At 42.3% G+C, this 144,179-nt stretch overlaps 1 protein-coding gene across 1 annotated transcript; it reads right to left on the bottom strand.

The window, feature by feature from the left end:
* Positions 1 to 27,282: 27,282 nt before the first annotated feature.
* EPHA4 (EPH receptor A4) lies at positions 27,283 to 130,478 on the bottom strand. The gene is made up of 18 exons (XM_082056596.1): positions 130,358 to 130,478; positions 129,308 to 129,375; positions 124,881 to 125,544; positions 90,256 to 90,411; positions 75,436 to 75,774; positions 55,090 to 55,214; positions 53,729 to 53,888; positions 52,540 to 52,651; positions 47,338 to 47,396; positions 46,428 to 46,541; positions 46,063 to 46,248; positions 42,004 to 42,065; positions 41,264 to 41,473; positions 38,686 to 38,835; positions 36,098 to 36,291; positions 33,400 to 33,555; positions 32,241 to 33,112; positions 27,283 to 29,712 (listed from the first exon to the last, which is right to left on the bottom strand). The coding sequence occupies exons 1-17, from the start codon at positions 130,446 to 130,448 to the stop codon at positions 32,998 to 33,000; spliced, it is 2,961 nt and encodes a 986-aa protein (XP_081912722.1). The 5' UTR covers positions 130,449 to 130,478; the 3' UTR covers positions 27,283 to 29,712; positions 32,241 to 32,997.
* Between the last annotated feature and the right edge of the window lie 13,701 nt (positions 130,479 to 144,179).

The following is a 144,179-nucleotide window of genomic DNA, read 5'->3' as shown; positions in this document are numbered from 1 at the left end:
GCATCTGCTAACGCTATGTCACTTGGATCAAGAATTTTAGACTGTTTGCTCGATAAAAATTGATTCAAACACCCCTCCAAAGCCCCCAAAACCTTAAGAATCTTAAAAGGATTTTATTAACTTGGGGGACCAAAGGAGTAAAAGGTCATTTCCCATGCTTTTTAAATCTTTTTCTTTCAGTCTGCTGGAAAAGACAAGGGACTAAGGCAACCTGAGATTCTCAACTAGTTTGGTTTTGGGGTATTTTTCTAATTAGAAGAGGAAATTTCTTACTGTATTTAGGAATTTACATAACTATTTTTGGTGAGCACAAAATCATAACCTGAGCTGGACAGACCTGTAGGTAGAATCACCATTCAGCTCTCAGGTCCCTGGAAGAACCTGGCAAGAAAAAGGGGGAAAAGACCTATAAAAAACAGTGAAGGCAATGATGGAAGGAAATAAAAAGGAGAGGCAAGGAATTAAGTCTGGTAGCTTTACCTTTAAAGCTAAAATTACTTTGCACCGTACTCGAACCCTTTTTACCACACACACAATGATCACTTGGCTGCATTCTCTGGGCATTTCTATTCTGTTTCATACACATTTCCTGTAAATGGGGATTAGGCCATTTCAATCATGACCTGCTCACATAACAATCACTCAGGCAAAAGAGCTATTAAAATCAATGGGAGAGTTTGGCCCATTTAGAGAATGCAGAATAAAATCTATTACTGTTGGCATTTTCCTAGAACTGTGTTGTTATGGGTAGAGAGAAGAGTCTTTTACTGTGCAGGGTTTCACAGAGGATAATCTCATCTGTAAAACACTGCTATGCTGGGAACAGATCAAAATTATTCTGGCAAGAGCAATGCCTAGAGCTCTCGGGGTGAGAGTGTGGAGTTTGGTCTGGCTCCAGGCTTTGTGAGATATACCTGTGATGACACTAACCCCTCTATACCCAGACCCCCCACCTGCCTTATCCTGGGTTTGCTTACCAAGATTTGTACCGCTTCACAGAGGAAATAGTGTCTACACTGCAAACAGGTATGAGTTTGAAGCACGCATGGACATATCCAAGGTAGCACCTACAGGGAAAAAAGATCTAGTGGTAAAAAAAGCCATAATGAAAGGCCATAATGAAATGTAACAGATAGAAATTAGTAATTCAGTGAATTCACGCTAGAACGAAAATGCATATTTTTAAATAGAATAGCTAATTAAGTCATCAGAAGACATTACCAGAGGAATGGTGTCATTTCTCAGTCACTTAGGTCTTTGAACTCTTTACATTTGAATATGTTTCCAGTACATTTCCCTATGTACAAATCTTTTCAGATGCAGTGTCACTCAAATGGAAGTGGTGATCTTGATGCCAAAATTGCCAGTTTGAGTGCCCTGACCTACATCAGCACAGATCAGGTACACATTAAAGAGGGTCTCCTCTTACTTCAGAAGCTAGGAATTTCCTAATTAATTTACGAGTGAAATTCCAGAGACCAAGTAGGAAAATTTGCTATAAAAAAATTTTCGGTCAACTTTGTAGGTTGACAGTATCTCACAGTTTGTATCCAAATTCAGTGTGTTTATGCTGAACACCACCTTAGTAAATCCCCTCATCAGTTGCCTGCATCCGTACAAGGAAATATCTCATTTAACTTTGCAAATAGGTATATGCAAGACTGAAAAAAATCACATCAGAATTGATAGAAATGGGCCCAACTGAGAGAGAGAGAGACAATACGAGAATTGTCACTCATTTGAGATGGGGCAAAACCATCATCCTTTGCTATTACAAATACTGCCTGTGTCAAAGCAATGAAATTATATACCTTGAGCAGAAATGCGAGTTGTTATGGATCTGCCCCAGGCCAGTATGCCATGAACAGGACATTGTCAGTGCCATGAGTGTAGCAGGAGCCGGTAATCTTCAGAGATTACAGGTGAGGGGGCAGGCCTCCCATTTTAAACTAACAAAATGCATGTTGTCTTTAGCTTTCAATTCTTCACAAACAATATCCTACATTCATTTTCAAGCCATTGTAAATTGGACCCTCAAAATCAGGTTTTCTTTCAGGTCTAAAGTCTGAGTTATTGGCACTCCTTGGGGGAACAGGCTACTAAACTTTCGCAACAGAGTAAACTGGAGTGTTTTGCATGCTGTTTTCAGATCAGATAGTTTGTCTAATGAATGAGATGTGAACTGAGTTCCTAGGGCTCAGGAGAAAGCCAAAGGAGGATTTCTCAGTCTCCCTGAAGCTCATAGCATTAACCCTGCATTTGCTATTGCATGTCAGTGTGTAACAAACACCTAGACAAACCAATCCATCACCAAACCTTCTGCGAAGCATTAGCAGACAAAAGCAAGGGAAAGGGCAGGATGACTGTTTTTTGAATTCCAAGAATTTTTAAAGAAAATAAAGGTTGACACATGAAGCTTTTGCCAGCATAACACTATCTGCTGGGGTTCTAATTTTCTGTGCTGAGAAAAGCCCCATACATACACAATGTAAGACATTCTTAGGGCTATAAGTTGTTTCGGTCCTAGAAACATACACAACATAAACTGGCAAATGCACTTTTTTGCCGATATAAAATCCAGACTATGTCTGTTTGCCTGTGCAGGCATGTCAGTATTGCTAAAAAACCATCGAAGGTGCTTGAAATTATCTTCAAATACCACAGTCTGAACCTTTGCCACAGCTAGGTCATTGCAGGAACTGAATGAGGAGCCAGATTAAAGAAAAAAAATGTTTCTCAGTTGCAAACTGCAAATGCTCTGTCACTTATTTGCATGCATAAATGTAGACAGAGCATGTGGGTGCCACCCTAATATAAATGTTTCTTACAAGCTGTAATAACATCATGATTTCCATATATAATGTCCCATATATAAGCACTGAAAAGTTTTTCCACAGCTTCCCAGGCCTGCCCTTACCAGCCAAGCTGGGCTCTTTACTTCTCATGCAAATACTGTACAAAAAGGGTGTGAGCAGAGAAGGGAGCGTGGTGGAAAGATTCCCCAGGCCAAACTGGAACTTCACTAACATCTGTGACAAGCCCTGGCTTTATGCCTGTAAAGCCATCTTTGCTGATCAGCTGAGGATGCACACCGTGCAGGAGAACGCAGGACCTGCTGCTGGGTCTCTCTCCAGAGCTGATACAATTGACAAGGATGAAGAGTTCAGAGAATTCACAGACTAATGAGGGAAGTCATCAGATGTGGGAAAAGGCTTATTTTTCTAGTAGAATAGGAAGAAAGCAGGCTTGCAAAAATCAGAGTGGCAGAAGCTTTTGGAGAAAAAGGAGAGAGCTAAAGATGGGACTACTGCTGCCTCAGCTACTGTGCTTCTCTCTAATTACCAGAGAATTTATTATCATTAAATACCATCAATCTTATTTAAGCATTGCTATTTCTAGATGAGTGAGATATCCCCCTTTCCGGACACCATAAAAATCAGATTGTATCTTCACAATAACATAAATGTCTAAGAAGATGTTTCCCAAACAGCAGGTGGGTGATTAAAACCTAATAAAAATCATTTATTAAAACAAAGCTCCATCAAAAATGTGGCATCAAGAGACACCAGTGACACTTAAAAAAAAGCATAAACAACAATAACTGCAACTGCTCAGAAGGTTCCCAGTATCTCAGATTCACTCAAGGTTCATATTAGACATTGTCCTGTGTCTAACACAGTTTTAGGGTTTAAATAGGCTCCATTCTGAAATGGAGCTCTAGAAGAAACAAATCACATCACTTTGTGAGTAACTTTGAAAACAAATCCTTTGAGTGTTGCACGTTGTTTGAACTCTTTCACCACATAGTTCTTCAGCAAATAGCCTTTGTTACTAAAGTCACAGTTAAATAGTGTTCCTATTTGTCATTTACAGTTCATAGATATAAAGGAGTACAGATAAAAATTTGGGAGTACTGTATGGCACCCAACCGCCATTCACTGGCAGTAATTAAATCCTGCTGTAAAACTGCTACAAATATTTCTCAAAAGCAGGAACAGATTTTTTTTGCAATCAATGAATGACAAAAGTCTGACAAGTTCCGTAAAACAAAGACGTGGGCACGTCAGAGAAAACTTCCTCTAGGATTTTGCTACCATGCTGGCTCAATTTGCCAGCAATATTACAGAGATAAAACATGACCATTTTCTGCTATTATTATTCTTGTCTTTAGTAACACAATAAGTGTCAAGGGAACTGTGGAGTAAAAAAAAAAAAAATAAAAAAAAATCATAATCATAATGAGGCACAGGGCTTACAAATTTACATTTCTATTTCCAAACCATAATAAATTAGCACAATCACTCAGACTTAGTTACAATTCACAAATCATATCCTCTTGTAGCTTTTAGAAACTATGATTGTCTAATTAATATTGGTACTTATAAACATGTCCTGGTTATTCGGTACTACTATTTTTTTTATATGTATTGAAATTCAATTAGAGCACACAAGTTGTGCAAAGCAGTGCCCAAGCTGTGAGATTGTTAAATGTATTTTAGACGGAGGGGGGGGTACATTTTGCATTTTCCAGATTTAGGTCTGCTGCAAAGACAATCTTAGTCTTTCCTTCAAAATACGTCACTATCCACATTGAAGAATTACTTTACAGTAAAGCAAAACTCCCCTCCGGTTCCAGATTGTATATATTCACCACGGAGTTGTCATGATAGCTTGTCAGTAGGTCGAGATGAAGAGAGCTATTGGATCTGCAGGGATGTGAAATTGATAGCAGAGATACCATGTTCAATCAAGAGGCACACTAGCCACTGGAAAGCAAAGTTCTCAATTGAGCTGGCTTTAATCCAGTGAAATGCAGTTTAAACAAAGATGAAGAAGAAGGAGATGAGATTTCCAAGAATGCTCAACACCCCCAGCAGAGGTAATATTTTTAAAGAAATGGCTCAGATCTGAGATAGACACCTGTAAAAACAAAGGGTTCTTCTCGGTGTCAAGAATTTATGAAAACTGGGCCACTTGAACTAAATATCTTAACAGCAGCTGAGCTGCTTAGAAAATGTGACATATAAATTACCCAGAAAATATAGCGCCTGCATAGGTTTCTCACTGAAAAGCACGATGACACCAGCTACCACTTATTTAAACTAGTGCATTTCATTATGTCATGGCAATTGCTACCCTGGTGCATATCTTATTAGCGTTTATTTATTATCAGTGTTAAGCAGGTTAACTGCACTGTTATTTCCTCTGCTACTGGGCTTTATTGCATGTCTGAAGCAGAGTTCTGTCTAAGCCCAGGCAGCAAAGGAAATAACAGAGGCCATGGCTTAACAGTAAATATCTTCTAAAGGAATATAGCAATCAGGTAGGGAAAAACAAAGCAAATTTCTTCTGGTGAACATCAAGAGAGGAAATCTAGAGACCTAGATAAATAACTCACAAAGGTGATTTATCAGAGAAATTTAGTATTTTCTTTCTATTGCAAAATATCTGTGGAGAGTGTAATCTTCACTTGCTTGGTAAATTCCCAGAATTCTTTGATTTAATGTTATGGGTTGATTCCTCTCAGTTGCTATAGAAAGTAATTTCTCATTGTGCAAGTAACATTAATTAGTTATTGTCTGGTCAGGAAAGATACCTTGTACTACTGCTGATCTATCATTGCATGACCTCAAAAGCACTTCCACTACTGATACTCACAGTCAATTGGAGCATTCACATGTTTAAAAGCTTTCCCATCACACCTTCGAACACTTGCCAATGTGATTACAAGGGAAAATGATATCAATAGGAGTCCATCTCTAAGAAGAAAATTATGCAGAAAAAATAAAAAGTGCTGCATTAGTAGCAGCATTTTTGTATTATTCACCCACTTAACAGGATCTGGTACAAGAAAACAGTATAGCAATTAAGTTATCTGCACGCAAGATACCTTGAATAAAACATAAAAATTAAAAAAAAAAAAAAAAGGAAATAGCTACAATGTTAATCAGGGAGTAAACTAACAGCTGCAATTTTCTGTACATTTCCAAATAGTCACTGGCAAGTGCTACATTTTGAATCCCTTTACATATTGTTAAAATTAGATTAAATCACATGGATTTTTGCAAAAAAATACAGTCTTAAACAGTTAGCAAAACATGCCCTCATCATATCACAAAATTAACTTCTTGTTTATAGCACCAAATGATGCTTGCTGTCTCAAGTAATTGACATGAACAGGCTCCTCTGCACACACACACGAACAGCAACCTCTCCCCAGTCACTGGGATTCCTGCAATACACAAGTCAGGAGTTGGACCTGGTGTTTCTTAAGGGAGAGAAAAATCCCAGTTCTGAACAGGACAAAGATTCATTGCATGTTATGAGAGAGACATCTTGCAGCTTTTTGCATTAGCTGAGACAAGCAAACACACCATACACAGACAGGGAAGCAGTGCTGCTGCATGTACTTTCTGGCTAAACAGGCATTTTCCTTTACAATGATATGGGGAACACTAAAGCCCAAAGCACATATCAACCAGCAGTTGATACAATGACTACTTTAGCTGTTGATTTTTACCTAACATAACATTTGGGAATATATTTGTTGGATTTACTGTTATACACTCAGAGAACACCTTTCATCCTTATTCCTCTCAGCTTGACTCCCTCAAATACATGTGTACATATATCCATGGATATGTTTAGTATGCAAGTCTGTAAAATAGCTCTTCACTTTCAACACTGCCCTCATCAAATCCAAGGATGAATACAAACAGGAGTGAGTCCCCCCCAGCCTGAGGAGAGGCACCCACTGCTGGGACAGACTGGGATCCTGGCAGAGGCACCCACTCAGCAAAAACAGCTGAAATAGTGGAAGGAAAGCATCCCCTTTACCTTCAGTTAGTCCCCAAGTATTTTGCTGAAATCCATTTTTTGCCAAGCTCTGTGGTTTGTTTTGTTGTAGGGCTGCTAGGAGTTTTCCATGAGTTGGGTCAATTCTGTGGCATTAACACAACCTCCCAAACAGCCATTATTGTTTAAAAGAAAAAAAAAAAAAAAAAAATTAATCGGCTTGGGGAAAAAAGGCTGCTTTGTGCATATGAAAGCACCATTTACCTTTCCTTTGTGATTTGCACCGTCAGCATTGGGCACAGACCCTTCCAAAATGGCGGCAGGCATTGTTGAAGGGAAGCACCCTCCTGCCCCGCAACAGCTTTTTAACAAAAAGGATTCACTGTGCTTGTTAACCCCAAACCAAATAAATTCACCCACAGGCAGTTAAAATACAGTTCATAAAAGAGCATAACACCACAGAAGGGACTGGCTCCCCCAACCACCGGGCTGGCCACGGTGTGTGCTGCCCCTTGCGCATAGGTCAGCAGCCATAGCCAGCCTGGGCAGCCCTGCCCAGGGCACCCACCATCGTCTTTCTGACTGGAAACTTTCTACCTTAAGCTTTGTTTATTTGGAGTAGAAAAAAATTTCTCTCAGTTCCACTAAATTATTCTACTTTTTCCTGTCAAATCAGTCTTTCTGTCACCGCGGGCACAGCCCAGGCAGCGCTGCCCAGGAGGGTGAGGCTGCTGTGGAGCAGCTCGGGTGAGCACCCAGGGCTGTGGAGGGGCCCCCGGCTCACTCAGCTGCCACAACAGGACACCCCAGACAGCCCAACCCCACTGCCCCAGCCCTGTGGAAACTTTATAGGCAATGCATTCCCTGCAGGCGAGCTTGTCAGCACCAGCATGACTAAAACTAAAAAAAGGTCTCCTAAATCTGAGAGTTGGCTCAGCTCTAAGGGATGGGTTAAACCAGGGAGCAGGCAGGAGCAGCAGCCATGGGCTGTGTGAAGAGACAGGTTGGTTGCCGGGGCTCCATCCCTGCACCCACTCCCCAGCAGCTTCCAGACAGCACCAGTGGGGACAGCTATGAGTGCTCTCATTTTACTCCCAAGCAAGTTCCTGTCACTTTTCCTCTCATTGCTCCTTCCCTTATAAAAACCTCTGCTCCACTTTGCTCTCCCTTTCTTTGATGCACCCCTTAGAAGAGCACTACATTTATACCTTTTGCCCTTCTTCCCTCCAAATGCCTCTTTGCTTTGCCCCTTTCCATTTGGCATCTGCAGCACTGGCTGACTTGATGTTTCACCGACAGCCAGGTTACCACCTGCGCTGAAGACTTTGCTGCTGCATTTGCTCTTTCATCTGCATAAGCCAGAGGTGGTAGAAACCAAAAATATTGCATGGATCGTTGGGCAATCCCACCAGGACAGATAAGACTGCCGTCTATTGCAGGTTTATTGGTTCTTTAATTAATACCTGTAGGACCAATTTTCAAGAATCCTCCACAACCTCATTTGGGATGTTATTTGAAAGGCTAACAGCAGTCCAGAATATTTTCCCTAATATTCAAATCAGTTTTTCCTTTCTGTGTTCATTCTGTTGAACATCATAGCTTCTATGGTGTGACTGAATGCTTGGTTTTCTTCTATATACATCAATTACATTATTTTGCTCCTTAGCCGGTATCCTGCTAAGCATGTAATATTTACCAGAACACTTTATATTTACCTCTATACACTAGTGCTTCCAGTCCACTTTATTTGTGCGTTATCAGTATTTTTCAGGTCACTAATATCTTTACAAGATATCCCAAACACAAGTGTGTGAGGATGCATGTGGAGACACTAGGGCCCCACGGCACCACTGTGAAAGACTGAGGGCAGCTAATTTGGGGAAAAATAGATGGCATTAAAAACCCAAGGAGTTGAAGAAATACCAAATCTACGGTTTATTTGCTCCAGGACACCTTCCAATGAAGGCCACCCCAAACTGTGCCAGCCTTTCTTCCTGTTACATCACATTGCAGATCAAAGCCAATTTTATGAAAACAATCAATTGCAAGTCTTTTTACTACAGCATTTCTTGCTATATCTCTCCCAACTTAGAGCATGCTGTAGAGAGGTTTTTTTCCCTCATAAATATTAGTTTGCTTTTTTCCACAGTATATTTCATTTTATCTTCAGCTCAAGAGTCAAATCTACCCATGGAATCAATAATTTTCACTACATAAGTCAGATTTTGTCCATAGGCACAAGAGGAGTGCAGTGGATGATGTAAAAACACTCAAGGAATAAGGAAATCAAATAAGAATATTCATTCAAAATTAAACACAAAGCTACTCCAGTTATATTTTTGATTTCTACAAATACCACTGAAATTGAGTTTTATAAGATTTCCTCTAAATGCCTGGGAAAGCAAATCTTAACATTCTATACATAATCATTCCCAGAGGAATCTGATTAGGAGGGTTATGTTCATCTAGTTAAGAAATAAAAATAATACCATACACTTTGTGGCAATCTGTGCAGTAGACCCATGCAGAGCAGCATGGAATTCCCTTGACTGCAGAACTGAATACAAAGCGAACAAACAGCCAGATAGGGACTACTAGGTATGGAAATAGTTAACTGAAGTGCAAGCAAAATTCATAAAACATTTAATCAAATCATTTTAAAATATGAATGAGCTTTAAAAATAATCAGAGTCTGTATCCAAACACTGTGAAAAAGAAAATAAAAGACATGGGAAAGATACTGTTCCTGAAGATTAACATACTCTCTTCTGTGGGAGGTTAAGTTGGGCTGCACAGTGTTCGACAACAGTCAGGTGGAAAGACTTGTGAGGTACGAAAGGATAAGACTGGGGAATAATAATTTTACCTATTTGATTTGTATGAGAAGCATGAGGAGAAAAAGATAGGAGGAAAATCCTACTGGAATTTTGGACAAGCAGTCCCACAGAGAGCTTTCTAACCATAAGAAGTGACCTGCCAAGTACCATCAAGCCAAGTAACAGAGATGCTCAGAACTAGCTTGACCTCACTGACATTGCAGGGATCCTGCAACTCCCTCCCTTGGATGTTGCTTCTTCCCTGGGATTGAGGAGCAGGGGTGAACCTTGCTCTGAATACAGGCAGCTCATTTCTAGATTTCTGAATGCCTTCTCCTCAGGATGCCTTGTTCTGCTTACGACAAGCTGGTGGAGTTCATAGCTTGCTTGCTGTAGACAGCTGCTCTGCAGCAGTTGAAATCCTCTTTTAAGGCAACAGTTCTTTCTGGAATAATGCAATAGAAAAACAAATTTGGAAGCACATTGTTCTGTCAGATTCAAAGCTTTTCTTTCAAAGAAGCAGCCCATCTGTATCCCAAGTTCCAGCATATGGATAGTGCTATCATGTTCCCATTGTTCTTCTTCCCTGTTTAAATTGGACACTGGATACAGAGAATGTATCTCTCAAGCCATTGTGGATACTATGTGCTGTAACTGAATACTATCCCTGTAACATCTCAAAGGTGACATGAGATATCACTTTCCTGCCATTCTTAAATAATTTATAGGCAAATGGGTGGATTGCCGTATAAAGGAGAAATTTTTTTTTTTCTATGACTTCCAATGTTACCTCAGTGAGACACTCAAAGACCTTATTTATTTAGGTGCTTTTAGAAAGGGCCTGGCCCCCTGCCCCCCAGCTAAGAAAACAAAGAACCAGCCTTGTCTGGAAAAGAAGCTCCTGAGCTAAAGTAATATTGGCTTTAATGGAGCCGTGTCTACGTTCAAATGTGTCCTGCAATCTTTTGTCTTGCCAGTCTAGTGAGAGTGCTTTGCATTGCCATACAGGTGATTCCAGGTTTGATTTTCATTTATACTTCCCCATGTCAGATGAACGTGCCAAATCTCCTTGAAGATAGTAATCGAAACCACATTCTCACTCCCAAGCATATTCTCAGCTCATTCAGTCTCTAAAGCCCAGTGTACCCCAGTATGAGGTCAAGTTGGCAGTGGCGCTAGGAAAAGGTCTGGCAGAAACACCCTCCTCCTAACAATCCAGAATCTGCTAGTTACCGCAGCAAGAAAAAAAGCCCAGGAAAACTGAAGCCGCTCTCAACTGGTTTCAGGATTTGCCTTGCTCTGTGCAATAAGGAGCTGAGGAAATCCTTGCTTGGAAGCTCGGCTGATAGCACAGAGCTTAATCACATGGGTGTGCAAGAAAATAAGTATGTGCATAGATTCTTTAGCTATGCTATGTATTGCCCATTGCAGACTTCCTTCACTTTAATGCTGACAAGCTGTTGACTTTTTTATTTTTAATTATGAACTGAAATCCCTTTTGCTATCAGTTATAAACATAACAAACAGTCTTCTGTTTAACTTCAAATTCCATATCGCTCATGCAAGTTGTAAGTTTAGTCAGCTTAGTATCTCTCAAATAAAATATTTGCTGGCAGGAAAATGAAAGGTTATCTTGTATTAAATAAATACATAGTGATAGGACTTGCTAGAGAAAATTCCAGCTAGATGACTAGTGTTAAGCTCGTAATACCATTAAACAAATCCACATTCACAAAGGGTTTCTCAGCCCATTTGAAATACTAAAAATGCAGGAGGAAAGATGTTCTTGTGATTAAGAAACTGGTTTGTGAACCTGAAAATCTGACTTCTGTTCTTGGCTTTGTCATACTGTCTGGGTGACCTTTAACAAAATAACTACTCAAAGTGCCTCAATTCGTACTTTGTAAACCGGGGAAAATGAAACATTCCCCTTTTATAAACAAATGGAGTATCTTTAGTAGAGAAAACATAACTGACATGTTTAAATAACACAAGGGGAGACTCAAAGAAATACCAAGATCTTCTGACAGCTTAATAGAACTAACCTATGAAAGTAGTAAGAAAATTATCACTGTTTTCATCTGAAATGGAGGGGTTGCTAACTGTGGAAGGCAGTAAGCCCCTAAATGACTTTAAAAAAAAATTATGCATTCCCAAATATCAGTCTCTCAGGCAGACTGATCCACTCTGCTGCTGCAGTTTTCACTTCTGCCTTGCACTAAGAACCAGCCTCCCTCTTCCTACTCCTCTTCCCTCAGTTACTTTACCTAAATCTCCTTCGCTTTTCTTTCAAGACTGTCAAAGCTACAAGAAGCTCATGTTTGAGAACCTCTGATGCACTCAGAAGTCATAAAAAGAGGATGTCGGCCTTCTGCAGAAAAGCAGATCATATTTCATGTTTCTTAGGACAGCAGTTTTATAAGAACTTGCTTTAACACACCTTGACAGCTGCTGAGATCAACAAATCTGTGAGAGGGAAATGCTGTTACTAAAAATATCTTGGAAAACCTGACTGGTCTTTTTTTTTTTTTAATTTAAGGAGGAGGAACAGAAAACTTAGCCAAACCCTTTGCTTACTTGACAGACATGCTGTAGGAAAGAAAACTCTCCAAAAATGAAGCTCTGTTGAAAAGCAGCACAACACCCCACAACTACAGCAAGTGGCAATAGGCAGCATGTGGCAAAACAAGCTTGTCTTGAATTCCTGAATCGACGAAATGGTTTCTTATAATAATTATGAATCATCATAAACTTCAAACTTCTAACTCATTATATGTTATTAACTGCTAAATCAGCTCTTTTCTTTCTTGTCTTTTGTCTCTTGGGAGAAATTGGAAGGCATTTCAGAGCTTCCTTATGGTTGATCACTTCAGTGCTATCCCCAGGAGCGCCTAGTTACCATCTCAAACAGGGTTATTACTCTAATTTAGAATGGTATTAACAATTCTGTTAATCCATCTATGCTGAAAAAAAAAAAGTGTCCAGATAGTAACTGCACACACTGAGGAGGAAGTTTTTATAGCAGCACTATTCTTTCGTATCTATTATTCTATTCTGAGCTCTAAGGGTGGGGTACAACTGTGGCTTTGTTATAGTCTTGAAATAGGAAATAAAATGTTTACTAAGCGAAGGTAAGCCTTCCTAGGGATACATGTTGTTAACCATCTAACCTCAATCTTACTCCAGCAAATCAGTCGCAGAGTGATTGAATTTCTCAGTGAGACCAAGGCATTTTCAGGTCCACAAGGCCTCCTAATAACCTAGCAGTGTCTACAGTCTGTAGTATCATCTAAGTAAAATGTGTAAACAGAAGCTAATATTTTTACTACAGGAGAATATTTTTTCTTTAGAGAATAACTACTTATAAACTGAAGGTAGATTCAGTAATTTTTATATTTTAAATAAATTTCCGTAACAGACCATTTCCTACCAGTGAAGTCAAGGAAGTAAAAACTATTTTCCAGTAATTTCAGGGAAGGGGAAGCAACACCTAAGACCCAGATATCACATGAATTTAAGCATCTAACCCCCAAAAGTTTGAAATTCAAGTACAGCTCCAAAAAAACAGAGGCATCTAACCTGAAGTGTTCATGGATCTAAAAAGACGTGTTTCTGATGAGAGACACCATCTAAGTTCTTCCACTACCCATATTGCTTTGTAATGTTTTGACAGCGTTAGTTCTTGCTGCAGACCTGGCTGGAGAACCCTTGAAGGAGATGGAAAGAGCCTCGCAGACTTGATTTCTTTGGACCTTGAATAAAAGAATACAACTTTTGCAAACAGCCAATTTATAAAAAGTTATTAAACTTAATTACAAATGCTTATCCTGTCCTTTGAAAATGAACAGTGGCATACTCAATCCCACAACCAAAAAAACCAACCAAACAACAAAAAAACAACCAACCAAATAAACCCAACCACAAACCCGAAAGCAACCAAAAATCAAAAAACCCACAAAACCTTTTTAGCCCAAAGGCCGTTTTGCAAAGTAACACATGAAAATGCAAACAGCTACTTGGAATAGGGAATATAAGCTTTTAAATTACAACTAGGGCAACGTTGTTTGGGCCAATGGCACGAGCATGGCCATCTATCTACAGACAGAGGAATGGAAAGCTGGTTTACAGGCTACTGGACAAGTAATTTCTGTTACATCAAGATCAACCTTTATCTTCTGTATGGTATTAATGAGTTTGTCAGATATTCCATAATACAGCCCAAACAGCAAGAAGATTAGTTACAAGAAAGCATTGTTTAAAAGTGATAACACAATTAGTCAAACTTCCTAATTTCCAACCCTATCTGTATTTATCTGAATCTAAATATATCGCTAAGGTGAAGTAGCTCCAATTGTAAGCAATCAAATGCTGTGCTTCTATCAAAGCTAGGTGAAAACAGAGAGGAAATGAACCTAGTTTATCTCATTATCAGTGTGTGCTTCAACTGTATCAGGTCGCAGCCTTGCCCACCTGTACCAACATTTCTGTAATTGATTCCTACAAGTCCTCGTACACTGTGGCATCCAGTTCCATTTAAATGCAGATGTGCGCTAATGGAAAGGCTCCACATTTCTGAACAGAAACTTAGGGAACACATTACTTGCCAATTCAGTGATCTGAATGCTCTTATTCTTTTCCTTATCAGTCTTCATTTTGTTGTGTGTACTTTTTTTTTAATTTAAACAACACGGTGGGTTTTTTTTTCATGTTCTGTTAAAAGAGGAAGGGGGAAAAGAGCTAATTATATCTGAACTGAAGTGTAACCATGGCCTTATTAAATAGGTAGCAGTTATGGGCTATTGATCGCAGTTCACAGGAAAAGCTTGTCATGTAGTGTCAAGAGGTTAATGTAATTACAAGAGCGGGCAGCAGGATCAGCTGTGTCCTCGAACAGGCAAATAACTAAAAGCTGCTTTAGAGACACATAACGTTGTCAAAGCATAAATAATTCATCCCAGCATTCAAGAAGAAATTACTGCTCTGTTCCAGCATATTATTCAGCCATTAAAATCCTGCCCTTGTAAAGTCTTTAGATGTAGTTATATTTTCAGTTCCAAGAGCAGCTTTTGAGCACTCAGCTTTTATTAAGCCTTATATTGTGCAGTTTTCAAAGTATTAAAAAGGATATGAAATAGACTTACAATTTGTTTAATAACTGCATTGCGATTCAGATAAGAGGGAGAGAGCCGTGTGGATTTATGAAGTGCCTGTGCAGCGCGAAAAGGAAGCTGTGGCATGATGTGATGGAATTTTTAACTCCCCTAAGCTGGCCAAAATCAAATGGGCTTCAGCTATTTACTAGCATTGATATCTACAGCAGTTTTCACAGCATTTGGTGACCCATTTCTCAAAAGCCAGCTAAGGGACAGACATGAAAAGTATCAGTGTGCACAGCTATTCTCCTGTTACAGCCTCTGGACTCCAGCATTTTGCTTGTCCTTGTTAAAGTCTGTGGCAATTTGATATTGAATGGCTTCCACTCTTCACATTTGTAGCCTGAACCGTGTCTTGCTGTTGGTTGCGAAGCCTACAGTTGCTCACATTTACTGTCAGGGGTTATGGTGCTAATTTATGCTAAAGTACAAGAAAAAGACTATAACGAACTGCTTCTCTACCAGACTGCAGCTAGCCACATGCAGATGGGTAGCTTGGTAGAATGACAGAAAAGAGAGAGGAGGGACAAGGTATTACAAGGAACAGCTTTCTCCTTGACCCTCCTGTCCCCATACCAAGTTAGCCTGATCCTCAGACACTTCCGTTACACAGCCAAAGCTCCCAAAATGCATTTCACTAATAACTCCTAAATGAAATTCCCAGTTAAAATTTGCAAATAATAGGAAAAGAAAAAAAGTGAGCTTTGCAGTCTCACCCCGTGTAGCAAACTTGCTGTGATTTCAACCATGCATGTAAAGGAAAATAATGTGGAATCTGAATATCATTTTGATGTCTCTGATTATTTTTTATTTAAGTATTCAAACAGAAAAGCAATTGTCTTTTTGAAAGCAGACTAAGCGGTTAAGAGCTTTAAGGAGAAGGGATAGGGATGTGGCTTGACAAAGAAAGCAGACTTCTATTTCAAGATGACCAAAAGGAAAGTCACCCTCCACACACACCCCCTGCCAAGCTCTTCCCACCATAATTTTCCATCTTACTCCTCTGCTGGAGCCCAGTCCCAGCCCTTCCCCTGCCCACAAACATGGCTAGAGCTGGAAAGCTACAGCTGGAGACATGAGCTTTACCCTCCCCTCAGCACTTTTGCAAGAACATTGCCATAATTACAAAGCCTATAGCGAGATTTCAGGTAATGATGGCTGTGGAACACTGTTCGTTTTTTATTAACTAAAACAATAGCCTGTATTTGGTATATAATTGCAGAAAACAACCATAGAAGGAGATATTACAGCTCTCAGATCCTACAGTGACTGGCAGCAATCTGATGAAGAAAGGAATAAAAATTCAGTTATAAAGAAAATATAGCGAGAAGGAGATAAAAAGGAAAATAAAACAGAAGCTAAAGGTAAAGCTGAGAAGACCACAATTTCATGAAATAGAAGCTTAGAAACATTTTCAGAGGAAAGGTTCACCAGCAGAGGAAAAAAAAAAATACAGAGAAAACATGAAGAAAAAAACTCAAACCAAACATATTCTCCATTGTTTTTTGCAAGCCCATTGTCTTATGAAAGCCCTTAAAATACCACTAGTCTGGCATAGCAGTTACTCTTCTCACTTATTTTCAAGAAATAAAAACCAAGTGAAGACCTGCCAAAAACTACTCTTCTAATTCAGTCATTTCAACTTTTCAACGACAAAAAATAAATGGATTTTCAGGAAAAAAAAAAAATAAAAAATATGCAGAGCAAGCATGTTGGTCCTCGCCATGAATATCCTCATCTTTGAGCCATGAACGTACCGCTTGCCATGTGTGCTTCCCATGCACTGACACACGGATGTTTGCTGTGCTGTGAGGGGAGTTTGTCTTGGCTTTCTGTTTATCCGTATGGTGTTGACAGTGGGATTTTGATGGTGCTCGCACTATTTCAGTCAGAGCCTGAGGAACAGAGCCCAGTTTATTCCTAAGGGAAGTTTAATTTAGTTTAATTCTTAAATTCACCATACATGAGTAAGTTAATTAGGAATGTGTCGATATTTTGTATACACAGCTTACAACTCCACATAGATAAATAAAAGAGGAGGTGGTGTTTGAAACTGCAAAAACAAGCAACTTAAATGCAGAGGCCTGATGGTTCAAAAGTTGCAAAACATGGTTAAAAAAAAAATAGGAAATTTATGTTGTTTTCCTGTCCCTTAGGGTTGCTTGGCCTGTGGCAGCTCCGAAATCACATGAGTGCATAGGGACAGCTAAAGGTCAACCCTACACTGATTCCCTCAGGTGGAAATTCAGTCCAGATGAGGACTGTACTTCTTGTCATTCCTGTCATTAAATCTCATCACCCCCAGTCAGCTGGCCTGGTTCACACCTTACAGTAGTGGTTTCTGGTTTCTTCAACTTAGCTGTGACAGGCAAGGATCAACACTTGCTTCCTATGCATGCCACATAGTAAAAATGAGATCTATGCATGTGCTCCTGTGTTTGGTTAACAGTAGCTCAGTTGTCTCCCATGAAGACATGAAAACACATCATTCATTGCCACAGGTTGGACCTTAACCAAAATTTTTTGGGGGTGGAGGGAGGCGGTGAACAAACAAAAAACAACAACAACAACAAAAAAAAACCCAAACCACACACAACACCACAAACCCACATAAACTACTAAAATTAGACAAAGGCTTGTTCAGAAGAGTTTTGACCATTTTTACGGAAGGTTAGTTCCACATTTCTAGTCCATAAAGCAGTCTGAACCCCATCCCTCCTGCAGGGGAGGGCTGCCTCAGCCAAGTTCTTTTACTATTAAGAGATTCACTAGGTGATTGAAAAGAAATAACATACAGGTTAAAACCTTTCTCCTTTTGAAGACAATGATCAAAATCCCAGTGGGGCTGGGATTTAACTTGAGGATTACTGCTGCTGTGAATCAATCCTCTACCAAGTTTAGAGGAGTTAGGCCAATTAACACCACCCAGGGGCATATCCCTTCCATTCTGCCCAGAAAGCAATAATATCCATTATTGTTTTTCCCAGCCAGTGTTCTGCCATTCTTCTTCATCACAATTTCCCCCTCATCTCCCACCTTTTCTTGTTTCCCAGTTCTGACATTTGACTTGCAGAGCCCTCTGAACCCTTCAAAATATTTGTTCTCTAAAAAGTAATAGAAAGAAAAATGTTTGGATTTTTGCTTTGTCAGGAATCTGCTTTACTCATGTCCAGTTAAAACAAAGATAGAAAGTAATCTCCTCATCTTTAGCAAAGAAGGAGACGGGGCTTTTAAAATATACAAATCAAGTGAAACAATAGCACAGACTGCCAGCCCCAAATCAGATGTGCATGGAGGGACACATGCAACACATTACACACATCCGCCCCGCATCTCAGGCCAGGACGCCTCAGTCCGTTGGCCATGTTCTGAACTCCTTAACACACAACAGATTTTGTGTTCTTAGATTATCTGTTGTTTTGATAATTCATAAATACTGTTATGCATTTTTAATTCATCAGAACAGAGTGAACGCTGTTAATTTGTGCCTTCCACTTCATTACGACAACTCTAAAAATGAGCAAGTTCTCCTCTCCGAAAAACTATGCAACATGCTCTTACAATGATAACATTTCTGTGTTATAATTTGTCCCTCTGCTCCTCCTGCATTTTCTTGGCTTCCCTGTTGTTTCTCAGTCTGGCCGCAGCTCTGCCCCCACCAGCTCCTTCTACTTTCAGACAAACTTCACAGGCTGGAGCTCAGACGAAGCAAAGACAACCTCCTAAGTCATCAGGGCTGCGCAGATTTATACCTGCTTACGATGCTGGTCTGAACTAAAGTGCTGTAAGACAAACTGCATTAGCTCTGCACTATTTCATGCCAGGAAACCCCCAGCTGACTTCTCAAGACATCTCTAAGGCTGCTTCACACTTGTAAAAATCTGAGCCATAGAATATGAAACAGGGTTTTTTTTGGTTTTGTGTGGTTTTCTTTTAAGTTATGGTTTGTCACTGAGAAAGTTTGATTGGTTCAGGCAACATTAAAAAATCCCATGCAACTCAGTTGCCCAGTCACACACTGAATTTCAAACAGTGATGAATAATTAGGACACTTCATAAGTTGAATGCTTGGCTGCGCTCTTCAGCAAATTCATTAAAACAATCCATTTTGCTTTACAAAATGATATATAAACAAAAAAAGCAACACCATATATATCGAATATCATTTACAAATGAGCACACAGCTGAAATGCAGCTGCTTTAAGTGGGTTCCACTTGAACCAAAGCCCCAGAACACAACACTGAGGCTGAAAAGACAAGGCTACAAAATGAAACACATGAAGCAATGCAGCACCGATCCCACCAGTCCAATACAGCCCCAGGTAAATACTGAACACCAATTTGCCTCATCTACAGGGATAAATGCTAGTTCAGGCTGTTATGTATGGAAGAGGCATGGGGCTTTTTGCACAGTCTCAGACTTTACAATGGACACAATTTGCTCACAAATAAGGTCTCCAGTTGCTCTATTTAAGATTCCATATGTTGTTCCAGCTGATAATGAGATATTAAAGATTATGAGATAAACCAACATGTTCTGATTCAAATAGGTCAGCTTATAAATCCATGGAAATCCCTTTTGAATACAAGCAGAAAGGGTTTAGCATAAGTTTGTTCAATAGTCAATGAAAATTAGAACCAATGAGGAAAATGGTGGATGAACAAAAGATTTGTATTCCAGCAAGAAAATAAGAGTGTTACAAAAAAGTCATCTGGTGACTTGTCCCATGCTGGGAAGCTGTTTGGGTTACACGAATGCTTGGAACTGCCCGGGCAGTGCTGTGTCTGCTGACAGTACCACATACAGCTCCCCAGTCACACACGAGGAGCAAATTCATCCTCAGAACATGGAGCACAAACACAGACATGTGCGTGATGTTTAACAACTGCTTTCTTTGCAAACAAAGGGAGGAAGCGTTCCAGTACCCGACAGCACATTGTCTTTATTTCCTCAATAATTTAAGTAGAGCTGCTTTTCATTTATTGCTGAAATATGTTTGTATCTGCATTAGATGCTGTAGTGATGCTCTCTGGATGTGTGTCATTATGACACGCACGAGCCCCTCCAGTCCTGTAATGAGAGTGGGGCTGCCAGGAAATCACAGTGTATTCGGGACCTGGCAAAATGGAAAATCCTCACCAGTGGCAATTAGAGAATGAGGGATGAGGGAGGTTTAATGATGCAAAAGGAAAAAAACTGACATAAATGGGAGCTGGAGAATAGGAAATATGAATAATTTGGGATGAGCATAGGAAGGAAGCAGTCAAAAATACAATAAACCAGCACTTTATCAGACAAGCTTTGACTTGAGATTGTCTGCATCAAGAATAAGTGTGCTGAGGAAATGAAGACCCAAGCAGAGGTGAAGAAACCCAGTACCGGCACTGCTAATAACTGTGTGTAGAGTAATCACCAGCTGAGAGAGTTTTTCAAATGAAAACACGCAGATTTGTTGAGAGAGAAGGAGAATTTCATGTAAAACCTGCCAAGAAGCCACTGCTGACAGTCCAGACAAGGCCCCAGCTTTATTTTTTTTGCTTTACCTGGTTTCTTTGATTAATACAATACAAATCTGAGCTCAGGCCCAGAACTGGCTGTGTGCGCTTCTGGAACACAAACTAATTCTGTTCAGCTTTTCTTCCTCTACTGTGAATAACAAACACTCATTTCAGCTGGCTCAGTGTTTGACAACAATTAACTTCGGGAGGAGGGAATGGAGACCATACAATTTTTCAACAAATTGTGAAGCTACAGTCTAAAAAAAACAAAAAAAAAACAAACAAAATATATATATATGTACCCCTGCCCTCAGCTAAAATACATACGCACACACAAACTTAGCAAGATTTTGCAGGTGTTTCTGATTTTAGCCACACTTGTTTGTTGTTTGCTGCTTCCCTTTAGTAAGCAACTGACAAGCTAAAGTCTTGCTATGATACAAAACATACCCACTGAAAAAAGCACCAGCCAAGGCATCAGATCTGAGCACAAAACCACCATCTCTTGGGGTGCCCCAAAACAACCAGAGCTCAGGTCCATCCCTGGCTGAGCCTGGAAGTTGGCTGCCCTCAGGAAGGGCCAGAGCAGCTTCCACAAATGATTCACAGAGAGCCAGAATCTCCCCCCCCTGCTACTGTAAAAACTCCCACCCCTACTACCCAGCCCAAAGAGTAAAAATTACCTAGTATCCTCAGGGAACTGACTTTCTGTGAGTTCCTTCTTCTCCTCCAAGCAGCTGCTGGCTCACTGGGAAACAAAGAGCACAGGAGCACCGTAATTGTGGCTTGTAATTAAGAGAGATGCACATCAGCTGGGATAATTTCCACAGCTGGCAAAGGTTAGATACACATTGACCACAGGTGGTTTTATACACCTTGCAAAGGTCGTGCTGAAGACGACCAGTTGCATTTACCTCAGACAGAAGCAAAACCAATGTCAGGGCAGCAAAAAGATGCAATATCAACAATATATTTGTCTTTTCTGCTTAACCAGACTATGCATAGGTAAAAAGTGGCCCCGGAGAAAGAATTTTACCGGTCTAATCTCTATCATTTTAATATGCCATCAGTTCCACCCAAACTCTTCAAGTCAAGAGCCAGATTGGTGTGACTTACTTTTGTTCATTTATAAGAATTAAGAGTTCATTTTTTTATTAAAGAGGCTGAAGGAGGAAGGAGTCTGCACTTTACAGCGAAGGTGATTGCTCCCAGGGACCCTGATCACTTCTGGCAAAAACTCCCACAGGTTCAGAAGCATTTTGTAAAATGTTCTCCATCAATCCCATGAGTGAGTCCTGTTGAATGAAAGTTTGTACCTTTGTTTGGATCTGAGCCACCTTCTGACCGGTTGCCCTGTATCCTACCAAAAGCATCTCTGTGTATTATACACATTCATTGCCAGCTGAAGTTGTCTTATTGTGTTGAGAATAAACGCTAATGACATTAACTGTTTGCCTTAGAACACACTGGCAGCAGTACTGCCGTGGAAACGGTACTTCAGCAATTGTCAGGTACATTTTCAGTTATTCAAGTAAAAGTAACTGAACATATTTAAAAAACTGGCACTATTACAGAGCACATCTGACTTGTCTCCCAAGGGTGGTCCTGGACAGGCGAGCCCATGCACAGTGAGCTGATGGTCACGTCCTCCAGAGGCAGCTCCCGCACAGTGGCACACCCGCCCTGTCAGTGCCACGTCAAATGACGCTTCAGCAGCTTTCTTGGTGGTTGTGCCAGACACGGGTGGGCTGGAGGTGAGCGCAGAGCTGTGGTGCTCAGCGCTGCACCACGGCACTTGGCCAGAACAAAGCTCTTTTCAGGCACATGAGTTTAAACAAGGCCATTTCATACACACATAGACTCACACAGATAGTTTTAGTACTACCTGGTCAGGATGAAAGGAGCCTCTTTTTGAAAACTCCATTGCTGGAAGCTACCAGGCAATGTTACAGGAACTTTTAACTGGGAAAAACTCCTCGAACTCTTTTCAAAAGATCCATAAACTTACTTCTCCCACCATTTAACTTGTTACTAAGCAAGAGAAAAATAGCCACCCACTCGAATCCAGCACAACTCTTGCACACCCATCTGTATATTTTGCTTATAATACTCTGTACTGTTGAATTCAAACACAGGTTTGACACATAACTTTGAAGTTATTCCCAGAATTAAAACAGTTGTGTGGATGTCCTTGGGTTTCAGAATAGCTTATTCGTAGAAATGCCACAGTCAATCAATTAAGAAAGCTAAAAGTAATCAGTCACCCACGGTTGATTGGATTTAGCAGTCGGTGAATACTTTTTGTTCTTGGATCAACTACACCCACTTTGAAAGCTGATTAAAAAATTTTGACGATCTCTTCCACCTGTTCAGAATGATAAACTGGCTCCAAAACTAATCACCTCCAAAACTAATCACCTCCAAAACTAATCACCTCCAAAACCGTGGGTAAGTCAAAAGTAGCTTTTAGCAGGCTGTGGCCTGGTGTGAAGACAAAAGCGGGTGAAAAGTGAAGCAACACCTGTATAAGAAAAGTTTCTGGACATCAGTTTTCGAAGCTGGTAACACTTATGAAAGCAGTATCTTTGGGCATGGGAAGAGTGGAGACGCTGCCTGCAAATATTCAATAACTCCCGCTGGCTCGGGCTCCCCTCCTGTCCTCCTCCAGCACAGCGGGATCCACCAGGCAAGTGCCCACGGGGTGGGACAACATCAACTGGGAGAATCTTCAAACGTTGAAGCAACAGGAACTGCGCTGCCAGTGCTCCTGAAAATATGACATCCAGCTTATGAGGTTGTTTCCCCTGTGTGAGGGATCACCAAGGTCAGCAGAAGCCCCTGAACCCTGGCGCCGTGGGCAGAACTGAGCCGCTGCTGCCCCGCGGGGCTGCCGGGCCGTTGGGAGCACGTTGTGTCCGTGTGTGCCCGCCCAAGCCTGAGACTCCTTTAATGGCGTGAGGAGGCTCTTTAGTTTTCTGTTTCTTTCCTCCATCTGTGGATACTAGACATCAAAAGTTGGTGAGTGATACAGAGATGTCCTGTCTTTTTGACAGCCACTGTGGGGCACTCTCAGAGGCTGCAAAAACGACAAAAAAGGTCTCTGAGGATGTCATGTTGCAATCCTAACCATTTGGCCAGAAAAACCCATCTGCCATCATAATACAAACCTGAAAACAAAGCTGACCAAGCGAGGAGTTGCAGGACTCCACAAAAGCCTTTCTGTCTGTTGTTGGATACCATTATTTTGTATTGTTAGACACGTACTTCAAATATTTGCATAAGTAATGGCCACACAAAAACATACAATAGACGAAAAGACCAACCTGAATTTGCTATCACTATGTGAGTCATTGCCAAATCACACTTTAAAATATACTTTCTGGTGAAAAATATAAATGCAAATTATCTGAAGTTTTATGTAGCATGTAGCTAAGGACTAGATCCTTAAGCTGATGCAAGTCAGGGCAGTCCCAGTGAAATTAGTTCATGCCACCTGCAGGACCAGATCACCTCATTTATCCTTATTTTCCTGCCAACGTCAGTGTCACCTTTCCTGGGCCCTCCCCATTATGCTGCTTCAATCAACCCAGCAGCCTCTTTAAGTGTGGAAGAACATCATCATTCAATTATAACCTCACATTTTTTTTTCAAGGGAGTTTTAACCAATTTTTTAAAAAGGTTATAGTAAATGCTCTTTAATCCTCGTCATATATTGCAACCTGCTGGCTCCATGGAAAGTCCCAGGTAAGCTCTCAGACACAGATTAATGAGGTGAGCAGATGAGCTGGGAACTCCCTTGCTTCCCTGGGGATTCTTGTGCTGAATATTGAAGTGTTAAGTTTCCAGGAGATCCTATAGGAACGTGGCAATGAGACGGCACTGAGCTCTAAAGCACTTCTGAAAATTTGAGGCCAGTGTTTTTAAAGGACTTTTGGATTTAAACCTACTGAAATCCATCTGATGCCCGCTCACCTCGCATTTTTAAAACATGCATGACTTGGCCAGCCACAGATGAACTGCCTAAATGCTGATGCTGGCCCAGAACTAATGACCTTCCCCCAGCCTGCAAATGAGCAGGAGCTCAGAGAATATCTCCCAGGACAGGGGACACCCACCCATCCCCTTGCTCTCTGAAGAACCCTCCTGTGCCTTTGACCCTGCTCAGGCCAGGTGACAGAAGGCCCAGGTGAGCAGGAGGCAGGACAACACCTCTCGTGAAAGCCACCATCCCGGTAATAGTGAGAGAAGGACAGGTTGTGAAGGCCAGGAGCAGCAGGAAGGAAGAAGGGCCAGCGAGGACAGGACCTGCCCGGGGCAGGTCTCATGGAGACGGGCTGGGGGCAGGTTTGCAGCAGGCTCCGAGGCACCAGAGCAGCACAGCAGGTTCCTCCATGGCTTTCCAGCCTCTCTGAGCTTACGTGCCATGACAGCCGGATTCTGATAAATCCCTCCCTCGGGTTATTGTGATGGAGACGTTTCAGGAGCTTCGTCAGCAAGACGCTTAATGCGAGGATGAAAATCCATCTGGGAAGCGGGAGCTCGTTACGTGAGCTGCTGCACCCCTCGGCTAAGCAGCTCCAAAGCATCATTAAAAAGTTGGCAGTAGGCACCTACCCGCACCTGTAATTGCCCAACAGCCCCAGACAGCCCGGCCCTGAGATTGTAGTTATTGACCCCAGGGGAGGCAGGTTACCTTGGCAGAACTGGGAGGAGCACAGCACTCCTGACGGTGGTTTTCTTCTGCTGACCAGCACTACTTTTTTTTTTTTTAATTTTAAAAATAGTTTTCAAAAAGTGAACACCAAAATGCCTCAGCCCATTTCATTCGTTACGAGATTTTATAGAACAGAATCATGAGTAAGTTGAAGAGTGCTATAAAAACAAGGATATCATTATCCTTTGTTGGTCTGGTTAGAGGCTAGTAATCCACAGCACTTTACTGGAATATAATTGCCCTCTATATAGATGTATAAAAGTAAGTTAGTGTAGCATATTCCCGTGGCTACTCTCTCCATCCACCCATGAAGAACACATTTTACTGAGCTGATTGGAATGGAATCCTTTAGGTTTTAATTTTATTTTCTAAGGAAAATGTCTACATATTCATGTAACTTTCTTGGAGGCTCCTGTAAACAAAGCATTATGTTCAGGGCCACTGCCAGAAATAAGATATGTCAGAGGTCTGTAACCCATTCAACAGAGCATCAGTCAATGGCCCAAGGGTACTTCCTTGCGAGGGAAAGGGTAAAATAACTGAGGTCAAGGCCTCAAACGCAGCTCTAGTTTTAATCATGTTGTTGATTTAGAGCATAACATGCCTTTTTTTTCTCCCTTCCCAATTGTCAAAAACCATTTTGTTTTTCTTGACATGTCTAGAATGGCCCCAATGTCTCTAGATAAACCATGTTTCTTCCTCACACTACTCGATGCTCAGCTCATGGGCACCTACATACATTGTCACTGAGATGCAAATATATAGGCTCTATATGTAAATACACTTGCTTGCCTCATGTTACTGTATAAACATGTGGAAACAGTGAGGGGCAGAGAGAGGACTAGTGTCTCTTGAGTAAGGAAATACTTCAGTAAAATCCATATACTTGGAAGAAAATGAAACCATGGGGGTAAAAAGTTTTCATAGGATCATTTCTTAGATTTGAGAGCTAAAAGGGAAAAAAAACAGATAATAAGAAAGAGCAGGGAGAGTATCCAAGTGTTCAGTCCTCACTGGACATATTGAAACAGTTGTTTCTTAAAAAGATGTAAAGGTTTTGCTTTCATTTCACAATAAACCCAAATAATTTGTAAAACTTCTTTGTGCCTGTGAAATGGAATCTGTTTTTCCAGCCATGACACATTTTCTGTTAATACATTGACCAGCTGAATAAAGGCACCAGAGAAACACCCAGTTGGCTGGTTTGCTCTCTCATAGAAAACACACTGAACTTGCTTTTAAAATACAATTACCCGGCAGCATCGATGGGATCATCTTGGGACCAATGCTGCATGATACGCTTCTGGTAGTGTCACAGGCATCTTTCCCAAGAAGAATTTGGTTCAAAATAATTTTCATATAGACAGCTCAAAAGCTTATGAACATTTCTAGAGGAGCCACTTGTGAACCGTGTACATATAAAATTCAGACAGTTCAAGTGCCAGAAAGCTTGTACATCCTATGCTAAGCAGCAGCATCGTGAAGAAGTGACGGTTAAGGACGTTCCACCCTTGGCACTCAGACCAGCAGCATGTGCCCACACGTGTTACCATCACACAGCAATATCCTCTACGCAATATCCACTCTCAGCCTCCGGCTTGGAGCCCTGGTCACAGAAACTGTCCTTCTCAGTTTTCTGCTGCTCCCGACACTCTCACACCTCGGGTTTGCATTTTATCCCTCAGCTTCTCTCTCCCGCACCTTACACGCTTTCCCTTTGTGGCCATGAGTCTCCAGCATGAGCCCACCGACCCACGCAGCCGTAGCCCACAGGCAGAGCAACAAGTGGAGTAACTCAGCAGCAAGGTCACCGTTCCCACGTTAGGGGTGAAATTCTGCCCCAAAGGAAGCGGCAAAAACTGTTGAATTTCTGCCAAGGTGACGTCCAGCCCCAGGCAAGGTCCAGGCAGACAGAGGGAGACTGTTCCCAGTGATCCCAGGAGCGCAGGTGAAACCCCAGCACGATCCTGCACGTTGATCTCGGGCACGGCATCCATGGACACCACCCAGTCTCTGAGGAAAATCACTGATTGTTAAACAGGCCAGCCTGACCGCAGCATCCTTCCCACGTCACAAATAGCCAGCACACCGCACAGCTGGGGATGATAACAAGAAAACGTAACGTGCTTTAAGGTACACACGGGAGTTGCGCAGTTTAAATGAACTTGGGGAGAGCGTTCTTGTGAAATCTACTGAGGAGAATTAACCCCTTTGGGGCAGACTATTACCCTGAGTTCTGTATTTGTATATGTTGTGGATAAACACTAAATTAAAAAAAAAACACGCAATAATTAGAAATAGTCCATTTCAGGTTTGTACAGCAACTACTTTATTATTTTCAAATGCAAATGTTTGCATTGTTTGCTATTTTACAATTTTACAAACTAGGTATAAAAGACCATAAATAAATGACATAAGTTATGTGTACCTAAAATTCATGGAGGGGGGAAAAATTACAAATTAAAACAAAATAGAAAAATCTATATATCTAACCCAGAGATCGTTCAAATGCACGAACCAAGAAATGCTGTTAGATTTTATCAGTATGAACTAAATTATAATATGCCTCATACATTCTAATTTTAACCACAGTCCTTGCATATTCCAACATACTTGCAGTGATACAAAAAAATAAATGCACTCTCTTTTTATTTGTCTGATTAGTATTTCAGATTTTTTTTTTTTTTTTCTGGCTATGAAAATGTCACATTAAAGAAAAATACTGCTTTTTAAGTCCTGTCTACCGGTTACTTACCAGCCTTTTGTATTTTACACATATATATTTTTAATACATAAGATCCATCACAAAATTAGTACAGCAAGAAACCCGGACAAACATCAACCAGTGGTGTGTGAGCAGGACAATTTCTTAACAGAGGCTTTTCGTGAGAGACAGCCCTGGTGACGGCCTCTTCGGACACGGCTGCAGCGCCGCAGCCCTCGCTTTCCTTTCGCCCCCGCCCCGTGCAGAGCAGCCCCGAGGCAGCCGGTGCCGGGGGCACAGCCGGAACCCCCACTGCCCACTGACCTGTCCCGGCAGCAGAACCGCAGGTGACAATGGGCTCAGGGGTCAGTGAGGAGGGGACAGAGGAGGAAGCAGGAGAGACTTCGAGACACCTCACTTGGCTCTGGCCAAGGCTGTGCCCTTTGAATGCGGAGCATCCAGGCTCCCCTGTGCTGGCTGCAGTGGGCCTGTCCCCTGGGCTTGCTGTGGGGCACAGGGCACCATGGCAGACACCAGCACCTGCAGAGCAAGCGGGGAGCACCACCTGCCTCACTCCAAATACCCAGCAGTCGTAGCTTCCCTGGGCTCCAGCACACAGCTCCACTCAAACCAGCTTACACGACATGAAGTGTGTTCTCCAAACACAGAGAGCTTCTCCAGGTAGCACCACAAGTCACAGCCCTGTTCCTCAGGTGGCAGAGGACGGAGTGCCTTCTACTGCACGTCACCTGCCCCTCATCGCCCGCACCAGGAACAGGACATGCTTCACGACCCTCTTGCTAACTACTGTAACCTTACAGGTCTTGTTGCATTTTTGTTTCTTAACTGTGCTGGGAGCAAAGTGTTTTGATTATTACGTTACAGGTTTTCACAGCTTGCACACAGAGCAAGGTGCTTCTGTGAATGGAAGAATTGCATATATTTGTTCGCATTCAACAAGTCTTTAAAATCCTATTTTCACAGATAAAAAAGGCTACTTAAGAATTCAGTTCAGGGTTACCAGTGGATGGATATGCATGGTATTGCCTCCATCACCTTGTCATTGAGAAACTGGTCCGTCTTGATCATAAACAGGGTATTAGTACGAATAAACGACACTTAGGGAAATCTTTAGCACCCTTATGGATCCCCTAATCCACAACTCCAAAACTAACTTGAAATTGCCCCCATTTCAGGCTGCAGAACTACTTATTAAGGTTAGTGTGGCAGCTAAAAAATACATTTATAGATACAGAAATTTAAACTTTTTTTTTTTTTATGTGTGTATTCTTTCTACCATTGCAGACATGAGCTGTTCGCTGCTCTCCTATGACGGGGGACTCCTGCGGTTCCAGAGATGTTTTCGGCACATTCACAGGCAGTTCTACACACGAGGTGACTCTCACGCAAACACACGCACACAAGCACACATACGCACCTTTCAGATGAGATAATAATCCATTATCCACTCAAGGGAAAAAAATATATTTATATCACTGCAATGGCACGTTTTGTGTAAAATGTCAGTTCAGCAATGTATATAGGCAGCTCACAGGAACTGGGTTCTTTGCTGTGGCACCTGGCCCGGCGTCCATGGGAAGATGTGTAGTGCTCCGTCACCTGCATTCATCCGAAATGCAGCAGTGACAGCCAGGGGGATGAGGAGAGAAAATAACAAAATACATAAATAAAACCGAAGGTAGGAAGAGAAAGCAGGAGGCAAGGAAAACAAAAAAAATCCAGAAGTCTGCTGGGCTTTGACACAGTACATTCCTCAAGTGACAACTGGGTGCTGAGTCTTATCGAGTTAGTTATCTCTCAGTGAAGGAGAAAACAGGGTGGGTGGCAAGATGAAGTAAAAGTCACACTCTCTTCAGGGATCGATGACTGTTCAGTGTGTGTTTTCCAGAATCAGTGCTGGGGAAGATGCAGCCATGGATCCAGAAGGCTTCATGTCCAGTCTATGTTCCTCCATGGTCAATATGATCAATAGGCCGGGCTACGAGGCCATGAAAGCAAAATCTAATTTCCCTGCACAAAAAAAAAAAAAATACAAAACAGAAATATATTTAACGTGCAACAAGACAGCAAGCAGGCCTGCTCGAACACCTCCGCCCAGGCTTCCCAGCAGAAGCGCTGCTGTGGGCAGCCAGCCCCTCCCTGGCCACCCCAATGGCTGGTTCCCAGCAGAGGAGACCTGGACTCATCTCTGCCCTGGTGAAGAGGTGAGATGGCAGCAGGTCTCCCCTCTCCCAAGAGGGGAGAAGGATTTCCTGAAGGACAGAGGAGGAAGAGAGGCAATTCTCGTGCAAAAGGGCGGCTGAACGGCCAAGCAGGAGGCTGTGGCGCATCACCGCCCAGCGCGGCCATCTGGGCAAACACAGCCAGCCATCCCCAAAGGGAGAGAACCCGTTGCCTTCCTCGTCCCTCTTCTTTTCCCTGCACTATTTCCAAGTCTCGTTTCTGTGACATATCTTATATCTATATATATATAGATTACATATATTTTTATATTTATATATACCACCTATTTTTTTTTATTCTGCTCTCCTCTAGTTAAAATCACAATGAAGCCAATACCCCCTCACTGGACACGCTTTATCACAAGGAATAAAAACACCAACGGCAACTCTGAAAACCCAGCATCTGAGCTGCCTTCGCAGTTTTCATTCTACAGGGACAGAGTTTTTCACTTTGTGTGGAAAATATTGGACTGTTTTGAATCACTGTCACTAGACTACAAGAAAGCAATTTTATAAACTGGCCAGAAAATTTGATGCATTTTGTTTTTACGTAAAAAACCAATCTCAACAGAATGCAACAGATTTACAGAAAGAGGAAACTTAAAGTGTCTCTACACTTCAGAAGCAAAAGAATTTTGCTGCTGAAAGTACAAGTGTCAGATGTTTAAAATGAGAAACCACTTCTTATGTCGCCTGGCAAAATGATATTAAAACATGCTGGTTTAAGTAGTTTTTTAGAAGAAATCTTAAATTTCTTGAAATGGAAAAGCCTTTACAAGTAATACTGCAGAACAGTTTTTACTAAGCTGTCATGACTTGACAGGATCCACATTTAGCATCCCATATACTGAACAAGTTGTATTCTGAGAAACTTGGGGGTGAGGGAGAGTTAGTGGTTAAAATCAGCAAGTTATTGTTAAAAGTGACAAAAAGCGATGTGAGTGATGGTACGGTAAGTGTGACTTTTTCAACTGAGTGAGCTGGTTTGGATTTAGAATAAATGCAATTATTAAATCTGACATATAAAGAACTACACAATTTCTGAATTTGCTGTCAGGTGCAGAGTGGGACCAAAATACTAGTGACCAAAGAGCCAGTCCTAGAACCATCAAAATATACATCTAACCTTTCTGACGTTGTGCCTGGCACAGCTGAAATGCACACATGCTGAAATGCACACATTCTAGAGGATGTGTCACGAAAATCCTCCTCCTACCAGGCACAGCACAAATGGGCCACATCCAGTCTCTTTTCTAAGGTCATCTCATCACTTTGGTGCTCGAAAGGACTTAAAAATGAATCTAATTTACACAGTGTGTTCAAAACCAGCAATAAAAGCTTTAACATACATAAAATTCAAGCCTGACTGTTTTCAGAGCTTTACCGGATAAAGCTTTACCTGATGTGACCCAATGAGGACAACCACATTCCTATAGCAGACACCTCCACCTAGCAACCCAGGAGATGCTTTCCCTCACTCAGCTTTCCACCTGAGGACTTGGAGGGCAGCATTTCAAGCAGATCATGCTCCGTCTTGTTTGCCGTACTTGGAGAGGAGCGCATTGACCTTGGCCATGCAGCCTACACCTGGCACCCACACCCACAGCTGCCTCGATAATCCAGCCCATGGGGCTGGGCTCAAAAACGAGTTTGGTTCCCACAGCTGATGAGACCGGATGGCCGCGTGTGATGTGTAGCAGGGCTGCGTAACACAGAGCAATCGCCATGCCCAACACCCAAACTGCACACAACTAGGGGAGCTGGATGCATAAACCCTTTTCCTTCTGCTCCCCTTGCCATAAAACCACTGACACGGCAACTGAGACTAATCTTTCTAAAACACAAATACCAGTTTTACTGTTGTTCCTAAGAGGACAGGAATATTCCTTGGTTTTTCTTAGTGCGTGTATGAGTATCGGTACTTTACAAGGTTATTCTTATGTTCTATGTGATCAATATGTGTGGCTTTTTCCACCCAAAAATATTAGGGCTTTCCTACTGCTCTCAGTGTGGAGTGGGGTCAAGCTCTTAGCAGTGAACTGAGCGAGCCTGAGACACACTCCTACACCTCATCCACACATCCCAACATGCAACAACTTGAGAGCAAGACCAGGTCTTGAAACAGTGTGATTGTCACTGTAATCAAATAGAACCAACAATGAGAAACACTAAGTAATTAGTCATACAAACCAGATGGGAACCCCAAATAATACATACCATAGCATCCTTTCCACCGCCCCCCCCCCGTGATGAAATCCTACCACGGTTTAAGAAATAAAGCACCACAAACATGTTGGACACCGTTCCTCCACTGACCTTCTCTGTGTGACAAAGTGAATAACTTCTTGAAAGAGAATAGAAGTCTCAAAGCTCCATAGCCACGATTGTCACAGCTGACTTCTGGCAAGGTGTTCCCAGAAGTGGTAGGCTTCAGCACGGCACAACAGCAGCCAATAATCTCCCCAGAAGTCCAGTTTTGCCCAGTAATCCACGAGGTGGGTCATTTCATGTCTCAAGCCCGTAAGTGGGTAGATCACTAATCAGCAGGCACTGATTAGCCAAACGATAATCTCACTGAGGTTTCTGCAAGGTATTAGTGATGCATCAAGTCTGCAAAAAATATCCTAGGGCAGATTCTTCATTCCAGTGAAAGATGCACAATGGTGGTTTCACCCACAAATAAACCACTATGGTTGTAATCCTATGGGTCACAGGGAGAAGGAAAGTAACTTTTTGTTTTTTTAAGCACAGTATCTGGCAGCAAACATAGCATCAAAACTTGAATGTGACTTTATATTTATATAGATACATGTATTTTACATATCGTTGATCAACAGAGGAGTATGTTCCAAGAAACAATTCGTTCCAGGTCTGGTTTAAAATGACGGCTTGTCATTTCTGGAGGCCCCCCTCCCAACATACACACTCGCTTTCCACAATCTGTACATCAAGCAATGCTGCAGATCTTTATTTCGACGGGCGAGGAGACAAGTAAAAAAAGTGCAGTTCTTCAATTAAAGTGCATGGATGAGGTAAACTAATTTCAAGAGTTTTGAGTTTATTCAGTACTGGCTCAGACGGGAACCATCCTGCCGTGCATCTGTTGCATCTGGGTGCGCATTGCTTGAACGCTGCTCAAGATCTTGTTCTGGTGGGCGATGGCGGTGATCCCAATCCTTGCCAGGTCACTGTGGAAAGCAAGAGAAGAAGCAGGGTGCTGAGAACCATGGATCAGATGCTGGTGCAGAGAGAAATATTAAGAGTTAACCACAAGCAACATAGCAAAAGCGAGGCAGATGTACAGAAATGTTTAATTAAATAAGTAAAGGCATTGTGGAGGCATTTTAAAGTTATCCTCCATCCAAATGAAAGGCATTCCATTCCTTTAATGAGTGTAATGATATGCAGCACAAAGCAAAAGAGGCCGATTAAATCCAGATTTACCAGTTTCTTTGTTATATCGCTGAGTACTTACTCCTGGTTCATATGCACCACAGCCTCTAGGGTGGTATAGCCAGCAGCTGTGAAGTTATCCTTGTATCGCTCCATTTTAATGGCTTGGAGCCAGTCACTGACAGAAACCACCGCCGAGAACTCAGGGGAACTGGGATCCAGCAGGGCTGTGCTGGGCCTGGATGCCAAACAGTGAAAGGACAGAGAAATGGTGTCAGCTGGATCGTGAATCACAAACCAGAGTTTGGTTTCTGCAGCAATTTTGCCCAGTGATCAGGGAAAGCACGGGCAAGACGTGCCCAGCAAAACTGGTGGCTCTGCACAGCAATGTCGAGAAGTGCAAGAAACTTCACAAAATGCAAAGTAATAGGCCAATTTTTGCTAAGAATTAATTTGACCTTAGGTTTCTACTTTTGCCTTCAGATCTAATCTGAACCATGATGCCGCTTACAATTGCCACCTCAGATGCAACCACATTCACAGAAAATGCTTTTACTTCAAAAAACAAAGCGGATGGCAGTGCTGGACGGCATTCAGGCTGCCGGGGCTGCATCTCGCAGGCAGCGATGCCAGACCTTGCCAACCCCGCGTGTGTCGGGGCTCGGCTCAGCAGCTATAGAAACACCGCTCAAGTGTGCGCAAAGGAACTGGGAGCTCACAACCTGCCTGACTGGTTTGGAGGGCAAAACCCAGGGCGGGTTCAGATAAATCCTGCTTCCAGCCAGGTTCGCAGGCAAGCTCAGTGCATTCAATCAAACTCAGGACAGCAGGGAGTTAATCCTCTCTTTAATCAATCCATTCCTGACCGGCGCGTGTGCCAGGAGTGGCGGGATTCACGTGAGCTTTGATCTCTGCTCGCACTGGGGAATGTGCTTCTCATTTCCCCTTGCACAGATTTGCGAATAATTATTTTTACGAAATTTGCTTCTCTTATTAATATCTCATTTATTATTTCATGTCCATTGTAAATCACAGTTTCATTAAACCATTATAAATTATTACTATCTATCTAACCAAAACAATTATAATTTAGCAATTTCTTTGAAAATACACATCATCAAAGATTAGGTGTGCAATAGCATAGTTCTATCTTGCCTAAGGCACCAAGTACATGCCAGTAACACTTGGTACACAACTCTTTTACTGTACAAGCTAACACAAGACCAATGATGGCAATCTAATTATATACAATTATGCTTCAAATATATAGTTATATATTAATAATGTTATATGCATAGTGGGAATTCATATTCCAAAGAGAATATAAATATCTATAAAAAGCCATGAACAAAAATGATCTTGAATAGGCTATTAATTTTTGGTTTGTATATATAAACATACACATATATATATATATATACATACACACATAAAATGACCTTGAACAGGCTATTAAATTTTGTAGAATCTATGTATTTTCAAAGAGTACCGGTAAATTGGAAAGAAAGCAAAATGGAGGAGTTCATACTGTCATTCTCAAATCAAATTATCACGGTAGATCATATAGTGATTCTCACCATGTAAATTATTTAAGCCTCAAGGGTGGATACATTTTTGCCAGGTTACCAATGCAATTAGGGCAATCTGAAAAATATGTGGTGACAGTAGCCTCACAGGGTTAATAATCCCTCTTCTGATAATCTAAGTTGGAGGCAAGAGTCACAAAAGGCCCTATGAGTTTAAAAATGAGAATAGCTTTTTCCAGAATGTTGTTATGTTGGAGGCTGAATCAGAATCTCTGTTACTCCTTCACTGATTTAAGAAACTTAGTTTTGTATTGTGCAATGAATATTTTTGTACCTTCCCTTCTACCAAAAAATATTTTACCATTATCTTCCTCTCGTTTCTTTTCTTTTAAGCTTTTTTCCATATTTGCTGTAAGCAAATTTATCTGACAAAGCAAAGACATTTGAAAAAATTAGAACAAACCTGTTGCAAATTAGTAAAGCTCTTGTTACTTCAGCAGTGTTTCACCACCTTAAACAAACTGCTGATCTGTCCCAACAACATTACTTTATTTTCACCCTACAACTCTGGGAGGTTCCTTCCCACTGTGCTTCTTTTGCACATACCAGGTATACCATGCTTAGCAAACAAAACAAAACACAAATGTAATGTGGGATTGGTGGAGACATGAAACTGGCTTTCCACAAAATTAAATTCAAATTCACATAAAAATTAATCCACACCTTCCCAATGCCCGCAAGGCGTTGGCTGTAACACCGTAACGCTCATTTGCAAATCCTACACAAATCTAGGGTTTATAAAACTTGATGATGTGTAATACCTTTCCTGCAGAAAACCACATCACTCCTGTTAGCTCCACTGCATTAAGGCCACCCCTGCAAGCCCTTTCACCAGGGGGAGAGGGAATAAATGCTGCAAACTTCATCTTCAAACAGAGCTTGCCTGCATCCGAACTTTTTCAGGACATGTTTAGGATTGTGTTATAAAGCTCGTTGGTGCTGTGTGTACAGTAACACCTTTGCTCATTTAATTTTCCTTCTCACAGAGGCAGGAGCTGGGGGTGCCCAGTGGGGCTCAGCAGCGTGCCAGCCCGCCCCCCGCCCTCTGGCATGCTGCAGTGCCTGCTCTGCAGTCTGGCTCTGCAGAGCTAGAGCTCACTCTAATCCCAGCTCAGAGCTCTAAGTGACCTGCAGCTTTGCCTGTCAGACCCACTGTGCTCCCGCGTACATCATCGTTACTGAAGCACAGCTGACCTGGAGCTCTCGCTGCCTGTCCTCTTCAGGCTGTTGGGGTTGCGGATGAGTTTGTCCAGCATGTTGACGATCTGTCCAAATTTAGGCCTGTCACTGCGTTCCTTCTGCCAGCAGTCTAACATCAGCTGATGGAGAGCAATGGGGCAGTCCATCGGGGGTGGCAGCCGATACCCTTCTTCAATGGCTTTAATAACCTATAAATGGCACAATTAGGAAGACATTAGAGAACATCAGACACTACTCACGTCTACCAGCTGAGTATCATTTATCCTAGGGCGATCCAAAGTATGGAAACAAATCCACAATTAAGTGAAACAACATGGAAAATTGCACTCAGATGCAGGCAGCTGGTGGTCTCAAAACTGTCATTTCTCCTCAGCAATTCAAAACTAAAAGGGTACAGTATCCAAAGCAGACATTAGATGGACCAGGGCAAAGTAACACAAAAGAGCATATGGGATACAGGGATGACAAAATAGCCCAGGGTAGAATTAAGCAACTACCCCGGTTGGACAGAGGGCTGGAGAAGCACCAGATCTACAGCAAATCTTTAATACCCGTGAATTTTGGGTGCAATATGTTGAAGATGAAATTTTCCCCATCATTTTTAGGGTACAGCAGATCATCCTCTCCTCCTGAGGCAGCTCATATCTGTCACTAACACCTGTTCTCTCTCCATTGTATGCTCTGAACCAAGGAAAGCAGAAATGGGAACCCTTTTGTGCAGTTTTATCAAGAAAGTTACCTAAGTCCAACACAGTAGTTTAAGTGTGCATTTCATATTTAATAGAAAACAGAAAACTCACAAGCTGAAGTAATTTCAGACCCTCTAAAAGGGGCTCTAGAGCTCTGATGGCTTCTTCACTCTCTCAGGAGAATGGAACATGACCAGGACTCATATGACAGGGACATGTCCCAGAAGCCTTCAGATCTTAATTAATCAATATGACTTTGCTGGCAGGATTCACCATGAGACCAGGAGTGCACTGAGACTGAATTGCACTAAATTCCCTCATTCTGGTCTTGTCCAATTAGCAGCTAAAATCCACTGGGAGGACAGGGCAAGGGATAAGTTTGCACTAGTAGCAGCTATTCAGTGACCACAAACAAAGTGGCTCTCACTTCTCCAGAAGGTACAAAAATCCTTTTGATTTCTCTTGATTAAACAGACACTGAGAATAATTTGAAGTCCACTTCTGCTTCCTTGTGAAAAGCACTGCTCCCACCATTGTTAAGGAGAAAAAAATGGTATGTCTATGGCATGTACTAAAAAGAGGATGCAAAGACAGTAATATTGGCTTTCACCACCCTGTTCAAGCCAGCTTTTCGACCTGGTCTAGCATGGCACATTAGCAGCGTTTACCAGCCAAACGTGGTAGCTCTGTGTTTGTTACATTGAGCTCCACTGTGCTGTGGAGACAAGCCTGATAAAACCGAGACACATCTGGTGTTTTATTTTCTTGCTAAGTCTTGATGACTTCCTGTTAGCAACGGAAGGCAACATTGGGTGCCAGAAGAGACGTTTCACATCAGAAGGAAATTAAAATTATATCCCCCATTTAGATTAAATGCCATCCACATCTAGACACTCTTTGAAACTGTTCAGCTCTACATAAGAAAACAGATGACTTGTAAAACGACTTAACCATTCCCATGACCGTATATTCAGATTAGCATTTGCTTCTTCCTTTATATGTTTGTAAACCCCCTGGGAAAAGAATTATGCATAATCTATGCCTCATTTTCACTGGGATTTTATTTTTTTTTCATTTAATAAAAATTCTATTAGCAAAAGCCCTTATTAGCATTATTATTAAACACTCTTCTGGAGTACCAGCCATTGTGCCTGTTCCCTCTTGGAATATACTGAAGTAGTCCAGATGGTACGGTTAAACAGGACATGCATAATTTAAGAATGGTCATTTAGGAAAGCTGCTTTTTAACGTCCTCAGGGGGCAGCCATGCAATTGTGGCAAGGATGCTCTGACTGATAATCAGAATTGGATATCATATGTGTTGGTTTAGATATCCTACAAGAAATAAAATAATCTGGAAGAATTACAAGCATACTGGGGCTTGAAGAATTAACTACTAATAGGAAGCCCCATTAAATTCAATGCTTTTTCTGAAAGACTTTCAATAAAGTTGAGATTTAATATTATATCAACATTGAAATCTTCCTTCTCTTGACAGTATTACTATCCAACAGTTTAAGTATATTCATTTCCCCTTCCTCCATTCTTCTTTCCTAATTAAATCGCTTATAATAATTTCCTAAAATTAAACAAACAAACAAAAAAGAAGAAAAAAAAAAAAAAAAAGGACAAAAGATACATGCAGAAGTTGTAGACTCTACCTTGGGAATCCCCTATTCCCTGACCACAGATCAGGCTTGAAGCATTCAAGGAAGTCTTAGTTCCAGAGAGGTTCCCTGAGAAACCACAAATCTACCACCCATGATATCCTTCTAAAAACGTGGAATAAATATCTTATAACCATATAGCAATTGACACAGAAACACATCAGCAGACATCTAAGGACAAAGACACAGGGGGAAAGGGAGAGAAAAGGAAGAGGAGGAGACTCACATCTTGGTTGGACATATCCCAGTAAGGCCTTTCTCCGTAGGACATCACTTCCCACATGACGATGCCATAGCTCCACACATCACTAGCAGATGTAAATTTACGGTAGGCAATGGCTTCCGGTGCAGTCCACCTGATGGGGATCTTGCCACCCTATCACAAATAAAAGAAACCACAGGCTATGTCACTGACCAAGTAATGTGCGTGGCTGACACTGCCCTATGCTGCCATTAAAAACACAAAATGGTTTTCTGTATGCAATTCTAGAATCCTTCTGAAAAAGCCAGCCACTTTCTCTTTTTCTTGCCATAAAACTGTCAGATCCAACCAGGAGGCAACGCTGCCCATCTGTTTTCTTTAGTCACAAGGAGGCGAACCAGTAAATTATTAAATGTATTTTTATCAGCCCTCTAAGAGCTCTCTGCTTAAAGCTATGCTGAAGCATGAGAACAAGCCAGTGGTTTTACAAAGTATATATTAGAGATTTAGTTGACAAAACAAATAAGTACATGCTGTTAATTACTATTTCCTTGCTTGCCTGTCTGACCTGTTTGGCCTGTTTCAGAAAAATGGGATTATAAATGTTTTGCTCTTCAAAAAGGTAAAATAAAGAGAGGATAAACTTGGAAGATTTATGAATACTGTGGTGTTTCCCATGGGCAATATCCCAACTCCTACCAGAGATGTGAGAAGGCAAGCAAGCCTCTGGGCTCTCCCAGTCCCTGTGGAAGAGTTCAAAGCAGACCATGGTACAAGGCTGTGTTTGATACCTGTTGGAGAGAGCTGCCTCTTGTTACAATACTTCTTTTTAAACAAATAAAACCACTTGGGCCTCTGATTTGGGCCACCGAGGTCCTGCACTGTTTTATAAAGAACTCACTCCATCCTGTTTATCTGATTTTTGCCTTAGCTGAGTGATCCCAGGCCAGAGATTTCTCCTTTTGTTTATGCTAATATGCAAGGTGTTTTTAATTGAGCTTTTGGTTTCCTGCAGTTCCATCTGGGGAACGACTTAAGCTGAACAAAGGTTTTAGGGTTTTTTTCATTTGCTTTTATGCTTTTTTGATTAAGTTTATTTTGGTAGGTTATTTCTCAGCACTCTTCTAGACATTTTTTATCCATAACTGAATGCAGCATGTGCATACTTAATGGTTTATTGTTCTAATATCTCTCTCAAGTGTTTAATATGGACTTGTTCCAAAGCCAAGTGAAATCAAAAGGGATGTGTCTCCTGGCTTCTTTGGCCTTTGTATCAGGCCCTTTGAGAATCAGGTTGTAGCACTGTGTGCCTTGTGTGTCTATAGGATGCTTTCACTTTAATGAGTTATACTACTTATGAGGAGCAGAACACATCATTTCCTTAAAAAAAGGATGCTTTAAAAATTGCATTATATTTCATCTTGTCTGGTTATGAAAAAGGTCTGTTCCTCCTTTCAGACACAGATGCCTGGACATTGTTTATACATGGTTGTCATTCCAAAAATTGACAATAAGCTCCTCTTATTTAGCTGCTCAAGTACAGTGGAATTCATCCAAATTTTCCTGATCCTTCATTACTGATAACAAATGAAGACAATGCACTCTAATGCAAATGTCAAAGATTCCCTGTAGTTTGCTCTTGAAAGCAAACATAATACTATATCTTCACTTACTAAATTCAAAGGGAAGCTTTTCAATCATTTCTGTCTTGCCCTAGTGTGTTTGTCTAAACTTTGATTTCCCTGAACACAGCTTTTCAGACCTTTTGCCTCTTCCACTTGCCACTCCTATGAGTGAGAAATACCAAATCTGGCCAGTGTTTAATACTACATGTGTCTATCCTTCCCTGTAATGAACTGTGAATCCATTAAAGGATGAGTGTTGGGATTAAACTGCAAAATCTGAGTGCTGCAAACAAACTCTGCACCAGGGAGAACAGATGGAGAATGGCAGATATTTAAAAATGAAGAAAATAAGCAATTAAAAAGGAGACTTTATAAACTCTGACTTTTTTTTTCTTTGTGTGCATGTTAATTACATGTTAATTAGTGCAAAGGCCAGTAGTGGTCGGGGTGTTATTTTGTGGCCAGAAGTACTTGCGTTAGAACACTGGGATGCTGAAATACAGATAAAATGGGAAAGAAACAAAAAATGGGAATACAGGCCTTACACTTTTCTCAGTCCAAATTATTTAGGTCAAATTTATGACTAGCTTTTGGATGGGCAAAAGTGGATTTTTAGGGTTTTTTTGTGGCATATCTACACTTGCTGAATCAAACCTCAGTGGGACTAGCCACTTGCCAATACTCATGGATGTCTGTAGATATATCAGAAGGAATAGAAGCCTGAGCTCTAATTTCTCGCATCAGATTCCTGTCACGCACTCTAACACTCTGAAGGAACCAGAGAAATACTGGTGCAATTGCTCATGTAGCAATAACATCAATTTATACCAGCTAGGGAGTCTGGGCCAACATTTATTTTTAGGTGTGATATGGGTTTTCACTTAGGACTGAGATTATTTTAAAACAAACCATTGTCAACTCCCACACAGTCGGACAGAACCAGACAAACCCACTGGATGTTTTCTGTCCCTCCTTACCCGTGTGGTATAAGCGGCTTCAGGGTCGTCTTCCAGGACACGGGACATGCCAAAGTCAGAGACTTTGCAGACCAGGTTGCTGTTGACCAGTATGTTCCGAGCAGCCAGATCCCGATGCACGTAGCTCATGTCAGACAGATACTTCATTCCTGAGCCAATGCCACGAAGCATCCCCACCAACTGGATGACTGTAAATCTGCCATCATTCTTCTGCATATGAGGAAAGGAAGAAAATCACAGAGCATTAAGCTAAAAGCCACATTATTGCCATTGCTGAAACTGGCAAGGAGTGTATCTCTGGATTCCCATCTTCTCCTAAATAAAATGCAATCTTATTTCCTCACTCTCCTGACTAGTGTCTATAATTCACCAGTAAAGTAAAAACCCAGAAGTTCTGTCACAGCTTTCAGTGATGCAGTATCCAGCTTGCAATGAATCTGGTTTTAATGACTCTATAGCATTGCGATGCTTTCAAAAACAGAGAAAATCAGAACTGTTCCCATTAAACACGGATTATTTAAGACCCTGCTATTTTAAACACTACACTTATTCTGGATTCTTCCACTTTACATTTATTCTGTTTTTTGATAAAAACAACAGAATTTCCCAAGTACAAACATAATTTCCTTAAAAATGCTGAATTTTCATTATCTTTCTGCAAAAAAAAGAACCAGAATGAAAGCCAGAAGATGCTTCCCAGTATAAAAATTTCCTTAGTTTATTATGAAGAAATTACCTACCCTGAGGAAGGCATCCAAGGAGCCATTCTCCATGTACTCAGTTATGATCATTACCGGTTTACCTAGAATTTGCAGAAAGAAAAACACAATTCCTTGATGAACACCAATGTTAATGGGATAAAAATGGGTTGCACATGATTTTACTGCCAAGACACCTGGCTTACACAATCTAATTTAATTTGAAAAGCACCAAGCTTATGCCTCAGCTGTGGGGAGCAAGAGAAGAAATATTATAGGACAGAAACATATAAAGGGCCCCATCTGGAAGGTTAACCCTTTTGTTGACTCATTGACAAGGTCTTTAACTAAAGTGGCTCCTGTTCTCCAAGGAATATATGAATTGATAATTGATAGCTAAGAAACAAAGATCAGTTCAAACTTGACAAAAATCTTTAGTGTAATTAAATTGCTTGCAGACTAGAAAGCCTTCCCCTTTCAAAATGGAATTTGTGAATGATTTGGTCTCTCAGCCTCTTTTGAAAGATCAACGCTTTAGGCAAGTTAGAAGCTGTCAGCAGCCACAAGGTATTCCAAGACAATTGGATTCAAGAGTGCAAAATACAAGCTGTTCCTCTCAACTTTCTCTGTCCCGAATTTGTATCCCATGTCTCTCGTTATTTATAAATGAGCCAAAGCCTTTTGCCTCGTGAAGTCAACCACAGAATAAATGATTCAATGAATTGTGTCACTTGTGGGGCACGGTGCTTCAGCAGCACTCAGCTTTCCCTGCTGCAGCACAGACAGCCAAGCTGGGCAGTCTGAAGAGAAATGTAATGTCACGTTAGTGACATAAGGATGCTTTCTAGGTGCTCTCCTGCCTAAAACAACAGCAAATACATAAATAATGCTTGACATGCCTTTTAAGAGCTTTACAAAGTGGTGTGATGCTAAAACTGAAAACATTTAGGTATTATACATAAAAGTAACTAATTATTTCACAGGCTTAAATCATGCTCAATATTCAGCACCTACATATTTACAGAAATAGGTCCAATATCATCTCCATTCTAAAAGTGAGCAATGGCAGACGTAGAGAAGTGACTTATCAAAGGTCAAAGGGCAAAAGCCCAGTCCCAAGATGAGCACTGCTAAGCCCACCTGAAGTCAAGGGAGCACCTGATGATCAGTGCCGGGCTGGCCTGGCTACCCTTCCTTCCAGCTTTGCTTTAGCTACAGGAGCTATAGTTTCTTCCTAATTAAAAGACAGTGTCCCAGAGAAAACTGCTTTTGTACCTGTCAGAGCAGCTCTGAATAAGGGAACATTGTGAGTAAAGACGATTTCAATGGACGTGTCACCTAGCCTGTAGATAGATCAATTCTGTCTTGGCATCAGAGGTAACAGAACTACTAAACTTTTCCTTGTGTCTATCACCAGCAAGTACCTCCTCCAGAGCAACCAGCTAGGAAAATTATCCTACCATGACAGGCTGCAGCACTGGAAGTTCCCCTGATCATTTCTACCTCAGTGTGTTTTTCAGCAAGATGTATTTAATTGGTTAGGGATTTCTGGTTTTGAAGTAACTTTTATTTTACTTTATTTGAAAACAATATGCTATAAAGACTGACTGTATTGAAAATTTTACATTATTTCACTTAGGCCAGCATATAAGTGTGACACATCACTGATTTCACTCATCATTACTTACTTCACCTTTTTAGTCCCAATCTATCCTTTGCAGACCTTTTCCTATTCCTGCTTCTCCTTCCCTTCCCAACTGATATCAAAACTCTTCCCGTTTCAGCCCCGTGCAAAATGCCATGTCCATGATATGTCAGCCTGGCAGGTGAACCCTTTCTGATTCGCATGACTGCAGCAGAGAAGCAATGGCATTGCATAAAGCAAACTGGATGAAGGGCTTAGTGACCTTGGCTGAGTACGTGCACCCTTAAGAAAAGGGATGTGATAAAACATCATTCTCCATCTAATTCACTTTTGCAAGCATCCTTTGGTAGAAAGAGAAAAAACTCCAACCAAATCTGCATATCTCACTGTTTCATTTATCCTTTACAACTGTGACCGGAACTCTTCCACCGAACAAATACAGCTAAATGAGTTTTAATTAACCTTCCTCAATCAAAAGATACTATGTCAACGTAGAAAGGAAGAAAGGGAGACTCTTTCAGTGCATTAACATGTAATTTCATTACTCAGGCACTTCTTTAGCAGGGGAGGGGGATAGAGAGAGGAGAAGTTACCATCAGAGTCAATTATTAAAGTACTTGACTAGCAGCCAATAATGTATTCATGGTTTTTTGCTGCCTCTCTCAACCCCCACCTACACCACTATTTATCTCACATTTTAATTTTCAGTTTATTAAATGCATTCATTTATCATAGCATTCAGAAAACCTGTGGAGAAATTGAGATAAATGTCTTCTTAAGTAGCCCTGTTTACCAAACAGCCCAGCTCCGCGGTAACCGAGCCGGCTCGCTGCGGCGGCACCGTTTGCTGCCAGCCAGGCAATGAAATGTTCTCGGGTCAGGCGACCACCTCCTCGGTGAAAATTTCAAATCATTTTAGTTTAGTGACAACTGCATTATGCAAATGCATACAGTAATTTATAACTGCTAGAGCTGTAATAGCTCAGGGGTTTCCAGCCTCGGTGGGATTTCAACACAAAGATTCCTCTGTTGCCTTGCTTTTAGAGAGGTGCTAGAAAAATCACTGTCTGCAGCAAACACAGTGGCCTGACCACAACGCCCTTGCCTTTGGCACAACAACAAAAAAAAAGAAAGAGAGAATCAGACCTGCAAAATTTAAACAGAGTATTATCTTCTAATTTCGGTTTAGAGGGAAGCCCTCAGCAAATTATGAGCAAGATCAGTCCAAAACCCTATTTTCCCTAGTGGAAACTGTCTTGAAAACCAAGCAGTTTGAGCCATTTTCAACAACTGTGAGAGAGGGGAGCACAAATGAGTAAGGGTAGGATTTCCAGAAATACAAGTGGTAGGGTAAGCATCCAGCTCCTACCGACATTCAAGAAGTACAGGGTTTTCAGTGGTATTTATTGATGGCTTTGACAACCCTCTATGGGAGATATTTTGTTCTTCTAGTAATATTTTATTTTTTAACTTTTCATCCATATTTCATTTTAATTCCTTACACTATTAAAATCCTGTGTTCATGTTCATCATGCACAACATCAGCTGCACAGGGTAAGCTTCACAAATTCCAGCCTTTAGCAGCAGCTCCCCAGATCCCTCTCTGCTTTCTTTGCTACCCCGAGCATGAGCCCTTACACCCAAAGGGTCTTTTAGGATCAGCACCCAGTGCCAAGCTTTGCCAACACGCTACCTAAGGCGGGCAGCATAGGGACAAGAACTACACCACCGCAGCGGAACCTTATCAAGTCAGACCCAAGCACGTCTGCCTCACAGGTGTATTTTGAGTTGTAGCCTATAAACAGCACCCAACGGGCGCTGCCATTCTCTAAGGCAGGGTTCATGGCACAGTGAACGCTAACAGACTTAAAAAAAACCCAAACCAAACAAGCAAAAAGATCAGCCAGGTAAATTCTGCTGAGTGAAATTATCACACCTGTGAATCAGAGAAAACAAATAAGCAAGTTTCACACTAAAATAGCCTACTTCATTTCAAAGGCATGCTCCTTACATCTGTGCTTTGTACCTTAAACATATGACTCTGTAGTTTTGTTTTGATATTTTTCCCCCAACCATTTTAAATTCTTTGCTCACCATCTGCTTTTGCCTGCCCTGTAACAATCAGCTCAGTCTAGCAAAGATGTGAAAGATGCCTGCTTGGCGTAGCAGGAAGGGAGAAAAAAGCCAACCCCTGCAGTATTAATTCCCCCTACAAAATCTTGTACAAGCTGCCTACGGATAGAGTATCAGTCGAAACCATAAACCCATTTATAGCTGACAACAAGATTAATGACTTGTCCTGCACCGATTTCCTCCTATTAGCTATCAGTGGACCTGTTCCATCTGTCATTTCACAGGAAAGAGGGTAAGAAGGAAAAAAAAACAGCACACACCACCACAGACTTAATTTCTCAGTGATTTCCAAATTGGTCTTGTCATAAAAACGACCTACTTACATTTAGTAACAACACCTTCCAAGTGGATGATATTGGGGTGGTCAAATTGTCCCATGATGCTGGCCTCACTCAGGAAGTCTCTCCTTTGTTTATCAGTGTAACCAGCTTTTAGAGTCTTGATAGCAACACAGATTTCTCTTTTTCCTGGTACTTTGAGACGTCCACTGCATACTTCACCAAATTCCCCTTAAGGAAAAAGGCACAAGAATCCACGGTCATGAACACAAAGCACACACTTGTGTTGTCAAACTGTTATGTCAGTTAATTTGGAGGAACTGTCACACAAAAATCATAGGATCCCATGTTCCCTAAAAGCAAATTTAAAACTGTAGTTTCAGAAAAAATGCAAAAGTTCTGGCACTTACCCACACCAATAACTTTTTCAATCTTTATGCAGGAGGCATCAATTTCTTTGGCAAATTCCCTCACAGCTTGGTTTGGATCCTCATATGTAAAAGGATCCACATATGTTCTAACACCTGCAAGGCAGAAATGTTTTATTTGAAGTCACTGATCTACATGCTGCTGAACACAGAACATATGAGACTGAAGCCTTAATGATATACAACAGCAAAGAGAGTGTACAATAAAAATGTACTGTAAGCCAGGAATGACTGATGAAGGAAGGACTTAATGTATTTTTCCCCAAAATTGATTTTTTTAAATGTAAACATTTCATAATTCCCAATATTGATGTAAGGAATCAGGCTTTTGCCAATAGATGAGCTTCACAAATCACCTGTCGTCACTAAAATGCCAATAGCCTGTCTAAGGACCTGTGAGACTAAAATATATCACATTTCCCTTTTGGGAGCCAAGAAATTCTGAGCTCAGGTCCTAGGTTTGGGACCTGGGTGACAGAAATGGACGTAATAGTAGGATTCAGTCCTAGAAAAAAGGCAGGAAAGTTCACCTTTCCTTTCCTGCAGGATTGCCCCTGGCCCATCCAGAAACTGCCTTAGCAGAGTATTGTGGGGAAAAATCATGCCTAGATATCACTACTAAGAACAGATGTCTATCAGTGAAACAGAACAATGGAAAAAAATGAAAAATAAATGATGAACCCTTCTCCTGTCTGTGTCCTAAATTTTTTTTACCCAGATACTTCTATTTTCCCTGTTACTGAAGTGCATGGTTTTGAAGGAGGATGTTTGCAAGAGTGGAAAACAGAAACATATTCATCTCAGAGGAATGTCATCCCTTATTTCCCAAGCATCAGAACACAGGACATGTTTTACGAACCGAATCAAAAAATCCAAGCATCACTGCCTTTACCTTGGTTCAAATGTTTCTCCTCATCTGCCTCTTGCTTAGCCTTACTGTACTTACTGCGCCTGTCGAAACAAAATAAAAGAGCATTACAGTTCAGAATAAGTATCTTTGAGACAAGCTCAGTCTTCTTAACGTGCTGAGACTTGAGTTGTTTGCACCTGCCACGACCTGTGCTCGGCAGCTCCCCTGCAACAGCCCTGACACAACACACACCGGGGGTGGGAGATTCCACTCCCCAGACTGCTCTAAGTGGTATTGGCATCAACAAAGCATCAAGGGAAACACACATCTCTGTGTTTGCATCTCGGCATTTAAAGAAAGAAAAGAAAGCTTGCGTTTAAACTACTTTTTCTTCAAACATATATTTGCAATTCTGTGCAAAAAAGGGGCCTATCGTGCAGATTTAAATGCTACAACAGCGGTATTTTGGTAGATTGATTTTCAAACATAATTAGGCAAATGCCAATACCAACACACTTTAAATGCAAATTTAAAACTGGAAATGGTCTAGTAACATAGGAATCAGAATGGCAGCAAAAAAAAACCCAAACAACCCTGACCACCAAAAATGCAGATCCCCAAAATTTCGTTTGTTCTTTTAATCACTGTATAATTGAAGGAGGTAAAGAACTCCTGATAGCAGAGCTCCTCTACTAACCCTCTGAGTTGGAGACTATAACGTAGAGTAGTATGTTAATTCTACAGATTACTATTTCTACACCTACACACATTATATTGTATCCAGTTATGTATTTAATTAGTTCAGCTTTAAACTTCAATGGATAAGTGGCATCAAGAATGGATAATACAAAAAGCTAGTCTGTTAGGGAAGATATTGAGGAGTCAGCTCAGTCCAATGCGTACTGAGATTCCCCAGCATTTAATGGTTTGTAGATGTAGAGATTAGATTTAGACTTTTCCCCATCGTTCCCTGGAAGTTCAGACCCAGGCATAAGAACAGACATCGCCAAAGTGAAGGGCTTATTTCTGCTCACTCCTCAGTTTGTCCAGTCCTATGGAAGGCCTAGTCTCCCAGCTAACTGGCAAGAGCCTGGGCTGGTGTGAAGAGGGAAGGCAGAAAGAGAAACCAAGGCTGCGGAACAGAGACAAGACTGGCATTGCCTGTGATGTGCAGCCTGCTGCCTGCAGTGGGACTGGAGATGGCCAGGCCTGCCAGGGGCAGACCGGGTTAGAAGTCTGAAAGTGGTGAATGGGTAGAGGAGGGTGAGAGAAAGACCTGTCAGGAGATGTGAGTTAAAAGGGGTCAAAAACTCGCAGGTAAGAGGAAGAAAAGAGATGACTGAGAGCCTCACTTGCAGCAAATTTTCCTAAGTCTCACCATTCCCCTCCTGTCAGCAAAACCTTCTGCCCATTAGCAAGAAGCATCTCACTTCCCACTCTGCAACTGGCCTGCGGGGAATGGCAGCTTCCCACCCCCAGCTGAAGGGCCATTTCCCAGCCTTTGTCTTTGCAGTCTTTTAGCACTGCGTGTTAAACCCACTATGCTAATAATAAAAACTATATATTAACCATGAAACAGAAGGAAAAAAAATCCTGTTTGACAAGTGAAGACTACCTGATCTTTGAATCAAGCCTCACAGCTCCCAACAACATCAACAGAACTTGTGTTCAGACATTAAACGCAGGTACACATCCAACCATAAACGGTTGGGAGCTTCTTTTCTTGATGAAAGTCAATTAAACGCAGATGGCTCCAAATCAGAGAAGCAACATTATTAAAAACCACACTGGATCCAAACATCAATTTAAACCATTTATTTGCCTGAGGACTTACAGCACTGGTATAATAGAGCCGAGTTAAATAAAAGGACTACGTTCTGTTCCTAGTTACTGAACTGGTTAAGAAGGAAGAGGCTACACGAATCTCACCCAGTGCCATAGGGCACCAAGTCAGCCAAGGGGATCTCAGAGGTGGTTTCAGGTTTTATACTTCTCTCAGAGGAAAGAAAAAGAAAGATTCTGCCTTTTAAGCAGGACCCCTTCAAATTAATTTTATTAACGTTCAGGCACAGATGGGACATATGAAACACAAACAGGCTTTGCATGAAAGCATTTTAAGTATGAAAAAATGCTCTTTTTATCTTATTTTTAAAAGTACAAGCACCCTAACAACCAATAAAAACATAAACTTCCCCCACTAAAATCCAAAGACATACAAAAAGCATAGGAAACAAAGGGATTACTGTTCAAGCAATATAATTGTAGCTTATTAACTTTACGTAATACCTTCCAAACTAACTACCTACTTCCACTTCTCCCCATGTCACCCCTTGACCTCTCCCGCTTGGCTGGGGGCAGGACACTCCTGCGTGCCATTGTCCCCAGCGCAGCCGGGGAGCCCCGTGCCATTGGGCACACAGGGCTGGGGCTGCCCCTCGGGGCTGCTCACCTGAGGGGCAGAAGAGAGCCTTTGTCACAGATCTGAACCCCGTAATTACAGGGATTTGGGCGGTGGTGGTGATTAAATAGCCAGCATTCAGGAGAAGAACACAGAAGCTTTCAGAAAGCAGAGGGGTCAGAGACACAGGCAGATCTACAGGTGGGGGAAGTGACGAAGAGGAGGTGACAACAGAGGTGAAACAGGGACCCGAGGCCACAGTGCTGCACCCACCTCCTCCCCAAACCAGAGAGGGGCCAAGTGCCACAGGGCACCCAGCACCAGCAGCTAAAGGTGGGAAAACGCCTCTACCTGCTCATGGAGCTGAAGATAAATCAGTCTATCAATCAGAAAAATTCCTGACAGAAACTTTTAGGCGGCCAGAGGATTCTGCAGGGCCATCTAACTCCACACAAGCCCTTTTGGAAAGAGGGTCTTTCTGTTTCAGACTTTCCTAAATCCTTTACAACTCTATTTGCCATACTCTGTGGGCTTTAGAAACACTCACGCTACCTCCTGCGCTCTGCTCTACGGGTATGCTCATCTTAACCTCAGTAAATTTAACCTACATTTAGGCAGATTAGTTCTCATGTTAACACAAACGCCATGGTTGCAGGACAGAACCAAACAGCTTGAGCTGCCTCAAGGCAAAGTCCTTTGGCAAATCCTGTTGTAAAGATGAATTTTGGGATCTGAGCAATGATTTGAAAAAATGTAATGTTAAATTAGTAGTAATAACCTAGAGTTCAAAAGTGGACACCTAGAGCATATGCCCAGTTCCTACGTTTGGCTCGTGGATGCAGAGAGGCCACGTCTGCAGGCCAAAGCGTGTTTTTGATTGTACAAATATGAGTTTCAGGTCATGGCTAGATTACAAAACCTCCTTGTGGGGACTGTATGGACAGAAAAGCTTTTTCTTGTCTGAAGTCATTTTGGAAAAAAGTGTAATTATTTTGCTATTCACTTCTGCTAGTGTAGAAACATCATGAAATATCCCCAAAGCCCACACCTCTAAATGACATTGGAAAAGTGGTTAAAATCATTAGAGTAGTAGTGAATATTAAAGTAGATTCTGTTTACTGAGGGCTACTTCCAGCTACTGGAGAGCTGTGTATTGAGGAAGGCTATTAATTAGCAAGGCACCAGGCATTAGTATGCACAGAGGAGTTTCACTGTCCTATTATTGCATTCATCTTGATTTGTCTTTCCCCTTCCACAGCCTCCCTGAGACCTACCAGTGCAGAGCTACGGGACATCTCTGAACCCACGGCCACCGGGATACTTTTATCTCCATTCCCACCAGTATTGGTCCAGCTTTTTGTCCCTGCTGTCCACCTGCTCTTTGTCGTGTGTTGATCCCAGTGCAATGCTTGTGGGCAGGAAAAACCCAACAGACAGGCTGAGCGGTGTGAGGACCTGCCTGAGCGCACCCACGGCAGCCAGTCTGTCAGCTACCTGGCTCCAGGCAGCCCTTCCTCTGACAGTTTTATGGCCGATACTAAAGAGAATCAATATGAGGGCAAGGGGTTGACATTTCATTTTCTAAAAAGTGATCCATTGAGGGCCAATCACCGAGCAGTGTTTATCAGCCTTGGGAAGCAACTTTTTTTATAGGGGGAGGAGGGGAAGGAATCATCTCAAAGCAGCTCGACAGGCTCAATTCTCCAAGGTGGCGACTCATAATTAGAAATCCAATGTATCCTGCTATCAATCCTGCCTTAAATAATAAAGTGATCAATAAAAGCAGAGAGGAGATTAAGTCATCAAGCTCAGTGATGCTATTTGCTGTTCCAGTGGCTTTTAATAAACCTGTCTCTCTGCATTACATTTTCCTATGTTCTGCTCTTCTTTCTCCTTGCTAGCATGGAGGCTTTGAGTTGAACACCCATAGAAAACTGTAAAAACGCATGTCTGCTTTCCAGGTATTACAAACATAGTGACTTAACTGCTCTTAAGACAACATAAATTAAGAGAGCAAATCAAGAGGAATTTATCTGCATTTATAGCTGACGCCATTAAACTGATCAACAGAGACTGACAAAATGTGAATCCCTTAGATCCCAGACTTCAGATGCAAGTAGTGATACACTCAGTTTTATCTCAGAATTACACTGAAGCAAAACCATGCTGATCTTTTTAAATGAGACTGAACACAAAGATGGCTACAGAAATACTCGCACTGTGTTTCTGCTACACTGTTCTCCCACTCTCAGGATTGTTCTTCATGCCTGGGTTGAATTTGGGAGAATGAACTTGTTGGAAGGTTATGGTCCTGCTCTGATGAAATAACCATCAATCCAGTCTGCTGTGTTACTGCCTGTGATGCTGAATGACTGTGGCTTCTGTTTTACAGTCATATCCACTCACACTGGAAGGACTAACCCAAAAAACTAACGCAGACTCATATAAACACAAAAATCACAAGCATAGCAGTCTGCTGGCTTAGTTCACAACAATGCAGTTGTTTATTCCCTGTCTATCAGGAGTAAGTCCAAGAAAATCTACTGTACCCATACCCATTAAACTTAACTTCAAATTACACTAACCGCAAATCTCTATCTGGCTTGCTTCTCAATGCCAGTTATTGGAATCAACTTTGCATTTGAAGGGCAAATAGAGCTGGAACTATTGCCATTACATCACATGCTGCTTGGTTCTAATGTTGAGAAGATCAAAGCTACATGGGAGAAGGCTTGTAATGCAAATGCACTGTTTATGATGCTAATCAAAGAATTTAGCTTTGTTTGGAGGAGACAAAAAGCTCCCTCATGAAAGACAGAGGGGGAGAGAGAAGCTTAAGTTCTTACCTCCTGCTGATGACAAAGGCTGCAATGAGAATGACCACAAGAACAACACTGCCAGCCACTGAAACAAGAAGCACTGTGGGATTGGTACCATCGCCAATGATGGGGGAAGGAACTGGAAACAGAAAAGGCAACATTAGTGTCAGATACCCTCAAAAAATCAACCTAGGTAGCACTCAATGGGGCTTTCTGGCTTGTGAAGGCAGTTTAGAGTAGCACTCAAATCTACTTTCAGGCCTTTATTATATAGTCATTTGACACAATTTTCCAACAGGGCCCTAATCAGTGGAAGACATGATGTTTGATAATGATTTGGGGAACTTCACTGGGAACATGGCTCCCTCTCCTTCTCCCCTTCAGTGCTTCTCAGATGGTAGAATGGCTAATTTTTTCCATTTCTAATTGCTTTCCACTCTTCTTTCCTCCTCCTTTTTTTTCCTCAGTGGGGCCAGATTATCACTCCCCAACTGGCACAAAGAGAATAAGTTATTTTAAAATATGTCTTCCCTCTTCCTGATGGATTATTTTCAGCTGTTAACATCCTAAAGGATGTTGTCACTAACTGGCATGATCTTACACTGATATAAACAGACCTGTATGTCCAAAATAAAATATGCTTGGCCACATTGCCTTCCTGCCACTGAAAAGCAAATATTTTGGGGACTAAATTTGCATGTTTCCTTGAGCAAAGTGAAAAGCTCTACCGACAACATAAATTGAACATTCTGTCTTTATATGACTGTTTAAGGAAAAGTGCAAATATGTGAGCTGTTGTAGGATATCTAACTGCCCTATGTCAATAGCTAGCAAAGGAGAATAACAGGGTTCTATTCTCCTGCAAATGATATATTCCAAAAACATGTGCAAACATCTAAATTTACAATACACAGAACAGGTACACAGATCTCTCAAGCACCAATGGCTTCCAAGCGTTTATAGGGTGTGCGTCTCCTTAAGCCACACTGAAGTATTTTCATTGTTAGAATCTAGAATATATTAACAGCACATCCAATAGGTGTCTCAGGTCATATTCACAGCATCACTAACAGTCATGAAGCCACAGAAGAGCATATTCCCAGAACGGACACACCACAGTCCAAACGACCAACAGGAACCTCCCAACGCGCAGCTCAGTTACATTTGTGCCCTTTGCTCCAGCAAAAGAAAAAGAGATCAGTGGGCATGTCATTACCTGTGTTAGTTGTGAACTCAAACGGTCCACTGAAGTCTCCATAACCTGCTGCTGTCCTGGCCCGCACGTGAAATACATACGAAGTCAGGGGGTTCAAGCCTTTGATGTCCGTGTTCCTGGAGGCTGTCTTCACAATGCGATAGCTGCGCTCATTTTGGTCCTAACAACAAAAGAACAGCACGGTGATCAAGTGAAAATGCCTCGCTGCACCATGAACTGCTGCACCGTGAACCGTGGAACACCACTTCCCTGCCAAAACTGTCACGATGAAAGAAGGTGAGTAACAATGATGGAATTCCCAAAATACGTCCCGAGGGCTCCTGCTGTCGGCCTTGCTCAATATCCCTACACTGCGTGCTGCACAGAGCAAGCCAAAAAAGGGTGACGAGGCAGTAGGTATGATGCTCATATATCACTGATTATTTAAGAAATCACACCATTAAATCCTTTGGAAAATAGCCAAGCCTTCAAATAGGATGCTCTTGATGAACAAGCAACATTTTACTCACACATGCTGGCACTTTCTTTTTCTTCTCACCAGCCAGGAGCCATATACATAAAAAAAGATTTAAAATATTTTTTAAAATAAGAGAGTTAGAAAGTGTCTTCCAGAAGGTCCAATCTTAAAAACTATTCTATTTTTGGCTGGAAAATCCATCAGAAAATGTAGTAATGAGGTTCTTTGCAAATCAGATGCCTTTTACAGCACATGTTAGGGAAGCAAATATGTGATTATCTTTGTAAAAAAAAATTAGAAGTATCCATGTGTGTGCGAGAAAGAGCGCACACAAGCAAGAGAAGGTAATTGTTCATTTTTGCAGAGAACCTTGAAACAAAACAGCTCTTTTCATAGTTCCATACTTGAGGAGTTATTTGTAGGAATAACATTTCTAACTTGGAAAGTATGAAGAACGTAATTTTCTTTCCTTATTCTCTATTAAAAGCCATCCAGCCCACACTATCACGCGAAGCAGAAGCTATCGGCAAACAGATTTTCTTCTTATTATTACTGTGTTATATACTTCATTATTATGCTTCTGTCTATGAAGTAAAGCTAATGTCTCACTTCTGCCCAACATTATTGATTCTCATTATAAATATGCTTGCTACAAAAGCGAGTAGTTCCTAGGTAGGAAAAAATAACAAAATCAACTTGTACCATACAGCTGGAACAGCCTATGAGTCTCATTCTTTCAAGCAACCATTTAAGTGCATGAAATTCTTAATTGGATTTTATTAAACTGAATCTATTTTGTTTCAAATGATGGAATCCTATCTGGAAATAAACTGTAACGGAATGAAGTAAAAAGCTTTCCTCAAACCCAAACAGAATGCCTTGCTTGTCCGTTTCTGAACAGTACCTTTTCATAGTATTTGACTTCGTACTCCAGGATAACTCCATTTGGCCTGTCAGGTTCCAGCCAAGCCAAGGCAACGCTGTGCCTTGTTATCTCTTTAGCCTGGATCAAAGCAATTGGGGATGGAGCTGCCAGGAAAAAAAAAAAATACAAATATATAAGCAATAATTTAAAGTTTTTAATCATAGCTTTCCCAACATGAGCATTTTCAGAAACTGTGTTTTTCTTGCAGGAGGGTTATAAGTATTTAACTATTTCACCAGTTTTCTCTTAACAAAATCACATTTAATTCCTCTCTAATAAAGCTTTTAATTGGATTCTGGGCAGTACTAGATAGGTTTGAAGAAACATTACACTGAAATGTTCACAATGCGTAGGTACAAATCCCCCTGACAGGTTAAGGTACTAAAAGATTCTGCTTAATTTGTCTCCTTTCTTAGGCATAGTACATAGACTTATACTATTGTTGTTGTGATTCTCTTCTTCCGTCTCCTAAAATTACCTGGTGTTACTTCATTAGCTATTTGCTTTACAGAACTCTGAAATCCTGAGGAGCCAATCTGGTTTTGTGTAAAGCTGAGAAAATATTGCCACTGAATTAAGTAAGACCAGAATAAAGCTGAATACATATGCATTTGGACCCTCCCATGAAAACCAGGAAACTTGTATTTCAAGAGTCTGAGCCAATTTGTGCTTCCTAACTTGCTTTGCTAACGCCCAAGTCTGTGAGCAGTCCCTGGAGAACGAGGAAGCTCAGTGCCCAAGGGCCAGATTCTGGCTTTGATAGCTCCTTCCCAGCCAGAAGATATCAGAGATTGGTCCTTTGTGTACCAACCTGGCATCATCTGACCCTGCCCCATGTGGTGCTATATTGATGCGATGAATAGAAAAAGCAGGATTACGCTGCCAAGGGTAAGGGCTGCCTGATTTTTGGAAAAACTCTCCCTAGCAACAAGCTCAACTCAAAGATCCTTTAAACTGTATCTGTGTGCAGTAATAAGGGCTGCAATGAAGAAGATAATGGAAACCATCGCATTGTGCGCCCTGCACAGAGCCCCTGCTAATGCTGAAGTTCAGGTTTTTGACTGGCTGGAGGACAATGCATTCTCCCTTTGACTGTGATAGCAGCAGATTCATGGCTGCGCTGGGGGAACCGGTTTTCTGAAGATTTATGAACCCGGCTGCCCCTTTCTTGCTGTTGTGTTGCTGTGTGGTCACATCTCGAGCCAGCTGTTATCAAGTTCTTTTGATGCCGACAATAGCTGGTATAAATGGCGAAGTCTCCAAGGATAAAAAGGGACATTCATGAAAATTTTAATCTTATCTAACAAAGCTGTCCTGTATAACCAGAGATTAGAGGTCTTCCTAAATTGAATATATTTCTTCTTTTGTCCCCTAAAGCTGTAGACACGTTGCTCTTTTTTCTTCCTCTTTTCCCTTTCTTTTTGTTTCTTTTTCTACTCTTAACTTTGAGATGACGATTCATGAAAACGTTAAAGTAAAAAGTATCCTTGAAACATGCATCCTTGAAAACTACCAAGAAAGACAAATAAATAAAACAGTCACAAAAAAATGAAAGGAAAATTGAATGTTGAAAGCCTCAAACCTACTTGACCGTATCGGACAGTTCTGATGGAAGTGAAAATAACCAGTAGACACCGCACAGTCACAAAAGGGTGTCTCCTCTTGATGTGAAACCATCAGGGAGCTGCTTCTCGATTTACTATTTGACAGTTTGGCATCTCTGTTAGAAATGCCTCCGGAACCTTCCTCTCTTTTTCATTGTCTGTCTCTCACAGGCAAAGGCAAATACTGGATGACAGAGGAGACTATAAACTCAGCCAACAGGGAGGGTCCAGGTGTGCTCCATCAAATTATATCCGTGGTATGACTGAGAACCTGCTTAATAACCTCACAGTTCCTCAATAGAGAATCTCACCTTTTTTTTTCCCCTTTGCAGTAAGAATATCCCTCAGTTAATAAATTAGAGAAGAGATTCGTTACCCTAAAACACACACACATGACATTACTGATAAACCAACCAGAGAGAAATCTGCTTAGTTAATCAGTGCCTCATGCAGGGCAGACAGGCAATTCTTTTTACTGAGAATCTGTTACTGATGCTGGTCTGACCTCAAGAATTGCAGAGAGAAAGTTCACTTTCTTTCTTTTATCCCTGTTTTAACCTCCTTGACTTCCCATTTCATTTCTGCAGGCATTTATATTGGAATTCAGAGCGTCCTTCAGTATTAGGCTGGTAAGTGCTGTATGAAAGCGCATTTCTTCTCTGTTGTAAAATGCCTATTTGCAGCAGAAGAATATATATTAACTATCTCTTCTTGTGGAATATGCTTAGCTTTATACAGTTTGACAAGTGCTTTCTTATGTCTCTCCAAAAATGGACAGCTGATCCTTGGCGCTACTGGAATACACAACCTGGTCCTGGCCTCCAGGACACAGACAGGGCTTGTTTGCCCATTCCTTTGTTACTCCTTACAATTGTAAGAATGGCATTAGTTTTTCCTTCTTGTCCTTTATATGCAACTTCATCCTGCTTAACTTTTATTCTATTCCTTTGTCCTGTGTTATGCAGATGAGCAATTTGTTCAAGTTATTTTGTTTTGACTATACGTCTTGCCTCTGCATATGCTATACAAAAACCATAAGAGTGCTGAAGTCCAGCTACAGGATGAAGTACTAGAATTGCAAGAGGCTGCCCAGGAGCTCTTTGATACTCTGTAGCACAAACCTGTAGTGGTCTATGCAATAGGTCTATGCAATGGGCCTTGAGGAACTGGGCTCAGTAACCACAGGGATTACAACAGTTATGCCACTGCATGGATAAAACCGTTCATTACAAATGCTCCCTTATTTCTGCAAATAGCCAAACAAATCAGGTTTGTTTGTTCCCTTGTTTTGCAGGATCCAACAGGTCTGGGTCTCCTTGGACATATGTTACCAAAAGGGCATAAGAGTCCAGTGAGCGGAGCCCGGACAGAGCAGACCCCCACGGCCAGCTCCTATGGCAGCCCAAGCAGCAGTCACAGCCTTCTGGGTGAGCTTGTGCAAAATATTCACTTTCTTTGTTCTTCTGCCTTTTGCCTTTAAATTAGCTCTTTGGGAAGATGTGAAGACAAACACATAACAGGTTGTAAAATGATGCTTTGATCATGAGCAGAATAAAAGATGGAATCTTCTCCTATACGTGCGTGGGCTAACTGTTCATAATATACACACATTCCTACACAAACATACGGAGGACAGCTTGACCAAAAATAAAAACGTACACAATTAAGATGTTTGCAGTAAGGTCACATAATACTTTTGGAAGAAAGTGGGAGTTCGCCTTTTCTTTCACTTTTTGCAAATTCCTCCTCCCTGATATTTGAAAGGTACCCTAAGCAAAAATTTGTTTCTCAATTATCGTTGCTTACAACAGCAAGCTTTTCTGCCACACATGTACAAATTGTACATATGAAGCACCAGTTCTACCAGAACAGCCCAATTCAGAGGGAAGAATGACGAGGTGTGTTGGTGTCTAAAAAGAGGTCCCCTTGAACAAAAGCACCAAGTGTAACTTTCCTTAGTTCAAAGCTCAGCAGTTCCTCTCCCTTAAAAACCCCACTCCCTACTGATGCGAATGTTGCAATTTTCTTTTATCTACTTCCTCAATAACCTGCCATTAAACACCTACTAGTAGTTTTATTACTGCGGTTCTGAGCTTGTGGCCTACAGAGAGAGAAGGACACAGATGTACTACAAAAACTTCACCCAAATGCCATAAAGCCATATCCCAAGGCTAATAAGGGCTGAATTATAACAGTTTTGAGGCACTTTAAAGGATGGTAGAAGCAGAGTGTCAGCTTTTCATTACTGGTTCAAATTAGGGAAGGGGGGGAGAGGAAAAAAAACAGGAAATAAATAGATGCAATAAAGTCTCTGGCATGTAGGCATCCATGAGTGAAAACAGCCCTTTATAAAACTACAACACATGAGTACTCAGATATCAAAGATACACAATGCCCAGTGTTTTAGTGAAGATGCCTTCTTAACCACAGCAGGGTTTACTTACCACTCCCCATGATTTGAATTTAAATGGATCATGTTTACTCAAGGGGTCTTGCACTGATTGAAAAAATATACCCACAGTTTGTACATTATCTCAGCTAAATTCAAATAACATATTTAAATTTAATTACTTGAAGCTTAGGGGTTTTCATGCTTTTCTTTTTTCCCTCAACTGCACACAACAACACTTATTTGTTCTTATCAATGGCTATGTGCTTTGTTGAGCATCAAAATTAAATGCTTGAAAGCACTAATGATGTTACTGTGATTAAGGGTTTTTACCTTCCAGGGAAGATACTAAAAGCCTGCTCCATTATTAATTACTTAAAAAAAAAAAATCTGAGAATCTAATGCCAAAGAAAAGAAGAAAAGTCCTCTTAGAAATCAAAGCAAAACAATAAAATATCTTTTATTAATTTGGACAAAACACTTTTAAGGGAACCTGGCACATTTTGGGATTCCTCTTTGAATGTCTACCTTGTAATATTGTGGGTTTTTACATGGGATTTTGGAAATTATATTATCAGATAATCTCACAGCAGGAAAAGGACATAGAACACAGAGAATCAAATATGTTCTTAATCATTTCTAAAGGCAACATTCTCCAGGCCAGATTCTAGTAATTTTATTCATGTAAGAGAGCAATTTACTCTACTAGCTGCCACACTAACTTCAAATCAAGTGAAGGGAGAAGTACCCAGCCCTAGTTAGTTACATGCATCAGACTAAATTAAAAAGGAGTTGTGCTCTTTCCTAAGATGCTGATGCTCAGTTTGGCTTCCCATTGGGCCTGTTACCCCCTGTCCTCTCTCTCACCCAGGTATAAATGCTGCAGGACCCGTCTTTTTGACTAACACCACCCCTGTGCTTTGAGTAGTCCCGGCAAACAGCTCCACAAACAAAGGGGAATGTATTTTAGCTTGACTACATTTCCAAACATATGCATAGCATATGTATAAGCCATGTATGTACGTAAGGATAAGCACATGAAAGGGTTCTGCACATGTGAACCTCCATGCACACACGGAGATGAGATGTCTGTGCATGTTGGAAGAAGTAAGCTGGAGTTTGGCGTTCCCGTTCTGTGCGCCCAGGATGACAACGACGCCTTCTCCTGGGGACCAGTAGGAGCCTGCGGGCTGCATGTGTGCTTGAAAAACTGACCACATGCAAATTTCATTTTTTCTCATTATTGCCTTTGTGTAAGTGGAGCAAACATTTGTACTAGTGATGACTGGGCCAGGTTAGGACTTGGACAAGGATCTAGTGGCCTGATTGCTCAACTGAGCCACTGGAAGCCTCCCAAGACATTCCCAAGTCCTCTGTCTTCCCACCGTCAGCCTCGCCCTCCCCCAGGAATGACGACTGGCAGGGAACACCTCCCAGCTTGGAAACTGAGACACACCAAGGTTCAGGCCAGAATTTTAAGGTTTAGCATTTAAAGCAAAGACTTTAAATCTACACCACTAGAGTAAAGCGCCCAAGGTTATCCGCCCACACTTGAAAATCCTGGCCGAGGTAATATGAAGCTGTGTGACAGCTGAGCTTGGCCTCTTTCTCTCAATCCCTTCAATCAGCCGTAATACTTCTGAACTAAACTTTCCTTCCCTGTTACTAGAAATTACACTGCTCAGGAAAAGCACCAGCTCAGCCACAAGATACTCTCATTGGACACTTTCAGCCCAGAAGGTCAGGCACGAGTGATCTTCCCTTTCTTTCCAGGCTCTGCAACCCAGTCACTGCCAAAAATCTCTGAGAAAAACAAGTGACAAGCTCTCAAACCCAGGGACCAGCTCTCATCAGGTACGTTTGTAATGATGTGCTCATAAAGAAGGGGGCTAGAAAATGAGATTTTAAAGACTGTTAACACAGCATTATTATGTTTTAAACATTTCCTCTGTTTTAAAGTTTTCATTTCTTGCCTCTCCCAAAAGAACCTGAGCTACAAATCTTGCCAAACCACAAAAGCTGGCTCTGACTTGCATCAAATCAAAAGCTTGAAGGAAAACCCAGGCTGATTGCAGCAACAAATAGTAGTAGCTGAGGACTATTAGAGTGCTGTATCTGTACCACCCTACTCCTGGCTTCAGTTCTTGGAGACATCCACAAACAGCCTGTATATTTTCTGTGTTGCACGTCCAATTCTGTGCCAGTTTTAGCCCAGGCTACTTCAGTGTACCAGAACTGCTCTAATTTAGTTCAGAACAACTACAGGAGCTGAGGTCTGGCCACAGTTCCCTGGGGTTTACATCAGGAACTGCAGTGAGACGGGGGTGACAAAGACGATTTTGCACATCCAGGAGATGGCTCGTTCTGGGTATTAATTTCTGAGGACTAGCTTTTGACAGCAAAACATTATTTTCAGGTACTGGCCCTCCAATTCTGAAGGCCAAATAATGATGTCAGCTAATGCAATGCAGGTCTGGAGCAACTCCAAAGATCTGAATCTGCACCCTGCAATCCCAAAGATTGCCCTAAACCAAAAGACTATAGATTCTACATAGCATTTAGCAAGAGATCTGTATTACAACTCAAGCATGGGGTCTGTTTAGTCTGAGAATGGCTTGTTTTCTTTCTGCTAGCTTGCTAAAAAATCCTGTTGGCATGTTCTGACAAGGATAACTTAATAGCTGCCAACAGAAACACGGCAGAATACTGTGTATTTCCTGTGTGTATGAATGCCAGTTTAAAACAAACAGGAAAACAAGTCTTTCAGATGGAAGGCAATTTATAAAAATCTATCTGAATGTTACAACCACCGAAACATTTCTAAATGCTTTAACTAGAATGATTAACCCAAGAAGGGTGAATGTACCTGGCACTGTGAATCGCTCTAAGAAACTCTAGAGGTATAAGCAATTTGTTAAAACAGGGAATTAGTCAGCAGCTGTCTGACCTGAGCGGGTTTGGAGCCGCTGGTCACAAAGCAGGTCATGTTGCAGTTACTCTTCCCTCTAGTTGAGGTTAGAATCTGACCCAGTATAAACAACAATAAATTCTGTAGCCTAAAGAAGCCAACACTGATGCTCTACTGCATTATTTTGAATTGAGAGAAGCAGAGAAAATGGGCCACGCATTCCAGACAAAGAGAGATTTGCTGTAACTCCCAGAGCTCTCCTTCAGGGCCCAGACCAGTCATACGCAGAGGTAGGATCCCATGACCCAAATGTGGGTTGAATGCTTCTGGGAAGCACGTGCTGTAATCATCCTCTTATTTCCCAGACGCTGGTCCAGCAAGCACAGACCGCCAGAAACCACTGATGCTGGGATACAACATCCAGAACCCCAGGGTACAGCGGCTCTGGGGGAGCCAGAAGGAGAAACTAGAGACCATAACCTCTAGTTATTAGAACAGATAACTATGTTGGAAACAGGGCATTCCCTGACCACTCAAAATAAGTAGTCTGGAGCAATCTGACCCACTTACCACCATCCCCTCACCCACACGCCCCGCTGTTCCTCCCGGGGAGCCACCGGAGCTAATCCCCCCAGAAACAGCCTGTCTTTCACCTTTGTACTGCTGCACAGGAGGAGGATCCACTGAGCTGCTTTTTCAAAACAAACTCTTCCGCTCCCCCTCCAGCCCCTTCCACAACAAAATCACAGCTGCCCTCAAAGACACATCAGATCCCCCAAATGAAACCCTTATCCCATTCATTAAGCCCTTCCTCAAGCCAAGCAACCATCCAGTTACTCCTCCTCCCATTTCCATCCTCCTGCCCACAGTCAGGAGAATTAAGACATGTCTGCATAGACTTCACAGGTCAACAGAGCGAGGGGCTAGAGCTGTTCTTAAATTGTACAGGACCAACGAAATAACTTACTGTATCTGTGCCCTGCAAACCACTTCTTGGGTGCATCTTTCCTGCCACTTACAACAACATATCAACAATCCATAAAAGAATAGCAAAAATATGGACTCTGCTGAATTAATATCCCAAAGGGGCAATCCTTTGTCTCACGTTGGAAAGGACAGGTCTCACCTGATGCCTCATGTCTGTCTCTGCTAACAGAAAGCCTCAATTCTGCTCCTTGGTCCTGTCTTACACCTACCACAAAGCCATCCGAGCACATGGTTACCCCAACAGCTACGGCATAAAGCTCAACCCAGCATGGGGCAAATGTGTGATTTAGTACCCTGGGCAACACATCTCTTAATGTTGTTCTCCTTGGTTCTCACACAGTTACTTTTTCTTTACTTGAATCATGGACGTGTAGATGATATATATATGTGCTAAATAACTTCCTTTCTCACTTTCAGCATTAAGAATATTAGATTTTGTAAAAAGAGCTGCTTAAAAGCCTTTTTGAAATCCAGCCTGCGTCCTATATGCCATTTAGATGCTTTGGAAATACTGAAGTAGCTTCTAAACAAACAAACAAAAAATGTTATGACTCATTTTGCTAAAGCAGCATTCACTATTTTAATAAATAGATTTGGGAACATTGTCTCATCCTGACTTCTGAAGTGCTACAGTAATAGCAGAGTTAGACTTTGCCATTTGGGTTTCTCAGATCAATCACCCAAAGTCAGAAATGGCAAGAATCTTGGAGAAAGAAAAGATAATAAAATTATAAAGATTTTACTTCAACTGTGGTACACAGCTCCAACAGCAACTGCAGGACGGGTCTCAGTCATTCCCCTCCGAGCCTGCGGCACTCAAACAAATCAAAACCCAGGACTCACCTGGCAATAAAAATCACAATTCCCATCTTAACACTTGAAAGTAATAACCTGTTTCCAAGCCACCAAAATTAAGGAACTTCACCTTTATTTACTTTAAGCTCCATTACATGGAAGGAGGCTGGTGCAGAAGTTTTGCCTTTAAAGTATTTACATTTCAGCTGGATGACCTATAAATTTTAATTATAATTGATATTCAGAGTGTTCAGCTGGAACTCTGGTCAGTAAAGTACCTCCTGTACAAAGGTTAGATGGATTTGACATGACACTATCTCTGCCTTTGGGCTGTTGAGAAACTCTTGAGATTGGGTCGAGGTTTAGGTTTTCTGGGCTCACTTAGTGCACATTAGTTCTGCCAGGATGCTGCAAGACACCTTGCCATGCTACCCCACCAACATTCCTTTGCTTCAGGGGAAAAAGATACTCTGTGCTTTTGGAAAAGTACCACAGGGAATCGGCCGGCAGCGCACCAGACTCTCACACTCAGAGCTCTTCTACCAGCTCCTCTCGCTGGAACTCAATTAAGCCCCTTTTCCTCCATCTGCAACAGGCAGATTTCTTCAGGAAATTAAAAATCATAAATAGACCCAATGAGAGAGAAAACTATACCCTGAACACTGTGTTGTTGCAAAAGGCAAAGCTACCTGAAGTTTGCTGTTCATTTAAAAAAGAAAAAAAAAAAGTGATGAGGGACAAACTGGGGAAGTCTTAAGCTTCCTGAAACACATAAACCTTAAAATTAAAATCTTAGTTCATGATGTCAGTAACTGATTACGTCATAGGTGGCACACAATTAAACTTATAAACGGGTTTCATTATTTTGGTTTTATGCCAGATACTGAAAACTAGTGCATTATTCATTTTTAAATGGTGTCAATTAGAGAACCCCCAAATGGAATAAGCAATTAAATATTAAAGGTGGCTGCCTCAGTGGAAAACAGTCAGAAAGATAATTGGTAAAGTTTCCTGTGCAATGCAAGGGCCATTACAAAGTCCAAATAATTTCAATTCTAAAAAAAAAAAAAAAAATAAAACAAAAAACCTCATGGGGTTATGAAGATTTGGAGTTGTACAAAGAAATCAGCCATGTTTATTTCCCAGAGGAGTACTGAGCTACAGACTGGGCAAATAGAGTCCTGTGAAAACAATAATCCCAAATCAGGTCAGCAGTTGCATAGATGGGTCTGTACTCCAAGTGTGGACCTGCACGTCCAGTCCCAGATTCGCAGCGGACAGGAGGACACTGAGATCCCACCTGATCCCCGATGATGGGATCTGTGCAGCGGGTCCCTCCTCCCACCAGGGCCCCAAAGGTACCACAGCTGGAACCCACCAGTGCACAGGATGGGGACTGTAAAGAAAAGTATAATCTTTGTTCCAAACCTGCAATTCTATAAACATTTCTTCTTCCAACAGCATGCAAAGCACTTTCAAGTGTTATGTCTCTCCTCCCTGTAAGGTTCATGGTTTTGTTTTTAGTTCAGTTTTTGTCATCAACAGGTCCAAAAATCTGATTATCTTCTCATTTGATCCAGATGAAGCTAGTAAGTTCCAGTTAAGGATCAGTCAGACTGAAAATCGGCTAGGAAACTCCTGTGCTACAGAGCCCCTCCAACCTGTGATGTTTGTGCCTTGTAGATACAACAAACATAAACGAAAAAATTCTCTGGTTAAAGAAAAATGCCAGCTCTGTAAGCGGTGCTAAAGAAGCCTCCCTTTGAGCCCACTCCACGCTCTTCAGATCAGCTCTCCCCAGCGCTTGCGTAATTGCAGTTTTAACCTTCAGCACGGGCAGCAGCGAAGCAAAGGGCTGAAACTCTCCGGGAAAGGCACCCCTGGGTTTGTACTTCATGTCTGGAGCACGATGGAGAGCCCACGAAGCCCTGCAGAACCCTCTCCCCTCAGCTGCCCTGTCCCAGAGCACTGAGTGAGCCCGAAAAACACGGGATTTAACACTCAGCCACTTGCATACTGCAGTCGCTTTCTGTCTTACTTATGTGCATGCACAATATCCTGATAAACTAGAAGGGAGGCTGCAGCCATTCCACCCGCATTCCCTTTAATGCTAAGAAAGATAAATTGAGGCTGATTCACAGGACAGATTTAAAAACGCAGTATGTTATTGAGACAAGCGCAATCTTCCCGGGGAGTCGTTGTGGGTTGTCTTGAAATCATGCCTTGATTTGTTTGCTAAAATAAATGGACACCACACAAAGCTCAATTCATATATGAGACATCTGTTCCAGCCCACTATACCTTCCCATTTTGCTTAGCTCAAACTGTCTCATTCTATTATTTATTGATGGAGCCACTTAATGGCACATAGAAAATTAAAAATAATAAAAAGATAATTAAAAAATTCAGTGCTTTCCTTCTAGTCATCAGTAATCCATGGAATTGAAAGACATTTATATCCAAAGCACATTACAGTTTAAGGGTTTTTCTGTCTGTAATAATCCATGGATACCTTCAGTGGTTTTTAATACAGACAAAACCAAAGAGATTTTATGGAACAGTAAAAGTATTTAATAAAAAATCAGAATCAATCAATTGTCTTTTTAAGACCAGGTGATAGAATTCGATAGCAGGGATAAAAATTCTAATAAATTCTGCAGGAACAATTCAGAAGGCTGATTCAAAAGTTATAATTTCATTTCAAATTAACAGCAGGACTCTTCCATAAGGGATGTTTTGAACTACAAATGACTACAAGAGTAAAATACAAAGTGCTGGAGCTTCCTACATCTCTCTAGACCACATTTCAAAAAAAAATAAAATCCAAACCCACTCTCAACTTTTGTTATTATTAGTTTAAAAATCACAGCTTTCAGAAGCTGAGAATCTGCTCTCGGAGTGCACTACTGAGAGTTCTGGGACTCTGGCTCTTGAATTTAGTAATGAAGGCAGATTACCTTAATCTAAGGAGACGCCATGAAATCCTTCAAGCAGATGCAGATAGAGGCCACGCATTTGCCTGCTTTGTTTGGGAGGGGAAGCCCACTGGAGCCCTGCCATGATAATAAAGCGCTCCCTGCACGCCTGTTCACACGTGGGGCTAAATCTGAAGTGACATTTCTCAATGAAAGGAGCAGTATTCACTCGTGTGCTCAGCATTTTGATGTCCGCCAGAATCTGGCAAACATGATTACAGAGATCCAGCGGGCATGCCACAGCTCTATTTAGTCCTCCTGGTTCAACGCAATGCTCTGCAAAAAATAAATTAAGAATCGCAGGTTGCCTTGGGATGGCATTCTGGGGGTACGGCTTCATGCATAGAGATGGACTCGACACACGGTTTGCAACTCCTCATACAAGGACGGAATGTCTGAAGCAAAGGGGGCTGCTTCACCCACCCTTGGGGTCAGTTGAGCATCCTGCCCTCCGAACTCTGAGCCTGGGCAGAAACTTGGGGATTCAGGGACTGGCGATGTTTATTTGTGCTACTCTCCATGGCATTTTAATTAGTAACTGTGCGGATTTAAAACCTTTGAATGGACACACAGGGGCAGTTGTGCAGCCCAGCTTTTGTGTCTCCACTCTCTCAAAAAAATCCTGTTTGAGGACATCAGCAGGAGGTTAATGGAAGCTTTGATAAAGTTCTCCAAAGCCTTTTATTGTTGCTCAACTACAGACCGGACTCTGCTGTCTCTCTGGCTGCTTTCCAATTAATTTAGTCCGCTGCAAAAACAACTAGAAAATTTAGAAGCCCATCTAAACATTTGGTAGCCACAAACATTCTTGGGCAAAGTCTCCTTCGATATGAGTCTATTTCCTTGTCAAGTGTTTAAGGGAAGTGCTCGGACTGGACGACAAGCTTTGTGAGTGTGAAATGTCAGCAAAAGGAAACACGCTGTTAAATAGTCCAGAGCGAAGCTGCAGGACCGTATCTTCATCTCTGTCAGTTTGGTAACTATTCATCTGTACCAACATCACTGAGACCAGAACCTGGTCAGATTTGATGCCTCCTAAAAGTAAATTTATATAATTTAAATATAGTCAGTGCTACCCAGTCCTGAAAGTAAATGCTGTTTTCCCCAGGAGGATACATAACTAATGTCCATTTTCCATAGCAAACCATGAGAACTTTTTTAAAAATGTGACCAAACCTTTCTTTAAATGCTGCAATTACTTCTTGGCACTATCTGACATGCAACTTCTCTAAGCTGCTCACTGAACCTTGAAGTCAGTTATTTACCAAGAATCTTTAGAAAGCACTTTTTTTTATCCCTTCCGACCAAGGCTTGTAACCCCCACCTTGAATACAAATTCATGGAAATGGGTGGTGCAGACAGCTTTGCCAGCAAGCAGGCAGTTGTTATTTTAATTATTATTTCTTTGTGGAAAGCTGTAGTTACATTAAAATAATAATTTAATCCCTCCCAACAATAGTTTTCCCGGTTTTGTTTTTAAGATGGGAGCACGTATGCTTATAACTACGCATTTATTACAGACCATCAGTTAAAGCCTGTGCAAGAACACAGAGCTGTTAATAAGAAACTCCCACTTGCATCTGCCAGCTTGGAGAAGCTCCTTACTCAGACACATTATCTTATACACATAATTAAACGTTCAGCAGAAGAAATCTGAAGTGGTCAATACATGACATCTCTGAGGCTCTGAGAAATCCCACGCTAAACGCTGAAAATTGCCAGTCCTGTTTGCTTCCATGCAATTCCCAAATTTCTTGTGCTGGGATCACTTATCTTCTTTGTGGATCTCCCACTGCGTTTATATTTGAAAGGTCTGTGGTTTCCCAAAATACATTATTTGGTTTGCTTCACAAGTCCTTGCGGTAACGCCCTGCAGTGTAAATCTTCAGACAGCAAAACCCAAAACACAACAGCCCGGGAGAGCGAGGGCAGAACGCTGCGGGTCCCGCTCCTGCATAGCCCGGCGGGTCACCTCGCAGGCTATGGCAGCAAAAACCTACAACAGCTGACAACTTGTCCCATCCTTCTGCTTGAAAATGTGTGTACAGGGTGTGTGTGGGGGGATTGCTGCTTACGTCTAGCAGATAAATGTGAAGCCTGAGAAACCACACTGGTTTAGATTCAAAATAAGAAAGTTGCATACAATTATTCTGGAATTCTGCAAGATGCTGCAACAAATCAGTCGGAATGTCATGCTCACGGATCACCCCTTTTTTAAGTCCCTGCTTACTAGTTTTGAATCTTTTTGCCTATTGAATTCACGCTTGAGACAGCTCCATTTGAAGAACAAGGACACTACTGATCCATCATCCTTAGAACAAACACCTTTAAAGAAAAATTTAAAAAAAACCTTTTGCAACGTCCCTTTTCCATTACCCTGACATTTTGCAGAAAAAATAATGCAGCAGCTTACAAGTATCACACACACATCCCATGCTCTGGACATCTGGCATGTATCCAGATGTTTGCCAAGAGATTATTTTAAATCAGGCTTTGGGGAACTGGGTGGCCAAGGTGCTGTGACTGTTTATACACACCCAGCTACGTGCACGAGTTTCCTCCTGGTGTGTGTGCCTGTAAAAGGACTCCTGGAACAGGCTATTTGTAGCTTTTGGCTGCAGGGAACGAGTAACTGGAAAGGGTGGGACCATGGCGGCAGCAAGTACTTAGGAGAAAACAAAAAGTGGCTCGACTCCTGGATGTCTAGGAAGGCCAGAGCCAGGTGCTGCGGTGCCCAGCGTGGGGAGTGCCACGCGCTCCTTCGTTTGGGCAAAAACACGAACTTGCCCACATTCACAGCTTCCAGGTTAGGCTGTTGCACGCTTCCCAGCTGGTCCAAAACACCCGTCTAGTAAGAGTCTGTCCCAGCGTCTTGCCCGCCCAGACCTCACCAGCACCACCTGGTGCTGGCACCACCCGCGGGAGCTGGACTGGAAAACCCACCAGCCGGGAAAGGCAACCTGACCTGCACCAGCCTCTCGACATCCTCTGCAGGCACTAACGTGATGTCAGAACAGAAAATGCTATTTTAGAGGGTCTGAGAAACTCTGACACAACTGTATGATGAATCCTGGCTTCCAGTTCACAGAGCTCCCTCCCCGGATCTTTGGAGATTAAGTCTTACTTGGCATTACACAGGCCCTCAAAATTGTGTTTCAATAAACACAATAAACAGGTCATCACCAGGCCTGCATTAAAAAAATAAAATTTTTGCAACAACTGAGCATAAAACTATAGCAGTCTAAACAACTAGAGACCTTGCTGGCTTGTGAAAATGAAATTAACTTCTGTTACCACCTCCCTGTTGATAAGATTCTCAATATGCACATAAATATCACCACATATAAAATCAATAAATGTTATGTTCCCTCTCAGCAAATAGAATTGATTTACTGTTATTCATACTGAAACCAGGACTGTAGTCAAAGAACATCACAGAGTCTAGAAAATCAGATGGACGGATCGATCTTCAGAGTATCTATTAATTTTATTTTCCAGTACTAGTTTAAGGGGATTCATGCAGTCACCTAAAGAAAGCTCTGCGACTGAAATCTACTCAACAATGTCTTTTGATGTTTCACTGCAGAACAATTCTTTATAGATAAGTTATAAATATCCAGGAAAGTAGCACATTAAAAAGAAAATACTGAAAAGCCTTCAGTTTCCTGGGCTTGGCATGTGTTGCTTTTGATCTGCCTGAGCAGCTATTACTTTGTCGATATGAGGAGTGCACACTGACCAAGGGCAATGTATCTCCATGAATTTTTACTGACTGCAAATTTAGCTCTGCACAGGCTAAGCCACGCTGGCAGAATGTAAGACCTTCTATGCATTTTCTGTGCTGTTCTGAACAACACGTGAGGAATGCTAATCAGCATTTGAAAGGAAACGTGGGCTTTCAAAGAAGACGCACCAAAATGCACAATGGGAATATATATTCCCCTACCAAAAATCTAGTAGAACTTGTGAGTCATCTGGAATCAAATAACTGCCACTTCTTTCCCCGCTCCCATTTCTAACTTAAAACAAAATCATCCTCAAAGGATCTGGATATTTCAGATTTATTTTTCTTTTTCATTTTAGTAATGGAATTAAGACCATAAACAACAAAGAAACCTAAAGGCTAAATAAACCTGAGTAAGAGCTGACATCTTCCTTCCCTGCACCAAATGTCAAATTTTGGGTTCATCACAATTTGGTCACCACAACTGCAGCCTGTCCCAGATGAACACTCGATTCCCGCGGGTCCTTCCAGCAGCGCTCAAGTCCTGGTGGCACCGTGACCCATTTAATTCCTGCCTGGAAAGGGAGCCGGAGCCTGCAGGGCTGTGAGCAGCAGGCCGGGGAGCTGGCAGCAGCGGGAAGGACGCAGCACAGCAGCCCTGCCGCCCGCAACCCGCAGCCAGACAGGCAAGGTGTGCGGGATCGCGGGGACAAAGGAGCCGGGGAGAAGAGCGAGGGCAGAGAAAGGGAAAAATGGGGCAGAGCGCCTGAGATGCAAGAAAGATCAGGTTTTGATCCTCAGCACAGGCAGCTTGAAAACATCCAGTCTCATGCAATGCGAGAAAGAGTAAGTTTATTTATTCATATTGCATTTTCATCCTAATTGGCACATCTTGCCTCCCTCTAGCTGTGCTGGACCACTTAAGGAAGCACTGAGCCCAAGGTAACCTAACAAGGTAGCAAATCAGCAGGCACGCTGTTTATTCAGAAATACCAACCATGTTAACTCCAACAAGCAAAGGAGCAAGAAGGACACCCATTCCTCATAACATGGGAACAAAAAGAAGGGCGGAAAGCAAGCAACAGGAAAAGTTTGGATTTTAAATCTTGTTTAGAGCTTGTGCAGGCGCTCCCCCGCACTGCTCCCCTGCCTTACGGATGCCTTCAGCATCCCTGCAAACCCGGGTCCGCGCGGTGCTGCCCCTCGGACACGCACAGACCAGCTCACCGCGAACCCGGCTGTCAGGCTGAGACCCAAACAGCTCGGCTGTATTCTTTAATAGAAATATAAACTGTACGGTGCCTCTTCAAAAAACCAAAAGCTTCCTGCTTGCTGTGAACAAGGTCTCTTTATTGAGAGATTTACTTTTAATTTTGAACAGCTTCGCAGCATTATCCTTAGGGGGGAAAAAAAAAGAGCACGGAGATTTTTGAGCTATTCAGTCAACTGCTTGGTAGGGTTTCTCAGTGAAATTAGCTTCTCCTAGCAGCATCACATGAGAATTGTGGGTTTGTATCTCTTCCACAAGCCACTTCACATTTTTAAAAGATGGACAAAGTGCTGATTTCATTCCATCAAAAACAGCCACAAAATTCACCACTCCTGGTGAAGTCCCTTAATACCAGCATTTCCCAGTACACATTGTGATATGGGCACTGGCTCCAAGTTTCAACGGCTCAGTGTTCCAGCCTTTAACTTTTTTTTTTCCTATTAAATCTTATATGGGAAGAGAGGGGCAGTTCCCACCTCAAAAAAAAAAAAAAATATTATACTAAACATATAGAATAGCGAGCTGAATTCACCATTCAAAATTCTTAAAAAGCCACAACACTGAAGTATTTCACTAGGAGACAGAAATTTTTTCTTGGTTCAAAGTCTGCAATTTAGATTCTCAAAAAAAAAAAAAAAAAGAAAAAAAAGCTATAAAACCCAGGACCTTTTCAAAAGAAGCAGGAAAACTACTTTTTCAAATGCTTTTTGATCCTACTTTGAATGGCAAAAGCTTATTTTAATTTAAACATTTTTCTACAGTATTGGAAACTGAAAAGAGTTTCTAAACAAAGGGGGAAAGTAAACTGCCTCATTTCATTATCTCCAGAAGTAAAATGGCAAAAGGAAAATAAAAAAAACACCTGTGCCTTTCAACTTTTATGTCATTGCAACACATTTCTTCAATTTTGTGCTGAATATACCAGTACCTGATTTCTCATTGCTTTCTGTCTGTCTCCAAATGCATATCTCCCATAGGGGCTGGCACCAATGCAAGCAAACATACAAATACACGCATTTCTGGTTCTAACGGTAAAAACTGCGTTCTAACATTTCTGTATATTTTCTTCAAATTATATGGTTGCATATTTGTAAAGTCAATTTGAGACTGCTGCTAAGAGGAAGGATTTCCTGGTCCCTTGCCTATTTATCATCCTCACTGAATTTAATTTTAAGATACACCTCTTGCAAACAATTCCAGCAAATTCCCCAGAATACGACCCAAAAACACTGCTCATATCTAATGAACTAAAGAGCCACATTAACAACTTTATATATATATATAAAAAATGTTGGAAAGCACAAGCATAGACAGCAAAACCAATAAAGTTGTTTAGAGATTTTCAGTATTGGTAGTTCCATTTTTCTTAGCAAAACAGGAAAAGAGTGTGATTCAAGGAGGAGCTCGGCTCTACTCTGAATTCAGACATTTTTGCTAAGAAACCACGGTAGCCTTACATTAGTGTAAGAAAGGTGCAAAATCAAAACCAAGCCTGTGCAAGTGTTCTATCATCACAGACATGATTTCTTTATAATGAAATATAGTGGAAGAAAATGAGCGGCACAAGAATTTTAATGCACCCCAGACACACATTTACAATGATTAAACAGATCAGTACTTGTAAAACCCAAGGGTCCAACTTCACAAACCTTTACTCAAGCAAGCAGTTTCACTGAAATCAATGAGATTATTTGCATATATAAGGACTATTTATCTCAGTTGAGATCTGCAGGGTTAGGCCACACATTTCTATTTAGATCTTCTCTGCAGCAGGATACACAAAGTTGTATGAAGAACGGGAGAACACTGGCAGCTCAGAGTTAATTTTCATTTGTACCGGTACGGTTTTCTCCGGCCCTCTGAAGCATTTGATAGACTGGGCATGTTTCATAATTGGATACGTTGGCAAAAATACAAATTTCCTGATGTGAAGAACTGCTACTCATGGATAATAAACAAAATCAATTCTTATTTGCATATTCAATCAGATTTCGGTTTGCATATTAAAGCATAAGATGGTAGAATTTTCACACGGTAGATGGATCCCACTCACTTATTCATGCATATATGCATCCACTAATCCTTGCACATGCCAAAATCAGTCAGAAATACTCTCTTTGCTAGGCATTCATAGCACAAAAACACTGTCCCTGCTGCTGTTCTCAACCTTCTCTTTTCGTATAGCCTATGACAGCATTTTCCCGCAGCTTTCTCCCAAGACTCGGTAATAGCCCTGGCTCTCTATTAGTCTTCTTTTCACTAGGCAAAGCGATAGTTTGAATTTTTGAATCATAATTTAAAAGGGATGCTGTCAACTGTATGTGTAAAGAACAAAAAACACTGGACCAGATTTTCAAAGGAGCTTCAGCGTAGACTTGACAATTTTGCTTGTAACTGTCACTGCAAAATTGAATGTATCTCTCACTGTTAATACTGAAGTGTTCCAGACTACCATTAAAATTTGTAGATTTAGATGATGCATACCAATTTTTCATGCACATCTACTAGGAAACAGAATTCAAAATATTTATATAGTCCAGTGCTATCAAAATACACAATATTAACATTGTCTTACACACCCCAAGTCTAACGATAAACGATAACCTGGTAAGCTATGCTCTAAGGTGCTGAAAGGCTGCAATATCTGTGGGACTTGAAGGCAATCAGCACTGTGAGCAATTAGATAACAGGTTTGACGGTCTCGTAGCCAGTCTGACAGTCTGGATATCTAATTTGCATGTAGAAGAGTGTCATATTCAAATGTATATAATTTTGTGCATTAAATTAAAAATTGAGCTGAAACCCTGGGCTTGAAACCCTAACTAGCTGCAAACAAGAAATGTTTTTGCGTAATTAAAGAAAAAAAAATCATAGGAATGATCATCAAAACTAAACTGCAATCTGCTGCAGCAGCCTTTAGTAGGTCAAGCACAGGGGACTGGAAAAAGTAGAATGCCTAGGGTGTCTGAAATAATCAGGTATATGCAGAAATGGTATTCGCTCTCCCAGATGAGTGAAATGCAAAGCTCAGCCAGCATGAAGATGAAAGCTCATATAGGATTTCTAAAGTAATGCCAACTCTGATCAATTGCAATGTTGTTAGCAGCAGGTTAAGGAGGTATTTATTTAACAATGGGATGGAATCTAATTGACTTTGCAGGGAGAGGAGAGAGAGCAGGCAGGCAAGGGAACAGCAACTCATTCCTCTCTGAATCTTACGCAGCCCTTTTCCGAAGGAGACAGAAGCACAACCCTGCGCTCTCCATGAGCTCATCTGCCCTCTGCAAAACACCAAGTGCATATTTGTGTCCATGTGCAGGGCCTCCCCTACAAAGGGCCGAGCTGCTGGCGGCCCTGGCTCTGTCCCCTGGTGTGGCCCAGAGCTGCAGGGCTGCTCTGTTTCTGCAGAATGAATGGATGCCTCCCCGTGTCCTCGCAGCGTGCTGCAGCAGAGCTCTGCTCCCAGCCACGGGAGTCAAACCCTCCTCTGTTATTCTAGCTGTAAAGAATTTAAACTATCCATCTAAATAACCAGAAAATAAGGGTTTGACCCAGTTACGCATTTTAGGCCTCCTTGCATTCATTTGCTAATGCTAAAAGTAACGGAAATCACAGCTTTCCTGAAAAATACTGGCAGAAGAGAGAGGAAGAGAATTTGTGTTTAGGTTCTTACCCGCTTGGTTAGTTGTCACAGTGACTGACACCGCTTGGTCCTGGCTGGGATTTTGTTTGGACACTCCATTCACCGCCCAGACTTCAAAGGTGTAGTTCGTGTGTGCCAGGAGGTCGGTAATGGAGACTTTGGTGGTTTTCAAGCCGTTCTGCTGGGGGCTGAAGTGCACACCACTGCCACAGGACCGGCAGCGGCCCAGGTCACCAGCACCGCACCTCTTGCACACCACGTTGTAGGAGATGTCTTCACGACCACCTTTGTTCTGGGGGGCGCTCCACTCCAAGTTCACCGACGTCTCATTCACATTGGAAATCAGGTTCTGGGGAGCAGACGGAGGGCCTAGAAAGAAAAGTCAATGTGTTATTAGTAACTGGAAAAACCTTATATAGTGTCTTCAGACTTAGGGTCCTGGGTGATACCGGGCATCTGCACCTCCCAGTTACGTCAAGGACAGCAGAGACCACAGAGAATTTTACTTCTCCTTCTCTGTGTTCTTAATGAATATGAAAAATTAACTTGTAAGTCAATCTCTGGTCTTTTCATCTGATAAATTAACAGTATTTTCCAGCTCCAAATGAGGCTGAAAACCCTGTATTGCAATTAAACAAGAATGGTGTTTTTTTTCACTTTCACTATTTATACTTTTTTTGAAAAACTTAATATTTATGTATTTTACATTCATTTTTCCATTATCTCCCAAGCAAAGCATCATATGCACAATTCTTGCTTCTCCTGAGATTTACAAGGTCCTCCATTACCTACAGGCAGACTCTCACTGAAATTGTTGATCTCCTGATATTTTTTTCTTAAGAATAGAGGTGCAATATTTTCCAGACAAGTTGATGTCAGATCACATTCAGTGGATGCTGAAGCCCGTCAAGCAGGGAGCTGGACATGACACTCTGGGATTCAGGAAATAGATCTGAGTAGAAAACTAAGGCTTCAAAGGGGGGAGAACAAAGGTTACAACAGGGGAATGCTGGAGAGTGTGGAAGAATTGGGGAGGAAAATACGGTGAGCAGCTGAAAGAAGAGCTGATCCCACCTATTCTGGGATAGAGCATGAGGGTGCTCTGACTACCCACACAATACTTTGGGACAGGACATCAGGTAACTACTATACTGATTAGAAATGAAACAGAACCAACCTTGCAAAATGTAATGATCCAAACCAGAATACAGTAAAAATAGCAGTCCTTACTAATGACTCAGACCTTTGAATGCAAATATTATTACCAGAAAAATACTGGAAATAATGCCATAGAAAGTCAAAAATTCAATTTTTATTCAAGACACAGGAGAGCTTGTGAAAGTTTCTTAAATTTTATCAAAATACATTTGATGGTTGGAATTCAAAAAATATTCAACCAGATCTCCTAGCAGAAAAGGAAAGTGAAAGCTCTGGCAAATTTCATTCCAGGTTTTCCATTTCTGTTATTTGTCAAAAACTGGAAAAAAAATAATCAGCCAGCACCAACAGTTTCATTAAGTGTATAAATAAATCAATCATAATTTCTCATACATCAAAGGCACAAAAGCAGCCATCAGGGTCAGATGGGAACTATGCACACTATGGTGAAATTCTGCTGAAATTACAAAGTGACTCCAGCATGGCAGTGAAGAGGTTAAGCCATTAAGAGGTGACTCTGATGAAGATTACTTCTGGCTGCCTCGATTCATCAGGTGCATCTAAAACGCAGCCTGAGACCTGAGCTCACTGTGGAGGACAAGGGTTTGAGGGCTGCACCATGTCCTTGGGTCTGTGCTTGAAGCTGCCAGGCTGTAACACATGTGCAACAGGTAGGTTAAGAAAAGAGTCTTAAATTACGTTGAGGTCAAACGTATCTACTTATCTTCAATACCTAAATGAAAGGCCTCTGCTGCAAGAGTCGCTGAGCAAGGATTGCCTCTCTGTGCTCACTTCAGAAATACAAAATTAATATGTTCATTTTGCAAAGAGGGAAATCCTCTCTTCCTGCCAAACCTCTGAAACAGTCTCTGAGTTAATGGGGGCTGACAGGTAGAATTACTGCAAGAAGAGTGAGCCAGGGCCAGCCCCTGTGACGGGGAGTCCTCCTGCACCACTGGCTGCCATTCATGGCTTTTATTTATACGCTGGCAGCATTCAGGACTCCTAAGGACAAAACCCTTTTACTCAAAGATCAGTTATCAAACACAGTAAGAGATGTTTCCTGCTCCAAAATTGCTTAGAAACTAGCAGAGAAAGAAGGGAAAGAAACTGGTTTTAATCTCTGTTCATCATGTGGAAAAATGAAGTAGAGAGAGATATGGTGAGACGACAAGGGCACGCCAGACATGCCCTGCACATCTGGGCATGGGTCACAACTCCCAGCCCAGTGCAGGTGCCCTGCGCCCAGCTCTCCTCCCCCCAGATGCTGGGCTTGCCAGCCCCCCTGGGCAGGAGAAAGCAGTCTGTCCTCGGTCTGCAAATACATGAGCCTCTTCCTCAGAAATACACTCTGAGTGTGATGAGGTGGAAGACACTCCTGAAATCATGAACTCGAGCAGCAGTGCAGGAACTGATCTAAATCCCATCTACCCCAAAACTCCCCAAACTGCCTCACACCAGGGCTCTCTCTTCAGGCAAGCAGGTGCACAAGCTGACAACATTTGTCCCTCTGCTCTGTCAAGGAGGCAGGAGAACAAACAAAAGCCTCTGGAGGAAAGCACAGCCTCAGTGGACTGCAAACCTAAGCCCACGCTGTGCAGTGAAGGTCTGACCTAGGCGGTGGGAGCTGAGGACATCGATCCTCCCAGAGGCCCTTCAGCACTTCATAGCAGCGAGCCCTGAACAGAAACTGCTCCTGTGAGAAACGGCAAGAGCTTCACAGCGAGAAAAAGCAAAAGGCCTTTTCTTACAGAGGATTCTCCTGCTGCAATCACACCAGTGAGAGCATCGACTCGGAGCGCAGCCAGGAGAGCTGAGATAAGGTGGTGCCAGCGCGAACACCTCCCCAAGCAATGCCCGGCTCTGCCAGGGCTGCCCTCATCCCAGGGGGATGCTCGGCAAGCAAAGTGCTCCACAAGGAAGGGTCATACTGCCACAACTACGGTCTGAAAGAGGTGCCTTTTAGCTCAGATATAGCAGCCAGTTTGGGGTTAAACTCAGACTTACTCTGATGTCCATTAAGATATTTTCCAAGGCTCTAGGTCCAGTTTCACGTGGGAAAATGTGCCAGAATAAATCAAGCTCCTCAGAAGCAAAAAGTCAGTAATTAGTATGTGGGACAGGGCACTGCATCGTCTCAACAGAGACGCAATGAAGCAGAAAACCAGGGAAGCAGATGCTTGCAGGTCACAGAGATGTGTGTACTACCTCCAGCGTGAAAAGGAAGATGTGGGGGAGTCTCCAAATGGTGGGCTGACATTACAATGAAGGGAAAAGCAATTTCTTTTCTTTCTAGAGTATAGTTATCAATGGAGCTGCTGGCACTGGGAGTGGGGAATCATTTCAGATGGATGGGCCCAGTTTCAGATGTTGAAACACAGGGCATATCTGCTCTTTCAATGCTGATCAGGATTTGCTTTGTTTCTGAAACAGAGGCACTGTCACGAGATGAGAAGAAAACCTTTCCAGGGCTGTGGCAGCCGGAGGTACCAGTCAGTTCCCAGATGAAACCAGCGAGCAGGATCTGCAGGAACAGCGTCCTGCCAGCCAGACAACCCCCAGCACACAAACCCTCCATCCTTGGGCAGAAAACTCTAGCTATGGGGCAGATGAGAGGGGAGACAAGGAGCTGTGCCTCTGAAACACTGGTGCCAACTTCTGTGATTTTTTTCTCAAGTGATTTACATGATTTACAGCATTTTTATTAAAATTCCTGCTGATGGAAGCATGCTCTTGCATGAGCCATTCGGCACACATGGAGCTAGCACTGCCATACTGCCCAGAAGAGCTTAAAAATGTGACAGTTCCTACAGAAATAATATATACAAAAAAAATCTAGACATTATTTTGAAAACAACTAATTTTAAAGCTCATTTTATAATGTTAGGAAGCCAGGTGCTCTTGCTTTCCCTGCCCAAGACAACAGAACCCAAGGAATGGATCTGCAGAGCTGCTCACACCGTTCTCCTGTCGGGGACTGCAAAGAGGACACGGTTTGACCATGGGACCTGAACACAGGATCCTCACCCAGCACATTTACCAGCATCGTGAGAGGACATGGGGGGCTCCTCTGTGGGAACACAGGGAACGGAAGTTTTTAATTTTATTCCTGCGTGGGGTCCATAAATCTCGCTTCACAATAAACCCATCAAAATCAACTGAGCCATGAAGCAAATGGAAAGGCCCTGGGTGGAGCAGTTCATTGTGTGTGTCAGGGCTGAGGGAAACACTGAAGAGTCTGTTTAGCAACAAACAATCTTTGTCAAGCTAATCTTGCTATCTTCCTCAACCCTCCTATTAGATTTACTTAAACATATTGGGCAATGCAGATTGTTTGGTTTTCTCTTGCTGCAATAAGCTATAGCCATTACATCTCTCTGTCTCTTTCACCCACACACAGACAGATCTGTCTGTCTTGAGGACAATGTTGTATCCTATGTCAAATGAATATTCAGGAAGACTAGAGCTTTTAAGGGGTTAATAGCATAAGCATGACTTGTACTAAAAGGATTGATGTATTTTAGCACTCACCACAATCTCAGGCTGCACTTTAACTTTTCATCCATCAATATTTCTCTCCCTCCCTTCTTACAAAATACTTGTCCCTCTCCAGTCAGAAGCCTCCCACACATCACTGCAAGAGTGACAAGAGCCCTGATGAAAACCATGACAAGGGCACATAGCAACACCTGATGGGCTCCCTCCCACTTCCACCCCACAGGAAATCTCCATGTGCTACGTTAACCTGTGTGCCAGCTCTCTGTGGTCATAGTAAAGGACCTCTGTGATTCACACCAGGGATCAAGTCCAATCTGAGCACCAAAGTGACTCACGTACACCTTCCTTGGTGAAGAGCCAGTAATGAACTTGCTGTCCAAACTGAGGCACACCGGTGGGGTGCAGGTGGTAAGGGGGCCATGGCTGTGAAGCAAAGCAGGCTGCAGACTGACACTGGGCATAATGATGTTTCAGTAAACTGCTTATTTGCAAGGAAAATAATATTTTGCGTTTGAATCAGCTGCCCTACGCACTGAGGGACCATCAGAGGTTGTTGGCTCAAAGTCTGTCTGTTGTTCAGGCACCATCCTGCTGAGGAGGTTATCCCACAGCCCCTCTCCTGCCTCCACAAGATAACAGTGCAAGTGGAGGAGGTTTGACCTAGTGGAACCGGTGAAATTGTTCAGCCAGGGAAGTCTATCCTGAATGCAATGAACAATTTCAAAGGCAAATAGCACGAAGACGATTAGCTGCAACCGAGTGAACATTCCTGCTGCCCTCAGGGATGGGTCGCACCCAGCCCTTCGTGCCTGCCAAAGGGCAGCACGGGCAGCAGGACCCTCAGCATGCCCAGGGACTGGGTCTAACCAGGCTACACCAGCTGCAAGCTCAGCACCGCCACCGAGCCATCAGCCCAAAGGCAAGTGCCTGCCCCCTGACAAACTCTCTACCACAAACCCACGTCAAAGGCTGTGCTGTAGCTGGGCTCCTGGAGCTGGAGGGACTCCAACGAGACAGACAGACAGGCACGACTTGTCGGCTGCGCAGACAGACTCCAAACCAAGCCAGCCCACCCTTTCTCCCTACAGCTGTAAACCCAACCGATCTACGCAACAGAAAAATACCTCTGGAAACTAACCCTGGGATCTGAGGTTAGAACTCTAAGTGCACTGTGCTGGTGAACTGTATTTAAATGGTTATGACAAAGGTTTTAATATCCCTGATTTTACATCTTCCTTTTTTATTACTGATCTGCCCAGCAAGGTGCTTCTCTAAAAGTCTCTGTGGGTGTATGCAGTAAATTCAATTACAGTTTTCTACAACTGGACCAGACAGACTTGTTTGACATACAGAATATTGTCTTCACTAAACCAGTTAATTTAGTTCAGCAACACTGTATGGTTAGGAGGTGTGGATTAAAGCATGGAGAAAAGAGAAGACAAAACTGATTCCCAGCAAAACAGCTTCTGAGTGACTTTGTTGTCCCACAAATTGACGAGAAATACGGAGGACCTTGCAGCTTGGTTCTCTGCTGTCCCAGGCTGACAGGATGCCAGAATTCCACTGTCAGACAAGTAGCACGTCCAAATTTGGGGCAAACAGCTTTTGTTCATCTAAGTTATAGATGAGTAAAAAATTTCTTTTTCCTATTCTCAGAGGTCCAGTGGACAAAGCACTGAAGATAATGTGGTGGGCTTTGGTTTGGCCAATTTTATCTGGCCTGAGTAGCCATTTCATACTATTTTCTTAATTTGAAAAAAAAAACCTTATCACAAAACAAGCCAAAAAACATCTCAGCGCAAGGTTCTGACACTTAATGCCTTTAAACTGAATTTAGCACTTCTGAGAAACTCACTCTGATGGCACCCAAAATAAAGCTCTCTCCAGCCACAACAACTGCCTGCCCACACTCCTCCGTCTTGGCATGTCCCTGGCAGAGGGCTCCTTACCAGGAGCTCCTTTTTTATGCCAGCTTAGTCCTCAGCCATTAGCAGTGGTAGTGGATTATTTTGGCAGCAACATTACTCATTAAGGACAAAACAGATATTATCAGTATTTGGACTCTAACCCCATCTCTTTACTACTAACCTATGGTATGGTTAATATTTATTACCTTGAAAGATGTATCTGTGGGAGGAGATCTATTAAAAACACAAACCGAAACCCACACTCTCCATGGAAGTGCTAATGGGGATATTTCAAATACACATCCTCAAGAAGGCAAGCCTTTGCTATGAGCATCCTGTCAGTCACTAGACCAGTGCATTTAAAATGTACCCTCCTTTAAAATAAAGATCCTTTCAAAAGATATGTATGTGGCTAAATAACAAGCAGAATGAGGCTTTTGAGCCCTGGAAGGAGAAAATTATTAAAAATATAATTCACTCAGTCTGTGTGTGCACGTGTGTAAATGCACATTTCTCTATCAGGTAACGGATGTCCCTGTAGCCAGGGCAATGGATAATTATTTTCAAGTGGGTTGTCACCCTGCATTCAGTCTGCGTTTGCCTGACAGTGTGAAATCAGAAGGAAGCTTCATTGGCAATTCCCACCAGACATCAGAAAGCCTCAAGCATGTAGAAAAGACTTTAATCTTCTTTAACCATTCCCACACTCTCCTTGAGGAAAATATCACCTCTCTTTTTTGAGGCAGAAAAAGTAGACCTTGGCTTGATAAGGATTAAAAACTATTCTAACAAACAGTAAAAAAAATACAATAACATGCAGCAGTTCGAAGCTTTTTAACTTCACCCTGAAACTGAGAATACCCTATAAACATACTGTTAAATGCAGCAGAGTGCCAGCTACGGGTGTTCGTCAACCAAAGTGAATCAGGCAGACCAGCAGGCTGCAGTGGGCTTTGGAGCAGGACTGACAAACGGATCCCTTTTTATGAGCCTGCTCCAGAGACACTGACCCTCTTCATCTCTGGCAATTTCAAAGGGAACCCAGGGTATTCAGGAATCTTGAGCTAATTTGCTACATAATAAGTTTAAAAGGAGCCTAGTACAAACCGGCCGGTTTTGAAGCAGCGACTTGGCCTTGAATGTACTACAGAGGAGCAGTAAAGTGTTTGATAAGTTACACGAGCAGCCAGCACCTGGGAGTAAGCATCCAACTGTCTAATAGCAAGAAAACCTAACTAGAAGTAGTGAAAAGTTTAGCACATCTTCTGCTATACAAGACCTGAAAGCCAGCTTTTGTGTACAACACAGCAAGAATAAAGAGAACAAATAAAGAGTTGTAAAAAAGAAAAGATCCATACAATGAACAATTCTAAAGATCTTTGCAGCATATCTAGCAAGAGCACTGAAATGTCACTGGCAGTACCTGAACTGCCTTTGAAGGAGCTGGCTGGAGCACCGAGAGGCAGCGCAGCCCTGCTCAGGCTTTTGGTCGTGCTGCCACCTCGCCAATGGGACCAGACTGCTGCTCTGTCAACGAGGCCGTACAACACCATTATTGGACAGCCTTTAACAATCCTAATCAATACTCTTGAACTCAATCATGATCCTAAAACTCATCTCCCTGGAGGCAGGGCTGTGTGTGAAACAGAATTTACTATTTTCAGAGTGGATGCAAAAAAAAGTAATTAAATAATCGATGTCTTTAAACTCTTTTAAGTTCCCTCACTGAAATGCCTGGCAAAAGCGATGCCAGGCACAGCCTTCAAGTAAAGGCACCTTGGCCTCCTCTTTCCGTCTTTTAAAGCTTCATTAAACATGTATAATTGTGGAATTGTCAATAATGTTTCAGCATGTGAGCTGCAAAGCCCTTCAGATAAGCCTTTGTTGTTGATCTTTAACCATCTGAAAGACAGGTTATAACGCAGAGTAAACACCTGGGCTGTGTAAGTTTAGGCTCAGAAATAAAGCCCACGCTTTCCTGTGACAGTTGTATATGTTGCTGCCACTAATTGCTTCTTTCAGCAGTTGTGGACAGGTCTCCTGTTGCTGTGGGCTAATTTACACAAGCACTGACAGTTTGGACAACCTTTGCTTCTTGTCTGCCTGGCTAGTCCTGACCATTTATCATTATGGATTACGTGTTTTTACAAATGGTGAGGCCAAAGTCAACAGTCCGCAAGATGCAGCAGCCACTTGAAATATCAGTCATCTGCTCTATTTCCACCCCCCCTTCCCCTTTCTGTGCACAGTTAGCATTACAACTGGGTTTTAATATGGCAAATGATTTGGAAAACAATTCTTAATTTATTTACTCAGGCAAGACTCCTTTGACTTCAGTGGGAGTTCTGCCAAGCTAGGGATCTTGGACCAGTGCCAGTGATAAAATGCCCATTTTACTGGCACGTACGATTTCCTATTGGCTTGCCAAAAGAACCCTGGTTACCAGCTTCACAATAGGCTTTGCTCCTTTCACCTAGAGATCAATCCAACCGATATTTCATCTTCTGTCCAGGCTAAGAGCATTAAGCGAAGAGGTCCAGTTACCACTGGCAGAGGTGTGGGAAAACTGGTGATTACAGGGACCACCCCTGTGGGCTCTGGGTTTCTCTTCCAAAAACTGCCATAGAAGAACATTTTGCGTTGCCACGTATGCTAAGACATGCTATCTCATCTACTGTAATATGCTGTGCTGCAGACAATACCACCTCTGCTCACTCACTATTTTGAGATAAAAAGAATTCCGCTGTGGATACCAGAAAGTTATTTGACAGTCTGACAGGAAAAAATCCAACCAGAAAAATAAGTTATTCTGTCATTGGCTCAGCTGCTGAATTTCTTATTCTGTTAGCCCTCTAATTTACTTCAACGACTCTACAGAACTGGGTCCTGACTAACCAAATCAAAGCCCCCACTTAATTGAGTAAATGTCTCTGTTAATTTAAGGCTCTAGACAGAAAATCAGAAGACAGCTAATAAACAGTTGCTGTACTTAAAAGAGTGATGATTTTAAGTCTACTGATTATAAACACACATTGTCAAATTACTCCCTTCTCTTCTGTTCAAACCATAACCACTCCCCTTCTTATTCAACGTTTTCTCAATTCCTTCAGCCTGTCACCACAGACAAGGGCAGACAGCTTTCTCCTTTGAGATTCCCATCAGTCACAATTCCCTTCTCTCAGTCTGGCAGCGATGGATGGTCTATTTTCCCAGCCTATATGAAGAAGAAAAATCATACTTTTCATACCGCCTACTTACTATTCCCTCTTCTCTTGTAACTGCCACACTGCACCTTAAAAGGCATTTTGACCTACTGTTTACAACCTTATACGATTTTTTAAGAGCAAAATAATTTACTTAAGGTATAGACATATATAAAGATGTGGAAGAATTATTATGTCGTAAATTTAACTTCTGAACATCAGAGGCTGTATTGGCATATACTTCATAAAACAGAGAATGGCAGCAGAGGTTGGACTGAAGTGGTGCCAGGTCCAGTGCGCAAACCCTGGGAAGGAAGCGTGGCAAAGCTGGCACAAAGCTACCTACAGCCTACTAGGCAGCATGACCGTGTGTTGCACCCTACTTTCTTATTCTTCTAACAGCCAGAACAGTGATAATCGGCATCTGTCTGGAAATTCAGTAGAGGCACAAGTCAAGTGGAAGGAAAAAGAGCACATTTGTTTATTTAGAAGTCTAAGCAATCATAATAAACATATGCTCGAATAATCAGCTCCTGTGCAATTACTCATCTGCAAGCACAGTTATTAGGTAGGTAAATTCACTCTTTTTTGAAAATGCAGGTCAAATATTTATCTCTGAGATACATGAAATGCAACAGAAGATTGCGCTAGAGATGTATATTAGACTGTAACATTAACAAAATTGAAGTGTTTAGACCTTTCAGACCTTTTTTAAAGCCTTGACCTTGGAAACAAATAAGGACAGTGTTATTTTAATGTGCATTCAAATTTTAACAACACAGTCACACAGCTCTAGTGGAATCCACATTGAGTTTCCACTGTAGATTGCTCATCATTTCATTATGGTTCATTATGCTGATAACTGTCAGAAAGCATTAGAAGCAGAAGCCTTGAGTAATAGCACTGAAATGGTAATTTAAAAACAATATACTTTCTGAAGGAAATACAGCAGTGCACTAAATTCAATTAGAAGAGGCGAATGTTAAGACAAGTAAGTAACGTTTGCTGTTCGAAATCAGGGTCTTCGATTTCTTGATAAGCTAAGCTGTAGAAAGCCCTTTTAAAGCAGGCACTTTTTCTCTTGCATCTCACTAAATTTGCTCTCATTATCTCTAAGCTTCTCTGGTATAAACTGTCTTAAATGCAACCATTTTAGAAATACTTCAGGCCACGCCAAAATATCAATCAATCAGTCACTGTTTGGGTGGCTCAACAGACTGAATTATTCAGGGTCATTTACTGAGACAGTTTTCAAGCTGGACAGTCTATGCTGGTAATCTCTCTTTTGTAAAGGGCTCCCAATTAAAAATCATTAATAATCTGAACTGAACAGACAATAAAAACAATACAATACCATCCCGTACTCACCCTTAATGTAAGCATTGTTTGTTAAGAACAGTTACAGGACCCAACTCATTAATGGGACGCAGAAGCAACGCCATAACTTGGATGGGAACTGACCTGCCTGCCTGCGCCAGGCTGCAATTCACAGAATATCTCCTTCCAGAAAAGGAGATTCAGGGATGAGGACCATGATGTTTTCCAGCCTCATAGATTTGTGTGTTGGTAAGGCATTTCATTCTGCATTAGATTGTTAGCCTTATGATACACCTGTCCTCTCAGCAAATGCTGAAATACAATGAAGGTCTGAATAGTTGTTTTAATATAACTTTTGGTATGCTTCCGAAAAAGAAAGGTGTCCATGTTTTTCACAGTTTGTGCTCAAGTGTATTACGGGTCAATCAGACCATCTTCATGCCCAAGCACACAGCTGACAAGCCCACTGTGCTTCAGAGTTGAAAGTCTAAATTCCTAAGTTAGGTCAAAGCAGCAGATCCAGGGCAGCTCTGCTCCTTGGTGGTGACAGACACGTTGATGATTATCCCCATGAGGGAAACTTGGGGAAAAGATGCATCAATAAACATGTGTATGTCAGGGTATCTACACCTGGCCTTCCAACACAGTGTGCTCCACTGTCTCCTATGCTCACGTCCCATCACATTCTGCCCTTCCTTGTACAGGCTTTAAGCCAGACATAACTACCTACTCTAGCAGAGCTAAAATAGAGCAGAATACTAAAACTAGAGTTTGAGTTATCTGTTGAGATTGGATGCCTGGCTTACCTGAAGGTTAGGCACAGTTTTTACAACTCAACAATGGATGGAGATGTCAGGGATGGTGTTAAGGAATGAGAAAGCTCTGGAGCACCTCTGCTGACCAGAGCATCAGGAAGTAGGTGTTGCTTTTATTACTTACCATGGGAATTGCGAGAAAGGGAAAGGAAAAGGAAGGGGAATTCTCCAATTCCCTTTCATCCACTAGCACAATCAGGCTAATGGAAAGTCATAACCATCTTCCTCCCCCAACCTAGAAGGCAAGATAAGTGATGAGGCCAGACAGTTTATTACTAAAGGAAATCAATAGTCAAGGGTCAAAGCTTTACAAAAACACATCCTAAGATGGCTGAAGTTCTTAGTCTTAAAAAGTGTTTAGAAATAATAAAGAAAGGATCAATCCACAGTCCATTCCAGGTGTTCTGTCCAGATTACCCAATGTTACTTTTATTCACCTGGTCTAATAGTTCTCCAAGTGAACAGAAACCTGATTTTACAAGCCAGTGGAGCAGAGTCTATCTTTTTGCTAGAAGAATGGATCTCAGATACTGTGTTTTATTTCTTCATTAGTGTGCCGTCACACTGAGCGATTACTAAGTGCAGGGCTGAATGAGAATACCAGGGTAAAGAGAGCATAATGAACAAAGAAGATGCCTGATTATTATGGCTGTCATCACAAGGGAATTGGGTTTGTCACCTGGTTTAACCAACTGGTAAGAACTGATTAGAGCCTGAAACCGTCTGAAAGAACCTTTGATGTTTATGCTCCCTTCTGTCTCCACATCTTGTCAGGAAAGGCAGACAAACGAGGAGCTTCTTCCGGAGGGGCTTCTTTCAGCAGAGGCCCTCTGAACACTTGCCTCAAGTACCACCACCGTAGCAACGTTCAAACACAGCTAAGGCAGACCTCAAAGAGGGGATATTAGTGAGCACAGCGGTCGGAGACGGAGCAAAGCTGACCCACAAGCCAGCTCAGAAATAACCTCTGTGTCATCCTTCACCTTGGATCACAGAAAAAGAAGCCTTGAAGCTACAGGAAAATTCAAAGCTATGAAATGAGACCTCCAGAGTGTCTGTGGGATTGTGGTGTTGGCTTGCCTCTGTGCAAGTCCTCCTAAGCTGCTGCAGAGATGAAGACTCAGGCCAGCACCATGGCCTTTGCCTTCTCTTCTTCCCTCTTTATGTTTTCAGGGTAAAAGACCAAGATCAGTGACTTCAACTCTGACTGACCTCTGAAGACAAGAATGGGGAAGGGTGCCAGAAGCAGGCCCAAGACTTGGCAAAAAAGGGCTAAGCTTGCAGGGGTACATTTTGCAATACAAGCAAACAGATTTATCATTTGCTCACAATTCCCGCATCTGGAAGTGTTTTGCTCTTTCCTCATATTTCACTCACTGCACAAGCCTACTTAAATTCAACCAGTTGATTCCTAATTTGATTTCAATTTGGTCAGGATATCACCCACTTGGACCAGGACTTTGAGAAACTTTTGCGGGTATAATGTTATTTAGGGCGTACTTTCTGAGCAACAGTTTTATTGTTGCAAAAAGACATTTTTTCCTATCAATGTAGTGAAGATTTATATCTCCTAGTGTAAATTGTATTATAAAAAGCATGTTCCTACCCACTTCAGCAGGGTTTCACAATACAGTTAGACCTCCATCCCCAGTCAACATTTGGCAAGGGATATACAGACCTCTTTGCTTTCCTACTGAGCAAAAGCAGCTGCTCCTGGCTATGCCCAGACCTGCTTAACCAGCACCCAGCCAAACTGACAGCTGAAAAGGAGATCACTGAAGAAGAGCTGGAATCAAGGGGGTGTGGGGAAGGGATGAGTGCTGGCTTTGTTATGGACATACTTGGTTTCTGCCTTGTAAGGGAGAAATTCAGATTTAAATAAATGTGAGTCATCTCTCCAAAATGAATTTGGAATATATTAAAACATTACAAAAGAAATCTCTCAGTGTTCCCTCACTCACAGACACACACACACTCTCTACATAAATATACAGCTGAACTCCAAAAATCTGGAAGCATTTCCAATAGCTTTCAGGGAAAGCCACACGTGGATATCCCCTGGTGAAATACAGCCCTTTCACTTATTGTTTCAAACTGCTCTGCTCCTATAGACATGAAAACCAAAGAACTAGATCATCAGGATTTAACACCGGGGCATGGCTGGAATCCCAGGTCTTTGGCTGCGTGAGCCCTTCACCACCACATAGAACAAGGAGTTGTTCCAGCACCCCCGTGGGTGTGCTCAGTGCACGGCACCTCTTGTGCTCCCTGCTGAAGGCATTTTGGTGAAACTAAAAAGAGCTCCTTTTGCTTTACATGATGCATTTATCTACAAAGGATAAAATAAAGAATACTTTGGGTATTTCTTTCATTAAGGTTTAAGACTTATTATTAACACCCCTTCCAGAGGAATACTTTTATGTTCCTAAGGGTCACCAGCTTTATTTTGAGCAAATTAGATAGATAATGAAATTATAAATATTACCTATTTACTCTAGGTCATACAACTATGAGAAAAGCTTTCAGCTTTTCTACAAATATCAATATTGAAAGAGATGAAAGGTGAAGTGATCTACTAGATGGGTCCTCAAACTGGAACTTAAACCCATATTTTATTCCAAACTCTGTTACTGAGGTGTGGGAGTCACTCCTCTTCTGCAGCTTTGTCTCCTTACAGTCTCCTGATTTATTTGGACTGTAGGGCTCTCAAGGGTCAGTGCAACCATGTCACTGTTAGAGATTCGGGGCTGAGAACTTTCTCTCCAAGAAGTGTAAATCAAAATGTAAACTGCATCTGCAAAGAGCTGTAAGAGCTACTGAATGCTGCTCTAAGAAGTAAGACGCTTCTTAGAGACACATCTGCAGGTGATATTTCCGACATACATAGCAAAAGAAAGATGGGAGAAGAAATGGATGATAAAAGGGGAAGAGACTGTTCAAAGATCAACTTACGAGTGCAGGGCATGGAGGCAGCATCATTTTCAGCTCGGAAAAAGCCCCGATCGCAGGTGCAGGAGGTAGAGCCTTCCCAGATGGAGTAGCTGTGAGGCGGGCATTTGGCACAAGCAACATCTGTCGAGAGAGCCTTGTAGTATCCAATTTTGCAAGCTAGATGGAGGAACAGGAAGGGAGAGTGTTACTTGCCCAGGCTGTGATCATAAATTGCTGGCTTACTTATTCAAAATCAAGGCAGGAGACATTTCAAAGAGATCTAATGATGTCCTCTTAGCCCCAGGTGAAGAATTAACAATCATCACAGTCTTAATGAGTAATCCTATGTCAGGGGATACTGATTTCTAATTCCAACAAGAGCCATTTTAAAACCTGGGGGGGGGGGGGGGGAAGAAAAAAAAAATATATACTCTTCTATTGACACTGCCAGAAAATCAGCTGCCTTTTTGTGCTGACTGTGGAGCTGCATGATGCTTAACCCATGTCCACCTGCATTCACACGCACACAGAGCGCATGACAAAAGGGGTGCAATTGGTTTATTCTATGACCACTTAAGGAATGGCAGCTGACAGCCAGACACTGCCAATTTTTAAGAGGGAGCGGGACAGGAACCCACTGGGATTGGCAGCGAGGCCCTCACCCTCCCCTGTGCGGAAATGGCACCTCTCCCTCCTGGCAAGGCAGAACTCATTTGGTTCTTACTGCCCCCGGGAGGAATCAGCAGAGCCCTCCCCGCCTGGGAGCCAGGGCACAGCAGTATCTGCACCACCGCCACCAGGTCCCACGGGCAGCTGGCAAGCTTTCGGTGACATCGTCTTCAGAAATGCAATGCTTACATGGATGGCTACGTTTACATCACTTGGAAAAAACTCATTAGCATCATTAATAACACATTTCAATAGTGGCTAACAGGTATGTCATCCTAGAAATCTCTCCCTTGGCTACAGATAAAAGCCCACCATCATCATTGGCTTTCAGTGCTGCAGAGAACGGGAAAGATACCCAGGCATGCAAACATGTAAAAAGGAACAGTTGTTCCCAGTATTTACTGCGTGACTTACTCTCACATCTCATCGTTTAACACCAACGCGACCTTTGGGGTTCCCCTGCTATGCACAGGCTCCAGTAGACGGGGCACAGCCCTCTGCACAGCCGGGGCTCGCTCTCTCTGTTCTACCCTTCCCTTGGTCCCCCTCATTCTGTCCTTCTTTCTCTTATGAAGCCCCCCCAGTGGAAAACAGAGAGGGATTTTAGTAACACATTTATAAAACAGCAAGGTACTTCATTCTTATTAACCAAAGCCATCTTTAGAATTTCCTTAACAAGTCCTGACTTTACGACGTGCCGTGCGCCATCTGTAAGAGCACTGGGAGCTCAGTCCGCTTTCCCTCGCTGTGCCTGTCACTGGACCGGGGGATCTTATAAAAACACATCGCTCATATAAGATTTATGCTTCCAGAGTTTACATGCATCACATTGTTAGATAAGGTGCTTTTTGGCAATGCTTCAAACAGCCCTGGGGTTTCGATTAACATCAGAAACCACAGCTTTGGCAGGAAGAATCACGGGGGTCAAACCCAGCCTCCCAACATCGGAGACCATTAGTCCCTGAACACAAATACAGACCCACTGGGTACGGCCGATCAGCCAGGCTGCCACAGTACACAAAGACAACTTGTATGAAATAGCTTATTCTGCTTGTGACGTGAATTACCCAGGAAAAAATAAAAAGGCATGGAAAACTACCTTTCATTTTTCATGTGATTTGCAATATCTGGTGAGTGAGTTCTACTATCACTACATGTCCTCTTGTACCTGGTTTAACAACAGCAGCAGTCAAGTGGCAGATTCTGATCTGAGATATTATTCCTGGTTTTCAGTGTCACAGCTCGGATCAGAAATACACCTAAGCCTGTATATGACCAGGACAGACACTGACAGGAGGAGTCTTGCTGGCATATACAAAGATGAGGCACAGAAAAACAAAATACAAGAGGAGACCAGGCTGACTGCTCTTATCTACAAAATTCTTGCTGTTATTCAATTACAGCGTGTAAACCCTAACATTACTGTTAATACAAATATCATAGTTCACATAAATTATTAAACAAAGAGCTGTCTCTTGCATCTTCCTAATATTAATCTGCTTATATCATAAACAACCTAGTAGAAAGGTGAAGATCCTGTTCAGGCTATAACATGTTGTAAAGGTAGGAAAAATGTCACAGGTAAAGATTTTTGCAACCATTCGTCCTCCTCAGTCTTTTCAGACTCACTGGTTTAAAAGGGAATAGATGCATACAGTAGGTACTGCACAGTCAACAGTCTGTAATTGAAGGATTTTTTCCCCCGTTTCATGCACTGTATTTTGTTTTCTACTGTATTAAGCCAAGATCATTAATATTTCAAGACCTGAAGAAAGCTTTCCAAACACAGTGGCTGCTCCTAAAGCACACACAGCCATTTTGCTGCAAAAATCCCCTACTCCGGAACAGTTAGTTTTCTTCATTTTAGCACGCTCAGAGATTCACCACATTTCAGCACGTGGCATAAAAAGACATTAGGGAATGTGTTGCATTAAACTAGTAGTTCTTTGCTTCTAGAAGCTCCATGGTACCGTCACTTAAAAATTCGCATCTAGTCCTGTAAGCGCTGCTCTTAGCACGAAGTACAGCTGATACACCTACTGCCACCAGCGCCTGGGCAGGCTGTGGATGGGCTTTTTTTGAAGGTCAATGATTTAGAAGGCAAACAAGAAGCCTGGACAGAGCCTGCTCCCTGAAAATCTTGCTTGCTTGCTCATGACAAATCTTCATGCGGCTGCTTTTCTGTGAAGGATTTGCTGGGTGAGACCTGCCATGAATGGTGTTCTTGCACAGCTTTCAAAAGATACCATTGTAAAAAGAATCGTTCACATGTGCAATGCAAACTTGGAATTCAGCTCCTTAGCTTTGCCTTAATTAGTTCTTTCTGTTCAGTTTTTTCATTTGGTGTTTTTGTGTGTGTGTTTTTTGGATTTTGTTTCGTTTTTGTTTTTTAAGAGAAAAATCTTTTCTTGCATCCAGATCACCCACAAGCATAAGGTTACAATCATCTGCACTAGATCCAAGCTAAAGTCTCAAATAGAAATACTTTCAGCATGAAAAAGCTCACAGTTTTTCCTCAGAACAAATCATATCGATTTTAAATAGGCATCAGCTTGAAATAATTATGCTGATATCTTTGAGTTCTAACGTGAACATCTATTTGACTTCTGTTTCTCTCTGAGTGAGACAGGATTTGTCAAACACTGCCTTTTTCGATTCGTGTTAAAACTGCAAAAACTGCTCTGAAGAATTATGGGACTTAGTCAAAAGTGGATGCAAATTTTCACAAGCTGTTTTTCAAACTCCATTTTCTCATTAAAATCTGATTTTCAGACTCATGGCTTTCTCAAAAAAAAAAAAAAAAAGAAAGAAAAATAAAGAAAAGCAAATAGAATGCATGTGTGGGCTGGAAAGTCTGCTCGCTTGGTCGCTCCAAATGCTGAATTTTCCACTAGAAAATTTCAGCCAGCGATTTCAGAATTTAACAACTCATCTCATAGTGGATGGGGTTCTAGTTACATTCTTTTTAGGCACAGCTACAACAAAACATATGTATTAAATTGTTTTTAACCATTTTTAAATAAGCTATGTTATGTCTTCTTTTTTTCTGATGGGGGAGGAGAATATTGAAAAAAAAAAAAATCCCATAGTACTTGTTTTTAAATTGTTGCTTTGTCCTTGTTGAAACAGCAATGAATCTCTCCACCATAGTTTGGAAAAGGCTTGACATGCTTAATAGTTCTTAAAAAAAAAAAAAAAAAAAAAGAGTGTAATGTCTTGCAAAGGCTTGGATAAAGAAACCATTCCAATCTCTTTGTGGACAAGTTCCTAAATCATTTCAAATGCAATGCATATCTTTACAGAAGTCCCAGCGAGCTCCAAGCAGCAGCTCTGGTGGTGCCCCGGCAGCGCAGGACGCCGGCTGCAGAGCCACCACCCCGAGATCCCGCTGCTGCAGCTGCGGTGCCCACGAGTCAGGCAAGGAAAGCGCCCTCAGCCAGGGCCAGACCAGCAACCCAGCGCCAGCGGCACTCCTGAGGCGCCCTCCTTCCCAAAACGCACCAGCGCACCGCTAAGAACATTTATTGTCACATATAGATAAAAACCCATAGAGCTAGCTGAAATTTCAGCAACTATTAATGTAATAGTTTCCATTTTTTGAAGCAGAAAAATTTATCAGCTACATAGTCATGAAAATTTCAAAATTCCTTAAGATGCAATTTTGAACCAAATCTCCCTCCACACACAACAGAAGAGGGGAATCTTTTGCTAAGCCAATGATTGTAGCCAGCTTTAATGAAAAACCCTTCATGCTTCAGACTAGAATTCTCGGTGAAATGAAGGACAAAGCAAATAATTTAAGAAAAGATATTTCAGTATCAGTCTTAGAAATTCCAGTGAGGAAATAAATTTGTGTTTGAAGACTTCAAAAAATACTTTGATAGTGTATTTCATGTCTTTCATCACTGATTACTTTTTCTATAGCTCTTCCCTGTCTGGAAATATTTTAAGATCATGTTTTAACTGCACCATTAGGAACAAAAAGTTATTTTTATTTTCCCCCTCTAATGTTGTTCTTAAAAATTCTTTAAGAGGATGGATTTTCTCTCTTGAATTGTAACAAAACCGCATCTGCCACATAAGTAGGCAGCATCTTCTCAGCTCTCTTTTACTGTTATTACCATTTCTGAACAGATTTTTGTGTGTTAATTATAGAACTCAATTGTTTGGATAGTCTCTTTTGATGAGCTTTCTGCCCCGCACCATGAACCTCTCTGTTATTGTACAGCTGTTTTACTTCCAAATGCTCATCCAAGTTTTCTAATTGTCAAGCTGTCCCAGCGACTAGTTCTTTTGACCTAAAAGTCAAAGAAAGGGAGTCACCCTTGTCTCCCCAACATGAATACCACAGGAGCCCCAGTGGCCCCCCTAATACCCGCAAGACAATGCCTTTCCAGATCATTGCCACTACAAGCATAATTGGGTTTTGGGTGAAATGAGAAGATTTTAAATAGGATGAATTAATGAGTTTCTTGTAAAATTAAGTCGTTCTCCTGGTCCAATCTAATTACTCACTGTAATGCCCCTGAGGGTGATAAATAAAGATCCTTAAAAGCCAGGGGGAAAAACAAAAAAAAAGCCTTTCTTAAAAGTCATTGTAGAATTTGACGCGATGTACCAAATGCTGTTTCCAAATAACGTCAGATTCCTTTGATGTTCACATCGTAAGATCTTTGCCTCCTGTTAATAACAACTGTATGTTGCTACAAATTAAAATGAGTTCCCCATCTTTAACTCATATCTCTGATAAGAAATCCAGCATTTCTACACACTGGGTATTTGTGTTGCATGAATGGCAAGAGGAAACACAAACACAATCCCACTAGGGAAAGCCTCGACTGTTGGACTTCAGAGCACTTTTTCTCCATGACTGCATACAAACCTGGGAAGTTCAACATAGAAATAAAGCGACCTTAGAGCACAAATGTACTATGACATGAAATCCAGACTCTGTTTAAGCCCCTGAAACTGTGCACACAGGTACACCCCCAGCCACACACACAGACCTCTTGTGCAAAGTCGCAGCACAGAGTGGAGGAGCTCTTCACACAGACAATCTGAGCAGCTATTGAAAAAAAAAAAAAGAAAAAGAAAAACCATCTTTGGTTATTTTTTTCCCCCAGTGTAGCAACCCTGGCTGCATCTTGTGCTGAGGGATGAGGTTTGTTGTCTGTTTTTTTGTTTTGTTTTTCACTCTGGGGAGTGACCCTGTGCTGACAGGAGAGCAGCAGCAGGGAGGGAAGCAGAGCTGCCCTGCAGAGCCCATATGCACATTATGCCCCTCCGCTGGGTGCCCACACACAAGGCCCCCCAGGCTGGGCTGGCAGTGCTGGAGCTGGTAATGCTGGAGCTGATAGTGCTGGAGCTGGTAGCACAGGGCTGTTCCCTTCCAACCTGCCCTAAGCATGAACCCCTCAAGGTCAAAGCCCACATCCTCCAAGGGAGACTTTATCTGGCTGGATTTTTCCCAGTGCCCTAATTCTAAATGTTAGAAGACTGGCAGACGCCAGGCAGGTGGTTCTCCAGCTGCAGGGCACCGCAGAGGTGACTCGCCATCAGCCACCTGCATCCACCCCAGCACCTACAGCAGCTGCTGTGGGAGGACACGGCCACGGTGGCTCGGCTGTGGATGACAGCTGCAGCCCTTTTGGCTACCAGGACACACTCATTCACAGACAGCAGGATGAGGAAGAGGAGGGCAGCATACCAAGTCAGTAGCTGCAGGTAGTCACAGCAGTACTCAGAAATCTCCAGCAATCCAACAACAGTGCCTGGTGTGCATCCACTTCAGAGTCCATCCCCAGCTGGTTTTGGGGTGCAGCCCTGCACTTGCAGCTGTGCACCCGGCACGGACCCACGGCACCGCTGGCAGCCTCGCACCTCCAAATCTGCTCTGTGGGACAGATGGTGGTTTTGGAGTGCCACTCCTAAGCAGTATCAGTTCTATGGGTTTTACACAGAGAAGTGCTATGCTGATCTTTCTAAAGAAACTTCTCAAACTAACTTGTATCTCATACAAAAGAAACATAATGATGCTTATAACCCAATCACTGTAAAAAACCTACTTTATCAGTCACCCTTTCCTAAGGAAACCAGACAGTCAAAAGCATAAAAGAAAAAATTAAATACATATACAATTCATGCATTAAATAAGTTCAATAGGCACATACATGGAAAAGCCTAAAAATGAAAAATTAGATTTTATTCTTAAAAACTATTAAGAATTATTCTGAACTTTGCTACACAGCTGATAGATTGCAATTGCAAAAAAAAAAAAAAAAAAAACTCATAAAAGATATAGACTTGAAAATCTTGTATTTCTATGAATTAATAATACTAGCTTACATATGCAATACCGACATGTGCTATAGCTGTGATAGTGAGGGGGCAATAGTTGGGGGTAAGTTTGACATTTTCCACATCATGACTGCCCCTGATCTTTGACAGTGCCCTGATCTTGCATTAGCGCTGTCAACACAGCAGCTTCCAGCCCTGTGCTAGGAGGGGCAGCTGAAAAGTGTCATCCAGACATTGTAAAAAGAAAAACAGCCCCTGGACAGAATATTCACTGCACTGGGGTTTTGTCTGAAATTAAAACAAAAATTAGAAAACTAGAAATTCAAGGTCTGGGTGAAACAATTCCTGACTGAAACAAACAAACAAACAAACAAACAACCGAAAGCCGTTCTCAGTAGAGAAGTCAGCACTTTCCTCAAGGAATGAAAATCCCAACCTGCTCTGCTCTCTACAGGAAGATCTTTGCTAGGACCGGCATGGCAGCGGAGCAGCCGCGCTCCAGAGCGGGAAGCGGAAAGGACTGTTTGTCCTTGCGGTGTCTCCAGATGTCCCTTCCTTCCCAGGCAGCTGTGGGACCCAATTCAGCAGTGTTAATGCATAACTTCACATTTAAGTGCTTTAATGAATGGAGATGTACTGCTGAACTGGGGGACTTGGTACTCCAACAGTTTGCATTTTTATTGTTTAAATATTTTTAAAAATAAAAACAAACAGATGCTCTGGTATAATAAAGACCTCTCTTCTTAGAAACATCAACTGAGCGTCTGTGTCCTTTTTCAGTGGGGGGAGTACTACCATTGCTAGCACTCTTGTGCAAGTGCTAAGAGGATCTTTAAAACATTACTGTCCGAGTCAAGTGTTGAGCTGTTCTCCATTTCAGAGTGCTCAAACTGCCACTGTGCTCTATCACAGACTTCATCTAACTCTGAAAGTTTAATCACCTTTATACAAGCTGTGAGATTTAAGAGATGAGTCAACTAATCAGTTTCAAATAATTACTCAATTAGAAAAATAAGTTTATGGTTTCCCTTGAACAGAAGCAGCATGAGGAGAATCAAGAAACTATCAGATTTTTAAGTAAACCTAAGCAGTTAAGGGGGTTTTAAAAAACAATAATTTTTAAAAAGAGTAATTTGTGATTCTTTTGTTCTTCAAGCAAATGAATTTTACAGGAAAAAAAAAAAAAAATCACTACTAAAGTTACTCCAGTGAAAGCTGATTAATTGGCCTGAATCTCCACATTAACAAGCCTTAATCCTCTTGTCAGGAGACCTGCTTACAAGCTGCTCTCCCCAGTGTGTAGCAGCACTGATGGGAACAGAGATCTGTATCTCAAAGCACTGTCCAGCCAGCCTGGGATTATCTACCATCTCCTAAATCTTAACAGCTCTGTAGAAAGGTAATTAAACTTCCAGAGTTCAATGAAGTCAGCGACAAAGCACAGTAGCAGCTTGAGCAGTTTGACATGGAAAGGCCTAAGGCAAAGCCCTGACATTATGAGCATCAGGTGAGGGTCCTGGACTTAGAAAAAGAGCATGCTCCTAAGGTATTAAAGAGCATTTAATGTGTTCCTTACAGTTATTTTAAAAGTGCTTGTACTTCATACATGCTAATGAGACATTGCAAGTTGGCTGAAATAATTATTATATTAATACCTATTGAAGAATTCTGTTGTCAAGAATTTGTGGATTGATCCTCTGCATAAATCCTTTAATGCTGTCTCCTTTGTGCAAGTGGAATTTCACTCCGCAGCATATCTTGGCATAGCTGTAATGTTTTCTGCTACTGTTTGAACTTGCATCATGACTGTGAGGGAGCCACCTCATGCCAGCAAGCTAAAAACTACGTTTTCGTTGGGTTTTTTCCTGGGCTTTTCATACTTGTGTTAACTGTGAACAGGCCAGAACAGAGTGCAAGCTCATATCTCTGAAGCTATAGCAAGATGCCTTAATATGGTTTAATCATCACATTCTCTCTAAATGGCTGTATGACACTATTTAAGAGGAAAAAAAAAAAAAAAGGCGCTATTTTGGTCTCTCTGCTTGACACAAAGGTTTTGGAAGATGCCTAAATATAGACAGTTCTGGTGAGATCCGGGTCTATGCAAGATAACAACTCTGCTCTATTTTTGACCATTTAACAAGGATACAGGGAACACAATGGCTTCAAACAAACACTGCTTGGGCTCTGCCCAGCACCACAGAAAAAAAACGGAGGTGCTTCTGAGAGCCTCCCATCAACGTCACTGTAAAAAACTATCAATCCTCTACTAAGTAGTACATCAATCAAAATGGTGGCATGCAAATCATGATCCATTAAGTACTTTACACTTGATTACCCAGGACATTTTAGAGAGGGTCATACATTGATGAGTTGCTTCTCTCTTCTTTGCCCTTTGCTATTTGGAGTGCATGACCACTTTTAGTTCATTACCAATGCAAAGTTTAGCACAAAGCACAATTTCAACAAGAGGAAAACAGCAGCTCAGTTGTTTATTCTTTCCTCCTTAAATCTGCTCAGGCTGTATGTTTCTTTATTCTACACAGATCACACCTTTCCAGAAAAAGTGTCAGATGTAGGGCACATGCAGGTGCATCTTTGTTTAAACACAGCATTTGCTAGCAAAGTTGTTCTGAAAGTGGAAGATTCAAACCACTCCAGATTTCTCCAGATACCTTTTTTCCCTGATTCTATCCTAGATGTGAAAATCAGTCTGAAGATTTGCTTCTCCTTGGGCTAATTTACAGAACTCCAACCATGTAGGGAGGCATCTGGAAGCCATCCTTCTATATTTGTTCTCACTTACAACCTGATGCCTCAGAACAAGGTGTGACCTCATGGCTACAGGGAGACAGGGACAGTCACCCAGGACTAATTCCTGGCTCTGTCACGGAGGCTGAGGACTTGCCTGACCTCCTTTCTAGCATTCATGGACATGGGTGTATCATAGTATTAAGAGGAAAAATCATCCATTTCCTTCCCCGTAGATCTGGCCACACCTTTTTGCTCAGTGAGTTCCAGGTCATCTCCCTGCAGATCACGGGAGGTTCCCAGGCATGGACAACCCTTTCTCGCAGGAGTTAATGGCAAGAAAGAAGGTGGGGGCAGTGGAACAGAAAGCAAGGCTGCTCCTTTGCGCCCCCTAGTTTGAAGGGTGTAACTATACAGACACCCAGAGCGTCAACTTCAATATGCCTGCCTCAGTTTATCCACTTACAAAGTGGCAATAAAATTCACAATAGATACATCTAAAAGCTGTTGTCAGGTTTAATTAAGCAATAAACGCATATTGAGCACTTGGAGATCTCCAGATAAAAAGGCGCCCAAGCAAGAGAGGAGGTGATTACTTCAGATGAAACAAAATCACGTGGCAACAACCTGGTGTGCTCAGCAGGGAATATCCAGGGCTGTCTCAACTCTCCTTTGACAGTTTCAGCAGAGGAAGCTTGTGGAGATTGTTTACCTGCTCTGCATCACAGACATTGGCAGGGGATGTTTGAGAGGATGGAGAGAAAATACCTGCATGGGCTGAGCACCCAGAGCTGTGAAATACAGTCCCTACTTAAAAATCAAAGACCTGAGAATCTGCTCCTGTCAACAAGCCTTTCAATAGAGATGAATAATTTAGCAAGAATAGCTGAAATCTCCCACCTTAGGGTGATCTGGGTGGCTGTGAGGAGAAACGCGTTTTGGCAGTTCCCACATTCTTTTGTCAAACTTGTGTTGTCTGGGAATGAGTGGGGTGCCAGAAGCCCTTGCAGGTGAATACCTTGGCTCTTTCAAGCTCACTTGATTCAGAGGAACAGCATGTTTATCTAGATGTTTGGAAAGTTATTAATGAGATCAGCAAATCCTTTCCATGTATAAATTATAAATCACCTTCAGCAATACCATGTAAATTATCAAGTCAAGTGAGAACATGCTTATTTATCTGTGACAGTCTTTTATCACCAATAAATAAAAGCGAGAGAAGGAATTATCTGGGGAGAAGCGTATCGCTCATAGCACTGAAGCACAATCTGTCAGGTCATGAATGGAAACACCGATGCAGCAGAACCCCCCAATTAAGCTGCATTTCACGACATCCTGAAAGAGCTGCCGGCGGTGGCACCGTGCCAGCCAAGGAGTACAAGAGGAGGACTCTTGCTGTCCAGGCTGCGCTGCTGACCCTGCTCAGGTGCACTCAGAGTGGTTTCCAGCAGGCTGGTGAATCAGCACATGCTCTGCAGAGAGCAGATGTCTCTCCCAAGCCTGCACCCAGAGCCTCTTCTCACCATCACACCTCCGTGCAGAGTGGTGAAAGGCGCTGGATGTACAGAGGCGCTGGGCTGGGGGACTTGTTTTAGCGGCCCCAGCCAGCAAGAGGTTCAGAAATTGAGCAGCCAGAGAGATACCCATTTCATGAGTGGCCGCTGAAAGTTCTGGATAAGAAGAATTACAAGTTGAGTCGGACTTAGCTTTTAAAGCCTCTTCTATCCTGAACTGACAAGACACATCATGCACTAATTCCTTTTAGCTGATGTATGGTATCTTTATATCACAGCTCTGCTCATCCATCTTCAAGGTCCAGATAACCCACAGATTTACAACACAGCTGCTGCTCTGAGAGTACAGGATCTGGCCCAGTTGTGCAATGTGCGTATCACCTGGTAAAATTTCAAAGTAGATTTGTTTATGGAGGTAACCATTTCAGGAATGCTTTAAGCCAAACTTTTCAAGACTTCTGCAGAAAGTCTCCCTTTCTATGCAAAGGTACATAAAATACATTAAATTAAATAAAATCCTGGGGAAAATAATGACAGAAACTGATGGTAGGCATGAACAAAAATAATTATGATAGGTCTATCCTCTCTCAGCTTAGCCTTTGCCAGGCAGCTCCAGGGAGGCTCTCAGCAGATGCACCAGTGAGCTGGTGGAAACGAGGATTTAGGAGACGGGTGGCAGGGGCTCTCTGACTTGCTCCAGGTGAAGCATCCAGAGTATGAATCCATCCCCACTGGAACAAATCCACACTATTCAAAAGCTTACACGGTGGGGGTGCCTGTTGCTCCAGTGGGAGTGCTCACATTCTGGGCACTGCAGGACACATACAAACCAAGGCATGATAACGCAGTTTCAAGACAAAACCAGCTCCAGCACGAGGAACAAGCCCACAGCTGACCCCAGGCAAATTAACACTTCTCCGGTGGCTGGGCTACTGCCAGCCAGCGCTGACAAACAAGTGACCACGTCCTTCCCTTTCTCCATGCAGATCACTGGGAGCCGCTCCTGTCCCCAGCAGGGGCAGCTGACAAGCTGTCCCCAGTGCAACTCTGCCCCCTCGCCCTGCGCCTCCCGCACCCCTGGGCACCAGAGCAGGTACCGGAGGGCACAGCCACAGGCTGGGACAGGGGTCAAATCACAGCCCAGCCTGCAGAGCCTTTGCCCTGGCAATGGTGACGTACAAGAAGAAAAGTTTCCTTTCCCATTCTTGCTGGATGTCGCACAGCTGCTAATTAGGAGAAAGTGACAAAACAAACACAATTTTGCTTCTAATCTGGAAAAGCATCCATCTCCAACAAAACTATTGGCAAATAAACCCAACAATAACATCCTGTTTTGGCTCAGAGGTCCTCATGGCTGACATGATAGAGCTATTTATTCAAATATCTACATGATACATAAATTAGTGCAAGATAATAAACAAAGAAATTAATTGTGGTAACTATGGAACTATTTAGAAATGGCCAAAAGCACCACTGACTTCAGTCCAGGCCACAAAAATTTCATCTGGCAAAGAAATCTGGCAGTAATCTCACCAAGGCTCCCGTGCTCTGGAGCTGGCGTGACTCACGTCCGCCCCAACCACCCTGCGCTCTTCCCAATACGATAAGTTATCAGTTCATAGTTCCTATGAGCGCTACTTTTATCTACTCCCACTAAACCATATCAAGACTTAATTTTGCCTCAACAATTAACAGAATGCTATCAGTAGCATCTAAGTTGCATCTAAGATAATTTAGGAGACTCAGGTTTTAAAATATTGCCAATAAAGTGATCTTACATCAGTATAACAAATATACTTGGTTATACAAGACCACCTATTTTCAGCACGTATTTTTCACTTTTCTAGAGATCCCAAGTTCACAGGGAGTAACCTCTGATTCCAAACTTCAGCCAAACATACTTGAGGCAGAAATGCTTCTCTTTTTCTTTCTTTGTCAACTACCAGTGGACTTGTCCCAAATTAGAGAAAACCACCTTGCAAAACTTCAGTGCCTTCCTGGTGTTCCTGTCACTGTCATGTTTCATGCAGTAAGGCACCATCCAGATACAGATGGATGATCCTCAAGAGCAGCCCCAGCAGCCATCTACTGCCACCAGAGACTTCTGCCCTGTGCCCATCCCACAGAAGGGCTACTTGCCCTCTGCCTCTGGCCACCAAAACCCAGCTCAGAATGAATTTGTTCGGTTGCCCCAGACAGAAGTTCTTCAAGGACCACCATTTGCTTGAATTTTCAAACGCCTCATGACTTGATTACCTAAATCTTTATTAGCCCATCAGAAAAACATAGGAGAACCTGTTCTTTCAAAAATTAACGCTCAGATCAGCATAATAGTTTCCCATGTTCCTTATTTGCAATTACTTAACACTCTTTCTTGCCTGCATTCATTCATTCATTCAGAGGTATACACTCAAATAAACAAAATCAAGATTTTCTAAAGGAACCAAAACATGAAATTTGTATATAATCAAAACCTGAAGGAGTTAAGTGGGACAGGAGGAAAACTGCTGGCTGCAATGAATTAGTTATGGCATGTCTGATGTGTCAAGTTTATTTTCTAGATGTATTTTTCCTTTGTGAAGGTGCAGCCAAACAGCAGCCACTAATGGGTCAGTAAATTAGCACTGTGTCAGACAGAGCCCTGAGTACATGATCAGCAACCAAGTGGGGGAAGTGGGAAGATGGATATTTCACTATATTTTATTCTTATGCACTTGCTTACATTTTGTGAATGTACCACTTAACAGAGCTATTTTTTTAGGTTGCGCCCAACTCATCATGAGACACAAGCAATCTTTTGAAAGAACCAAATGAATCAACTTTGTCAACATTCAGGGGCTTTTAACACTGCAAATGCTTAGTGACTCTGTTCTGAAATACACAAACAAAACTGTTAATCTGCACAGTAATTTTAGGATTTCAGCGGAATACAGGGCTTGAATATTTAACTAAAGAGCAGCAAATTCTAGGCCTAAATTAGATGTCCCCTAGCCAGATTGCCCTAAAGCAACAAGGAAAGAAGCCAAGTTGCTCCCACGTGGGAACAGTTACACTGGACTCAGCCATGGGCTTGAAAACCAGCTCACCAAGTCCCCTGGCTGAAGGCTCCTGGGTCCATGGATGTGATAGGAGCATCCCCACCATGGGCAGGGGTCCTGGCAGGGCTCCTTCCCCAACAGGGACCCTTGGACAAGGACCGAAGAAGCCAAGTCCAGAAGGCAGTGCAGCTGCCCTGGTGTATTAAGAAGTTTCCCAGAACTGCTGTTAAGGAGCAGCCTTGGCGTCCAAATACTTTAATAGTTACCTGAACACTTGCTGACTCATAAACCAACTGCACTCGAAATTCTGCAACTGGGGATTAAACGCACTGCCTCAGAGCTCGTCTGCCTTGTTCCACACACAGAGCCCATGACAAGAAGCATTTGCAAGTTAAAGTACTCTCTGATTCAAGGTCAGAGTCCTCCAGTTTCAAGAATTCTTCATATATGCAAAGTCTAAAAGCACCGATACGAACAGATTGATTTTTAAGCATCTACCTCAAGAAATCAAAGATTAAAGCAATCATTATTTCAGTTTCTTGAGGGGGACTTCCCTGTCAGTGTGTGTTAGTGACTTGTTAAACAAAATGTTTTGCAGTAAATCACACAGAAATGCGAACTCAGCAAATGCCAGAGGCAGTGACAGGCGGATATAAATGACAATTAGAGAGGTGTGTCCGGATGCTTGAGGTATGAGCCATGATAAAGCGCTTGTGAAATTTCACCTGCCCGGATTGGGACAGAGGTTGTGGCCTTCAGGAAAAAAAAAAAAAATCAGTTGTGCTAATTAAAAAGAAAACTACTATATGTCTGAACAGACATCCAAATATTCCAGCCTCAGCAGGTAGTAAAGGTAGTAAAACCTACAGATTGTGGGAATTAGTCTGAATCAGGTCTCATTAAATGGTCACAGCAAGGTTGGAGCCAATGGTTACTGCAAACACCTCTTTAGCTGCTGAGAAGACTGAATTTTTCTCACGTAATCATTCATTTGCACTCACTGGCTTCTAAAATGGATTTTGTAGATTGCTGTTCACCCTCTCTGAGCTGCTTTTGACTTTTTGGAAAATATACAGAACTGATAACAATCCTGACTAATTTTGAGAGCAAAAAGCAGACGTATATTTTAGCTGATTAAATGTTTAACATTAACAACTTACATTACCATCACCAGCAGCTAGAGATGACTAACAAAGAAGAACATGAAATCGCATTACTCTATTCAGCAAACCTTCAGAAAATGCTACTTTTCACAGTCAAAAATAGCAAACCTTACCAGCGCGGATTTCATCAGCTCATTCTGTCAGCAGTAAAAGCTGTTTTCTAGGCCATGGCGCTTTCCATTAATGCAATCTGATTTGCCACTGCATTTTCAGAAAGCTAAGGTGAATGTGTGATACTGAGAGAGGGCAGTTGGTAATCCAGAAATGAAAGTCTAAAACTCCTCATGTAGGGCAAGGTCAAAGAACAGCTGCCTGTGGAAAACCCCACGCAGAGGGACTTGCATATCATGTTCCAGCAGGGTATTCCCAGGAGCTCTATACTAAGGATATTTTAAATAAACAGTAATGTACTTCTCAACAAATGATTTAAAAATGTGGAGATAATGACTTCTCATATGGCTTTATTACTGCTTGCACTTACAAATACGTCACCTGGGTAGTTTTATCTCCCTCATCAGTTGATCTTTAAGAAGTTCTGATTATTAGTCACATTGTTCTGAGTGTTATATCTGTTCCTAGTAACAGAGAGAAGAAAACAAGCCAAAACAAAACATAATGGTATTTTTGAAGCTACAATGTAATGGTTACCTAGGACAAAATCCTGCATGCGTGTTTCTAAGAACAGTGGCACCATACAGAAGTAGTGATGAAAGAGCTGGTGGCAGTTTTTGATAGAGACGGCTATCATTCATAAGCTACCAGCAAACTAAACAAAAATTAACAAGCTCCATAAAGCAATTAAAATCTGAAGTGTAAAGTGGATGTAATGACTCAACAGCCTGATCACTACTCTCATAAAACCAGCCTAATAACGCACAGCCTGAGTCTCCTCACATTGACATCAACATAAATTTAAGTACCAAATTTAAATTCTCATCATTAGTGGAGTTTCACTGTTATAAAAGTTGTAAGGCAGAGAAGCACACACAAGGGCTGTGCACTGAGAAGACTCACAAGGAGATTTGTGCACTGCACTAAATCAGAGAGTGGTTACATTAGGTGTTACTGTGTGGGCCAGAGGCCAGCTATCAGCGGGCTGCTGCACAATCTGCACAATATGCGTTGTTTCTTCAAAATCTAACTATCCAAAGACAATTAAGTGGGCATTGTCACTCTCTTTTAAGAGTCAGAGCACATCCTTTCTGGCAGTGCAAAAAGCCTGGAATTAAGGCCTAAATATTCTCCAGTAGGTTTAGAAAATAAATTAAAAACAAACAAACAAACAAAAAAAAACAATCAACCAACCTCCCCAAACCACAGAAGGGAAGGAAGAGCAAGTAAACTCCCAATGTCTGCATTTTAAACCTGTCTTACTACCGGAAGGACAGCCCTCCCCCTACAAATTGTCATATGTGATTCAGACTCAGAAGATGATTGTCATTCTAGACTTGTACCCAGCTGAAAAGTTTCAAAGATGTTGTAAGACTCAATACAATAAAACAACTGTCCTTGGTCTCCCAGATAACAAGCAAGGCTTTTTTAGTGTTTAAAATAATCAATATGCATTCCATGCATATTTAAAGACATCTTTGTATCGTTTCTTTGTAAAGACGACTTTGGCCCTCACAAAAGCGGCTGTTCATGGTCTTAGGTAATGCAGAGTATATTAATTGGGCAATACCTCACACTTGTTTTGGAATGCTAATTCGGACAGACCCTGGCTCTCACTGCACTGACTGGTCACTTGCTGCCTCTCCAGAGGGGTGGCTGTGAACTGGGAACACAACAGCAGGTTTGCGAGATGAATTTCAAACATACTCGGGTGTCACAGCATGGCTTGGGCAGGGTCCCTGAACCACAAAATCTGATGGGTTGAGATTTAACAACCTAGTTTATCTGCCATGTGTCATTGATAGTTTGGGATCAGTTTTTAACTTTGGATGGAGGAAAAGAGTTCAAAAATTAACTAGATACTCCCTGCCAATATCTGTCACCAAGCCTCTGCTAGGGACGAAGCTGCTATTATTCATTGATTATGCAGCTCATATCAAAGTTAGTCCTCAAACTCATGACATTAAAGAGTCCATGCTAGATGGTAATATGGGACACCACCTGCCTTCAGAAAATGCAAGCAGGATGTTTAAGCAAATGGAACAGCCCATGAATCAGAAACCTCCCCAGCTTGGGTTTTAAGAGAGGAGCTCAAAGCAGCCAAGGATTTGCATGAACGCCACTGCACCCTTTCCTCCGCTCCCCTGGAGGCTGTGCCCTGTGCTAGGCCCGGAGGAGGGCTGGGGGGAAAGCCCAGCCTGGCTCTGGCACCACCCTGCAGTGCAAGCATCTGGAGGAAGCAGAATGTTGCTCAAGGAGCCTGTGGCTCCAGAATTAAATGAGGCATCCTCAAACTTCTTCTGATGTGTTCGCATTGGCACCGGCTTCTCAGGACTATAAAACCTACGGAGGCCACCTGCCTCCCTCCTTCCTCTGGGGGCTGCAGGTGCTGACTCAACGAGGCTGGGGATGCTTCAGGCGAAGCACGGCCTCGTGGGAAGAGGAGGGTTTTTTACAGCACTTCCAAATTCACTTATTAGCAAAGCCTGGTCCATAGAGCCCAGCTCCTTCCCTTCTACATTTTCCAGACCAGGACCAGCATTAGTCAAATACCTTGGTTATCCTTAACAGTTCAAGTACCTCAACTTGCCCAGCTTATTTTGTCCCAGTATAGCAAGCAGCTACATAGAATGGCTTGGAACATCACCTCCCCTCATATATTCACCTTTACCTTGTCTTTTGTCTTTCTCAAAATTAAACTTTGTTAAATCACCACAAAACAAATGCAAAGAACCAGAAAGACACCTCTTTCCTCTAAACAGTTTCCATTGCCAACAATCAAATATTTTTGGTGACATGTTTTTAGGAATTGAGCAATCACATCAGTCTATAAAAGAACACTTCTAGTTTGTGATTATTTACATGCTTCTTTCTTAACATACACAAACAGCTGCACAGGAATTCAGACAGCAGCTCCCACCCAGTGAAGGCTGCTGGGCCATGGGGTCCCTGTGGCCTGGTACTCGCCCAGCAGCTCAGTGACACCACCACCGTGTGGGCGAGGGGCCCGGCACCCACGGCCATGGCACAGGCCCCGGCACCGCCGCTCTCCTGCCACAGCCCTTGTCACCACTCCGTGCTGTTACGGTTGACCCCAGCCCTTATTTCCTGCTACTCCCACCCTGTTGCAATGACATTCCCAGCAAGAGCTTTAAATAACAGCCTGGGGTATGAAGAGTGACTAATTCTTTACATTTCCAGTCATATGCGGTGATCTCCTCACAGGCAACAGCACTGACAAGCCCTTCCTGCAATATTCCATTTAGCAGACCTTTTTTCTGTGGGAAGGTGTTCCTAATCATCTCCCAGGGCAATTAGAAACCCAAATTATTTTTCCCTTTCTCCTCCCAGTCACCCCTGAAGTAAATCCAAGCCAGCTGTGCAGCAGAACATGTGCCCCAGCTGCCCCCAGGAAGGACTAAAGAACCTGGACACATATCTCCAGGGGATGTGAATTCAACTGAACCTGCTGGGATTTGGCTTGATTGCCCTGGAAATGAAAGGCCAGGCAGAAGTGGCTGGAAGAAACTAAACAGATAAGCAAGAAAAACTGACCATCCCAGTGGACAGGGCAGGTGAAGAGATGTCAACATCCTGCCCCTATCAGCGTTCGGTGCTTTTCAGACAGGATTAACTGGACAGGGACCCGGGGAAAAGCCCCTTCACCCCCCTCACATGATAGAGTAGGTCTTAATACCAGGCAAAGCAGCACACGGTAAACTTGCCGTATGTTATTGCACTAGTATTGCAGAATAACACATTCAGACTCTGTGAGAGCATTACAATAGTCTTTATGAGTAAAGAAACTTTAAAATGTTAATACTAAAATCAGTAGGATCTCTCAGGTAAAAAGTACACCTCCAGTTTATTAAAAACTAAACCCCTGTGATTTGCTAGCACTCCCATAATTCAAAGGAATAATCCTTCTCTGCCACTTCACTAAGCTCACGAGTTTACACTAGCAAACAAAATTAGTGTTGTAGGTTGAAGTTACTCTTTGATCTGGTAAATAAATCCATAGCAAATTCAGGTTCAATTACAGTATTGAAATTTACGACATCTACGGTGCTGTAACAAGTTAGTGACAAATGCCAGTTTCATGCAGAAAACACGCATTAACATGCACAAGCTACAGAAAAGAAAAATCAACTGGCTCTATACAGCTTTATCAAAACATACTTTGACAGTTTTGTACAGTCCTTTACATGTATTTGCCAATAGATTTGATTGCAGTTCTGGTTACTACGAACAACCCACTACTACAAAGAAATTCTTAGTTTGGTATACTGAAAAGTAAGATTTGCTTTACTGATACTGGTGTGTGCACTTACATGCATATTCACAAATGCAGCCGTCGTTACTGCCGAAATTTCATTTGCATGCAAAATACCTCTGGTGCAAATTACCAATAACATAAGGGAGCCCATGAAATGTTAAAGACTTCAAAGGATGAGAGAAAAAAATATTTGCATTTTGGGCCTAATCCAAAGCACATTAAAGTCAAGGGGAGTCTTTCCATTGGCCGCAACAGATGTTCTGGCTCAAGGAACTTTTGATGCAAGTTATTGACACAACAGTAGACCAGCAAGACTACAAAATCCACTTTCTGAAGAAACCGAAAGTTAACTTTGCTAAATACTGATTTACTACTTTCAGCCATGGCAGCTGTCTCTCAGCTTCTCCTGGGACAGTCCTTGCTGCTTCTCCTGCTGTCTGCAGCACATCTTTCTGTTCCAATATCCCACATTCATTCCAGTTTTCACAGCTACACAACCTTCTCTCTTGTTGATGGCTTTTACATTCTCACTCTGCACATACTTAACTTTGTAATAGTGTTATTTAATTCCACAAAAGAGATTTATGACATAATTACCTACAAAGGACAATACAAAAACTGCCAAAATATGTTTTGATAGATCACTACCTATAGAGCACACAGACAGCAACTGCTTTCAGTCCTTTGAAAAACTGCCAGTGGTTCTCCTAACAGAAGTAAACTGCTAGCTGCTCTCATCTATTTAAGAATAATCAGCTTAATCAATATTGCTTCGGCAATCTTGGTTCTATTCCATCAGTGTTTTAGTGCAACTTTTCATTTGGCCTAAACATAATGCTGCCTTCTACACCAGGGCAGAAAAAAAACTGTTCACATAAAGGATGGGAAGCACAACGTGGTAAAAGAAAACAAGTGACGGGACTTGCAACAATGCAGGTATCAGGTAGAGAAATAATAGTAAGATTATTTAAATAAGCTTGAATAATTTATTCCTTTTAGAAAGGAACATTTTTCCTGGCATAACCCAAAAAGAAATGAACTAGTGAAAGGAACATTACTCTAGCACGAACATTATTAACAAATGCCATATCTATTCTATATGTGTCACCAGTAAGCAAAATCAAAGCCACTGTAATAGAACAAAAAATATGTACTGGGACGTAGTGTAGATTTTTCTTCATCTCTATACCTCAAAGTCATAAGGACTCCTCATACTTCACGGTAAAAGGTTTTATTTCTTGGTTCCCACAGCTCAGGTAATGATATCGTAACTCAAAGGCGGTGCAAGGCTCGCTATAGTTGTGCCCTCATAAACAATTTTAATATCCCTTCTCTGCATCCCAACAGATATAGGACTCCACCTGAGCAGCCAGTCTCCTCAGTAGGTACTTGTTAATTCAGCTTGTAGGTGAGCACACGTGCTGCACATTAAAACCAACCTGGATGCAAAGAGGTTTCTGTATGCGTGAGGAGGCCATCTTTCAACAAGCTGAGATAAATTTGCCAAATATCTCAGGTTTGTGGGAGGGAATGTGAAATTAAGCCAAAACACAGCACAGACTTACAAAGCAAGGCACACAGCACTGCATCTGCTACAACGATCTACTCTGGGCTTCTTGAAGTGTTAGAGACAGCATGTTGCTTCAGAGCAATGGAAGCGGTACTGCTGCGGAGGGGCAGAGGAGGGACCCAGGCAGAAACAGCATTTTTGCCCATCTTTCCAGGAACAGGCAGAGGTCCCGATGGCTGCCCCACAGCACCTCCACCGTATTGTGTCCTTACTGGGGCTCAGATAAGGAGGGGACACTATGGCCAGTAAAACAAAGCTAGGAACCTCGTGTAGAGCCACAATCCTTTGGAAAAGCCAGGGCCTGTTCAGTGCCACTCTGGCTCTGTGGGGCACTGAAACAAACTGATAGAGGCATCCAAGATACCTGAAGAGGGTTCTGGTCAGCTGAAATAGCTGGTTAGTTAACTGGAGAACTGAAATGCAAGGAGAGAGCTCTAGCAGCCAAGAGACCTCTTGGGGAAAAAATGGTCAGGAGAAAGTGTGCTAAGTGTTTATTTCTAGGTCAGACATCAAGCGCTGCTTTTCAGATGTAAAATGATGGTGATCCCATAGCAACTGTGCAAGAACATTTACCACAAGAGATGAGGCTGGAGACAAGCCCAGTCAGTCTGCTCCCCTGCTCCACAGGAGAATCACCTGTACTTGAGCCATACTACTAGATGTCTAACTAACTTATTCTGAAAATCCTCCAACATGGAGATTCCCCCACATCCCCAGGCAATCTGCCCTGGCACTGCAGATCTCTGTGATTATGATTTTTTTTTTTTTTTCTTCTCCTCAGGTCTAGCCTAACCTTCTCTTTTTGCAATTTAAGCCCATTATTTCCAGCCCTGCTACGAGCTCCATCTTTACAGCCAACTTCTACGCACCTCTGGTTAAAGAAGAAAGGTATCACAGTATGTTTGGGATTGGAAGGGACCTCAAAAGATCATCTAGCCCAATCCCCAAAGGTGATAGACATTTCAAGATAACTTCAACTCTAAGCAAGTCCAAACTTTGAATTCCTTAAAGTGAGCTGGACAGTAATGCTAATGTCTGCAGAATGGATGCCCTAGTCTCTTACGCCTGCACAAGGGCTACAAATCCATCGGTCAAGGTCTGGGCTAGCTAAAAAGACACTGCTTAGTATTTCAGTTATTTTCTTCTGGAATAAGGCCAAAATACTCTAGTTGATGTGAATAGGTAAAACAGGATCCACTACTTTCTGAAAAACCCCTGTGAGGAACAAAATGAAAAGTGCTCTCTTAAAGAAAATTTATTTCCCCTTATCATGTGTACTACTTATTTGTTATCAAAGGTCTGCTTGCAAAATTCATGATGTTGAGCTCAAGGCAATAAACAATTTATTTTGAGAAAACACATACAGACTGAATGAAGATATAGGAATTAAATGCTAATACAGAAAGAAGAGGCAGGTCAAATCAGCACTGGGCTATCTTTGTAGTATGTGTATAAAGCATCAGTAATGCTTACTAAAATTCATTTTATACCTGGGCTCTGGTTCTTCAGAAGATTTTTGCTAACAACAACAAAGTATCTGGAAGAGTACAGGGGATGTTCTCCAAGAACAGCTGTGAGGTCTAATTTTCTATTTCTTTGGCATGACTTGCCCATAGCCTCATCACTGTGGCTGACAATTTCCCTGTACAGAATCAGTCAGGGCAGTGGCACCAGCAAGCTCAAAGTCTCCAGACTGGATAACTCCTGGGAAACATTTAAGAGCCTTTTTCTGATACCTGCCCACACTATGGCAAGGAAGTGGGAGAAGCTTTCATCTTTTTCATCATAAGAATCTCTAGGTAAGTTGCCAGAGTATCACATTTCCATATTCATTTCAAATTGTTTTATAATGGGCAAACTCTGCCCTCTGCTAGACTTTGACAACCCCTACCAACTGTGTCTGAGTGACATAGTTATAATATCTGACCTAATTGCATTTTAAAGCCCAAATAAGGTTCTTACACTCTAAGCTGAGCCAGACAACTTTTTTCTTTGTCCTACCCACTGTTCCCTGTGACACAATAATTCTGACATATTGCAAATTTCTGAAGAGTTATTCCTTCCAACAAGTATCTTCCTTTTTATTTAGCTGGGCTGACAGGCAGTTCACCGTCACTTATGATGGAGTTGCAGAGACAAGTGAACAGCAATTACTCAGCATTTGCTAAAACGAAGGCCTCGCCTTTAATAATTGCACAGTCACATTTCTTTGCACAGGGTCAACCAGAGCTCCGGAAGGCAGACTTGCTGATTGACACAAATATGTTTGTATTTCAAAGGGCAAACTACAAAGTCAAATAAAAGGCAGTGTTTGCACAAGAGTTAACTTAGCCATTTGGCATTCTCAAAGAGCTCAACAATCCCACGGAAAAATGTCTCTCCTTTGCTCTGCTGCAGTGCATTTTTAATTCAAACTTTAATACAGGTGTATGGAGAGGTCAAATTACCATGATCCTCACAGAAGACTAAATGCACAACCACAAGAAAGAGGAGTTAATAGTGACCTTTAAAGAAGCCAAGCAATGTGGTGGGTGGGCAGAGCTCTTTCTCCCCAGCATCCCCCCACAGCGAGCTGGCCGCTGCTAAAAACTTGGTGCAAGGCAGAACTACAGGGCTCCTTGGATTGCATGGAGGGACAAACCAATGTCCAACTGAACAGGAAAGACAGAGAAGAGAAGGCCTCTTTTCTCACAGCTTCATACCTTGATTACAGTTCATCTTTACCCAAAAGGACCAGCTCGGTGCAGTCACTGTCTCAGGTCACACAGGGCTCTCTGGCCTGCACCGCTCTGTTCAGGTGAGGGCAGCTCCTTGCAGTGCTGATCAGACCCACCACGGCACATCTCCAGGCTCCATCAGAGCCAGTGCTGCTCCCTTGCACTGCAGACAGGGTCTCCTCCCCTGTCCCAGAGCCAGCCAGCTGCCCCCCAGCAATGCCACAGCTCCTCTCCCTCTGCGGCTGCCCCACACTCTGCTGCAAGTGACAGTGGGTGGCACACAGGATTTTGTTCTCCTTTCTCTCACAAATTAAAGTGCTCTATCTCTCCTAAAGCTACAAATGGGTGTTTTCACAGTGCCCACAACCCTTTGAGCTCACTTTCCCAAGCTATTGGGTGTGTGCAATTCAAGGTTACAGAGTATATTAATTCTGGGTACATTAAAATCAGGTACTGAGCGCTTGTCTTCAAAGAGTCACAGAGAACTCTAAGGTGAATCAACTAAATGGATAAAGGATCTGCACGAGTAGGTTCAGCCAAAAAAGATGGAAATAGTCTCACAGGTGATTAGCAATTCACCTTAAGTCATACACATTGACTTCACCTCTTTAGTTCATTCCTTTCAACTTTCTTCCCTGCACAGACAGGCCTTTGAACCTCAAACAACATACGCTATCAGCCATGCCTATACATATGCATGTGTACCCAGCACTCACTAAATTGACATGTCCAGCTTCAAGTATTTTAGTCTTGTATAGATTTTTCAGAAGTCATCCAAATTTTGGTCAGCATGACAGAACTGTATCTGGGATTAGCATGGGAGGAGAGTTTCTCATCTGCCATGGGAATGACTTCAGCAACAAATTGCAAAAAAGTTATTTTGTATTAAGTGTAACTATTGCTATTCTGAGATTAAACATTACTGGAAAGTACTCTCATTAACTGCAGAGTCCTTGATTAATGAGCAGGTGGAGTGCATATAGGGACCTGATCCTGATTTCAGCGTCTTATTAGCTTTATCCTGGACATTTCTGATCACCACCAAAATAAATGAGGAAATCCAAGAACTAATTATGAGTGGGCAAAAATGTGTCAACCTAATAACTGTGTTGCAGTACTTCAGAGATTAAGGGGAGGTTGGCAGGTGTGCCAAATGCAAACACCAAAGCCACTGAAAAGAAGCAGCAGAGTTCATCTGTCTTCCAGCATCCCCAGGGCACAAGACCACAGGAAGCCTCCCAAGAAAGTCTCTATTTCAGAATGGCTCCAGTGCAATTTTGACTACTGTAATCACTTAACATTATTGGACAGAAGAGGAGCCTTCAAGGCTCACCCCACTCACAAGAAGGGGCAGAGAGGCACGGACATGGAGCACTGCCCAAAGCCTTGGTCAGAACACTGGAGTCTGGCAACTAGAAAGCCAAGGCCAGCATCAGAGCGTCCCACCCAGAGCTCTGGGAGGGTGCTGCTGTAGGCTTGAAGGCACAGAGGCTGGAGCTGCAGACCATGCACTGGGGAAACCATAACCATCTTCTTCAGTTTGTTGGCAAACACAGTTGTATCTAAGCATCTGTCTGCTTCTATAGTTATCCAGCAGCCACTGCCCCCAAGCATTTCTGCGAAACAGCAGGGACTACCCACACACCCTCTTTTTAATTTGTGTTTACTTGTCTCTTGAAAAAACCCAGAGAAATCATCTACACACACCAGCAAAGTACAAAACTGAATACTCCAGCATCTGAAGATGGGCAACTTGTGCCCTAGGATTGATCTCCTATTTCTCCCTACACTTTCCTTCTAATCCTCTCCATAATTACATGAGCTGCCTGATCTTCCTGAAGCTGTCAATTCCCCCAAAATCATTTTCAAATGGCCATCCTTGAAAGAGCCTGGGCACTGGATCAAGCTGTCTCAGCTTGATAACACCCACACTGCTATTGATGGCTTCCCTGGAACACGGGGTGCAGCTGGTGGGACCCCGAGCGAGGGCTGCCCCGACCCAGCCCCAGAGGAGGGCAGGGAGGGGAAGGTATTGATCCAGTCCTTTTAACATGTTAATTTACCCAGTGGCTGCTTCAGTCATTCCCAGGCTGGACACTTCAAAAGGAAACTGCTTTCAAAGCAGCAATGTCTTTTTCAACTGCAGAGAACACTCAAAATTGGGGGGGGGAAATCAAGCACCAAGTTCACAGAAGCACTGGTTGGTATTCTTCAGCTCCCCAGACAGAAATGTTTGATGTACAGAAAGACAGACCTGTTAATTAATGCTATTAAAATGTGGCCTGGCAAGAATCCTCCAGGATTTAAAATAAGAAAATCCACACCCTTTAAGCAAACACTTTAATGTAAAGATAGCCTGCATAGTATCAAAAAAAAAATCAGCCATAAACTCTTCAAGTGTTCCACTGATTTCCCCAACCATCACTTCTCGGAAGAAAGGTAAAATGTAGTTAAATTTCTGCACCTCAGTTTCTGTAATTCGGCACCAACACTGGAGAACATTTTAGCCTTTCTTAGCACTGATAATAGGGAAAATAAAGCCAGTTGTTCAATCCCTTCAGACCACTGATAATGCACAGTGAAGGCCAGAAAAAATCCTCAATGTGACAGAGGCCCTATTAAAATATTTCAGAAAGCAGCAGTGTTATTGACCAACGCCTTTGCTACCAACATACGGTCTTCGATCACTGGCTAAATACAATGTTAGGAATGGATACAATGACAGGACTTAATTAACAGTCTGTGGAAGTACTGAAATATGTTATATACACAAGATTTGCAGACAGAACAGAAATCAATTGAGTGTTTTGCATCTGTTTGTGGCTCACATCATGTTTCCAGTAAAACCGGAGACGAGCTGTGAAAACCAGGAGTGCTCTCCACGCTAAGGGAGATAATGAGTTGTAGCTCTGACCCACTGCGTTACCCTACTTTCAAAGATTATAGAGCTGAAAACCTGAATTTCCCTTCAAGTACATCTCTGTTTCCAAGGCTGAATCCAGTCGGGGTGAGCAAGTGAGTGCTGAAAGCAGCTGAAGGACAAGCCTTGGCCACCGAGCTCAACCTGCAGCTCCAGACCCAGCGAGTCCAGACCCAGCTGCCCCTGCAGCACCAGCCACCCCTGTGCCAGGAGGGAATTTGGGATGTTGCTGACCCCTAACCCCGGTGCACAGGGGACAAAAACCCCATCAGAAGCCATGGGAGAGCAGGGGGAAGCCGATTGTCAGCCTGGCATTGGCTCTGGAGTAGGCTGCATGAAATTCATTCACAGAAAAAACGCATGAAGAGATAACACCAGAAAATATGAACAAAATGGAACTTGTTTCCTTGCCACTAAATTGTTAGCTTTATGGGACTTCATGCTGAACAGTATGAAAAAAATCCAATCTGCATTGAAGCGCATTAGTCTAACATCCTAATTATTGTTTACATTGCCATTTGCCTTCTATTAAGAATTGAATAATTACCCAGCAATCCATAGTTTAAAAATACAAGCAAACAGGATTATCTGGGTAATTAAGACATCGTACTGCAGCTTTGTACTGTGGCTGCACAAAGTATTCAGAAACACAAGCAGAAGCAATAGTTACCGATTGCCTTAATTCAAACAATGTTTCGAGGAGTTCCAGTGCAGAGGGTGGGGAAACTCCTTAGAGAAAGGTGACCAATGCCTTCTGACCAGTGTAAGGGGTCCTTGCAGCTAGGACACCAGACCAAGTCTTCACTCTGGTCTCATCTCAATGGCAGACATGCTGTGCGCTTCTGGGAAAGTCACCTGGTCTTCCTCCCTCCATCCTCAGCTGCTGCAGCACCAGGGCATCCTTCCTCCTCTTCCTCCTCCTGCCCAAACCACAGCCTCTGCAGTCTGTGCTGTGCTGCACCAGGACCCCAGGAAACATAAGGCCTGCTTCTGAGTACATGTCTTTCAGTGGGCTTGTATAGATGAATAAAAACACACCACAAAACAACCCCTAAAAAAGTAGACCAGCAAACGGAGTTCTCTCTAGACATGACTAAATGAGCCAGAAAAAAATACCAGCTTTACAGTATAGCTTTTTTTTTTTTTAAAACCTTAATAGCCCATCCATATTGTACTTTAAACAGCATGACCTCCCCTTCTGGGTGGCTATTAGGACAAATGCAAAGTTTTTGCACGTTCCTTTGTTGTTTTAAAGAGCCTTTCCTCCATTTAATTATGCCACCAGGTTTCACACTGCGCAGTTTACTACCCCTGTGAAATTACCTTCAAGTTAAACACTAATTGGACATCCAACAAAAACGAAAACCCCCCACAACCTTGTTTTTCCTTCTGGTTTCTTATAGGATGTAGCCCCAACACAATCAAGGTCCTAATTTCATACCACTGACTTATAAAGACACAAAATGAAAAGCAGTACTTTAAAGAAAGACAGTACATTCATGCAGCATGTGTTCTAACTTATATCAATAAACCTTTCAACAAATCCATTCTGAACAAGCCTGTGTTTTGGGAGCATTTAATGAGCCTCAGCTTTATTTCAAGCTAAAGGCAGTTTTAAGTAAAGAAAAGTTAAAAAGAAAGCCATTAAAACCCAAAATAAAATATGGGTTCTTGTGCAATCACAAGGCTTGAGAAAGCAGCACTTTTCTCACAGATTATTTTATTTCAATAAATAATGACAGCAGCTCATTTGTGCGTGTTTACTCAAGTGCTACCAGCCCCTTTTTCCCTTTGCACCAAGCTACAACCCTTGGCCAAGCCCATTTCTGCAGCCAGGCTGGCCAAGCGCCTGGCACTGCACCGGGGCTGAGCAGGTCCTTGACTCAACACATAGAAATGTCATCAAATAGAGCACTTCTTCATGCACGTGTGCACACTCTCAGAGCATGGGGGGATCCTACCGCCTGAACATGGTATTCCCCTAGGTGAGGGTGTAGCTACAGAAGGGCTTTGTGGTCACCGGTGAACATCTAGAGATGACACCCAAGAGCCTGCAGCCCCAGCAGGCATGAGAAGCAGCACTGCCCACACCACCAGCCCTGATCTGCCACCAGGGCCAGGGTTTGGAGCACAGCGCTTTCCCACACACCCCCTTGAATCAAGCAAGTGGGCTGAGGAGATTGGGGAAAGAGTGACAATCAGTCATAGTCAGGAGGAGACCTTGAGACACAAGGAGCACACTGTGCAAATATTACACTATCTCTTAAACAAAGAGATCAAAAAAAATAAAAACAGAATCCATTTGCATAAAATCCGAATCTTTGAGCTCTGCATAAGCAGAAGGAGATTTTGGCTGGCGTTTCCAAAGGAAGCTCTTATCTTCTTTGTGAAATGGGGAAATGGGTGTGCTACTTTGCATGAGGGTGTATACAAAAAATGTAAATGAGGAGTTTGCTGCATGCAAAAGGCAAAGCGGCCGACAGCTGCCAATCCTCATTCACAGGGAGAGCTTCCTTAGGCTCCAGCAGGAGGAAAGAGAAGAGAACCAACATGTTGCTTCCCAGGGAGGAGAAGCAGGCTCTGAATATTCATAAAATGGCCATTTAGTCATGGGAGTGTTAATTGTCTCAGATTCACAAAACTGTGTGACCTCACCTGCTCCCCACAACATATCAAAAGGATGTGGCATAAAGAATGAAACCAGATAAGATATTTATCTCACAAGTTTGGGGGGGCTTTTTGACGCAGTCTAAAAGGACTGAAGTGTACTGCTGAGCATTTCTTTAATCACTTCTCACAAGCACAATAAGGACCAAGCTCAGTGGAGCATATTATTAGATAATAACCTTTACCCAGCCAAGATGTAAATACTGAAGTCATCTCACACAAGATCACTTGTCTGGAGAGTTTTGGTTTGTAATTAAAAAAAAAAAAAAAAAAGAAAAGCAAAACACCAGACACCACACAACACAGAGGATGGTCTATATGCCCCAAAAAAAGACTACCCAGACCTGCCATGAAATTCATACCACCACAACAGATCATCTGGCTTTGATTCTGAGGACTGTGCTTTTTACTAGTAACATGCAGAATAAGGACCAGCTATTGCTCCCCTGTGTACCAGCATGAGTTTTGTCAGGAATGCAGAAGGAAGCAATCCCAGTTTTTCTCCAAGGGATACATGAAAGGACAACTGCTTGACAACTGTAGCTTGACTTCCAAGGGGGACAGGGAGGAAGAAAGCAATACAAAGCCTGCAATGACATTTAAATGGAGATTTTGAAATGCACCATGTGGTACAAAAATCACAGAAGGAACAACCCTTGGAAGATCTATTGAGCTACATGAGAAGGTAACATAACAAAATCACTCCTTCAGCAGAGAACCAACTAAATTCCATTCAGACAGACTGTGTTACGGTATCTCTTCCATGCCCCTCCTGGTAGCTTCCATCTTCTCAGCTCCTTTTAAACATAACATGTTGAGTCTGTGCATTTTTTTCCCCCTGCCAAAAATAATCAACTCGAAAAAAATCCTTCTGAAGTTTCAAGTCTGTGCAGTCTTAGTCACCCTTTTGATTACCCTTTTCTGCAGCCAGACTGTTCACCAGTGTTATTCTGACAAAAACAAAGTTGTCTGTGACTAAAAAGGGAAAGTACACACATTACTTCACTTCCCCACCCTTATAAAACCCACCATCCAAAAAGTCTTATCACAGAAAAAAATATATAATTAGACTGTACTCTTCTGATATAAACTGAACTGCTGCTCTCAGTGATCACAGCCACTCTTCAAAGCCTCCAAGATAAAAATAATCTTATCATTCAAATTATTACTTCTTAGGGATGCTCTTATCAAAGTTCGAAGGAAAATGCTAAAAACAGCCCTGATACAAAACCAGGACTGAGCTATATTTTAAATGACACTGGATTTTCTGCCAATTGGCCAATTCACAACTCAAAAATGCAAGTGTAGATGAAGACAAAGCTGTTGGCTCTCATAACCTTAACAATATCACAGTAAGAATCTCAACTGTCTCACATATTTATACTAAATGGCAGGTCTAAAATTGAGATTTGTAATTTCACAGCATCAAAATCATCACAGATGGCTACAGTCTACTGCTTCTTTAATCTGTCTTTTCTCCCTTCCTTCTTGTTTCCCCCCCTCCTGCTTTGAGTTAAAAAGATATGCATTTTATCATAAGGAAATCTAACTATATCCAAACCACATTTTATTAATGTGTAACAAAACAATTTACATAACAATGATGCATACAAGTGAAGTTTAAAATTACTTTCTGTCTCAACTTTGCCCTAAAGCACTAATTACCTTAGCCTTGAGATGTGCCACTAGTTGGGATAGTCATGTTCCATCAACAATATTCCACATTTATGCTTTCATAAACAGATACCCATTAACACAGGAACTTTAGAGATGCAAAACAGTAATAAGGAAAAAAAAAAACCACACAAAGATTAAACACACAGCAAGTTGGGGTTTTTTAGCATCACGTTCGCAGCTACAAATTCAGCTGTAAGAAAAGAATCAGTGCTCACCTAATATTTCTACTGATCAGGACCAATTTTGCAGAACCACTTCTGTGACACATCTGAGAAGCTTCCCAAATAAATGTGGATTAAATACTTTACTCCTTTCCCTTCCTGCCCTGTGTATATACACACACACGGATATTCAGCAAGACAATTATTGTCAATAAAGTCAGCTGGAAAAAATAATAGCAGTCATAGGAAGGAAAGTTTTTTGGTCATCCATTCAAACCTCTCCATACCACTGACACAATTTTTTAGCAATCCTGTTCAAGGTCAGAGAGTCATTAACTCCCACTACAGGAACCACTTTCAACGTGAAGTGGCTTCCCATTATGCTTCCCACACACAAACCAGAAATAAGGCAAAGACAGTTCAAGGAAAATGTATTCTTTAAAAATCAGAAGGTTGAGTGAACTTGAAGCAGCCAAGCACCAGTTGGTCCACCCCAGCACTGGCAGCAGAGGACATGTCCCAGGACAGGGAGCTCCAATGTTTCCCATGGATCTCCCAACAAGTGCAAAGCCCCAACCCACTGGCCTAAACTATTTCTGCCCACCGAGCTTTTGTCAAACATTTAAGATCTTAATCAATCCTAACTCTGACCCCAGGATCACAGGGGAAGATGGATGAGGAAACAGACAACCTCTGACCTTTCCTTGTATTTGTCCTGCCACAGCCAACCTATTGAAAATCAATTGAGGTGGAACCTGCTGACCAGCTCCAGTCCCAGCCTGGTACCCTTTTATAGCCTTTCCCAAACTCAAAGTCTCTTCCTCCGCCCCCAATCCTCTGTACCAAAACTGCAGGAATCCTCCTCCCCTCCAAAAACCTGTCAGAGCAGAACATTTGCTGAACTATGAAGTTAAGTGGGGTATGAAAAGGGGAAGCCTCATTCAGTGGTGTTAAAGGCCAAACTGCTTTAATGGCCTCGCTGGAAACCAGAGAGCAAGCTGCATAGTTCTGGTAAACTTCATGAATTCATGAAGAGGAGCTTCCCAGTAAACTGTTCTGGCTGGAGAATGGCAAATGCGAGAAAAGGAAACCACAAATAACCTCTGATGAAATGGGTTTAGCGCTTTCAAATTATGTGCTGGCTCGAATCCTCTCAAAATGACTAGTACAGGCCAACTTCACTGTTGAGAGCCCAAGAGACAGAACATTTCTATGTCCTTTGTCAATATGGCATTGCCTGATCTTCCTTTACTTGGGAAACAGAGAATTGGGTTTCCCAAGCACAATCTTCCCCAGCTGCAGCTGAGAGACAGCAGATAAGCCAAAATCTAGCCCCAAGGTCTAGTCCAACACCACAAAAAAATTAAAAGCAGCAGCATCCCACTATCACCACTGCCCACAAGTAAAACCTCAAGAGATTTCCCTTGAACAACACAGGATTTGTCAGGCAATGAGCTCATCTCGTCTGGGCCACTGACACCGAAAAATGGTCAATTGGAGTGACCCAGTACTGACCTAATAGGCCTTTAGGAGAAGGCCAAATAATCTCCATGCAACAAACCACAATGCTTTTTCCCCTCATTTACTTCCTCCTGTCACAAACCAAGCTGTAAAGGCATCAAGAAGCTTTGCCTAGACATTAACCACCTATTTGAAAGTAGCAGCACCTCCCCAGCAGCACCCAATCAGTGCCACAGCCACAGATTCACATGTTTAACAACACACAGGTTTTCAAGTTTCCATCACACAAGATTAAAAAAAAAAAGAGTAATTTACCCCAGACAGGATGCCCTGTCATCATGTTGCTCTCCTTTCAGTTCTCTCTAAAGCCCATGTTAATTTTGTTGCTGATATGGCACACTCAGGCTTTTTCCATATAGCAAAAACACTAAAAATGAAGACTGAAGTTTATATTCAGTGCTTACCCCCACCAAAGCTTAATTTCAAAGCATAATAATGAACTCCATATTAACTGTAAATTATCATTTTAAAGAAACCAAGTAGGGCATTCAAAAGACGCTGTTCTCTTAGGAGTCTACCACAAAAGCAGCTACTTGCTCTGCTATCTTAGTCTCAATATGAAAAAAATGACCTAGGGAAAAAAACAACAAGAAGATGTGAAGCAAAGTCATCTGGCTCCAAAGAACCTTTTCCAAAAACAAGAGTCCAAACCCACTAAGGAATTGAGCACCTTCAGTTGAGCACCCAGCAAAATCAAGCCCACTGACCTGTGCAAGAAGCCATTCAAGTTTGATCTTAATTTATGCTTACATGAGCAAGAGTTTAAAAGCTAAGGCTAAAGATATTTTATTTATAAACTCCGTTCCTTCCCTAACCTTTTACTATTTCTTTTTCCAGAAATGGGAGGTGAAAAGAACATAGGTTTTGAAGGTTTTTCTCTTTTTAGGATAATCTGTCTTTTATATAAAACTTTAATCCCCAATTCCGCAGCACACAGGATGGTGTGTGTGTGGGAGGGTGGGGTGGAGACTTTTAGCATTTCTAAGAGTATCCTAGCACCTCTATTATTAAGCTAACAATAGAGACCCTCTGAGAAATTAAAATATTTAACAAAGGCAGCAGTGTCAAATATCAAAGGGTTATTTAGTGGTAAAAATTTGCAACAAGTAAAACACCAGAGACTTCCCCTTTCCAAAGAGGGAAAGTAACCCAGCTAAAAATCCTGTTTCCTCTCCCCCGACTGGTTCTTACCCCACTGCATTATCCAAGGCAGAGTTTGCCAGAATTTCCTGTGCTTAACAAATTTCACTTCCGATAAAACTTCATAAAGATTTTTCTCTTTAAACAATGGTAGCTCGACTGCACTGTTTTGCAGTCATTCATATTTTGGTGACAATCGTGAGCCAATTCAAATCTAGGCATCTGCTAGAAAACGCATTTCACCTTCTGCCTGTTACAGCAGCATCATTTGTTTTGCATTATATAATTCTTAGCCTTGCCACCTGGAGCTATTCGACTTCTTCATTAAACCCCTCTGTCCCACCACATCCCACAGGGGATGCTAATTACTGGCTTTACTCCATTCACTCTCATCTCCAATTCAATTATGCATTCAACTAAGCCCTAATGAAGAGGACAATATGGCTCATCCTACCTTGGCATTCACCATTACGTTCTTCATAGCCAGCATTGCACAGACAGTTGCCAATGGGCACCAGCCATTCGCCATCTGCCCCACAGTACATTTTTGGCACATCCTTCTCTTCCGAGTTGTTGACACAGGAGCCACGAACCTCCACCAGAGAGGATGTATCAGCCCCGGTAATGGTGTCTGGAAACTGTGCCAGGTTTCGGACTGTCAAGGGGCACTTCTTATAGAAGACCCGAACAGACACCAAAGCAATGCAGGCACCGACGTCCTGAAACGCCAAGTAAAACCCTTTCTTGCTGAGTGGTCCCACATCCCGTATCTCTGTATTCAGCTTCATGATCCTGTCACCAATGTCCACCTGGGTGAAGCTCTCATCAGCAGCAATGGTGTCAATCTTGGCAAACTGGCTCTCTCGTATAAAACGCTCCTTATCATTGTTTGATTCATAGTAATAAAGGTTGAAAGTCTCTTTGCAAGTTCCCATGACACCTGGCAGGCTGTTGCAGTCTCTTAGTGTGAACTTGATTTCAATATATACCCTCTGAGCCCCCTCACGGGGAATCCAATCAGTTCGTAACCAATTATTCTGACTGGGCTCCATCACATTGCAGACTTGATAGGTGCGGATCGGAGTGTTCTTCTCATCCATAATGCTTACTTCCTCCCACTGTGAAGAGGGGAAGGGGAAGAAAAACACATCAGTCTTAAAAGGAACAACAAAGCTTACCAGCAAACATAATCTGAACTTCCACTACTAACATGGAGACTGTATTTTTTCCATGGAAATTATAGGTGAGAAAACATCATCAGTTCACCAGCAACACTGCCAGAATTTTGCTATCCAAACAAAACTTCTCATTAGTGGGAAGGTGGGAAAAGGAATATTACACATCTTGTCCCAGAGGAAATGTCAGGAAATAGCTAAATTCATATTCTCGAAAACCCCAAAAGGTTGGCAGAGAGGGTAAGTGCTGAAAGATCAGGGTAGTGGCATGCTTCAAAACTCTTACACTCTTCATATGAGGTTCAAGCAACTTCAGAAGTGCCAAACTAACAGTCAACATAATTATGAAATAGCAACAATACCTGCAATCCAAGGAAAGTGTGGAAAAGAGATTTGGCCCTAATTCAGTAGTTCAGCATGATGAACTTATAAAAGGAAAGCAATCATAACCAACAGTTTAAAAAAAAAAAAAATGTTTTAAAGATTATCCTATCCTACCCTCCTGGTAGGGAGAGAGGGGGATGTAGGGGTGTTAGGGTAAGACATCTTTCCGGCAAAAACCTCATAGCACTTCAGTGCCAGAAAAATCCTTCTTAAAAAAAAATATATAATAGATTAGATAATTATATACTGTCTGGGTTTGCAGGTGATACAATGAAGCATATAAAATTACCCTTGGAAAATAGTCGTAACTTTAAAGAAACTTCCCAGAAGTGCTTTTCAGAACTACTGAAGCTGTGGCTTTGATAAACAGAAGCCTTCTTAACATTAAGGGGCTTCTTGCATAATATCCAGCATTCTTCTCAAGGATTGCTCTTATGCAAGTGATTTTCTTAAGATTCCAGCTTAGCTGAATCCGTTTATAGAATGACAGTAGTTAGCGCCATGAGTCACTAGGAGCAGAAAGAATAATATTTTATTTGCTGCCTAGAGATAACTGCAAATTAAAATGAAGGAGAAGGGGGAAATCAATAGTCAGCACGTCACTCCTTTTCACAGAAAAGGAAAAAATAAATCTTAAGTCATCTATCAATGTAAAGTGTAACACAGTGTTATTAAGAGGACAGAGTTGTTTTAATTTACAGCTGCTACAGAGCTAGTTTACTGTTACAATACTGTCTTTATGATCCATCACTTTCCATTCTGCTTATCTTCAGACTGTCTACGCTACCTATATTGTGTGTGGTACAAGAGAAAGGAAGAAGCAGAGGGAAATAATACTTGTTGATGGGATTTCCTCTAGTACGTTTATACAATGGAAGATGCTGCTAGAGGATTCAATAACGAGACGGCTGAGGTCAACGGACAGACTGCAGCTGAATTCAGCAAGTTTCGGATCAAGTTCTCAACATGTCCCCGTCTCCTGACAAACAGGCAAATAAATAAAGCTGGGTTTCTTGTTTTATAAACACACATACACAAACTTCAGTGCATCGTACTGCCAGAGCTGAAATTAACTACAGCCCCAAGTTTCCAGCCACTGTAAACTATTTGTAACGCTAAGTACGTGGTCAAAGCTGCAACTTTTTGCTTTCAACCTTAAAGTAACTTTCAGAATTCAACTCTTCCCACAGTTTAATGATGCAGAGTAAAACATTCTGAGCACAAAACTTGCTTTTCAACTGTGAAATGCAAGAGTAAATCATTAATTACATTTATAATGCAATTCATTAATTCTGCCAGGGCTACCATATATTTGATTACTGCTAGTCACTGCTAAATGCCTATGTTTATCTCCAGCCCTCCTTACCCACACAACTCTCCCACCTCAGGAACTGCATAGCATAGCTCTAGAAAAATACTTTTTGTAATAGACAGTAAGGTGTTCACAGTTAAAGAAAAACTAGCACTGAAGAACAGAATCTCCCCAGGAAGATGAAGAAGGAGTTCATTTCTGCTGCTTGAAATAAAACTGCAGCACATGAAGTTAAAATAAATGCTTTCCAAGCACTGTATCTCAGAGATAGACCATGTACTCTTAAATTTTTCACTACTGGCTTAAAAATAGAACACACATATGTAGGTTTAGTGAATTAAGTCACGTCCACAATAAGAGCACACATTTCCTTCTCAAGCTTGCATAGTGCTTTCAGAGAAAACATGGGGGAAAAGAGGGAATCCAACAGCCATGAATAATATACAGCTGTCCTCTGATCGTCAGTTCTACTACTGACTTATTAGAACTTGTATTTTAGATGCTATTTAAATATACAGCATAGGTACCCCTTGGAGAGCCATATGAAAGACCCTGTCTCATTAACTGACCTTTCCAGAGTATAGGATTAACAAGGAAGCTTGACTCTCACCAAGATAGAGCTGTACCTTTCCACACTGTCAACGGCTGAGGGCAATTGCCTGTGATCAGCAGGGAATGTGCATGTCTGCACTGCCACAGGCCTGCCAATCAGTTCCCCACTCTTTCAAAAACCCGAGTTTCGGGGGAGAGCAGGACTGTAGTCAAGTTCACCCAGAACAATAATGTGGGAGCAAAACAATCCCCCATTCTCCTATGATATGGTTATTCAGAGCTTATGCATAATGCATTACCAGCCAGTGCAACCTCAGATTCTTTCCACCCACTGCTGTTTCCTTAGCTCTGCTTCTTCTAATTACTGCTGGGAATGCACACAAAAAAAAGTAAATGTGTAGTTTTCCTGAAGAATCCCGTGCTTTGCTGTGCACAGGTCTTATCTTCCAGCACTTTTATTTTTCAATCAGTTTGGCTTAGTTACTACTGCTTAAGCATATTAAGCTGCTTTACTCATTTAATATTAAAAGGATTTGAGGGTGAGTTTTCTATATATATAGTCATGTTTAGTGTGCATTGTTGGCATTTTTCTTTAATTGTTCACTTTAAGAAACAAAAAGCCTTTGTAACCCCTTATTAAAAAAAGGCCAAGAGATCCCAGCAGTTCTGAAGTCCACCATTCTCCGGAGTTTCCCACAGAGGCCCTGGGCACCCTGCAGGATGGGGCACAGGTGAGGAAGCAGCAAGGTGCCCACATTCACTAACATAAAGCTAAACTAGTAGCAATATCTTGCCAGCAGCTCACTTAGCAAAGGGGTTCTAAGCCCCAGCAATGGATGTGTGAATTTCTTGATGTCGTTACATCACCATCGGGCAGTGAATTCAAGCAATCTTCTCTTACAATTGTCTCTTTGAAAAGTACATAAAAAGAAACTCCAAGGAATTACCACCGAGCACGAGGTGCTTCAGTTTATCTGTTCAGAGACCAAAACAAATGATGTTTACACTCTGAAATAGGACAACTGGCCCGTCACGCCAAAAGGTCTGTCTTGTATATTGATCCATATTCCTTCATCCAGAATGAGAACAGCAATTGCCCTGAACATCTCCCAGCTGAAACAGCTGATAGATACAATAATTACAGTCAAGAATGCCAGTTCAGTTGCCAGATCACATTTCTTGCTGGTATTTCAGTTTTAAATAGGCATCTAAGCCCATGCCTCAACCAATCTCCTAATTCTGAAACCTCTTTTCTGCCCTTTTGGTTTCTACTTCTTCCATGACAGAACTATCCAAAGGGAGTATAGAGTTTCTCTAACAAAGAGTAATTCACTTGGTAAGCCAGGGAAGAAATCTGACCTCCTCACCACAATCAACAATAATCGAGCCATTAGGACTCTCTGAAAGTTACTAATCATCCCCTTTACCCTTTTGATCAGATAGCGGTTTAAAACTTACCCCTCCTTCCAGGGGACTTGCTATCCACCCCAGCTCTCCCTGAACTGATCTGGAATCCAGCAAGGTAACTGCAGAAAGGTACAAATAAAATAGATTAAATTCCAACTGCCAAAAGGCAATATGAAAATAAATCGTTTACCTGAGCGTTTCCATATGTGTGGAGCACGATCGCATCCACCTTCAACTTGAAATGAGATGTTATTTCCGACTGCGCCAATACCTTACATAATTCGAAACTCAGTTTTAGATCTAAGGAATCGCACGCTCATTCCTCCGCGCGTTAAAGCCGCACAGAGGGCGCGGAGGTAACAGCGAACCCGCCGGCGTATCTGGCAGGCGGCACCGCAGGGCGCTCCCGCTTCACCGGCTGCCCAGGCAGGCAGCGCTCCGCAGCGCTGGGTACGCGGTGTGTCCCGCTGGCTGCTGCCGCCGCAGCCGCACGTTAGCGATGAGTAGAAAACTGCTACTTATCGGGAGTCTCCCGGTCCCGGCCGGGAGCGGGGCCGGGCACCGAGACACCTCGCGGAGGACTCCCCGACGGGACCGGCGCTTCCCGCCCGCCCGGCTGCACCGCGGGACGGCCGCGGGCTCCCCCCGCCGAACCGTCCCACGGGACGGGCTTCAGCACGGCCCCGGGGAACGGCGCGGAGCCGCCGAGAGCTCCCGGGAGAACCGGTTTAATGAGCCGTCCTCCCGGCCCAGGGACGCCCCGGCGCCGCTGGCGGGAGCGCTGCAGCCCCGCGGGTCGGCCCGAGCGACGGGACCGGCAGCAGCGCAGGGGGACGCGCGGGGAAGGCGGGGGCCGCTCCGCCCCGCGACACCTGTGCTGCCGCTGCGGGCGGCCCCCCAGAGCGCCACTCGGGCCGGGCAGCGGCTGCCGGACGCCCAGGAAACGGCCGGGGCAGCGCGGTCCCGGCGCCGAGAGGAGAAGCGGCTGCCGAGGGGAGAAGCGGTAAGGCACCGCCGCGCGCCCGCGGACACCGAACTTTTCCCCCGGCGCCCCGTCAAGGGAGCGCGGAGCCCGACCGCGGGACGAGCGCGGCGCCTCACCTTCGTTGGCGGGATAGACCCGGGAGCCGGTGACGGCCCCGCAGACACCGACGAGGAGCGGGAGGAGGGCGCAGAACGGGACCCCGGCCATGCCGCCGCCGCTCCGGCCGCTCTATCCCAGTGGAATAACTGCCTACATGGGGCGCGCGGCGGGCGATAGACATTGCCAAGGGGGCGGGGCGCCGCCTGCCCGTCATACACCTCCGCCAATCGCCGCTCGCCCCGCGCCGTGCGCCCCGCCCCTGCCGCCCGGCGGCGCGGAGCTGGGCCGGCGCGGCGGCTCGCGGTGGGGGGCTAGAGGGTCCGCGGGGCCTCGGGCTAGCACACCATAGCGAGCGGCCGCGGTCCCGCCTGGAGGAGGACGCTCCTAGGGGGGTCTTCAACATCAATAGCGTCCGAACACACAAAAAATAACAGAAAAGGAAAAAGAGAAAAAGTAAAAAAAAAAAAAAAAAAAAAGCGGCTTAGGAGCAGCCCTCCCGCTCTCCCCCGGTGCCGCGGAGCGGCGGGAGAAGCCGCAGGCGCGCCCGCAGACGGACCTTCCCCGCACCGAGCCCGGGCGGCCCCAGACCCCGGGAGCCTCCCGCCGCCCCGGCGCGCGCCACCGTTGAGCAACAGCGCCACCTGGCGGGGGCCACGCGCCCCTCGGTGCCCGGGTGTGGGAGGTGCTGCGCTGCGCGGCCGCGGGCACCGCCGGGCAGTGACTTTGCCACCAGCGCTGTGGGAGAAGCGGCAGCTCAGCCCGACCCGCAGCAGCTCCCGGCGAAGCTTCCTCGGCCACAGCGGCAGAGGACGAGCCCCCCGTTTCCTACCAAGGTGCAAATCGTTAATGCTTTTATGCACAAGGGCAGCGGCCGGGGGGTGGTTTAGAAAAAAGCCACGGTTCGGAGTGACTCCCTCCGAACTCTGAGACCCATAAGGACGCTCATGCACACAGCCCTATTCCACACCTATAAACGGAACACATACAAAGGAACATCCCCACGATTCAAAGCAGCTGTGCCCCGAATAGCACCATCGTTGGCTGATGTCTTTAAAGCAGCGCAAAGGATGTTAATTTTGACAAGAAGCATGAGGTTACATCCTTGCTTTGCTTTGAACGCTTTCACTATGAGACTTAACGGAACAAACAAACGAAACACCCTACATGCATATTTACAATAAATCCATAGTTTTCTAAAAGTCCGCTAAGCCTTCGATGCGTCAGGCAGTGTCAGCGTGGCAAACACCGTCCTTAAACAGCCGGTATTAACAAAGCTACCCCCAGGCCTGCCTGTCAGCGACCGCCTCCCAAAGCAGCCCGGAGGGAGCCGGGGAGTGACCGAGCTCCGGCGAGACACTTGCCGCCGCCCCCCAAACGCTGCCGGGCCGTTCGGCAACGATGCGGGAAACACCTGCGTTGCTTTGGCTTCGAAAAGCTTCACAAACGCCAGTTCGTGAGGCGCCTCCTGCTCCCGGGCACTGAAACCTCCTGTGGTTTTCAGCGGAGACACTTGGTGGTGGCGCTGCCTCAGTTTCCCCCAGCTGAGCAGGGCGGTAATAAACTCATTCACCTGTGGCTGCAGCTCCTTCTGTTCTTGCACCTGGGCACGCTGTCCCCTCGGCTGGGGACAAAAGCCTGCGGCAGCAAACCCGGCAGCGGTGCGTGTGCCCGGGCAGCTGCAGCATCACTCCCCGCGCAGGACACAAATCCTGCCCGGCCGCTGCATCCCAACAACAGCCCAGCTGCAGAGAATCACACCCAAACTCTCTCTAGAGTTTTCTTCTGCCTGGGGTAAAACGAATTTTTGCCATATTAACTTCAGTTTAAATGCAGAACCCCTGTAGAAGCCCGATTTTAAAAAGTATATTTTGAAAATATTTTAAAGTTTGACTATTAGTTTCATGCAACAGGAAAATGCCTCTCGTGAATCGGTTGTTTTCTCTTTAAATCACTCTACTTTTTCCAAAATTCAACTATCTGTAAACCATCATACTGACAAATACAGTTTTACTAGTACTTCTTTGCTTCAAAATATAGAGTATCTTTCACCTGTTTTAATTTTAGGTCAAGATCTAGACAGGATATCTTTTTTTTGTTTGTTTGTAAAATAGCTTTAAAAGGTTTATTAACACAACATTTACAATGAGGTTTCTGTAGTCTGAGGCTCAAATTGTTTTCCTTTGCCTCGAATATATATTTTGGAGCACCCACTGGCAGAACCTTGGAGATTACTCTGCAAAGATAGCTGGTGTATTTTTCTCTTTCTGTTGAAAATAAATCTTCTAAGCGGCTGCTTGGATAATGGGAGTTATAAAACAGCGTAGCACAGTCAATGCAACTGTTAAAACTTGTACTTCCTGACTTTAACTATCTACAAGAATCCTTGGCCTAATGAGGAGGAAGAAAAGGATTAGTTCCTTTTTTATTATTTACACAAAAATACAGGTAGTCCTCAATTAAAGAAATCTGAGTGTTCTTGTTTTCACATCTTTGATGTATCTGACAGATATACTGTAATTCAGGACAAACTTCATGGGAAAAGTGGAGCATCAAAATATCTTGGGTTTTAACTGAAGTTATTTTTGTCTCAATGCCAGAAAAGTCACTTATTAAAAAAAATAAATACTTTGAAACCTTCAAAATATTTTTATTATATTAATGCAATTTTAATTTGTTAAAAAAATCACATAAAATAAACACACACTGTCAAAAGGGCCTGCAAATGTCATAAACTAAAATGTTCACAATTCTACCAAATCCACAACATTTTTGCTTCAATAAAGCGTTTTTTTAAGAAGTCTTGCCAAAATAATCACAATTTTCTTACTTTGTGTCATTTCAACGGGTCATAAAAGCCCAGCTTGGTTTTAACAGATGTCATCGATACTTGGACTAAATTCTTTTCTCAGCTTCAGCAAGGGACTCCACGTTACAACAAAGTACCTGACATCAAAAATTATTCCTTGAAATTTTGTTACAGCTGTTGGATTTGTTACATTTTTCTTAACTGCCTATTAACTGAGCAGCCTGCGCTGCTGCCAACCTGCCGGCTTATATTATTGTAACTCACTATCAGGAGCGATTCAGCTTTGATGGAAAATAATCATGTTTGCAGCATAATCAAGTTTACACCATTTAAATGGTCAATTTAATACAACTCAAAAAAACACTGGCAGTGTCTCTTATATTTGTCTCAGATCTTGTATTTGTCTCAGCTCCTTAGTGAAACTATATTCACTTGCAGCACACACTGCAATAATTATGACAATGTGTTAAACGTTTGATCCTGTCTGTTTCATAGAGGTCAACCCCAGATGAATTATTTAGGGAGCTGTTTATAGGACTCAAATGGTATAGACAAACAGGTACATGAACACACAAACACAGAATTTTTGAGAAACTGTAAATCATCTTGAAATGTAACAACTGAAAGACTGTTGTATTTTCCACTAATTTACAGTTTAGTTTCCTCTTATTTTAAAACTCCAAGGAAATACATCAATATCCAAATATTTGAGCATTGGTACACATGATTTGTCTTGGATGCATTTCTGGTGGTAATATAATTTATAAAGGAGCATTCTGAACAGATATTAAGTGTCTCTTACAGAAACAAACACTTATATACATATATATGTATATGCTTTACATTTTCTAGAATCATAAACACAACATTCATAAGCTGAGTATATTATAGCCCCCAAAAGGGCTGTGATTTTGGATGAACATTCTATTCTATTTTTACTTTATCTTTTCATTCTCCATTTTTCTATGTCCACCTACTCGTGCTCGTCCATCTCCCCAGAAGCTTTTTGCTGTCAGTCAAGTGACAACATCAGTAAGAAGCTCTGTGTGCTCATGGGCCTCCTGAGGCCCAGCACTACATTTAGATGGAAGAAGGAAAAAAAAAAGGCAAGCAGGGGGGAGGATGCACAAGCTCTTCCTTTAGTATGTAATTCCACAGCCTGCAGGAAAAAATTCACCCAGCTCCTCTGAAAAGCCTTTTCGCACAGAAATGTAATCCTGCTTACTCCACTCCCACACAACTTCCACACTACTCAGCTATTTGCAAATGAGTGTAAAATAACCCCAGGAAGTTTAACACACACACACACGCACACACACACACACATACACACACAGACCCTCATTGTCCAAGGGAATAATGCCCCAAAGGTTCACCTTATCAGGCCTGGCACCAGAGACTGACTGCTGCTCCCTCCCAGTGCAAGTGCTCAGATGTGCCTGGCCTTTCCCTCCCTGGATTCACTGATTCTTGATGGACCTGTGAGTATTAAACATTTACCAATAAATTACTTGACAAAATTCATTGTTAGCTATTTGAGAGTAACAGATTTTTATCTGATATGAGTAAGATTTCATTCCTTAGCTCACATTTACATTAGCTGAAGTTGTGGTCTGCACTACAAATACCTAGAGTGGGCAAACATCTACATGAAGGTAATAAGCATTTCTATAAACGTCATCCTGGCAGAATGATTCTGTTTCAGCTGGGATTAGCAGGAGTTTTGCTGCTGACCTCAATAAGAAAAGGATCAAGTTTATAGCTCATTTTCAAATCCACTCTGCAAAAAAATGAGCTTCAGGTACTGCAGGTTATTTACACTTTGTTTTCTTCATCATGATCATCATCACAGCAGTCTCCTGTTTATTACCACCTCGATGCTGATTACAGGACCTGTGACTGTGTCTTTATTCAGACAAGGTGCATGTGGTGGCTTGACAACATACAGACAGGCAGATGCATAGATTTTTTGCCTTTTCTAACCAACAGTGCTAAGGAAACTAGATAATCATAAGTGAAATGTAGCCGGATTTTAATGACAACTAAATGACAAGTAGTACCTTTTATTACATTGCTCCTGACAACATAGCTCAAATCTCATAGTTAGTCTAAAATTTATAATATGCTATTATCAAGTCCCAGAAAGGAAATCCTATCACCAAAACTATTTACAAAGCTAGGAGTGTTTACAGTGCAGTTTCTGCTTCCTCAAATAAACAAACATTGAAAGGCACTAGCAAAAGGTAAAATCTGAAAAGCTGTACAGACAGAGCAAAGAAAGGAGAAATAAATGCACCAGGATTTCAAACCAGGTGTTACCGCTTTTCACCCAACAAGCAGATCCAATGTAATAAATACCAGTGCCCACCTCTGCAATGTAGGTGTGAGCTGAGCTCATTGTGGCTCTCCGCTGCCTCCAGAGCAGGAGCAAGCAGCAACCTGCAGGGTTTTTCATGTAAAAGTGTGACCAATAAACCAGTGCAAATAACTGTATAGGGCTGCAGGTTGTTTGTAGTGCTAGCACAGATGCTTGGCAACCCAGGGAGGAATGTGCCAGCCTATGCTTCACTGAAAGGTTATTTAAAGCTGTGGAGGTTAACAGACACCTTAATTATTACAAACTGCTTTCGAATATCATTGGCTTTGTACTGCCATTCCTCAGCAGCTGTGCATCTTACTCATCCACTGTCATTTGGGAGTGGCATCAGCTCCCAGAAAGCAGCAGTTTGTGGGATGAAGATGTAGGACCGGCCCGCGGGAGGGTGGCTGATGGGCAGCGGGGCAGCTGCGGCCGAGCGGGGCACCCAGTCCCCTTGGAGCGGCTGCCAGAGCCAGCCCGGGACCCGCGGAACGGGCGGCAGCGAGCGTCCCACCGCCAGCAGCCACGGGGAACCCGGCTGCAGCCATTCAGAGCAACCTCCGTACAACTGGGAGGGTGTAAGCACAGAGAATTGCAAAATGCATCCAGATTTCTTTAAAAACACACACCCATTTTTCAGCAGTGGGGAAAAGCAAAATATTTAGACAGACAGACTTATTTTTCTGCTTTTAAGAATACGGTCACAGTTTAAAATTTCTGAATTAAATTCTGGTCTATACTAAGGTAAAGATGAATTTTAGTACCAGCTGAGCTACTGAGCTGTAATAAGTCAGCAAAATTTGGCCCTTCATGTGAAACAGAATAAATCTAAAATTAATATAAGTGGAAAAAATATTTCCCAGATTCGTTTTCATAGCGAAATTTTAGGTTTTCTGCCATAATTTACTGCAGGTTGTTTTGTTTTTTTTTTTTGTTTTGTTTGTTTAGTTTTTAGGTTTTGTTGTTGTTGTTTTTTAATTTAAGATACAGCATTACTTTTATTACACCATTAAATGCTCAGTATAAATAAAGATAACTTTTGTGAAAAGTCTCTGAATTGTCTTCTTGGTAAAATAATCACAAGAACAGTGTCAGAGCTCTAATTCACTTTTATTCTGTGTGTTCAGAGATAGCGATCTTTTCAGAGGTTATTTATGCAATGATGGTACCAATCAAACTGCACCAGAGACAGGTTCCCTACAGAGCACTGAAGATTTCTGGCACTTCTAATAGAGTGTAAATCCTAATTAACTCAGATTAAACCATCCTATCTTAGATAGTCCACCCATTGTTATGAACAAAATGTTTGCAGCCATATAGAAGAAAACTATTTGTGTTTAAAGTAAGAAGCAAAACCAGCCTCTCATTTTTTAGCAGTAGGGCAGAGGAAGCCTCTTTGTCTTGATCATTAAATTAAAAATCCTTGCTTTTTGTTCTAAAAAAGTAGAAAGCTTTTGTGCATTTTTCCTGTGCATGCAGACATGACTGATACATTCACAGGACAGGAGAAATATTAAAACTGGTAATTTAAATCTGGGAGAAGGGCTCTGCTCCAGGTTCTGCACAGCCTTGCTTAGGGACTCTAAGCAGCCACTGCAGCAAAACCTTTGAAATTGGGTGTAGATGATTACCTTAAATGCCCACCTTCAAACAGCAATGTTAAATAAATATCAAATTGGAGAGATCTGTAGGCATCCCATGCCTATTGCTCCATTTTTGCAAAGAATATGGAGATGTACAGTTTCATTCGGTAACATCTATAAGGCACTGTGGGACTTGATGTCTATAGACTGGCCAGCTTTAAAGTAATAACGATGAGGTCACCTCAGAATCTGAAGCATTGCCTGTGTTTCTCTGTCCTGATTTCAGAGAAGCTATAGATACCAAGAACAGCTGCTTATTATCTAATAAATTATTTGTCCTACTTCAGGGGAACAACTAGCTGGGGAAAGTGAGCATATGCATACCTGTGTTTTCTAGCTCAGTATTTGAACTGATTTTATAGCAGAATATTGCAAATTCTGGATTAGCTTCGTCTAAGCAAAACAGTAGGCACAGAAATGAAAACCTGTAAGAAGGACAATGGAAAAAGAGCCACCACTTTTATGTCACAAAAATGGCAGCTGTTGCTTTCCTCAGGACTGTCGCTGGCCATGTAAGTGTTCAGAGAATAGGTATAAGGGTTCATTGTGCCAGGCAACACTGCCACTGTATTTCCTTGTTCTTTCTTATTTATACCCATCTGCTGGGTCTTTTCATGTACTGAGAGATTCTTATATCCCTTCTAGCACAACCAGATCTCAAATCCACTCCCAGGGATCAGAGCATCACTGTAGCACTAGAACAAAAGATGTGGGCAGGTCTGTACCTGCATCCTGTGTTATACAGGCATGAACCTCATATTAAGATTTTTTTTTTTAAACTAGTGACGTATAAATTACCTACTTTTATTTCATACAGTGATGGCAGCAACAAAAAATTTTTCTTTGGTTGCATCCACTCTTTGTCAAATCCCATTCTCCTTTAAGTTTTCCTTTAGCAATAACCATCTCATTCCTTTCACGGAAGTCAGCCTCGTACCTTGGATATATTTTCTTGTACACAGGTCCATAACAGCAGTAAAGAGCAGGAACACATCTCTCTGAATTCTACCTTAAGGCAAGGTTTCCATTAGAAATGACTCATTGGTATTGCTTTACTGAGACAGTCAATTGTAAGACTTTCCTAACATGTATGCAGCTGATATTTCCAACAGCATTTATTTCCCAAACATTTCCTCTTGCAGTATCCTGAGGTAAATAGCAAAAATATTACATTCGGGGAGAATCGTGCAACCACTACAGCTTTTATAGGCACAAAAATGCCACCTTACCCTGCCCATCACCATTACTAATCTTTATTCACGTTACCGCACTGGCCACAGTTTCTAATGCAGACTAAAATTAGTAATGTAATACTTGCTTACCCTACTCAAACAATGGGTTCAGTTCTAGAGAAGAGTGTGACTATTTACCTTGACTCATTGCAATCCCTTGGCCCCCATTTTAAGGGCTTGCACAGTACCAGGAAAACAGAAAAGAGCCATTTGTAGTGTGCTGGAAACAAAAGGAAAGGATTACTGGTCATTTTTTTGTCCACTCCCTTCTGCACAAAGGGAGCATGCATAGTAAATTTTATGTTTTTTCTTCCCTTGATTACTATCTGAAACGTTCATCAAAATATATCTTTGGGAGAGATGAAAGTAAAAGACAATGTAGATTTGTTTGAATTTTCCCCACCATTCCAAAACATCCAAAAATGCCAGCAAGACACTCAAATAAAGAGCTGTAAAAGTAAAACAGATTTCCAGTGGTGACATCTGTTAGTATAAGGGTTGTTCAAACATCTCTGGAGTTTTCCAAAGAAATGCCAGGATGGCTTCCTACCAAAAGTCAGCTCAGTCTAATATCCTCCTTGGCTAAATCTACATACAAACTGTATTTCTATATTTTGTTGGCACTAAGAAACCCACATACTTGTCTTGACATGGAAATAAAAAGAGATTCACAGGGAATTTAAAAACGTGTATACTGGAGAACCAGTTTAAACTGACCTTGGGATTAGAGAAATACATTTTTATGAAGGTTAACACAATTGTCAGTGCACAGTAGAGTAAAAAATACACTTCTGCTGAAAGCAACTTTATCATTTAGCAGAAGACAGTTTCAATTTAAGAGGATACCAGTGTCTATAAAGGAACAATTTCTGTCTGTTTTGGATAAAATGATTTGTTTTACCTATGAACTCAAACACACGTGCAGCATGTACAAAACCTGAATAAACGTGCTGCTAGGCACATAGATGAAAGAAAACCCCAGAAGGACTCACCAGAAACTGTGCTGTAAACAGAAACAGAGGCCATAAAGCTACTCCAAAGTTGTTCCCAGCCACATCATTCTCCATTTTGCTCATACCTCTCAGGTGGCCTTTGCAGACCACCAACAAATTCAGCCTCGTAGAGAGCATTATATACAAGTCATGGGTATTATTCCATTTGTATTAGTTTAAAAAGCCACCTCACACCAGTGGAATTGCACCAGTAATGACGTGAGATTTAACACCAGCAGCCCCACGCCCCACATGGAAATACTGTGATGGTTTCATTAGGCTGGGAATTTCCTAGACCCCATAAACCAATGAATAAACTTCAACTGAGGATTGCAACAATATTTCTAGCATTGAGAATGAGTCTATTAGAACCTGACATTTCCAAAGCTTAAGCACAGTTACCAAGAAACCTAGTTAGTTAGAGATTTACCAATACATCAATGAAATTAAATAAAAGAAGACAGCATTTACCCTGATTCCGACACGTGGTGTTTGTGAATGATAATGATTTTTTCCCCTTTAATTAAAATTCACTTTAAAGTGTCCTGTAAATAAAACATTGCTTAAAATCCAGCATCTCCTTAAGAGTCTATCACTCACATGAAGCTTTCAGAAACAATCATTGCAACTTAAAAGGCACTACAGGATATTTAGACTAGAGTTATCTCACAACATGTTAGCTGGCTGCTTTGTTATTTGAGCTCTAAATGTTAAACACGTGGAAGCAACATAAAAGGATCTTCCCTGTAAAACACATTTTCCAAATTCTCTCTATCTGTTATTTAGAACCCCATAAAGATCTGTGTGTGTCTACCCATCTGCAGCCACATTTATTTTTACATGTTTTTGAGTGCATATCTCTCAGTGTCATAAGGTCTTCATAAATAAATCAACCTACTTAGATCTGCATGCTTTGAATAACAAGTCAGCCACCAAACCAGCAGATGGATACATTTTTAATTAGGTAAGCAGTCAATGCCTTTTGGTTTGAAAACTCTCTTGTTTCTCTTAAAAAGACGGAGAGTAACCAAATTAAATCCAAAATTGCAGTGGGACAACATAGTGGTTTTAATCTGCATGTAGCTGCAAATCAGCTTAGAGCCCAGCCTGTGTGACAACTTGAACGAACACAATATTTTATATCAAGCAAACCTCAAAGTGAAATATTTAAGGATCTTGTAAGAATACGTTGTAAACAATATGTATTTTTCAATAACACATGTGGTTACTTATGCAGTCTTCTCACTTGAGCAAGACTCTCTGATCTTAATTCATTTACTGTGTTGCCTTTGCAATCTCTCAAGCAAAATATTTTTAAGCAGCAACTTTTAATTTACATAATCAGACATACTTTCCTGTATAACATGGAAGAAACTCAGAATTAACAACATCTTGTACTGCTTAAATAATCCATGAAAAGAAACTTTAGCAGTTCCAATTAACTTCTTCCCACAAAAAGGTTTTCAGTTTGGGACTTAGAACAAAGTTTAGCCTGACAGATACGTGTCTTATCCGTACCAAGCTTTCCACTCTTCTCTGAACTTCCCCAGCTCCAAAAAGTCCAGGTAAGTACTTCAGATCACCCCAGCCCTGGGAGGAAGGCTGGTCCGTGTCAGGGAGCCCCAGAGGAGACCTCCATCTGCCGAGGACTTCCAGGGCACCTTGCTGCCCACAGGGAATGGGTGACCCTGGAGCCAGCTCTGCCATGGTCCCTGCCTCGCCTCTCCTTGATGCGTTTTCCCTTCTGGCACCAAAACAAGACCTTTTGTGCCCATTTAATTCTTCTTCCTGAAGGAGTTTGAAAGTTTTCCTGTGGTTTCCAAAGGGGTGTCCTCTCACTCTTCTGAACTAATGAAACAATTCGGATGGCCGCAGCAGCCGTTGCTGACCATCACGTCTCTTCCCCAGCTGGTGCGATGGGCTGTGGCTTCGTGAGGTGAGGGGACGCATGGCGGCAGCTCCGACTGCCCAAGAATGCTGGCACTCCCGCTCCAAAACAGAGGAATGCCCACGAGGTAGCATTATCTAACAGAAAATTAAGATTATCCCAGTGTGACCAAGTAGTCCAGAAGTCCTTTGAATAAAAAGGCTGCTCTGGCATTCGGTGAGCCATGGCCTCTCTAGGGGCAATTGCTTGCCTTCTGCTCAGCTGAAGCTACCAGTGCACCACACCTGGTGTGCATGTTGTCCCCAGTTTGCAGCTTTTCCACACACGATGCCCCAAAATTGACAAAAGAATTTGAATGCCCAATATGAGGGTCTTTTGTCGCTACTGAGGTGACAAAATAATTTTTTTTTTGTAACCTTATTCAGTTTTATGGTCACAAAAAATAAATTCACAGAGTAGAGAAAAACTCCAGACATAAAATCTGATACTTAAACAAAATAACTTTAAAATAAATGAACCAGGTTTAATCCTTGATGTCACTTCCTTGGATTTCATGATACAACACCTGAGGTGAATTTTTTCCATTTTACTTCAGCAGGCTCTTTTTCCTACATATGCTTATGGTAAAATAATAACCAAGTTTTCCACATGTTAAATAATAAAATTTAGTTCTATCATTTCTTGCTATTCCTTTATAGTTGTTTTCAGTTGACTAAATGAAAAATACTATATCTCTAGAGCTGACTGGAAAAGAAATAAAGGTCTGACTCTCATCTCTCTTTTATGGGGTTTGTGCTGATGTAATTGTATGGATTTCAAGGAAATTGCTTCAGATTTGTGCCATTAGTTAGATCAGAATGTAGATGTCCGTGCACCCTGAAAATACCCAGCTCTGCTAAAAGGTTCAGGACTACTCTCAGAGTTTTACATCCTGAAGTCTAATTGCACTGTGTAAAATAACATTTATTAAAGATCAGATATGAAGCATAAAGATGGCAATTATTTGAAACTTTAGGATATAATATTTGCCCACTGGTCTACATGGGCCATTATGCTTAAAAATGTAGTAGTACAGGAAATAAAATTTCTCTTACGTGTAGTAAGACTTTATATCCTTATTTGAAATGAAAATACTGTAACATGGGTAATATTAGTAGGGCACGCTAAAGCCAACTTGTATTGTTTAGAAATTCTTTCTAGCTGATAGTTACTGTCCTGTGCTACAATTTTCCTCGTGCCTGGTTTGAGATATGTGTTGTAGCTTGCAGTTGAGAGGGAAGGAAAACGCTGTAATTTTGCAGTTGCCGCTGATGAGAATTCACCCACTCATTTAAAAAAAGCAGAAAATTACAGTGCACTGTATACAATACCCTAGTGCACCCCAAGACTCTGCTCCTATGTACACCAGCAGTGCTGAAGAGCTGGAGTGCAGGTCTCAGAGCTCTGCAGACTGGAAGGCAGGGGAAGGGGACAGGGACACTGTGCCCATTGGCAGTTCAGGGTGTGTGACGGCTGAAAACATCCTTGTTTTATTTCGGCTCTAGGTTGGCAGACTACAGCTCAGTTTGACAAGATGAAGGATAACGTAGCTTGATCCATTTGCATTCAGGCATTTCTATACTGGGGTTTGGAGCCTTGTGCTTAGACTGCCCTGCAGACCATTGATACAGCACCACTCCAACTTGGAGGATCAGACCCCATCAGACAACCATCACAGTCAAAGCTTAACTACTTGGGACACTTCAATGGTAGGAGCTGTGCAGCCAGTAGCTCATGTTTCACTTTATAGGCAACAGCAGAAAGACAGAGCCTTTCTATTGAAACAAATGGATTTATGATTTATATTGATCTGATGATCAGCATTGGAATAAGTTAAAGAATTATGCTTGCTCCATTTAACAGGACTTTCAGACCTGTGTTTTGATCCACAATAAGAACTGAAGTAAATTTCAAAACAAAGGTTTTTTGCTTATCCTCCAACCCTGGTCTGACCTTCCCTATTAGATCCTCTTTTAAGTAAAAGTGTATAAGAGCCTGAGGAACACAAGACTAGTGCTAAATTTTGTCTGCCTTTCATTAACATTTACATGAGTTTATGCCATGCCTTTTACTGTTTTCCAGCTGATAAATGTTTTTTTAATATTGTGCACAGATCATTTTGCTTATAATCAAGGAAGGGAAATTAAGTTTAACATTTGAGAGCTTTAGGCAAAAATGTCAGGCGTGGACCAGATGACCACATGAGAGCCACAGACTCTCTTTGTGCCCCAGATTGGCTGGTATTGTTTTGATGCTGTTGCGCTGGAGCAATAGCACTAACGTAATTATGAGATCAAGCAACATCTGGTGGATTTGGCACCCAGTTCACAATCGATTGTTAGCTCGGGTCAAAGGATGAATGCGCCCTAAGTGCACGTTAGGGTGCGCAATCATAAAGCTTGCATTAGCGAGGAAGGAGGAATAGCGGCATTCTTGAGTTTCATCACCCAACAAAATTGATGGCCCACAAAAGAGCAGTGGCACAACACACAAAAGTGATGATGCCAGAGAGACTGATGCACTGCGGGTGGTATTTGACATCTTCTGGCTGTGGGCTGTGGTGTGTTGTGTTTTATGTCACCGTAATGATTGATTGCTTTCAGATCACTCCTATTCTACCATATCTCTGAGAATTTCCTTCTTCTTCAAACATCTTTTTGTTCCACGAGCCCTAGGCTGCAGATGGCATCAACCCACGCATCTCCATTGTTTGAAGCCTACTAGAACTCCACCATTCTTTGGGGTAATGCTCATAGTTGACTAGCTAGTGTCCAATCAAGTCCTGAAACTGCGGCTGCAGGCACTTTAACCTTTTTGTCCCCTTGCTCTTTCAGGCATTTCATTGCGTGCAAAACTTGCAACTCAACAATGCCTAAAAAA

Source organism: Streptopelia decaocto (genome assembly GCF_964273445.1).
Source record: "Streptopelia decaocto genome assembly, chromosome: 6".
Classification (NCBI taxonomy): domain Eukaryota; kingdom Metazoa; phylum Chordata; class Aves; order Columbiformes; family Columbidae; genus Streptopelia; species Streptopelia decaocto.
This window is presented reverse-complemented; position numbering and strand designations above follow the sequence as displayed.

What these genes read in the sequence shown, in the direction of transcription:
- EPHA4 (XM_082056596.1), bottom strand. Translation starts at nt 130,448, where the DNA reads ATGGCCGGGGTCCCGTTCTGCGCCCTCCTCCCGCTCCTCGTCGGTGTC. An exon ending in TGCCTCCATGCCCTGCACTC is followed by an intron (nt 75,775 to 90,255) that starts GTAAGTTGATCT and finishes TTTTCTTTCTAG; the next exon opens with GCCCTCCGTCTGCTCCCCAG. An exon ending in GTGGTGCATATGAACCAGGA is followed by an intron (nt 33,113 to 33,399) that starts GTAAGTACTCAG and finishes TGCTTTCCACAG; the next exon opens with TGACCTGGCAAGGATTGGGA.